The sequence below is a fragment of the Marmota flaviventris genome, chromosome 1 (assembly GCF_047511675.1).
Source record: "Marmota flaviventris isolate mMarFla1 chromosome 1, mMarFla1.hap1, whole genome shotgun sequence".
Classification (NCBI taxonomy): Eukaryota; Metazoa; Chordata; class Mammalia; order Rodentia; family Sciuridae; genus Marmota; species Marmota flaviventris.
In genome coordinates, this window is record NC_092498.1 from 294,301 (window position 1) to 435,859 (window position 141,559).

General features: G+C 55.9%; 1 protein-coding gene across 2 annotated transcripts; it reads left to right on the forward strand.

The window, feature by feature from the left end:
* The first annotated feature begins 49,015 nt into the window (after positions 1 to 49,015).
* Vipr2 (vasoactive intestinal peptide receptor 2) lies at positions 49,016 to 117,162 on the forward strand. 2 transcript variants are annotated; one of them, XM_027923855.2, is made up of 13 exons: positions 49,016 to 49,086; positions 51,165 to 51,264; positions 63,891 to 63,998; positions 65,929 to 66,026; positions 89,743 to 89,840; positions 94,405 to 94,546; positions 109,900 to 110,050; positions 110,617 to 110,677; positions 111,846 to 111,915; positions 112,063 to 112,154; positions 114,611 to 114,740; positions 114,804 to 114,845; positions 116,282 to 117,162. In XM_027923855.2, the coding sequence occupies exons 1-13, from the start codon at positions 49,036 to 49,038 to the stop codon at positions 116,459 to 116,461; spliced, it is 1,323 nt and encodes a 440-aa protein (XP_027779656.2). In that variant the 5' UTR covers positions 49,016 to 49,035; the 3' UTR covers positions 116,462 to 117,162. The 2 variants fall into 2 exon arrangements, with proteins under 2 accessions (XP_027779656.2, XP_027779657.2); XM_027923856.2 differs by lacking the exon at positions 63,891 to 63,998 and having other exon boundaries at positions 114,611 to 114,845.
* The last annotated feature ends 24,397 nt before the right edge of the window (positions 117,163 to 141,559 follow it).

The window sequence follows — 141,559 nt, forward strand, 5'->3', positions numbered from 1 at the left end:
ATGCACTGTACTGCACGGTAGGACAGTGGGCAGGGGGGACCCACCTTTTCAGCACCTTGCACAGCACTGCACCTTATAGGTGTCTGAGCAGACGTCCCTGCTCCATGCATGAGCCCCTGCAGCAGCAGCTCTGCAGTGGGAAGACATGTCCCAAAGATGTGCCCCAAAGACACACCCAGGCTCCATCCTGCCATCTTCTGCTGTTCTTCAAATAAAGCACACGTGCAGAGTCACTGAAAACCGACTGTTCAGAGTCGCCAGCTGGCACACTGGACATTCTCAGAGGCACAACGAGCAGGAGACAGGGTAGCAGCCTCCTGCCTCTCCTTGACCACACCTTGCAGGCATGGCTCTGGATGTGGCTAGACACGAGCATCATCAGGGAGGTCCTGAAATCATGCCCCGGCTGCACCCAGCCACAAGGCCAGGCTGAAACCACCCTCAGATGTTGGTCTTTAAGAGCAGGTGTTAGAGTCTGTAAACAAGTCAGGATGGCGCCTGGCAAAATGCCAGAGGGAGTGGTTTGTGAAGTCACGCCAGTGAGCCATTAAGTGTGGAGATTTCTGATCGGTTGACTGATGTAGCTAGTTTATGCTAATTAAGATAAGCTGTGTGGAATGTAGAAATACTTCTGTTGTCCTACAATAAACGGCTCCCACTCCTGCTGTATCGATGTACAGAAGTTGTTCGTCACCCCCCGGTTATTTTGCTGCAGCCGGACTGCGGCAAGCAGGGGCACCAGCTAGCCTGTGTATTCCCCTTTTTGCACAAATCATACATAAAATTTGACATCTGCCATTTCAATTTTTGGATTTTTAAAAATAAGTGTTTGAAGACATTTGTGGAGAAATTTGAGTCCTGATTCCTTCTAGAATTTTACAATGTTTCAGTTCTCACCTACACTTGACATGACAGCAGTGAACACTAGTGACTCACAAGGAGCGAGTTCCACAGCGTCTCCACTTCGCTTTCCTGGAAGCCCTCTCCTTTTGCACTCCCACGCAATCTGTTCAAGCAACCTAGCTGAATCGTGTGAGGACCACAGGCACGGCTGCCCAGACGGACCTGTGGACAGACGTGACAGATCAGCAAGTGTGGTCCTCAGCCTGGGGAGCAGAAGGCCGGTGAGCAGCGAGGGCAGCAGCTTGCCTGACGCCAGTCTTGAACCAATGGACCAGGAGCTGTGGGGCCCCCTCCTCACGCACACTCTGTGCTTCCCCGAGAGAGGCCTGAGGCCCAGCGGAATTTGGCGTTGTGAACATCCTCACTGTGGTTTCAGTTCCAGGGCTGCACTCAGCTCTTTGCTTTTCTGAGGCTTCATTCTTCTGCACGGGTGCATTTCCCCAGAGCTTCCTGTTGCGAGCCTCCTTCTGTCCCTGTAACTGCCTTGGCACCCCACGGAAGACTGACTGTACAGACTTATTAATGGTCTCTCAATCGCATCCCATTGATGGACACGTTCATCCTTATCCGGATAAGTGTACCTTGCATCAAGCTGTCATCAGTGGGTGTGTGTCTTCCAACTTTACACTTCTCGTTCAAGAGGGCTCCGGCTGTTCTACGGCTCTTAGAATGTCCATGAGATTTAAGGTCAGCTTGTCAGTTTCTGCAAGGGGAGCCGAGATTTTGACGAAGATAACTTTGTAGATAACTTTGAGTCTTTTTGTCTTAATGTTATGTATGGACCAGGATATATGTGTCTTGACCAGTAACTCCAGTTTACCCTAAGACTTCACTTCATATAAGAAATGCTTCCCCATGTGAAAACCCTGCTTCTGCCACCTCCTGCTAAGCACGCCCTGTTTGGCAACCTATGGCCATTAAAAAATGTTTCTGTTATTCTTATACAATGTATTATTAAGAAATACACTTGTAAGATGTTCTCTTTTAGTTCCCATTTTTCTGGGCAATGTACACTGACTACACTGGTTCATTCTGACCCACTGGCTACATTGCTATGATTGTGACTCACTGGTGGCTTGGAGTTTTTTGCTGTAAGAGTGCACCCTTACCTTCTGCAAGGGGTCAAAGGTTGCAGAGGCAACTTGCCTGCTGCCCTTCAGACTGGCAGGTAAATAAAAGTTCCATGTCTTGCTTCAAGACTGACCAAGTGATTTATTTCAAATGCACCACAATATTAACAATAGTGTCATCCAGTTCATGAATGGGGCTGTCATAGGTGGATCTGCAACCTGTTCATGTACCTGTTGGCCATTTGAGTATTTTTAAAGGCCATGAGCCAGAGTCAACAGCTCAGAGCTGTTGGGAGGTGGTGGACACTTCAGAGGGAGCTCATCCAATCCCTGGGGACATGCCCTGGGGTGGTGGGACCCCAGGTCCTCGTCCCCAGCTCGGTGATGTGGGGAGGGATGCTGTTAAGTTACGTATGGACCAGGATATATGTGTCTTGACCAGAGGTGTGGTGGTACCCCAGGTCTTTGTTCCCCAGCTCAGTGCTGTTGGGAGGTGGTGGACACTTCAGAGGGAGCTTGTGCTCTGAGGGGTAGCAGGACCCCAGGTCCTTGCTGTTCCTCCTGTTTCATGCTGTGGCCATGAAGTGTACAGTTTTACTGGCCACACACTTCTGGCCATGATAACACACACACACACACACACACACACACCTCCACAAGCAACAGAGCCATTGAATTGTGAACTGAAACCTCCAAAAGTCTGAGCCAAATAAACTGCTTCTCTGTCCGCCGATCGTCTGGCATGCTTGTTGCAGCAATGGAGAGCTGACTGACACACAGTAGCGACTTTTCATGTTTCGGGTCTTTTAAAATGTCTTCAAACATGCTTTGTAGCTCAGCATAAAAGTCTTGTACTTCCTTGGTTTAATTAATTCTTAAGCATTTTATGACATTACAGATGGAACCCTTTTCTTCATTTCACGTTCATGTTGTTCATTGCTAGTACCTGGGGACCCGGTTTCCACGTGTCGCTTCTTCGGCCATGTAGGTCTCTGCTCCACTCACAGTTTGTGGAGCTCCTCGGGGTCCATCGAGGAAGGTGGGCCTGGCGCCAGGCTGTCCCCCGCCCTTCCTTTGTGATCAGTGCTGCTGTGAGAGACACCTGTGAGAGGAGGTGAGGACTGCACACCAGGGGAGGGACGGCTGGTCAGAGGGCAGGGATGCTCTGTCCTGCAACCCGTGCTGCTCCCACAGTGGCCCACAGCCCACCTGCTCACCGACGAGCAGAGCTTCTTCTCCATGGCCTCCCCAACAGGAATCCCTTCTGGTTTGGGCATCCGCTGTCCTCACAGGGCGAGGTGCCTCAGAGTGGCTTCAGATTGCCTTTCTCTGCAGGTTAGGGTGTGAAAACCTTTACACGTACCTGCTGGTCATTCTTAGGTCTTCTTTGGACAAATGTGTGCTCAAGACCTTTGTCCATTTTTAAACAGCATGTTTGTTTTTCTCTGTTGAGTTACTAGCATTCTTCAAAAAAATTTGAATATTAACCCTTATCAAATATGTGGTTTGCAAATATTTTTCCCAGTCTATAAGGGCCTTTCATTTTCTTGCTTGTCTTCTTTGCCAAAAGAAGCTTTTTATTTTCCTGTAGCCCCATTTATTTACTTTGCTTTTGCATCCTGAGCTGTTTGTGTGATACCAAGGCTGCTGTCAGGACTTCCCCCCACCTTCCTGGGGGCTCATAGGGCCCCAGTGTTCCCCTAGGACTTTTCTCCTCGTCAAGCTGGTCTTTGCACATGGAGCTCGGACAGCATCCACTTCATTCTCCTGTGTGAGGTCTCCAGTTTTCCCAGCACCACTTACGGAAGACACTGTCCTTTCCCCATGGTGACCTTTGTCACTGATTAGTTGACCATCTGTAATCGGATTCATGTCTGGGCTCTCTATTCTGTTCCATCAGTCTAGATTTTTGTTTTTATGCTTGTACCATACTGTTTTTATGTCTGAAACTTTTTAATATATGTTTGTGATACTTGGGATTGAAGCCGGAGTTTGTATATGCTATCTGTCACTGAGAACACCCCTACCCTATGACATAATTTTCAATCAGGACTTTCTCAATTTGTTTTATTTGGTGGCTCCATATAAATTTTTAGGATTTTTAAAACCTTTCTGTGAAAGAGGTCATTAGAATTTTGATAGGATTATGTTAAGTCTGCATATTGTTTAAAATGGTATGGACATTTTAACAATATTGATTCTTCTCATCCATGAACATGGAATAGGTATCATATCACATCATATCATATGTATTCATTCATCTGTGTTGTTCCATTTCATCCATCAATGTTTTCCAGTTCCATTATAGAGACCTTTCACCTCCATGATCAAAATTTATCCCTTGATGTATTCTGTGCTGTTGTAAAGAAGAACACTTTCTTGATCTTCTTCAGATAGTTCTTTACTAGTATATATAAAAATGCTGCTCATTTCTCTGTGAGGACTTTGTATCCTGTAGATTTATTGAATTTGTTTATTAGTTTTGACTTTTTGTTGAAGTTTTGAGGTTACAAGATCATTTAATTTGCAAGCAGAGATAATACAACTTCCCCTTCATAATGAAATGCCTTTCATTTCTTTCTCCTGTCGTCTCTTTGCTCTTATGGGAATGTTCAGTAATGTAACGAATAATCACGGGAAAGTGGGAGTTCTCACCCTGCTTCTGATCATAGAGGAAGCTTCCAACTTTTCCTCATTCAACATGAAATCACATGTGGGTTCATCGTGTACGGACTTTATTGGGTTGAAGGGCATCCCTCCTATACTTAATTGTTTAAGAGTCTTTATCACAAAGAGGTGTTGCGTTACGCCAGGTGCTTTTTCTGCATATATTGAAATGCTTACATGGCTGTTGTCCTCATTCTGCTAATATGGCTTACCATGCTATTGATCTGTATATGTCAGACCATCCTTGCACCCCTGGATGAATCCCATTGGATCAGGGAAAATGGCCCCATAGATATGCGGTTAACCTCAGTTTGCTAGTAGGCATTTTGTTAAGAAGTTTTGCTTATCTTTTTTGGGCAGATACTAGCTTGCAGTTTTCTGCGTTTGTGTCATGTCTAGTTTTGGTATTGGAGTAATGCTTGCCTCATAGAATGGGTTAGAAACATTTTTCTCCTCTTTAATTTTTTGGGATCGTTTTTAAAAATGGAGTTAGCTCCTCTCTGAATGTTTGGTAGAATCAGACATGAAAGCCATCAGGCTTTGGCCTTTCTTTGTTGGGAGGAGTTATTACTGATTGAACCTCTTTTCTCAGTTTGGTCAGTTCATATTTTCTATTTCTTCAGACTTCAGAAGTTTTTTGTGTGTGTTCAGAAATTTATTCATTTCTTCTAGGTTTTCCAGTTTGTTGACACGTGATTGTATGTAATAGTCTTTTACGACCCCTTGTTTAGCTATACCATCAAAATGTCTTTTTTCATCTCTGATTTTACTTATTTGGGTATTCTCTTTTTTCTTAGTATCACTAAAGGTTTATAAATTTTGTTTACCTTTTGAAAATTTCAACTGTTTATTTCATCAATATTTTACAAGTTTTAGTTTTCTTTTTTTTTTTTTTTTTTTTACTTCTTCTCTGATGTCACTTCTCAGCTTCTACTGATTTTGATATTAGTTTGTCTTTCTGGTTCCTTGAGGCACAGTATCAGGTTGTTTGGGATCTTTTATTTTTGGATGAAGGTGTTTATTGCTATAAACTTCTCTCTTAGAAGTCTTATGCCACATTCTGGGGGAGTATGTTGTGCTTTCATTTTTATTTATCTCAAAAAAAATTTCTCTTTCAGTTTCTTCTTTGACCTATTGGTGTTTGGAAACATGCTGTTTAATTTCCATGTGTTTCCAAATCTCCCCTATTATTGACTTCTAGTTTTGTATCATTTAGTCAGGAAAGATGCATGCTGTGGTTTCAATCTTCCTAATGTTGTTAAGACTTGCTTTGTCCTTTAGGGTGTGAGCTACACTGGATGAAGTTCCATGGCGTATTTGAGAAGAACGTGTGTTCTGCAGCGGTTGGATGGAATATTCTGTGAACACCTGCTCAGGTCCACTTGGTCTGCAGGGCAGGGTCAACAAGGAGTTTATCTTGCCCTTCAGATTAGTTACTCTTGTGCTTTGCAGGAGCAGTTGCTTGCATGTTTGCAATTGTGTCCTCTTGCTGAATCAACCCTTTCATATTATTTAGTGACCCTATGCCTCTTTTGCAGTTTGACTCAGTCTATTTTGTCTAACGCAACACATCCACGCCTGCTCCCACTGGGTTCCAGCTGGATAAAATACCTTTTCCATCTTCCAACTCTCCCACGTGTATCCTTCGAGGTGAAGTGGAACTCTCCTGGTGCCATGCAGTTGGGCCTGACTTCCACTCACCATTAACCTTTGTCTCCCCGTTGAAAAGTTTAATCCATTTACAGTCAGGGTTATTCGTGCTAGGAAAGGACTTGCTACTGCCATTTTCTTGAATATTTCTAGTTGATTTTTAGATTCCTTTTTCCTTTCTTCTTCTTTTATGGTATCCCCTTGTGGTTAAGTGGCTTTCTCTAGTGGCGTGTTTTGATTCCTTGTTTTTTATTTTTAGTTAACTATTACAGAATTTTGTGGTCACCATGGGTGTAATAAAGAACAGCATATATCTATAAATATATAGATATAAATATATAGACTATTTTAAACTGGTAACACCTCAACTTTGATTTTTAAAAAAGAAAAGAAAAAGCCCCTCTGCACTGTAACTTTACCTCTTCACAACATTTTGAATTTTTGATATCACAATATACAACTTCTCATATTACAGACAATGCAACCAATTATTTTTATCATGATTTTAATAGCTTTATCTTTTAATCTCATATTAAAGATGAGTGGTTTACATACAATGATCATAGCACTAAGGAATTCTGAATTTGACTATCTTAATTCTACTGGTATGTTTTATACCCTCAAATGTTACTTGTTAGCACCCCTTTCTTTCTGATTAAATTTCTTTAGCATTTCTTGTGAGACAATTCTGGAGGTGAGGACATCCTCCTCGGAATTTGCGTTCCTGCGTTTCTGATTGACATTTCTTCTGGGCACAGTGGCCTTGGTCAGCAGTGTGTTTTTCCTTCAGGGCTCAGATGTACCACCCCTCCCTCCCGGCCTGTGAGGTTTCCTGGAAACAGCTGCTAGGAGCACGGGACGCCTTGTGAGTTGTGTGTTTCCCTCTCTGACTCCAGGGTCCTCCTCTCTTTGTCTCTGAGTTGGACAGTGAGTCATACGTCTTGGGGTGGTTGATACAGTGTTTACATGACTGGTGTGTCCCCTCACACTCCGTCCATGTTGAAACTTAGTTCCCACTGGGGCTATTTTAAAAGTGGGAACAATCTGACTGTGGTGTTTGGAATTGATCAGGATTAGATAAGGTTACAGGGTACACCCCCTGATTGAAACCTGGTGCTTGGTAAGAAGAAGAGACTGAAGAGACACTCACACATGCTGCTCCCTGCCTCCAGCCATGTATGCTGTGCACGATCCTGTGACAAAAATGCCTCACCAGACAAAGCCCTCACACTTTGCACCTCCAAAGCTGAGAGCCAAAATAAGCCTCTTTTCTTTATAAAATAGCTTCACGCAGGCATTTCACTATAGTAATGAAAAATATGGACTAATACCATGGTCTTATTTAGATTAAATCTGATTAGTGACTTTTGGCCTTAGTGTACCTGGATTTTTATGCCTTCCTCTAGGTTTGAAAAGCTTCTGCTATTATAACTTTAAATAAGCTTTCTACCTCTTCATACATCTCTGTTCTTTCTTGAACCCCATTGACCCTTTTACTCATTTGGTATCCCATAAGTCCTAAAAGCTGTATTTTCCTTTTTCTCCTCTTATTATATTTTCAAATAGACTCTCTTTGAGCTTACTTATGCGTTCATCTATTTAATTGATTCTGTTATTGATGTGCTTCATTACATTTTTATTTTATTCACTATATTTTCAGCTTTAGGATTTCTGTTTGATGTTACTATTTCGATATCTGTTAAATTTCTCTCATTAACTTTGAATTATTTATCTGAGTTGTCTTGAAATGTGCTGAACTTCCCTGACAGAGCTGATCTGAGTTCTTTGTTGGGCAGTTCACGTATTTCTGTCTCCTCATGCTCTGTCACTAACACCTTACTCTGCCCATTTAATGACATTGTGTTTCCCTGATTTGTTTGATCTTGGTGGCTGTGTGCTGATTTTCTGTGCATTGCATAGGTGGGGGTATCTTGCAGTCTCTGCATTCTGGCCCTGTCTATGCATCTGTGACCATTTTCTACAGTATGCCTATCTGGAAATTCTGAACAGAGGGCGAACTTGTGCCTCGGAGCCCACGACTGCTTAGCCATTTCAATGCTACAGGGTGCCAGTGGCCCAGGTCTGCTGAGCTGGCACAGGGTTTGCAGGTGGTTGCTGTGAGCTCCACCCCCAGTAGGCTAATCCTGTACCGCTGCAAAGCTCACCATGAAACAAGATGATAAGCCTCCACAGAGTGAAGAAGGACCAGTGTGCTCCTGCACGCTTTCCACTTGGGAGCTGCAAATCCAGGGATTCTGTGCATGTGGCACCTGTGTTCTGGGGCAGAAGGTCGGAGATGGGGCCTTTTGACAGTTCGATTATGCTGCTTCTAGGTGGGGAACTCCTGATGTTGGTCCTTCTTGGAATTCATTTGAGCTTCTGGGATATATAGATTAATGTTTTTTTTACCAAATTTGGGTTGGGGGTGACACTGTTCCTCTAGCTATTCTCCCTGATCCTCTCTCCTCTGACTCTCACTGTGTGTGTTGGTTGCGTGAAGGTGTTTGACCGTCTCTGAAGCTCTGTTATTTTTCTTTGTTCCTTTTCCTGTTCACAGACTCGATCGATTGATTTCTTTCACATTTTCTATTTTTTCTTCTGCCAGTTCAAGTTTGTGGTTGAGCTTCTGAATTTTTCCATTTCCATAGTTCTGTTTTTCATTTTCAAGTGTTCTCTTGGCTTCCCATTCAGAATTCCTACCTGTTTATGGGTACTCTTTATTTGGTTGAACATCTTTCTTGTACTGTCTTTATTTTTTAGACCCAAGTTCCTTGAACACATTTCTAATAACTGATGTAATGCTTTTGGCTACATTGGTAGAGTAAAATATTTCTTTCGTCAGGAAAAGTTTCTATTGACTATTATCTGTTATGAGACAAGTTTTCATTTTTCTTTGCATATCCTATAATTCTCACTGGAAATTGGCCATTTTAAATAATACAATGTGGCAACTTTGTAAATTAAGAGTTAAGGAATTCTGGATCTGACTCTCTCTCCATCCCATTTCCTGAATGACCAGGAAGTCCTTATTCTCTTGCCTGTGGTCCCTGGAGTCTGTTCAGCAGCCAGGGGTCATCTGGCAGGTTCCTTTAATGTCTGAACCAGCAGGTCCTGCAGGAGCCGGTGTCGTGGAGTTTCTCTCCTGCCCTGGCAGGAAGCTTACCACCCTCCTCCTGCCTGTGGAGCGGCTCAGGCGAGCACTGGGGAGACTTGGGCCTGACGGTCTCACCTGGGCAGACGCACAGCCCTGCACTTTTGCCTGACTTTCGGTCTTCCCAGCAACATACTGGAACTTTTAAAAGCCTGTATGGACATCCTTCTTCAGATTTTCCTTTGGCACTTTTGTGGCCAGCTTTGTACATATTCCCTAAAAGCTAGGGCTGCCTCAGAGGATCTGGTGTTAAGCAATTGCCATGAGCTTTCTTCAACAAATGCTGTGGAGAGAAGCCTGTGCACTGTGAGTAAGCTGGGTGAGGTGAGGCTGCGGTTCTCAGGAACTGCCAGGGAGGTGAAGACACCACAGGTATCAGGGATGAGCTTTACAGAGCCCCAGACACAAGCCATCCCGAAGTGCAACTGCACTGACCCCCCTCCTCTCCCTCCTCGGGATGTCCAGGATTCACCCTGAAGCCCATCTGCCCTGGGCTCCCTCCTCTCCCTCCTGGGGATCCCAAGGGGTGGCCCTGAAGCCCATCTGCCCTGGGCTCCCTCCTCTCCCTCCTGGGGATCCCAAGGGGTGGCCCTGAAGCCCATCTGCCCTGGGCTCCCTCTTTTACACTCCTGGAGATGCCAAGGAGCTGCCCAAGGATTTCACCTGACCTGGGCTTCCTCCTCTCTTTCCTGGGGCACAATGGAGTCAACCTGGATCTCAGGCCCTGGGCTTCCCTTCACTCCCGCGTGGGGATGCCAAGTGGTCCCCATCTGCCCTGGGAGCAGGTCACAGCACACTGTGGAGCGTGGTTCTCAGAATGTGGAGCATGGACCACAGGTGGAGAAGGCAGGAACCCCTCACTAGGGTCATGTTGGAGCACGGGGGCAGCTGGCTCCATGTAGGGGGTGAAGTGATTCAGGTTGCCTGACTATTCTGCAGTCAGAATGAAATCTCTAAGTTAATACCTGCCAGACCACCTTCACCTCAGGGACCAGACGTGACCGCATTTCACAATGTCAGCCTCAGCAGAAGCTGCCCTAGGCCACCCCTAGGCCTGCACTTCGCAAGGGCTACAGGCAGTTGGTCAGAGGAGGGAGTGCACCTGGAGATCCCTGATGCCGACAGCTTCTTGAGCCTGCCAGAGTGCCTGGAAGACCATCTCACGTTTGGGTTTGAGATTCTTCCTTCGGGGCTCATGTGAGCTTCAGCTTCACCTCAGGAACAGAGAAGGAGCCAACACAGTAGATGGAGCTCAAGGCCTGGAATGGGGCGGCCACAGAAATGGGGTGCTGCAGGGTCTGTCCACAGGGCAGTGTGTCTCCACAGGCTAGATCACTTAATTGGTTGATATATCTATATCTTTATTTTATTTTTCTCATGCATTGATGAGGATAGAACCCAGTTCCTCACACATGCTAGGCGAGCACTCTACCATTGACCCCAACCTCAGCCCTCTGTTGTTACTCTTTAGCACTGATTTGGGGGGAAAATTCATTTCCCCTTAATTTTCTGTCCCCTTAGGTGTATGCTTTTCAGTAAATATGTACCATAAACTTTGTCTTTGCCCTAAACGTACTTAAAAAGGAGAATCGACCAATAGGGAATTCCTGAAAAGTTTTCTGTGGTGATTATGGCTTCTCGGGCAGAGAGGTAACCCTAGCGGATGTCCTCCTAGAAGAATCCAGAGGTGGGAGCAGGGATTCACCCTGAGTGGGCAAGCCCCCAGCTCTCAGCCTCACGCAGCCAATGGGAGCTCTCAGGAGCTGGAGGTAGGTCCGCAGTGGGCCCTGCCTGTAAAGCCACAGGTCAGAGGCCATCCATGCTGAGGGGTCACCCCTCACCCTCTCAGAACACATGTGCAAACACCCTTCATGTGTAGAGGCTACCACTGCATCCAGACCTGCCTTTGCTGGCGTGTCCATCTCTTACCACAGCATCCCCCAAAGAGGACCCTGCATAGGCTTCGGGTCTCAGTGCCTGGAGATCGAGTCACCAGGGTGACAGGTCCCAGCCTGCCCTGAGGGACTCACTGTGACAGACTGGAAGCTGGGGCAAAGGCATTCCAGTGCGTGGGTGGGGTGAGGGCTAGGAAGAAGGGAGGGCATCCAGGAGAGGCCCCGTGGCCAGCCACAGAGGCTTTGGGCCAAGAGGGCAGCTCACCTCAGGGGTTCCTGGGGGGCCGGAGGGCTCTCGAGCAGGAGCATGGGGTGCTATAAGCAGGAGATCTGGGTTCTCAACCCAAGACAGCAGTGACAGCTTCCTCAGCCTCATGGATCCCACCAAGGGTCTGGTGTGGAGGACACAGAAACCAGTACCATGAGATGCTGGCCCAGTGGGGCTGCCCAGAGGTGGCAAGGGAGGATTCAACCAGCTGCCTCTTTGTCCTTTAGAATGTGTCTCCCATGGCTGACCTGGCTAGGAAACAGGGAGGAATTTCTGCTGGTTCTTGGAGAGGCGAGAAGTCTCCACTTTAGGAGGTGGTGAGCTTTCTGGGTGCCGGAGGTTCCCCGGGTGCCACAGTGGTGCCTCCTGGCCAGACAGGATGTGTTTGTTGGTTGTTCCTCAGAGCATGAGCCTGGAGAGAAGCTGAGGCCGACAGAAGAGGGACAGCAGCAGCCAGTGGTCTCAGCACGTAGGCAGAGACTGCAGACAGACGGTCGGCTCACAGCAAGGGAAATAGGCAGATGCAGGTCCCGTGGCCTGGGGCAGCAGAAAAGCAGGGTTTAAAGTTGTGGGCCTCGGTCACCGTCCATTCCTCAGGGCCGGACTGTGTACCCACCTGTGCCTACTCAGGAACATCCAGCCATCTCTGCCACCCTCAGGCACTGTCGTCTCTGTGCCTCCACCCAGATTCCTGTCCACTGCAGGGTCTCACCCCTTAGCTCCATGGGGCAGGGGTGGGTGCACACTTCCCTGAACGACCTTCCAGCCGAGGGGCACCATGCCAGCTCAAGCAGGATGGTATAGGAAAACACGGAGAATACATGGTCCCCAGAGAAGGGCAGGTACTGCTAAACCAGGAGAGAAACTGGACTTTGGACGAGCAAAACCAAGAGATGCCTGTCCTAGGGAAGCCGCCAGCGGCTCCCAAACTCCTGGTTTCCGCCGGTTGTGCCCCGCCAGGCCCCTGTCAGAAGAGGGAAGGGGATCAGGACTTCAGAGAGAAGCACCTGGACCCCGAGGTAGAGGAGTAAGCCGCGTTACCACCCTCTGCAGCATCCCTCCAGCCCGGTTACATGGCCCTGCTAGTCTGTCACCAAGTGCCACACCAAGATGGTGGCACACACTCTGATGAGAGGCATGTATCAATGCTTCTGAGGCTCACACCAGAAACACGTGATATTGTCAAGAAGCAGACTGTTAAAGACCCTGTGATCTTACAGAACAAAGTGACGATTAGATCTTCCTGTCACCAGTGCTGTGTGCTGCAGTCACAGTGCTCACGCAGGACATTGTCACATCCCTTTAGCCTTGCACACACTCTGCCTGATGAGCTTCGGCCTGTTCTAAACCACAGTTCAATGCTCTTTACATCTTGTTAGTGTAATAGGAAAGTAAAGCAGCAGGAACATTCTACTCTCAATGAGTTCAGAGTCGCCGAGTTCCCGTGGCAGAGCCGAACTCTAGGTAGAAGTCATACTTCTCTCTTTCTGTTATTTTGGGGGGGGTAACCTCTGAAGCTGGTACTAGAGCTCCCTATTCAGAAGTGAAAGCAGCCTCTCAAGTTGGCAGACTTGTAGCCGGCTTCACCGAGGGGTGCAGAAGGGCCCACCGAGACTTGGGGTGAACATGAAAGGACTCTGATGGAAGATGCTCGGCTGTGTGAAGCTCGCTCTTGACCTGTGCCTGGACTTTGTCCTCCCAGCTCCTTCGGGACTCTCTGCTGCCCTCCCGGCCTGGCTCACCTGTCCATTCTCAGACACACACCCTCTGTCTAAATGCTGTCACGCCTGAGTCCCGCTCAGTGCTGGTCCCTCAGAAGGCCGTCACCACCCCTGGGTCCCTGAAGCACAGCCTCCATGGCTGCCACACCTCACTGCCTCCTGCCCGGTGACGCGTAGCTCCTCAGGGCACAGCCTCACTGCCTTCCCACAGCCTAGGACAAGTTCAGAGGCTCTCCAGGGTCAAGGACAGGCTGAAGGGTTGCCATCTGATCTGCCTGTGGGCAGGTGTGCTTCTGCCCGTGCCCCTGGCCTCTGAGTCAGGCCTTGGCGGACTCTAGGGCCCTGGAAGGCAGAGTACGTCCCTCAGGGCCTGGGCTCCATCCTGCTCACAAGAATGACCCCCAGTCTCCACCTGTGTGCTGCTCATGAGGACTGTCCCTAGACTTGACTCCACATGCCCTCTGCTCCTCCCTTCAGAACACACATGCCCTGATGGAGTCTGTGTCTGGCAGAGCCGCGTAGGTCGCAGGGGAGTCTGTGTCTGGAAGAGCTGCACAGGTCACAGGGGAGTCTGTGTCTGGCAGAGCCGCGTAGGTCGCAGGGGAGTCTGTGTCTGGAAGAGCCGCGTAGGTCGCAGGGGAGTCTGTGTCTGGAAGAGCTGTGTAGGTCACAGGGGAGTCTGTGTCTGGCAGATCCACGCAGGTCACAGGGGAGTCTGTGTCTGGCAGAGCCGCGTAGGTGGCAGGGGAGTCTGTGTCTGGCAGAGCCGCGTAGGTGGCAGGGGAGTCTGTGTCTGGCAGATCCACGCAGGTCACAGGGGAGTCTGTGTCTGGCAGAGCCGCACAGGTCACAGGGGAGTCTGTGTCTGGCAGAGCCGCGTAGGTCACAGGGGAGTCTGTGTCTGGCAGAGCCGCGTAGGTCGTAGGTCTAAACAAGCAGTGACTGGGAAGTGGCCGAGTCCATGGCCTGGAAGGGCCCTCAGCTCTGAGAGTGGTGGAGTTTACGAGGGAATTGTGAAAATAAAACCAAAGGAGAAAACCTGCTCCCTTCAGTCTTACCCCTGAGCACAGCTGACTTCACAGGGTACTCTTCTCTGCACACAATTTATGCAAGAAGCGCAGCACGGTCCATGTATAACGTGAGTCCTCTTTCTGCTGACCTTGTAACTGCAGTGGCAGACATGTTTCACACCTGAGCACCCACCTCAGCGGGGACCCACGTCCCCACCTGTAGGGTGTGCTCTGTCTTTCAAACTCCTGACAGTACTTAGGGACATGTCCCGAGTGGTAGGTACAGGAGACACAGGCCATGCCCGCAGCACTGACTTGTCAGCGTGGATCCATCCGAAAAGTCAGGTGACACAGTGATGGGACACTCGCCCAGCATCCTGAGAGAGCTCCCCAAGGGCAGGGCTGCAGTGGCTCTGCAGAGGCTCTGCAGCTAAGAAGAGCAAACAGCGTCTCCATCCCTGGGTCTCGGGCCCATGGAATGCCCCTGCAGAGCTTTGTGAGGTCCCTGGGCCAAGCAGGGGTCAGCATTGGGCTGTTCTTCATCCACCACTGGCTCTGGACGGTGGATGGCATCGTGTTTAGACAGAAGGGCCATGTGGAAAGCCAGTGGGGGCCTGTGCTGACCACAGAGCAGTGGGGGGGAGCAGCTGGCCACCAGCCTGCTGGGTGATCACCCTACAAAAGCCTCCGGTGGGGCCTGGAAACACCACTTCCCGACACCCTGGAAGCGTCCTGGAGACATGGCCAAGAGACACACAGGAGAGCTCAGGGGAGAACCCAGGTCCCTAAAGTCACATTCTGCCCAACACTGAGGGCTTGGAGACACTGCCTCTCTGGGATGCAGCCAGAGTGACGCATCCTGCTGGTCCTCGGCCACAGATGGAGCAGGCCAGCTTCATTCTCACCCCAGACTGACCCTCTGCAAACGCTTCTCTGCTTTTCACTGTGTCTCTCCAATGAGCTTCCTCTGTCCACGGTTTCCAACTCCGAGAGTCATTTCTATTTCCTTTTAATCCAAACTTAATGTTTTAAATGCTCTCATTATTCCTGACATGCCTGTTTTCTAATATTAATTTGTTAGATAACTGAACAAATACCTGTGAAAGTGCTACCCAGCTGCAGGAGAGTGCGCAGTGTTTCTGCCTGTGCAGCCCACCTCCTGGGCCACCCCCAGGGCCTGCTGAGGCCTGGCCTCCTGCACAGGCAAGGTGCCCTGTGGAGACCTCCCTAAGAGTCCCGCCCCTTCCACTTGAGTTGTTTATTTGGGGATTATCACTTAGCACCAAAAAGTAGATTGCAAAACCCACCGTCAGGGCTGCAGAGCTACGCATTGCTTGGAACTCCGACCCTTCGCTTGTCTTCTGTGGGGAGTCGCCAGGATTGGCTCCGGACTCTCATGTGAACAGTCCCATGTGTGCACGTGCAGGAGCTATTCTGGGGAGACCCTCCATCCCCTGTGGCCCACTGCAGCACTGGAGGCCCCGCCTGCTCCCCCACTGGCACGTATCGAAGGACCGAGCAGCACCTCACACAGGCCCAGCCTCAGCGCCCAAAGCCAAGGGTGGAGATCAGCCAACCGTTGGCTTTCAGGGCCTCTGGCTTTAAAAGACCCTTCCCAAGTGAAAGACCTGGACCCCTGCTGGTGTGATTCAAGGTCCCAGCAGGAAAGCATGCTGGGGGGCTCCTCCCAGGTTCTCTGTCCCCCCCTGGCCCTGCACCTGCCTGGACCCACTGGTGCAGACCCTCTCCCTTCAGCTCATCCTCCCTCATGACTGAGTGGGGGTCCTGGGGCCGTCCTCTCAGAGCTCCACCCCAAGCCAGCAAAGTCTTCTTGCCCAGAGAGCTTTTCAAAACGCTGGAAACAGACACGATCTCAGCTCACCTTAAAAGCTGATGAGAATACGGCAGGTGCACACCTGTTGGGGGTAAGAGCAGCACAAAATGCAGGCAGCCCTGGGGTTAGGAGGAAATCATTAGGGGTTCAGATAGGCAAGACCTTCCGCCTAAGGGCCAGAGACCGAGCAGATGGATTGCCCCTGGGTAGGGCCCCTCCTTGGCTGGCCAGGACACTCCAGACTGGGCTGCGTCCATGGGAGCCCCAGGCCCAGGAGCAGGCGCAGGCCTGAGACACCCGCACCCTGAGGGCTTCTTGTTTCCTGAAGTGAAGCAGAACACCAGGCCTCATGTGGCTGCCACCTGGTGATAGCAGGTGTGGCCCCAGGGGAGCCGCTCTCAGAGTCGAGCGCAGGAGGACCCCTGGTCTGCACCTGGTGCAGCAGGATGGAGCGAGGCCCTGGGTCTGGCATCTCTGCTAGGGAGGGCCTGCACCCCTCTCCACCCTCCAGCTCCTGGAAGAGGGCTGGAGGGGGACCCCTGCTGCTCAGGCCACCTGATGCCCCAGCTCCATGTCAGTCCCAGGGGGCAGTAAAGGACCTGGATGGAGGGCAGCATGAAGGTGGCCAGCTCAGCTCCCTGCAGGCCCAGGGGAGGCTCTGTGGAGACCACCTCCTCCTCTGTCCAGGCCTCCCTCGGCAGCTGCCCACATGAGCCTCCAGCCTGACTGCCACGGCCCTTCTGCTGGGAGCCAGTCTGCTCCTGCCCACCAGCAGTGGTGCTGGACAGCTCCGCTGGGCCACTCCTTCCGCTATGACCTGTCCCATATGCTGTCCCCACCCTCCCTGTCCTGCTGTCCTTTCAGAGCCTGGGTCTGCAGGTCAGTCTCCACCTCTGCAAGAACCTGCGTCCCAAAGTGTGCATCTTGAGTCCACAGATGTCCACAGCGTCTGTCTCGTTACAGTCTCTCACAGTCCACTCGTGCTACAGCCCACCTCCAGGGGGTGCCAGGCCAGTTCCTGTGTACAGGCCCACCTCCAGGGGGTGCCACGCTGGCCCCTGTGTACAGCCCACCTCCAGGTGGTACCAGGCCAGCCCCTGGGTACAGGCCCACCTCCAGGGGGTGCCAGGCTCATCCCTGTGCTACAGCCCAACTCTGGGTAGTGCCAGTCTGGCCACTGTGCTACAGCCCACCTCCAAGTGGTGCCAAGTTGGCCCTGTGTACAGGCCCATCTCTGGGTGGTGCCAGGCTCATCCCTGTGCTACAGCCCACCTCCAGGGGGTACCAGGCCAGCCCCTGTGTACAGGCCCACCTCCAGGGGGTGCCAGGCTCATCCCTGTGCTACAGCCCACCTCCAGGGGGTACCAGGCCAGCCCCTGTGTACAGGCCCACCTCCCGGTGGGCTTCCCAGCTGGGCACGTTCAGGTGTGGTCTCCTCTCACCTTATCTAGGGCACCATCAGCTCAGCTCTCAAGGCTTCTGCTGTGGTTATTTTTCTGTGTACATGACAGGTTGTGAAATATTGTACTTTCATTATTTTCCAGTTCCAAATATTTTCTGATTTTTCCTTGGATTTGTTTTGACAAGTCATTTATTTAAGAGGTTATTTATTTAGTTGTTACTATAGATATTTTAAGAAACACTCAAAAGGAGAGAGAATAGTGAAGAGAGCCTCCACACCCAGGCCTGTACCAGTGGCTGTCCCCTGAGGGCTGACCACTCTTATCTGGATGCTTTGAAAGTTTCCAAGAACCAAATGATTTCGTCCATAATTATTTCAGCATGTGTGACTGAAAGAACTCTTATACAAATATAACCACACTTGCATTTTATACATTAAAAATTATAATAATTCATTGAAACCAACAAATATACAGTTAGTACAGAAATAGATTCCTTAGATTCTAAATCCAAAGGATTTATCTAGTTTTATCTTTTTCTTCTCTTGATTTCTTCTAACTGAATAGAACTGTGATCAGAAAAACATTTTATTTTATTTCAGTCTTTCAAAATCTGTTCCATGTTTTATGGCCCAAAACCTGTCAAGTTTTGGTTACTATTTCATATGTAGTTGGAAAAACTGTTTTTCACGTGTTGGGGAGTATTTTTCATATGTTAGGCCTAATTTACTAAACTATGAGATACTTTAAATTACTTCTCCCAGGTACTGTGCAAAAAAAATCCCATTGCTGTTTTTTAAGTCCTTTCCCCGTTTTCTTTAAGTTTGAAGCTAGGTTATCTGGAGCATAGGTCTGTAGGATAGGCCCACCTCCGGGGGGTGCCAGGCTCATCCCTGTGCTACAGCCCACCGCCGGGGGGGGGGGGGGGGGGTGCCACGCAGGCCCCTGGGTACAGGCCCACCTCCGGGGGCTTCCAGCACATTATACTTTGATCTCTGTCTTCAGCAGGGCATTCTGTCTCAAAATCTGTGGTGAGGCTTTCTGTTTGAATAGATACACAGTTTTTCTCCTTTCCTTCCGGTTTTCTTACCTTTATATGTTTCACATCTCTTAGAAGCCACAAATAATAGTTTGGGGTTTTAATTTTTGCCTTATAATTATTTGTTCTATTTACATGTCATGTAATTATTGATATATTTAGGTTAGAATCTACCCAGTTATTGACTGCTTCCTGTTTGTCTCACCTGTTCTACATTTTTCTTTTCCATTCACATTCTGTTGAATTGATTTGTTGCTTTTGGTCCTTCCTTTTATTTATTTATTTATTTCACTTTTAACTTGGAGATCATGTTCTTTTACTATTCTTTTACTGGTTATATTTGAGATCAAAACATGCATCTTTAATTTAGAAAATTCACACTTAAATCAGTCCTTTTCCTCTTAAAATGTGAAGAACGTGGAACACATACTATCCGTTTACCAGCTCACAGATCACATGCTATTGGTTATGAGCTGAAGGTCTGTAGTCCCCATATTTCGGTGCTGAACCCTAGTTCCCTGCCACAGCATTGGGAAGTGGCCTGCTATCTCCAAGGTGGTGGCCACGTGAGACCTGTGTGTTCTGCTTTACTTCAGGAAACGTGAAGCACTCAAGATGACGGTGTCTCAGCACCCTGTCGAGGTTGTGAGGGTGGAGTCCTTACACGCAGAGCAGGCCAGAGAGCCAGCTGGTCTTCTGCCATCTGGACAATGACCCTCAGAAGCTTCCTGCTGGCCACGACACCTGGCTCTGGGATCTCCGTCTCTGGCACCCGGTGTGTGCCAGCTGACAGAGGCGGACATGCACTTCAAGGCCCTCTGAACACTGGCGGTACTTTATGAAGTCGCGATTCCAGACTGGCTGGGTAAAATTCAAAGTCGGAGTCCTTCTAGCCTATGGCACTTAGCAGCAGCATTCCAACTTTTTATTTTTCTTATATCTTTATTTTGTTTATTTATTTTTATGTGGTGCTGAGGATCGACCCAGGGCCTCGCATGTGCAAGGCGAGGCTCTACCTGAGCCCCAGCCCCGGCCCCCGCATACCATTGTTTTATGGGTTCTCTGCTCCTTCCTGAAAATCAACTGTCCCTAATTATTGCTTGTGGTAACAACGGCTTTGTCCCTGGCCTGCCTGAGGAGTTTGTCACATGATCACCACTGGTGTGTGGTACTGTGCATGTCTGAGTGTGGCTTGTTTGAACTCCTTGTGTTTGGGACCCACAGTGACTCTGGCGTCTGGAACGCATGCTTTGACATGTTCACGGCTTTCAGCAATTTCTTCAGAGCCTGTTTCTGCCTCATTCTCTCTCCACTCTCCCCCTGCAAGGGCAACTGTACATTGACCTACTTTCTCTCTCTGCTACGCTTTTTAATCTTTTTATTATATTCTTTTTTCTATTTCTTTGGCTATTCTATTAATTTTACTATATTCTCTCTTTATTTTTAATATATTCTGTCTTTTTGGGGTCTATAAATTTATTCTGTACTTTTAGACCATTTTCTGTCAGCAATAACACCACCAGAGATTGAAAAAATAGCCCATTATTTTGGCTGACAGTTCTGCAGGTGTAGGTCAAGAGACTGCAGCTGGTGGTGGCTTTTTTTTTTTTTTTTATTTTGGTACCAGGAATTGAACCCAGAGGCACTTGACCACTAAACCATATCCCAGCCCCTTCTTATTTTTTATTTTGATACAGGTTCTTGCTGAGTTGCTTACGGCCTCACTAAGTTGCTCAGCCTGGCTTTGAACTCATGATCCTCCTGTCCCAGCCTCCAGATCCTCTGTCTCAGCCTCCAGAGCCACTGGGATTACAGGAGTGGTGACCTTCTTGCTGGCAGGCTCCCAAGGGGGCACAGTGCATGACATGGTGAGAGACAGGAAGTGTGTATATGTGTCCCTGCTGGTCTCTCTCTCTGACTCTCCTTTAAAGCCACCAATGTTCACTAATGAACTCCCTAGTGATCCTATTTAATCCCAATTCCTTCCAATGGCCCCACCCCCAGTATCTCACAATGGGATTAGTTTCAAGATGAGTTTTCAGAGAGAAAAGACCATGGTCAAACCACAGCATGAACTGCCCTCCAGTTCCACTGTCCCTAGCTCTGTCTAAAACACAGTAAGTGCATGAAGTTCATTGTTTCCTTTGTGGGACTTTATAGTTCTAGAACTTCCACTTGGTTCCTAGGTCTTCTTATTTCCATTTCTTCGCCAAAATTCGTGGTCATTTTACCTTAAGTTTATTAAGAATGGTTAATAAGAAGTATTTTCTGACCCCTAATTGATGTTGTGGATCTGTTTCCATTATTTCTGTATTTTTCCAATCACATTTCTTGTCTCCTCGAGGCAAGGTCTTCATATATATATTTTTATATATAGATATTGAAGTTCGTTGTTCCTCCGCCGAGAACCTACACTGTCTTGGTAGACAGCAAGCTGAGCTCCTCCTGGGCTGGGGGCCTGGGGGCCGGGCGGCTCCACCTCAGAGTTGTGATGGGTGTGTGCCAGGTGAATCCTGGCTGGTCAGACCCTCCGTTCCCTTCCATATTTCAGTCTTTGCTCTCAGGAGCCAGCCGACTGCTCCATAGGAAAGGGCCCCTGGGTTCCCCCCACAGCGGGCTCACACTGAAATGGTGAAACAATAAACTTGAAGAATGGACCTTGCCCTTTGTAACAGAGATGACCAGAATTCATTCACCACTTCATTTTCAGGAACAGGACTGGCCCTGGACACCCGGTGTGCTTTCCCCCTGGGAAGAAGCGGAACCTTGCTGTGGCTAGGGATGTGCAGGAAGGCCGGCCTGTTCATGAGGGCCTACGGGAAACCATCGCTTCCAAACAGGGCAATCCGCTTCAGCAAGCTTCCTTTTCCTTTCCCACTGTGCACCTGGGCCGCCGAGGTCCACGAGGGGTGCAGGGTGGGCCTGAGGACACGAGGGCCATGGGTAGGCCCAAGGCACGTGGTGCACAGGGGCGGGGGGGGTGCAGGGGGCAGCAGGGCTCGAGGAGTGTGAGGTGGGCCCAAGGTGCAAGGGGTTTGGGGCGGGCCCGAGGGCACCAGAAGTGTGGATGTGCAGGTTTAGGAAGACAGCACCACGAGGCCCTAGGCGCACAGTGCGAAGACACACAGGTGGACGGGCCAGAGCACACCATCCAGAATGCGAAGGGAGCAGTGGAGGAGAGCCCAGCACAGTGGCCCTGGGCATCAGTGGAAAGGACCCTTGTCCTCAGGGGTGGGCTGGGAGGCCAGGTTAACAGGTCAGCAGGGGAGTGGGTGGGGAGCAGAGTGGGAGGAGGGGCACGGAGTTGGATCCCGGCCTCCGCCAGGCTGGGCTGACAGCAAGGGCAGAGCCCCGAGGCCTTCCCCTGGAGTACGAGCAGCCAGAGGTCCAGAGCCAACCAGCAGCCTCCCGAGAGGCCCAGCAAGATCTAGTCATGTCCTCCCTGGGCTGAGGCCTCCAGGAAGCGTCCACAAGCCCTGTGAGCTTATAACCCTTACAAGAACCCAAGCGCTTCGAAAAGCAGAAGGGCCATGAAAACAGACGCTCTCGAGGTGAGCCCTTGGCCTTTTTCAGGTCCCCGATGCTCGGGAGGTGAGTGTCTGCACAGCTGGTGGACAGAGTCCACCTGTGAATGGGCCATCTTGAAAACTCAAAGCGAGTTCGACCTTCATGAGAACCCAGTTCAGAAACACTCTGTCCCTGGAGACACCAGGGGTGGGCCTGCTCTGCATCAGCACCTGGAGATACTTGGAGAGACCTGAAGGCCCTGGGATGTGTGGGGTGAGAACAGGGGCTGACAGGCCAGTTAGCGCCCGCGGAGGAGGCGGTCTGCAGGGCTGTGCTGGCTCACCTCGGCCAACTTCAATCAGCAGGAAAACCGCTGCCTTCCCTGCAGTTTTCCAACTCGAATCTGTGGGAAGCTGAGCTCCCACTGCGCTTCAGACCTCGCGGTTTAATACAGACGACTCCTGCTGGTCTTCTCCTCTCCTTGTCACCCTGACTCTGCTTCTCCTGGGGCTTGGAGACCCAGTTCTGAAGGAGGAGCTCCCTGCTGGAACTGGTGACCGCTCCTCCTCCTGAGGTCCCCCCCACCCCCAAGGTGCGGAAGTCTGAGCCCTCTGGGTGTTAGTGGGGGTTCCTTTTAAACAACTGGAGCACATGATGGAACACAATCTCAGGACGTGGAATGTATGTCGGCAGTGCCTGTGTTTTGTGACTCAGCCAGAGTTTTCCGATCAGCGAAAGCGTTATTGTTTTCAACTCAGAGAACTTCCTCCTTCTCAGCCTTTAAAATTTTTCAAGTACACTGAAGAAAGACACTCAAATGAGTTTAGCTTTGTTCTTTTTCAGTGTGGAGTCCAACCATGAATTCCACCTATCATGAAATGTAGGATATTTCCATGTGGCAATTTCTAGTTAAGAAGCAAACACCACCATCCCGCATGATCTCCACACGCACACCCATTTGCACACCTGCTTGCAGGAATAGTGCCACAGGAAGCTCCTAGGGTCAGCCAGACTTAAGAGGATTCTGTGTGGCAGGAGAGGAGCTAGTTGCCTGAGGTCCTTCAGCTGCTTCCTGGCCCAGCCCCTGCTCAGCCTTGTACTCCACAAGCTGCACGTGTGGCCAGGCACCTGCTGTCACTGCCTGGAGGGGTGGCCACACACGGCCCAGGACAGTCTGCTGACTCATAGACCTGCAAAAAAGATAGTTCATGGTCTGGATGTGAAATGCCCCCCAAAGCTCACAGGTGAGACAGTGCGAGAGGGTTCAGAGGAGAAATGATTGAGTTGAGAAGCCTTACCCAGTCAGTGAGTTGATCCCTGCTGGGATTAACTGAGTGGTGGCTGGAGGGGGGTGGAGTGCGGCTGGAGGAAGAGGGGCACTGGGGCGTGGCCTGGGGGCATATTTGTATCTGGCCAGTGGAGTCTCTCTGCTTCCTGGTCTTCCTATGAGCTGTTTCCCTCCTCCACACTCTTCCACCATGAGGTTCAGCCTCAGCCCCACCCGCAAGGAACGGGATGACTAAGTACTGAGACCTCTGAAACCATCCGCCCCCAGATAGACTTTTCTGCTCTACAGTTGTTCTGGTCGGGTATTTTAGTCACCGCAGTGGAAAAGCTGACTGAACAGTAGTCCTTCCTCTCGACCACAGGAGGTATCTGAGGCCTGGGAGAGAATCGATCACGACCAAAACATCTCCGTATTACTTATTAAAATCAACTTTTGGAGAATGACGTACAGCCTAACAACTTAGATCACACCAGACAAGTGACAGCACCTCACAAGAACCCACCCATTGAATTCTAACCAGGGGGAGTCCTGCGTCCTCAGTGTGCCCGTGGGGGCCGCAGAGGGAAGAGCAGAGCTCAATGTTCTGCATTAAAACTGGAGAAACCTGGGGCTGGTTGCAGGTGAAGCGGGCGTGGGGTGGGGCGCTGCGTGCAGCCCCAGGGGAGGGGAGGAAAGTGCCGCTGCCCAGCAGGACTCTCCACCTGCCGCCGGCAAAGCCCACCTGTTCACTCACGCTTTAGGGGGCACTGAGTGTGGGAGAAGTTCGAGGTCATGTCCAAGGAAGCCCGAGTGACAAGCACCCTCAGCTCCGCCCACTTTTCCTGAAGTCGGAGAGTGGCCGGTGGCGGTGTACTGAGTGGCCGGCAGGAATGACTAGGTCCAGGATGTCTGTGCAGGCTGCTGGGGAGACCCAAAGGAGCACAAAGAGGAGTCGGGGAGGCCGGACTTCTTCTGAACCCTCCTGTGTCCGTGTCAGGAAACACAGGCTGTGGACATTGGGGATTTTAAGATGACTCTCAAGTGGGCAGTTCCTTCGACAAAGCCCTCCCCATTAGTCACATAATGAGAGCTGCCTGTGGTGAAGACCCAGAGCACCAGTATGGGCAGGAAGCAGCAGGTCCTGCCGCCAGGTGCCACTGTGGTGGGCAGCACTAGCCCTGAGCCGAGAGCCGCCTTCGCCAGGGGAGCGTCCTCGTGACCAACCTCTGAAACCTGGCCGTGCCGGGGCTGCCATAAAGAGCGCAGCGACTCACTCTAGGAGGACAAGTGGACACTCTGGGGCTTTGGAGGGGCCCAGGTGAAGCCTGTCAGAGAGCGCACGCCCTCGGCTGGACTGACACTTGCTTGGCACCGCAGTCCTCCTCTGCCCGCCGCTGTCACGGGAGCATCCCGACCCCACGCTGTTCTCCGCAGCGCAGGGCAGGAAGTGCAGGCTTACATTTCTGCAGCTGTCTCGGGTGGTTTGGGCCCTGCTGTGGCTTGGATGAGGGCCTCCAAAGGCCCTGGGTCACAGTGTGGTCCCCACGTGGGGCTCTGGGGAGCCCTTAGGCCTGGGTCTGGTGGGGGACCTCAGGGCACAGGGCTGCCCTTGCGGGGACCAGGGGACGCGGGCCTCTGCTCCCTGGCTGGAAGCGTGAGCTCTCACTGCACACGCACCTCTGTGGTCTGCCACCTCTCCACGGGTCCCAACCAATGAGGCCGCCCAGTCCCTTGAGCCTCCAGAACCAAGGGCCAAAATAGAGCTTCTCTCCTTGTAACCTTGCTGCCTCGGGCACTTCACTGTGGTGACAGGAGCATGGCTCTAGAGCACCACACATCATCTCCCACAGTCGGCGGGCAAAAGCCCAAGTCAGGGCCAGCTAACCGAGTCCTGGAGAGACTGCTTTCCGGCCAGGCGGCATCTGCTGCCTCTCTGCAGCCTCACATGGCCCAGGGGGAGCGTGAGCCTCTTCCCCTTGCTGTGAGGCCAGCCAGCATGGGCCTCGCCCTGGACATGATCCAGCCCAACTGACGAGCACCCAGATTCTACCATCTAGATCATTCTGGGGTCTTTGGATTTCAGTAAACTGCTTCAGCAAACTTCCTAAACGAGGCTCAACCACTAGAAAGTAAGAGTCAGGAAGGTAAGTTTCAACAGAACACCCAGATTGGGAACCTGTGAAGGATGGGTGGTGGCTCCTGCTGGGGACAACACTCCTGCAGCAAGGGCCCTGGGGCTGCAGAAAAGAAAAAGAGCTGGGAGTCACGATGACCCACTTCAGCACTGTCCCCTGGCTGATTCTGGAATAAGTCAAGGTTTCCCCCCGATGCACACCTCATTCCTGGACTAAAACTCTGCCAACACTCAGAAACTGGAATCTCTTCTTTCTGGAGAATAGTCATAAATATTGGTCCTGCAGATCAGTCCACCCACAGGAAACCTGGAATCGTGTTCTCTGGCTTGGTACATGGGACCTCCAGCTCAGCAGAGGGTTCCAGGAAAATACTGTTTTTCTGGGACCCCCGTGGCTCGGGGGGAGGGAAGAGCAGAGGCCCGAGCCTCTGACTCTACTGACGAGGCCCAGAGAGGGAAGGCAGCCTGCCCAGAGGGGCCCGAGCTGCAGAGCGCCACCCACCCCCCCCCCCACCCCCGGTGCAGCCTCGTTCGCTCCCGTCCAGTCCTGTCCTGCGAAGCCAAGGGAGGAGGAGGACACGGTGTCCAGCCAGAAACCTGGTGTCTGACCTGCCCAGCTGACTGTTCTCTTCTGGGAGGGGGCTGCTGGACGAGGCAGGCTGGCAGTGAGGCGGGAAGCAGGGGTTGGACGCAGGGAGGAGCCAGGAGCCAGAGAAGTGGACACAGTGCGCCCGCTGCACCCCCGGGGGCCAGGAGGGCGGGCGCCGCCTACTCCCGCCGCTGGAAGGCCGCCCAGCAAGAAGGCTCACACTGGCCCCGGTCGGGAGGCCTGGCTCTGGGCCTGCAGGCCACGCAGCCCCGAGGGTACCTCTTCTCTCCGTCCCAGGGAGGACCGAGACCCAGCCGGCCCCTGTCTCATGGCAAGCATGCTTCTTCTCTCCAGCAGATCAGCTCCATCCCAGGGTGACGCTGACTTCCTGCAGGCCCACAGTGCCGCTCCCCTCACAGGCTGACCGGGACCCCAAAGGGTGTAGGGTCTCAGGCTCATGTCCCCTGGCTAATCCCACACCTGGGGCCTTGGCCTGGCTTTGTCCAGGTTTGGTTGAGAATCAGCTGAGGAAGAGGTTTATTATTCATTGAGGCCTTTGTTGAGATTCACTAAGGTATTCACAGCTGCAAGATGCTCCAGTGCTTAGGGACCTGTCCTGCCTGTGGTCCCCCCTGCTGTCCTCCCTACTGCCCTCCCTGCTGTCCTCACTGCTGTTCTAGCTACTGTCCTCCCAATGTCCTCCCTGCTGTCCTCCCAACTGTCCTCCCTACTATCCTGCCAACACTCCTCCCTACTGTCCTCCCTGCTGTCCTCCCTACTGTCCTCCCAATTGTCCTCCCTACTATCCTCACTACTGTCCTCCCTACTATCCTGCCAACACTCCTCCCTACTGTCCTCCCTGCTGTCCTCCCTACTGTCCTCCCTACTGTCCTCCCTACTGCCCTCACTACTGTCCTCCCTACTGTCCTGCCAACACTCCTCTGCCGCAGTCCGGCTGCAGCAAAATAACCGGGGGGTGACGAACAACTTGTTTACGTTGATACAGCAGGAGTAGGAGCCGTTTTGCAGGACAGGAGCAGTATTTATACATTCCATAGAGCTTATCTAATTAGCATAAACTAGATACATCAGTCAACCAATAAGGAATCTCCACACTTAATGGCTTGCTTTTGTTACTTCTCAAACCACGCCCTCTGGCATTTTGCCAGGCACCATCCAGACTTGTTTACAAACTCTAACATTCCCCTGACAAAATGCCAGGTGTTATTTTGACTTGTTTACAGACTCTAACATTTCCCCCTTTTGTTTAATTTAAATAACGACCATAGTGGTTTTTACAAAAACACCATAAATAACCTGTTACAAACAGAAAGGAAGGATACAAAATGCCACAATACCAAGCCAATTGATGGCTCCATGCAGGAAGCCCTTGGAAAAATTATACCAGCAATGACACCTTTAGCAAAGATACCGAGTTACAATTTGTTGTAGATTACAGTTTGTCTCAGTCCAGATAAAACAGTGTCTCAATAGATTAACTCACAGTCCAGGTAAATCACAGTCCAGGTAAGTTCTGCAGGCAGCTAGCTTAAATCACAGTCCAGGTAAGTTTTGCAGCCAGCCGGCCTTCTACACTCCTCCCTACTGTCCTCCCTACTGTCCTCCCAACCATCTTCCCTACTGTTCATCCTGCTGTCCTCCCTACTGTCCTCCCTACTGTCCTCCCTCCCACTGCTGCCCAGAACAGCCCCCGACCCTGGCAGTACCCAGCAAGCATCTGAGGGCACGGCTTCATTCTGCTCGTTCCCAGGGTCCTGTGGGCCAGGAGCTTGGCGAGGGCTCTGCTGGCAGCGCCCACTTGGGGTCTGGTGAAGCCAGTGGGCTGCAGGGCCGTCCCTCAGCATTCACGGGGGTTGCTCCCAGGACCCTCTGAACCACAGGGTGCTGGGGCTCACGCGGTGTTTGTGGGGACGCTTCAGCCACCTCCGGTTTTCCTGCCATGCCCAATTCCCAGTGCACAGTTGTCACGTCGCGTTGTTTAGGAACAGTGGCGAGGAAAGGGGCAGGATGTGCCCAGTGCAGACCTGAGTCTTTGTCCCTCCTATTTCTGATGGTTGGATACGCAGACGCAGAACCCAAGCATGGGAGGACCCACTGGGACTGCCCTGGGTGATGCAGGGCCAAGATCCCCGGACAGCTGACGGGCCGTCTGCGGGCTGGAGCCAGGGAAATGGGGCAGGTGCTGAGCCGGCGGCAGAGAAGACGGGCCTCCCAGCTCCTGTTTCTGTCTGTCCTCCAGCTCCACCAATGGGACGGCGCAATCCACCTCGAGGGAAGATCCATTTCACTGGGTCCACTGGTTCAAATGCCCATCTCTCCCAGAAGCCCCCTGGGAGACATCAGAAGTGACCCTCAGCTGACCCAGCCCGGCAACACCAGAAACCAGCCACCTGGGGCTTTCCGTAGCTAACTGCCTGTGAAGGCTCATCACCCCCAGCTGGACTCTGTGCCTGGCCACCAGGGCCTGAGCGCGGTGGCCGCAGGAAAGCCAGCTCCTCTCTGCCCTGCTCTGGGAGCACGCCAGAAAACCAGGCAGAGCCCATGGTGGCCTTGTGTTCAACCAATGAAAAATTCCCAGAGTTGATTAGCAGATACTTTAAAAATAAAACTAATAAAATAAATATAAAATCCAAATTAGCTTGTCAAATTTAACTTCAAATCAAGTAGCGATTTCAGTGTCCTTGTAGATTTCTGTGATATTTCTTCCTCCCTGACATCCCAGTTAGGTGGTGGCTCTGCTGGGTGGTGACTTCACACCAGCTTGGGAGGGCAGGGCTCTCATGGCACAGGGCTGCTGAGTGGCAAGGACCTGGAAGGCACTCTGCAGGTAGCAAGGACAGAGTGGAGGTGGGCAGGGCCCTGGAGCGTGCCCTGGGAGCAGCTGGGTCCATCAGCCTGAGCAGAGGTGCAAGGCCACCAAGTAAGATGGCCAGGAGGCCGGGAAGCGAGCCTGATCACTACTCCCAAGGGGCCTCCTCCACCACACAGATGCCCCAGGGCCCCATGTGCCCTCTGGCTGATGCCCTGGGGCCCACGTGCCCTCTGGCTGGTGACTCAGAGCCCTGCAGTCTTCTGTTTCCTAGGGAATTAAATCCCTAGAAGACTGCATTAAGACAGTGTTTCCAAAAGAGCATTTCATAAGCAGAACTATAAGGAAAAGAAAATTTTAAAGGAAATATTGTCTTATTCAAAGAGAATGTGAAACAGCGGCATTGCAAGAAGAATTGGGTCATGTTGGCCTCTTTTCAATGGTCTTCTCCGGTCTCTTTAATCTGTCCTAATGAACTGGACCAGTGCCGGGCTGGACCTTATCTCTAACGGAACAAATCACATTTTGTTACAGCATAATGAGCATCTCCTGTGGATGATGTTTTCCTCTTTAATGAATAAATGAGGACTTGACTTGGGATCCTAGGGTCCTCTCTCAATCTCTCTTTCTCTCTCTCTTCCATGACGGACAAGAATGCAAGGCCTCGCAGGCAGATCAGGGTGGGCACAGGCGGGCACAGCAGCAGCTCCCACACTGCACCTTGTGTCTGCCTGAGGCTGAGTGCCACGCTCAGCTCATCCTGGGACTCAGAGTTCCCTCTGAACAGTCAGAGGCAGACTCCCTGACACACACGACAGGGGCAGGCCTGCCTCTCTGTACCCACAGACAAGGCCGCCTCTGAATGAGGAGGGGGCCTGAGGCAGAGGCTAGACCACCAGGATTCCATACCAAGCCCCACCACCATGCTGCTCACGATGGCAGCAAGTGTACTGAGAACATGTCCAACCCGGACTGACGGAGCAGAGAGCCGCTGTGGAGCAGCCTCTAGAGCCCATGGAACCCTCCCCCAGAGACCTCCCTGGAGCAGCCTCTAGACCACACTTAAATCTGGATGCAGAAGGCATCTAGCAAGTACCCGCTGCAGGATCCCCAGCCACAGTGGTGGGAGGGTGTGGAGCTGCTACCTGGAGAGCCGGGCCTCTGCCAGCAAGGAGACCAGCCTCAGGACTGCAGGATGAGGCCCATGCACACGCTGCCTTCCACCTTCCTGCTCACTGCAGGACTGGCCACATGCCTGTCCTGGGTGTGTCCTCCCAGCTCCAGTGCACCTCTCCCACTCGCCAACTGGGCTGGCTGCTAGGGCTCTGGAAGAATCCTGAGGGTGAAGCATTACCTTCTGCCCCAGCTCCATGTCCTTCAGCAAGTGCTCTGTCCCATGTGATGAGGCCCTGGGGTGTCAGTGGTCCCCAGGGTCCTGTGGGCTCTAAACTCCATGAGGCTATGAGCATGGCAGGGTGCTCATGAAGCCCCTGCAGCTGGACAGGTGACATTAGAAGTTGGCCAGTCTCATGAGGCTCTGATGCTGTGCCCACAACATCCAGGTTCCTCCCCAAACCTCCTGCCCCCTGCAGATGGTAGGGAAAAAGAGTACAGGGCCTCAGATGGCCACCTCTGCCTTTCACTCTTCAGTCCTCCTCCAGTTCCCACCCTGCTTTTAACATACACATGGAAACATCTACATTCCAGAAGGTTGGTACACTGCAGGAAGAAAATTAAGGCAGGAGGTGACCATCCAAGGAAGACGTGATTTAAAGCATCAAACTGAGGGCTGTCAGTCACAGTGAAGAAGACTGGGAGCGCACGCAGACTCCTGGGGTTAACAGACTTCCTCCCCTGCAGGACAGAGTCCCAGAGGGTATATTCCCTGCCCACCACTCAGAAGTGCCTTGGATTAGCACACAGGATGGCGTCACTTGCTGTCTGTCCACTTGATCCCTGCTCTGGCCCTCTGAGTCTGGCAGAGTGAAGCATGAAGAGGTGGTAGCTTCTGCAACAAGCTGTGGACAGGTCTTCCCTGGCAATGGCACATGCTGTGATGAGCCCTGCCTCTGGTCTCCCTGCTCATTCTTCTCAAAACCAAGCCATGCACCATGCACACGAAGCACTGAATGATTCCTGCTCACGGGTTGGGCGTTCGGGCTTTCTGTCTGGCCCGATCTCCTGTGGAGAGGCTGAGGAGTGGACAGAATGCTGTAACTTAAGAGCACAGGTCCTCGCACTGAAAGCTATCCTCGGCAACACAGGGACAGCAAGATGTCACGGGCTACTGACAAGTTTGCAGCCTTGCTGAGACATGAAAGTCAAACAGCTGTGCAATCAGTTTGTGTTGAACATCAGACGGACCAGCCCAATGCCCCTGGCAGGCTGCCGTTCAGACCTGGTCTCACAATGCCCAATGCTCAGTTGTGGTGTTCTGAGGTGCCAGGCTCAGCGGAGGGAGTGGGGCTGTGACTCGGCATAGGGATGAGCAGGAGTCCCTGTGGCCTTCACCTGCACCTTCACCGAATGCGTTCCCTGGAGAACTTCCACTCTTCCCTGGGCAACTTCTACCCCGACTTCAAGAATTAAGGAGGAAACTATTTTTTGAGTGTGCCAGTTACACCAGTCAGTGTACTCTGGGAACTTCTCTGGTCCCAGCCCTCATCTGAGTCTGCACTAGGAGCTCACAACCAGAGGGCACGACCAGGGCGAACAGGAGGTGAGCCTCCGCCTGCCTCGTGGGCGCGAAGCTTGTGACCTGCTCTCTCCTGCCCCGCTATTTGAGACGGAAACTCCCACCTGGTATTTCTGATTCGAAGCTGTCCCTGATGGGCAAATAGACACCTGAAAATGAGCCAGCCTGCCGTCTTCCTGCGTCCCCTCTGATCCTCCCCTATGAGAGCGTCGAGGCCCTGTCCGTCCCACTGAGGCACAAGAGCACAGTGTGCTGGGAAGCCGGACGCCCTCGAGTCTGACAAACACCTACGAAAACTCGGGGAGCACGAGCTATGAACGGGGACATGCGCGGCCACGTGGTGGTCAGTGTTAGGCGTCAGCGTGGCTGGGCGGAGGGCACCTGGACAGCAGGAAGTTCACCTCTGTGCATGCTGGGGAGGGAGATTCTGGAGGAGACCTGAGACTGTGGTTTCTGGGTGGAGAAGACCAGTCCTCGGGATGGGGGCACCCCCATAGGCTGGGCCCCAGCCCGAACACAAGGCAGAGGAAGGGTAAATCCTTGCCCTTGGCTCTGGAGCCAGGACCCTCTTCCCTGCCCTTGGATATCAGAGCTCTCTGGACTCTGGGACTCACGCCAGCAGCCCCTGGGCTCCCTGGGACCAGGAATCATAGCGGGGGCTTCCTTGGCTCTGAGGCCTTCAGACGTGGCCCGAGCCACACTCTCAGCTTTCTCGGTCCCAGCTGCTGGGGTCTTTTCGGGCCCCGCCATTGAGCGAGCCAGTTCCCCTAACGAGGCCGCTCTCCTGTTTCTCTATGGACCTGCCTAATTCGTGAGGCTGTCTTCCCCCGAGGACTCTGCTCAGCCCTGAGTGCAGGCCCCTAACTGGCAGGGCCCACTGAGCACATTCCCCAGCACTTGGCTCCGTGTCTGGCCTGGTGTCTGGGCTCAACCAACACATGGCCCGGGTGACCATCCCCACGACAGGGCCCTGGAAGGCCTTTTCCTCCTGCCACAAGTGACAGCAAATGACGTTTCAATAATGACAGCAAGCAGGCGAATGCTCCCGGTGCCCAATCCAGTCTGAGCACCTCTTCAGGACAGCAATATAACCTCGGAGCAAAGACACAGGTGCTTTCTTAGGGATGGGCTGAGCCCGGTCCACTCTGGCCATCAAGCCTTCCTGCCCTCCTCCTCCGTGCCTCAGAGTCCAGAGAGCCGTTTGCTCCTAGCTGTCCTGAGCAGGGATGGTGTCCCTGCCTGGAGGGACAAGTGTCCTCACTCTGAGTGTCCTGCGCCACAAGGCCACACCACTGTTCAGATAGCTTCTGAGCTCTCGGCATTCTTGATGTACCTGACCCCTGCCATCGTCTCCATCCTTCAGAGACACTGAAGACAATGTCAGGGACATCCAAGGACATTATCTTTAGTTCTTGTGACTGTTTTTAACTTAATATCCACCCATTCAGTCTTTGTGGTTGTCCATAAATCTGACCCAGAGCTCTGGACCACTGGTAAGGGCCTCCAGGTGACCAGTACCCATGCCCAGCACCAGCACATCTGCAACTGTGGCGCTCAGGGAGATGCGCCAGGCCCTGCTGCTCAGAGGCATTTGCTCCTGTTCCCAGCCCTGGCGTCTTCTCCAGGTGATGCTCCTGGAGAGGTGGTCTTGGGAAGCTCATAGCCACCGCCAACCTTTCTCTCCTCAGACAAAGAGGATGCTCTGGGGTGTGGTAACACAGCCACACACAGGCCACATTCTCTGACTCCAGGTGTAGACCAGGCCTGAGTGTCTAAGCTGGCATAATACAATAAACTTAAGGACATTTTCCCAGCTCTGACAGCATTTCAGGCAAAGATTCCTGTGGTGTTAAGTTCACTTTGTTCTTTTAAAGGCTCCAACTTGCTATGAAAATGCACCAGTCTGGCCTTAAGCACCAGCTTGGCCTGGTCTTCCAGAGGAGGTCAGGATGGTTCACCTGCTGTCTCGGTCCACTTTGCAACTGAGCACTGTGTACTAGAGGTGATGGCCAGGTCAAGTGGCAGAGCCAGACAAGTCAGGATTCCCTGGGTTTTGACTTGGCTACCACAGGGTCAAAACCAGAGGGGCCTGTGAGCTGGTCACTGGGCACACAGCAGGCCAGAGGTAGGTATCACCACCTCTATGGTGTCGCTCTTGAAAGCACTGCTCAGGTGCTGACAGGAAGCAACTCTCTGGAAACCCTGGGTACAGGTGGATTCTTGAGACCCTCCCCCTCATCTACCTCTCCCCTTCTGCTTAGAAAATACATCTAGAACGAGAGAGGGACCAGAGAGCAGGAAGAGGGCGTGTTCCAGCCTGCGCTTCAGAAGCAGGGTTCCTTAGTGAGCTGCTGCTCGGGGGCAGTGTGGCTTGGAAATCCTCACCATAGCTCAGGAGAGCACTGTGGATCACAAAGGGACTGCAGTAATCCATGGCCTCTTCCTGTTCATCTTAGAGCAGACTCTTAGGCTTAGTCCAATTTACCAATTCATTCCTCAACCGGATTCTCGTTTCTGCTAAAACGCAGCTGAAGCTTCCCTATGGTGCGTCTTCCAAGCTTGTCCTGTGCTCCTCCCTAAGACGTCAGCCAGGTGAACGGCAGCACATCTGTTACCATGACGCCCAGCTGGTGCCTGTGCCCCAAGCCTCGTGGCCCAGGCAGCCCTGGACCCATCTTTCAGAGCTGCTGCCCAGTGAAGGCTGTCACCTCCTCACCCTTTCCCCGGCCCCATGGGTCTCCTGCACCCTCAGATTCTCCACCAAGCTGTGCATACAGTGGGCACTGGAAACACACAAGACCAACCCTGCAGGGTGACCACCAGCGGGCACCAGGCTCTGCTGACCCTGGACACTGTCCATTCTCCACACCAGCCACATGGGGCTCTTTCCACCCAGACTTCTCCTTGCAGAACGTAAAGTCCTGCTTTCCCAGTCCACCCATGCTGAAATGGTCGCCACTGGACACATCACCTGTCTGAAGAAAACTTGAGGTGGGTAGCCTAAGGCAGAGATGTGTGGTCTCCACCAAGGAGAAATGGGGTGAGCTCAGCCCTGGCCCTGGTCTGTGGCCAGCCGCCCAGGAGCAGAGGCCTTGCTCTCACCACGGACTCTTGGGGACCACCTGCGAGTGTCCACTGCTCGCACTCAGGCCAGGCTGACACGTGAGGCCAGACTCACAGCCTCAGCTCGGCTGTGAAAATGCCCGATCCTTCCTGTGTCCACACTTTGGTTTCCTGCCTGGCACCGGCCGCGGCTCAGGTGGGGTGAGCACTGCTCCCTCTCCTGTAGCTTGAGGTGTGCTGGGGGTGGTGTTGAGGGTCCCTAATGGAGCCTCCCCTTCACAACCATCTGCTAGCACAGCGAACAACCCAGCTCATCCACTTCCCCAAATTGCTGCCCCCACTACAGGGTGGTGTCAGGAGCCCTGAGGGAGAAATCTCAATTTTCAAAACACAGACACAGAGAGCAGGAACAATCAGCGTCATTCTGCAGATGCAGGGAGCCGCCTCCAGGAGGGTGGTGGGTGTCACTTCCGACCCTTTCCCCCTTCCGCGCGTCTGGGCCTCACAGTGTTCCAGCACTGCTGATCAGTTTCACGACTCCGAGATTTCAAAACAGAAACGTGAGCAGAGAGCACGGGTGAGAGAGGCAGTGGGATCTGAATGGGGCTTCTGTTGTCACTGACCCGAGACCTGGCAAACTCAGAACCCCACTCACACTTCAGAAAAAAGGAGGGAGAAATCCACACCCGCTTCCCAGGAGTTGAGAGGACCGAGGTGAACACAGAAGGTGCTTCCTGGATGGCAGGAGCTGCAGCCCTCAGCTGCCCGTGAGGAACAAGGACAGGGCACCCATGACAAGAAGGAGGGGCTGGTGGGTGGGGCGCACGCGGACGCAGGCCAACTCCTTGGTGGGAAGAGGGATGTGTGACCTCAGGGACACTGAGGAGCCGTGCGGAAGGCCAGGTGAAGAGCCAGGACGTGAGAGTGGAGGCCAGAGGGGTCAGCAGAGGGGTCAGCAGGTCAGACATGGGGACAGGGTGGGTCTGAGCTTGCTCGTGCCTGCTCTGGGACACCTGCAAGGCTCAGCTGAGGGTGGCTCTTCTCCAAAAGGGGGTGAAACCTACCTGACAGTGGGTGCAAGAAGCGAGGTCATAGTTGGGCCCAGAGAAGAGGCCAGAGGAATTTTCTAGTCCCACTTGCCCTGGGTGGGAGAGGGGCCCCTGCTCAGCACTTGAGCCAATCCTGGAGCCTCCCTGAGGGTCTCCTGCTTGGGACTAAACTGCTCACCCAGACCTGAGTCTTCACCTTTCTCCAGTAAGAAAGGGCACCCTGCTTCCCTCTGCCTGCAGGTGCCAGGCTCTCCCAAGGCAGGACGCCCAACCTAGACAGGAAGACTGGGAGAGTTCCGGAAGGGCTGGGCATCCCTGGGGGCCCAGTCCGAGGGACAGTGAGGTGGGAAGACAGACCCCCGTCCCACAGGCAGCCAGGATAAGGGCCTTGGAGGACAGGACGTCTGGAGGACATCCGGGGACTCGCCACTCCCTGCCAGGTCAAAACCGGCCTCCTCTGACCAGAACCTCTGCTCTGCTCCTCCCAGATGCAGCCACAGCCACCTTCCTCAGCTGTCCTACCCTTACCCTAGCAACAGCTGACCACCAGCAGACCCCCACCCACAACGCTTCCTCTTCTAACAGGCATCAGAAACCACCAGGGGAGACCCGTCTTCTAATTGTGTGAAGACGGGATTGGAAGTGTGCACTCCTGATTGGCTTATTGCCCTGAAGCCTGAAGAGCTTGACTGGTCCACATCAGCAACCCTGATGAGCACAGACCCCTCTGGACCCCCGCTGAGCCAGCAGATAAGCCGAAACAACCCCAGCAAAGAACAGGCAGCCCACCACGAGCCTTTCCCTACTTTATTCTTTTATATTTAATTGATTTTATTTTTTACATACATGACAGTGGAATGCATCACAATTCTTATTACACATATAGAGCACAATTTTTCATGTCTCTGTATATAAAGTATGTTCACACCGATTCATGTCTTCATACATGTACTTTGGATAATGACGTCTATCTCTTATCACTCTCTCCGCACTGGTCTGTGGACCTCATGCTTTGGATTCCGGAGGCCAAGAACCCTCTAACTGCCTAATTCCACGTTTCCAAAGCAGGCTGGATATTGTGCAGACGGAGGGCGTCACGTGGGAGGTGAGGCAGGTGTAGACCTCAGTGCTTCATATAATACGTCCAAACTGGGACCCTCTGGTAAGGGACGTTTGCCACAGTAACTCAGGGCAGAACCAGCAGGTGGCTCAGCCCTGGGATGGGCCCTGGTTCAAAGGCACATATGATGGAGCATTTGTATGAAAGGGCAGTGGGAGTCCTAGGAGGATGCCCATGTGCCTCAGCAAGAGACCCGCAGGTGTTCAGGCACAGCTCCCCGGCCCCCTGCTGCCGCCAGGATCCCTTGTCTTCCCGTGAGCCCCAAACTACCCCATTCCCCAGGCTCAGTCCCAGCACGGCAAGCCCAAGCCCCCACATCTGGGGGTGCATCCTTTGTCACCACGCAGAGGTGTTGAGCAGGTCTCCCAGGAGTTCAATTTCACCCTGGTCTGTCGCATGGTCTTCTGTCACTTTTGGCAGGAGGGATGGCCTCACAAACCTGTCCCCACAGCACAGCACATCCAGCTCTGGCGGCTGGGCCCCTTCTCAGCATCCACACAGCCCTGGGGGTTGGGGAACGCCTGTCTGAAGGGGTGCAGACTCTCAGGCCTGTTTGGACCCTGCAGCTCAGTCAGGCCCTGACCTGGAACCCCAGGGAGGGGCTGGCTCACTCTGGGTGAGGAGTGGGGGGCACCTGTCCCAGATGTCTCACCTGCAAGGACACTGCTTTTGTGACCACCACAGCATGGTGAGAGGAAGAGCCCGGACTCGGAGCTGCCGACGGAGGCCTGTGAGGGGCCTACCCTGCCCTTCTTTGTGCTGGAAGGCCAGTCTGCAGGGCTCTGCAGGGTTCTGGTGGAGCAGAGGCAGAACCCCTGGTGTCCATCTGTCAGCTCTGTGGAGCCAGCTGCCCTGTGGGAGAATAAAGCCGTAACTGCCAAGGCTCCGGGTCTCACAAAGCACAGAAAATCTGACCACTGGTCTATGGGTTAACCTCCTGATCAACTAATCAGTTGATCTGCTTTCCTTAAGTTTAACCAGTATCAAGTAAATGTTGAGGATACCTGATCTACACTCTGGAAAACACTTTGAGCAGGCATCCAGCAGATTTGCAAACCATCATTCAACATTCCACCCCCTTCTAGCTTGCATTTTTCCTTAATGAAAAAGAGGAGGAGGAGGAGGAAGAGGAGGAGGGAGGGAGGGAGGAAGGAAGGAAGAAGAAAGGGTTTTCAGTGCTCCTCCAGCTCAGGCTGTCACAGAGGGAGCCTGGACGCTGTGGGCCATCTTCACTAGAAACAGGGAGACCGACCCGAAAACCAGCACCTGCTCCTTGATCCACTAGAGAGCTGAGGCAAGAGGGGAGCTACAGCCCCAGCTGGAAAGAGGACAGAAGCACGCTTGGTTGCAGCAGATCCCAGCCCAGGAAAACCAGGCTGAATGATGTTGGAGGCTGGGATAGACCAACTGAGCTCACTCCAGGGACCAGACCTGGAGGCAGGCTTTTGTGAGTTTTATACCCAGGGCAACAACGGGTTCTCACAGTGAATCTCACAGAAAAATCCCTGGCATTTCCAGAGCAGGAGGGGAAAGTCAGCCTTTTGGAATGAATCACAATGGTCAAACAGCATCTAGCCTGCTGGGACTCACCAGTGCCTGAGAGACCCGGGGAGGGAACCCCGATTCCAGACCCTGCAGCCCTGCTGACCCACCTGAGAGTGGTGGGAACTGAGCACACGTGTGAAGGCCACGGCCCGGAGAGGCGGCAGCCCTCAGCCCACCTGCCTCACCACACCAGGGCCCACAGGGCTTCCGCATAACAGGGGACACAGGTGCAGGAGCTGCGTGTCCCAGACTGAAGATGTTCGAAGAGCCGGATGCAGAGGGAGGCTGGCATCATCAGACCAGGGGCCCGGGACAGGCAGCGGCTACAAGGGAGACACAGAGGAGATGGGCCTGGTGGACAGAGGCCGGCAAGGCCCTCAGCAGGCGCATGTGCAGACTCGGCGTGACCAGCGAGAAGGCAGTGGTCTTGAAAAGGGGGGAAGTGGGACTCCACAACTGGCCCCAAAGTTAGAAAAGAATGAGGAGTCACAACGGAAACTCCAAGAGACGTGGGTCAGTTCCAGAAGGTGCAAGGCACATACAGTGGGAAGACCAGAAGAAGAAAGAGGAAGAACACTTGGAGCAACCATGGCAGATGACGTACACCAGAGAACAGCACCCCTGCGCCTGCCACATCACGTTCCAACTGCAGAAAACTGAAGACACAGAGAAAAGAGAAAGAATCTTAACAGTGAGGACCAAAGTTAAGAATGACATCAGATTCCATCTCCAAAAGCCAGACTAGCAAGAAAAGAGTGGAATGAAATATTCAAAGTGTTGAGAGAAAACCCACTAAGAGAATTCTGTATCCAGCAAAATTCATCTTCAAAAATGATAAGGAAATCAGGGCTTTCTCAGACAGACAGAATTCATTGCCAGTAGCCTTGCCTCGCAAGAAGTGTTTGAAAAAGTCATTCTGAGAGAAGGAAAATGACCTAGGTCAGAAAATCAGACCTCAAAAAGAAAGGAAGTATTAAGAAAGAAATAAACACAAGTATTCCTATTATTAATTAGGAATAAATAGCAAATAACAATGGCAACCGCATTTGATGATTGCAGCTTACAAGTAAAAGCAAGTAGAAGAGGAGTCTCCGGGGGTGGAGGAGGGCTGGAATGCTGTGTCCTGCTGACGCTGTCCGTGGAGCAGGGCAGTGCTCCTCGTCAGTGGACCTGTCGTTACCACATGCTGCAGACTCAAGCGCAATGGTTCCACTGAAGAGTGAAAAGACCAAAGGGCTAGCGATGTGCTGAGAGAGAAGAAAAAGGGAATCATACACAGTGTCCCACTACGACCAGAGAGGGCAGACGTGAAGGACAGGTGCAGGATGAAGAGAAGAAGCCGAGAAGAGGGCGATGGGTGGGACCCAGCAGCACACATGAGGAAGATAGCGATCCACCTGTGCCAACAGCCATCTACACAGGAAGGTCTGAATGCTGTCCAAGTGATAAGGAAAGACTCGGGCTAGGTGGTGTCTTTAGAAACCACTCTTCAACATAAAAACTCATCGGTACAGAAGGTGAAGTTGTTGAGAAAGGTCCACCACGCTAACAGTAAGCAAACAAGGACAGAGTATTACACCAACTTCAGACCAGACAGACTTCCAAGCAGGGGAAGCCATCAGCGCGCGAGAGGGGCGTTGTGCAATGATTCGCAGCAGACATGACAGTCCTTACGTGTGTGCCTGACAACAGAACACCAAACAGGACTGCAGCGGACATAGAGGGATCCACGTGTAGCAGGATGCCTGCGCCCTGTATTGGAAATGAACAGATCCTTAGACAGAAGAGCAGCACCAGCAATCAGATACATCTAATTAACACCTGCAGAATATTTAATTCAATTGCAGCAGAATACACATTCCTCTCAATCTCACATGGGACAGATAGATCACATTAGGGCTATAAAACACACATCCACCAATTTAAAAGAAAAGAAGTCCTACAATATATACTCTCAGAATTAACTAGAGTATATAACAGAAAGATAATTGGAGCCCTTTAAAATACTAGAGACTCTGCATCTAATAGAAGAAAAAGTTGGCCCTAATCTCCATCTCGTGGGGTCAGGCTCCAAATTCCTTAATAGGACACCTAGAGCACAAGAGTTAAAATCAAGAATCAACAAATGGGACATATTCAAACTAAAAGTTTTTTTCTCAGCAAGAGAAATAAGTGAGGTAAATAGGGAGCCTACATCCTGGGAACAAATCTTTACCCCTCACACTTCAGATAGAGCACTAATCTCCAGAGTATACAAAGAACTCAAAAAGTTAAACAACAAAAAAACAAATAACCCAATCAAAAAATGGGCCAAAGATCTAAACAGACACTTCACAAAGGAGGATATACAATCAATCAACAAGTACACAAAAAAATGCTCACTATCTCTAGCAATCAGAGAAATGCAAATTAAAACCACTCTAAGATACCATCTCACTCCAGTAAGAAAGGTAGCCATTATGAAGTCAAACAACAACAAGTGCTGGCGAGGATGTGGGGAAAAGGGTACACTTGTACATTGCTGGTGGGACTGCAAATTGGTGCAGCCAATTTGGAGGGCAGTATGGAGATTCCTTGGAAAGCTGAGAATGGAACCACCATTTGACCCAGCTATTCCCTTTCTTGGACTATACCCAAAAGACCTAAAAAGAGCATACTACAGAGACACAGCTACATAAATGTTCATAGCAGCACAATTCACAATAGCTAGACTGTGGAACCAACCCAGATGCCCTTCAACAGATGAATGGATTAAAAAAATGTGGCATTTATACACAACGGAATATTACTCAGCACTAAAAAATAACAAAATCATGGCATTTGCAGGGAAATGGATGGCACTAGAGCAGATTATGCTAAGTGAAGCTAGCCAATCCCTAAAAAACAAATGCTGAATGTCTTCTCTGATAAAAGGGAGGTGACTCAAAACAGAGTAGGAAGGAAGAGCATGAGAAGAAGATTACCACGAAACAAGGAAAAGATGTGGGAGGGAAAGGGAGGGAGAAGGGGAATTTCACGGAAGATGGAAGGAGACCCTCCTGGGTTCACAAAATCCATATACGATGGTGTGGGGGGGGAGGGAAAAAAGAGAGAGAGAGAGAAGTGTCACAGTAGAATGGGTAGAGAATAGTGATGGGAGGGGAGGGGAGGGGAGGGGAGGGGGATAGGGAGGGCAGCAGAATACAACTGACACTAGGATTGCTGTATGTACACATGGATGTATAACCAGTGTGATCCTGCAATCTGTACACGTGGAAAAATGAGAACTCATACCCTATTTGAATCAAATGTATGATATGTCAAGACCATTGTGTTGTCTTGAGCAACTAATAAAAAAATAAATAATTAAAAAATAAAAATAAAAATAAAATAAAATACTAGATTAGGGGCTGGGGTTGTGGCTCAGTGGTAGAGTCCTTGCCTAGCATGTGTGACATACTGGGTTCTATTCTCAGCAACACATACAAATAAATTTTAAAAGAATTCATCAATAACTAATAAAAATATTTTAAAAATCTAGAATAAACAACACAATTCTAAATAAAAAATGGACCAAAGAAAAAGTCTTAAGATAAACTTAAAAAATATTTTTAACTAAAAGAACACAAATATCAAAATTTGCAGAATGCAGGGAAAGCAGTGCTAGAGGGAAATCAGTAGCACTGGACACATACAATCAGAAAGTAATCAGCCCTCTAATCTTTTGCCTTAGTAAACCAGAAAAAGAAGAACAAATTAAATCCAAAGTAGCAAGATAAAGGAAACATAAAAACAGCAAAAAATGAAAATATCAAAAACAGAAAATTGATGAAACTAAACATTAATGTTTCACAAAAATCCATAAAACTGATCAACCTCTCACAAGACTAAGAATAAGAGAAGATGCAAATCACTGATACCCAAGATGCAAGGGACCTTCACTACGGTCCTAGGGATGTTGAGAGGGTAACAAAGGAACTTAAGGAACCCCTCATCTGACAACCCACAAAACATGAACCAATTCTTTGAAAAACACCACCCACCAAACCACTCTAGAGAAATAGGTGATCCAAACAGGCCACGTCGATGAGATAAACCGAATCAATAATCAGTGAGACCTCCCAGTCCAGAAAGCCCCAGGCACAGACGGGTTCGCTGGTGCACTCCTCCAGACCTTTAAGGGAGAAACAACGCTGGTTCCATATGATCTCTTCCAGAAAACAGAAGCAGAGGGAGCACTTCTTAACTCATTCTATGATGTCAGGATCACCCTGACGAAAAATCGAGCAGAAACATCACATAAAATAGCACCAGGCAATAATATGTCTTGTGAACACAGATGCAAAAATCCTCAACAAGATGGCAAATCAAATCCAACAATATGTTAAAGAAAAATTAACCACAACCATGTGGGTGTTATACTAGGTATACGAACTGATATTTGAAAATCAACATTTTCCATCATATCAACAGGCTCAAGAAAACAGATCATATTGTCATACCAATAGAGGCATAAAAAGTCTGACAAAATTCAACACATACTCAAAGTTAAAAAAAATGAGCAAACTGGGAAATAAAAGGGACTTTCCTTGACTTGCTAAAAAACATATGCAAAAAAGATCTACAATCAATCTCATAATAGATGGTGAGAAACTAGATGCTTTCCACTAAAACTGGGACAAAGTGAGGACATCCCTTGTGCCTGTGCCTACTCGGTTTTGTACTAGAAGCTCTTGATAATGCAATAAGACAAAAAAATCTGGAAATAAAGATATACAGAATTACCATAGAGAAATAAATTTTGTCTTTGTGTATAGAAGACATGATTGTGGAAAATCTCAAAGAATAAAAATAACTTCTCAACCCAATAGGTGAGTATAGCAAAATTACATGAGGTGAGAGTAATACACAAAAGACAAAAGTCAATTGCTTTCTTAAACCTCAGAAATATTAGAATTTTAATACCATAGGCAATAGTACCAAAAAATTAAGTGCACAGGAAAACATGATGAAAGAAATCAAAGAAGATCCACACAATTGGTAGATATTCCATGTTCATGGTCAAGAAAACAAAATTTGTCAAGATGTCAGTTCTTCTCAAAGGATCTACAGACTCAACACAATCCAAATCAAAATCTCAGCAAGTTATTTTGTGGTCATTAACGAACTTATTCTAAAATTTAAGTAGAAAAACAAGATTCAGAGTAGCCAACATAATATTGAGGAAGAAGACCCAAGCTGAAACACTGACATTACCTGACTTCAAGACTCACTTTAAAATTGCAGGAGTGGAAACAGTGTGTCACTGGCAAAGAAACAGAGAAGCAGAGAAGAGGATGGAGCAGGCAGCACAGAGACACCAAGACAGATACCGCCAGCGCACCCCCGACAAGGAGCAAGGTGATTCAAAAGAGCAATGACAGCCTCCAGCAAGTGATGTTGGCACAGGCTGCAAACCCACACCCCCAAAGCACCCCCTTCTCAAATTAACTCAAAATGGGTCTGAGACCTAAGTGCAAACCGCAAAACTATAAAACTACCTTAGGAGAAATATAGGTGACCTTGGATTTGTCAGTGACTTTTTAGCTACACCAAAAGCATGATCAAAGAAAGAAGGAAAAAACTGTTAAATTGTACTTCATTGAAATTAAGCTTTTGCTCTGCAAAAGACACTGTTGGGAGTATAAGAAGACAAGCCACAACTGAGAAAATCTTCACAAACCATGTGTCTGATAAAGGATTAGTATCCAAATAAACAAAGAAGTCTTAAAACTCAACAGGAAAAAAAAATGATTTATAAAAGAACTGAACAGATACCTACAAAGAAGATTTAAAATGTTAAATAAGCATATGAGAAAAAGCTCTGTATCACATGTCCTCAGAGATGCAAGTCAGAAGAGCACAGGACACCCCGATCCCCATGGAAAGGCCAGGCTCCAGAACACTGCCACCCCCATTGCAAGGAGGGTACGCAGCAACAGGAACTCTCACTTGCTGAAACACTGACATCTCCTGACTGGGGGCTGCAAATGAGGCCGCTGCTCAGGAAGACGATTTGGAACTTTCTTACAAAACTAAAGTTGCCATGGGTGCCAACAATCGTGCTCTTGGTATTTACTCACAGGAACTTAAAATCTGTGTCTACACATAGACCCACATGGCTGTTAACAGAGCTGTACTCATAGTTGCTGCTACCTGCAAGCAACCAAGACATCCTTCAGCAGGCAAGTGGATGACCTGTGGCAGATCAGACAGGGGTGACAGCTAAAAAGAGCCGAGCTCAAGCCCTGCAGCCACGGAGGATCCCGAATGCCCATCACTAGGGAGAGAAGCCAGTCTAAAGGGCTCACCTGCAGGATTCCTGGGCACTATGTGGGAAAGGCTGCAAGGGGTCACGTTTCCAGGGTTAGGAGGGCGAGTGGAGGAACAGGAAGAGCTGGTGAGCATTCTGCCAGCTGCTGAGATGGTGGGTACATGTCCCACACATCGGTGCAGACCCACAGAAGGGTCCATACCAGCAGGAGGGCCCCAGGTACGCCACGAACATGGGTCAATAACAAGGGTGGGTGGGAGACTGCGACCATGCCCCGGCAGCTGGGGCAGACTGCCGAGAGGCAAGGGGCACCAGGAGCGCTCTGTACTCTGCTCGGTTTTCTCTAGAAGCAGCTGTGTGAAAACGTGGAGTCTATCGAGAACCAGACTCCCAGAAGGTTCTCACCCACGGCCACCTCGCCCCTGTTCCAGGTGTATCCAAAGGCCTCCAGCCCAGGCTCCCTGCGCATTTCAAGCTGGGGCACTGTGGGTGACACAGAGAGGCATGTCAGAGTCTAAGCCCCACAGGCCCACACAGCTGGACCATGGACTGCGGAGCCCAGACTGCCCCAAGGGTTCAGTGGGTCAGCCCTGTGCTCCCCCAGTGTATGTGACCTCCAGAAGCGGTGATGTCCCCAGCCTCCAAGGCCACAGGAGCACAGCTTTGCTGACAGCAGCCCTGCTCTCCGGGAGGTTGGCAGGTGGCTCTCCCTCCCTCACACAGCACTTGGGGGGCCAGGCCTCTGTCTTTTCCCTGACCAGAAGACCACAGGGGAGAGGCTGCACCTGGCCTTGATGGCAGAGCTGGGCAGGAGATGCACCAGCAGGCATCTGGACGGTGACGTGGAAAGGTGGTGTCTGCAGGGGGAGGGGGACATCACTGAGGAGCCTTCAGCGTGTAGCGGCAGGAGAGGCCTGAGGACTCATGAAGCTCCCTCTGCATCCTCACGCCACGGCTACCATGCTGTGCCCTACATAGGGCTTCCCAGACCTTCCCCCCTTTCTCTGACTCCAGAGGACCCCAGTGGGCCAGAGGCGAAGCAGGCAGAAGAAGAAACCCCCTCCACCCCATGGCACAGTCCCAGCCCGGTGCAGGGCCTGAGTAGGACAGGTCTGGAGAAGAGATCTGTAAAACTGAAGGAGGCCAAGCTTTCCCACACAGGATGCTGAGCTTCCGGAACCCATCATTCCACCCACCAGCCCAGGACTGCAGGTCTCAGGTTGTGCACAGTAGGCACAGTCTGGCTGGGCAAAGTAACGGGGGTGACAAGCAACTTGTGAAGGTTGACACAGCGGGAGCCGCTTTATTACGGGACAGAGAAGTATATATACCCAACTAATGACACACAGCTTAACTTAATTAACATAAACTAGATACAGCAGTCAACCAGTAAGGAATCCTCATCATCTTATGATGACACACAGCTTAACTTAATTGACATAATCTAGACACAGCAGTCAGTCATTAAGGAACCTCCATCATCTTAATGGCTCGCTGGCGTTACTTCTCAAACCACTCCTTCTGGCAAAGTGCCAGAGGCCATCTCGACTTGTCCGTGGCTCTCAACAGCCCGATGAGTGACTCCCTCAGCTGGGGTTAGTGTGGGAGCCCAGCCTGTGTCTGTGTCATCCGGTCACCTGAAGGGTACGAGGCACTGTGGAGGCTTCCCTGGCTGACCTTCGACTTAAGCTCCGAATCATCTTGAGCAGTAGGCCAAGCACATCGTAGGACCTGTGCTCCACAGCTCGAGCCCAGACACGCTTGGGGCACAGGCCTCCACAGGGTCCCCAACATGGGGAAGCCTGAGGCACCAGGAACTGAGATGAGAATCAGAGGACCAAGCCCATGTTGACTAGCAGAAACCCAGAAGCACAACCCAGGTCCAAGCCCACCATGGCTGCCCACCACCAACCACTCCTGGCCTCTTGCTGGTTTCCACAGAACTCCACGGCTGGGATGGGGAAAGGACTGACAAGGTTCTCAACAGCCTAGATTTTTCATGGGTGTTTAGGGGAAGATGTAACTTTAAAAAAAAAAATAAAGGCTAATATCCAGGCTTTTAAAAGACAAAAAGAAAGGCAGAGGGTAAATTTCTTTAAAGTTGCAAGTTGAAGATGGCCTTGGAGGCATGGGCACAATGAGGACCCTGCGGTCCTGCCCAGGAAGGAGCCCATGCAGAGTGTGACCTCAGAGTCACACTTCCACGAAGGTGCTTCCTGCCTTGGAGGTGCAAGGGGCCAGCACAGCATCCACTTTCCAGTGCGTGAAGGACACATCTTCCACTCTGGCGTACCCATGTGGCCCCAAGGGTCCCCAGATGAACCACCAGGTATACGGTTTCCGCTTCCAGGAGCCCCTCAGCAGACTGGATTCTGCTGGCTCAGCTCAGCCTCAGAAGCCTCCACGGCCAGGAGGTGCCAGAAGCCCGTGGTCCTGTGGGGGACCTCATGTCAGGAGGGAAGCCCTGAGCCTCCAGGCACCTGCAGCGGAGGCACTGAGGGGAAGTGGCCAGAGCCAACCTGGGGGCAGGGAGGCAGGTCTCTGCTGGAACCAGGCTTGGCAGGGCCAGTGCATGGGGTCCCACCAGCAAGCACAGGTGGCCACCTCTCCACTGCTGCACCCCAGAGCACTGTGGCTCTGGAGGGGCCCGTGGAGAAGGCCTGAGAGTGAAGAAGGGGAGGGGTGGACGCAGCCTCTGCTGGGCATCCTTCCTGAGGTGTGCCAAGCCTGCTGGCGTGCACCGCTGACCCTGCTCCCCTCCATCAAAGTTCCTCTGCTGTCAGCCTCCTCCTGGGCAGCCACACTCCTACCCTGAGCTCTGGGGGCCCAGGGCTCCCCCTGCCCAAGGGGTTCCATCTGTTGGACACCCTTTCTCTGGTTCTTTTCCTTGCCCCTTCACTAGTCTCAGAGATATTCAGCTAAGATCCCCCAGGAAAGATGAACCCTTCCTCACTCCTGTCTGCCTGTATCTCATCATTGTGACAATTACTTCTCTAGATATACCCACCAGCCAGGAGGAAGCCATCATCCCACCCACCCACCCACGGCAGGCCACCAGCACTAACCATTCTGACACTGCAGTGACCCTCTAGGTGGAAGAACAAGGGCTGCCATTTAGGAATGCTCCAACTTCATTGGTCTGCCCAGAAAAGTTTACCGTGGGAACAGGATCCAAGCTTTCAGATCCTAAGCTACAAGCCTGAGGTCCAGGTCTTGTTTTCTCATATGGTTCCCCACCAGAAAGTCATGGATAGATGGAAAGATGGCAGATAGATAAGGGAGAGGTGTCGGTGGATTTACCGAGGTGATAGGAGGAGTCAAGTGAAAACGATGACCTTAATGAGATGAAAAGTTAAGAGCGAACCCAGGTAAAAGGTACAAGAGTGTGTTTTGTACTGTTCGTACTGTTCTAACTTTTGTGTTTGAAATTGTTTCTGAATAAAATTCAAACGACAACAACGTCACCTGTTTTATTTCTCATCGCTAGTGCATCTCCACTCTCAGGGTCCTAACAGCTAGCGCTTTCCCTAGACTGACGGTCCCCAACGGCCCACAGGTCTTCTGCAGGCAGCGCCCGGAGCCTCACACCCACCTGCTCCTCACACCCACCTGTGGCTGCGGTTTGGGGAAGACCGGCTTCCTGGTTGGCTTCACGGTCGCACGGGGACGGGCCCATGTTCACCACGCGGGGCCCTGCAGCTTCCCTCTTTCCAGGCTGTCTGCTCCCCACCAAAACGCACTAGAGTTTTCTTCTTCGGTTAACCCAACGCGACTCCATGGCTCCTACAGCAGCTCACCCCCTAAACGGGCTTCCGGGCCGGTTTCTGGGGCGTCCTCGGGGTGCTAGGAAGGAGGGCACAGGTGGCTGCACAGCGCTCGCGGTTCTCGCGGAAGGTGCACCAGGCGCCGCTTCCCCCTGTTCCAGGTTCTCGCTTTTGGAGTCGGACAGGCGCGGGCGTCCCTCGCCCGGGGTGAGCATCCCTTTGCCCGCTCCCCACTACCGAAGGCGGCGGTCGGGGAGGCTCGGAGGGGCGCAGGGGCCCGGCGGGGAGGGGGAAAGGCGGGAGGGGGGGCGTGGCGGAGACCGAGGGGCCGCGAGCGGGACGCGGGGGCACGGTGGAGAGGGGCGGTGCGCTCCCGGGAGGGCGGGGGCGCAGGGGCCGGGGCGGGCCCAGGGGCGGGGACGGGGCGTGGGGCGGGGCACGAGGCAACCCGGGCTGGCGGCGCGGCCCGCGGGGACGGAGGTTCGGCGCCGCGCTCGGAGCAGTCTCGGAGCCCGTGTTGGGGCCAGCGCTGCTGCGGGCGCTCGGGACAGAGGCGGCGCCCTGAGCCCAGGATGAGGGCGCCCGCGCTGCTGACCTGCTGCTGCTGCTGGCTGCTGGTCCCTGTGAGTGCGCCCTCCATCCCGACCGGGTCCCTCTGGCCGAGGCGGGTCCGGCGGCCGGCTGCGCGCACTTCAGGGTCTGGAGCGCAAGCCGCCGCAGGCCGGTCCGGGGTCCGGTTCCCTGGGGAGCCCCAACATTCCCTGTCAGCGTGTGGCGGCCCGGCTCCGGCTGGGGGAGATGCGCTGGCCCCTTCCCCTTCCCACCTCGTCCCAGGTCTGCCGGAAGCGGGGTCCAGGCTCCTCTGTGGCCCCAGCAGACGAGCGGTCTGTGGCCTGGCGGTGCCACCGGGCGCTGGGGTCACCTGCGCCGGCCTCGCGTTCAGAGGGAGTTGCCTTGTTGCTTAATCCTCCCGTCCAGCTCCCTGGTCCTTGCTGTCGGCGCGTATTTATTTTAGTGTGTGTCAGAAGAGATGTGGCGTGGCTAAGAAAGTTTCCTTTTGGAAATATTATGCTTTTTTTTTAAGACCGCTGTGCGAAAAGATAAACTGCGGAGAAGTCTGCCAGATGAGTGAAGCACTACGTTATGTGGTTCCCGAGAATTCTTTCCTTTATTTGAAAGACTCTCCCCCCCCCTTTGAGGTTTGACCCCTTTTCCTGCTTTCCTCTCCTAGGCGGAGAAGTGCATGGCACAGTGGAGCTTTACCTCGGACAGACCCTGTCTGCAGAGCCACTCCCTCCAAGCTTGTGGCCGCGGGGGCTGGCTTGCCTAGGGAGAGCTGAACCGCTGATGGTCTTTAGTTGTCCCTGGGCCAGGAGCCCCACAATCCTTGGTCCCCAGAGAAGGCACAGCTGAGGGACCAGAACAAACCCCAACCCCAGCAACCCCAGGGCCAGGCTTGGGCCAAAAGCACCAGGGATTATGGTGGTGAATGCTGCTCTAACCCCCAGACTTCTCCAAATAGTCATTGCTCTGCCTGTTCCAGGAGTGTTGGATGTTGTAGTGCTTTCAGTGCCTTAAAATTTCTTCTTTTAAGTGGATATAATGTCCTTGATTCTGAAATTTAGACCTTTGACTTGTTTACATATGAAAACCCAGCATGTTTGAAGCCAGGGATTGCTGCGTTTGGCCCCTGGTAATAATCTGGTGAACCTAAGATGCTCAGATGTTCTCTAAACCAGGTGGACTTGGCAGCCGTGTCCAGCACAAGTTTCTCCTTTTAATTCTGTTAGGAAATCCTGATCCTGGCTGGAACTCTAGTTGGCCTGCATCAGTAGGAGGATAACTAACCATATAGCTGGATAAGAGTGTTTGATAAGAAAGAGAGAAAAGGAGATTGAGAGAGAGGCAGAAAGACCTCCATGGCAGCCGGCAGCTCAGCCCAGCCGGCAACATGGGCACCTGCTGAAGTCCGACAGAGGAGGGAAAAACAAGGTTGACTCTTTGTAAATTAGCCACCAAACACGTTCTGAACTGGGAGCCCTGTATTGTTCTGTCCTTGGCCTCCGGGTGGACAGCAGGAGTAACCACTTACATAGCATCTGTGGACCCTGTCATGGGTCCTAGATAAACCTGCTCATGTCTCTGTGGAGCCACACAGCCACAGTAGTGTGATGTTCACCCCCGCCTCTCTTCTCCCAATCTTTCTGAAAGCCTCTTCACACCAAATTATAAAGTCAAAATTATTACAGTTTTATCTGTATTCATGGGATTGTTTCAGATGTGACCATATCAGGGGTCTTCACAATGATCACAGAGTCAGCGCACAGTGCTTGGGTAGCAGGTGCATGGCCCCCAAGTGGTCTTATAAACAAACACACACTGGCTCGAACCAGCTGCAGGTGGAAGACCCTGATGTTGAGAGGTTGGTCTAAACATACGATGTAGTATGTTAATTTATTTTCCTGCTCAGAAAAAAATATTTTGCTAGGTTTTATGCTTGTTTTATAAACCATTACAAAGTAAAGAGTAAAGATTGTTTTTTCTAACAGCCATGCTGGGAAAACGAAGGTCACTACTTTTAAGTGAATTTTACTTTGGAAGCAGTTTGGAACTGTAAGATTTTGGGTCATTCTTGCAGCGCTTTGCCCAGCTTTCCTCTTGTGCAATTTAAGTTACTTCTCTCTCTTTTAACCTTGAACAGGTGAACAGCATTCACCCAGAATGCCGATTTCATCTGGAAATACAGGAGGAAGAAACAAAATGTGCAGAGCTTCTCAGGACTCCGACAGACAAGCACACAGGTATGTGCAGGCACGGGAGGAGTCTGCTCCAGCCCCCTCTGGCTTCCTTGGGTGCTGAAGTCTGCCTGCGTCTGGAAGGCAGGTCCACTGTGCACTTTCTTGTGAGCCTCTGGCAGACTCTTGGGGACCAAGCTGGTGAGGTCTCCACACACTCCTTTATTCTTAACGGCACAAACTTTCAGGGTCTGAGATGACAGCAATGGTTTCTGACCTCTGGTGGGCTTTGTCACCCTCTGCAAACAGCTCCATCTTTCCATGGAGTGAGCATTTATCTGACTCCTTGATTTTTAAGATCTTAGTTAATCACAATGGTTTTGAACCAGTGAAGGATGGTGGAAACTTACCAGAAAGCAAACAGGAAAAGGGGGCTTTGTTTTCCTGCAAACAGACCTATTGCAAATGTTGTGGGCCTGCTAGTCCCCCTGATGGGCAGAAGGCTGCTGGATTCCGAGGACTCAGCCTGGGTGCCCCACACGGGCCCGCAGCAAGACTCTGTGACGATTCCTATTGCCACATTAGCAAGCTCTTTGTCCTTGCTCTTTCTTGTTCTCCACTCTATGCCACGACTTTACCTTCCTCAAGAAAGAAAGTCAGAGTAAGATTCTGTTAAAGCAGCTTTGTGTCCCACAGAGGGTCAGAGGTGAGCTCTCTTCTAGACCAGCACTGCCCAGTAGAATGGGGTACAGCCACGTGGGTAATTTGAATTTTTCAGTAACCACATTAAAATAAGTAAAAAGAAGCCCATGAGATTAATTTGAATATACATTTTATTTGCCTGAAATATCCACTTGTGATTTCGACTCATCATCCAGACAGAACTATCATGTTCACATTCTTCTCTGCCCCGAGTCTTAGACACCCAGGGTGCTTAGTGTGTTCAGCAGCATGTCACCATTGGGTCCCATTTCAAGGTCGGAACCCCAGGCAGCTGGCAGCCCCCACACTGGTCAGTGCCGTTCTGATTGTTAAAACAGGCACCTTTGCCCTCCTGCCCTGGGCCTCTGCATCCACACTGGAGAGGGCCTCAGCTCCCGGACTCTCTAGTGTCAGTGACCTGTGATTCCAAGGTGCCCTGCACTTCTGCTGGCCACATCCTCCAGGGTGTGTGGTTGGACTCTGCCCAGAGAACCCATAGCACCTCTGCCCCACAGCTCCTGCTGAGGTCCAGCTTTGTGAGGAGCCACAAGCTGCCCGGGCAGCAGGCTGGACACCTGGCAAGCCGCTGCTGTGAGGCCTGCCTTCTCAGTAAGAGCTGCAGGGCTTGGAGGGTTCCAGAAGAGATTCTGAGAAGGCCCTTAGCAGCATGTGTTATCGGGGTCTGGCTTTCCCCAAAGAAATGTGTGTCCGATTTGTCCAGCTTTCTGTTTTCAAAGGGTTTTCAGAAATGTAAACTTTATGTAAAATATTTCATTTTTTAAAAGTTTGGAAACAGTACATTAAATAAAAGTTGTGGGAACAGAGCAGACCTCTGTAGTCAGTAGTGTCCAGGAGCCAGGGGCAGCTCCCGGCTTGGTGGCTGCAGCCCCTGCTGGCATCCCCTCTGAAAGCTAAGTCAGCACCCTGGAGAATACTCACAGGGCTCCTCCTCAGAGAGCCATGTGTGTCCTGGGCTCGCCTGGGCAGCATCTTGGCAGAGGGACAGGGCAGGTTCCATCAAGGCACGGTGGGGAAACTGCTCTCGGCTTTCCTGAAGTGACAGGTGTCTGCTTGAGCATCTGCATGTACCGAAGCCTCGGATTTTCATTCCACCTTTCTGACTCACAAGTACTTCTGCCAGCCGCCCTTGGGAGCAAAGCAGAGCTGACCCTAGGCCCGGCCGCCCTGCAGCTCTCTGCAGAGTCGGCCTATGTCACAGGGCTTCATTTTACTCTTAGAAATATGCATGGCTCAAATGCCAGGGATATAAATAGTAGTCAGTTACCAGGATGAAGATGCCGCAGGTGATGGGAACCAGAGCTGCAGGCAGCCAGAGCTGGGGAGGCGTTCTCAAGGGGCCGGGCCACAGGACAAGAGCACACTCAGGGTCAAAGGTGACACTGAGGTTCCAGGGAACTGTGGGAGCAACTGTTACAGCCTTAGGATTGAGGAATTGGTGCAAGAACACCAGAGTGAGGGGGAGAGCATTTCTAATGCTGGTGAGAGAATTCTGCAGTTCTGATGTGGAAATCTTCTTCTTTGTTACATGAAAAAGGGTGTACCACACAGAGGCAAAGCCCAGTTTCAGTTCTGAGCTCTTTAAAAGCACTCTGGGCTGAAGAGCTGTGTGACCTCATCCTGATTCATCACTGAGTCCAACTTGATCTTGCCACTAGAGGACCAGGCACATCCAGGCCACAGACGCGAGCCCTGTGACTGAGGGAGCGCGCCCCAGCCGGCGGGCAGGTGTCCTACGTGCAAGGCCGCTGGGGGCCCTCCTGCCCGCTCCTTGCATCTGGGCCAGTTGGTGTAGGCAGAGCAGATGCCTGCACTTTTGGGCCATCCCTCCCTGTGGCCATCCCTTCCTGTGCCATGAGTGGAGACCACAGCTGAGCCATGGTGGTCAGTATCCACTTAGGACCAATGAGGAAGGTGGTTCAAAACAAAAGGTGCAAAACCCACGTTGACCTGTCCGTCAGGAACCGTGTGGGGTTCGAGATTGCTCCCTACTGCAAACTGACAAGGTGGCAGCCACAGTTCCATAGACAGGCAGGGACATAAGATGAGACACAAGGCCAGAGGAGAGATGGCCCCCAGGGGCCCACACGCATGCCATGCATCTGTGTCACAGCCAAGGAGCCCAAGCCCAGGAAAGTCCAATGTCCACAGGAGGCTGCTGGCCAGCCTGCCAGCTGTGGCTCAGAGACAGAGTGCCTTGGCCACTGGGGAGACCAGAGGGAGACTGTCTTCCAAGGATGCTGGCTACAGGTCATCCTCAGAGGACGGCTTGGAACACAGGATAGTGCCTCTCCTCAGGACACCATGAAGGACTTGTCCACAAGCCAGAGCTGCCACTTCCCTGTTGGCTTTGAATGTCCTGCTTTTACTATCCAGGGATGCCCGGTGGTTACCTCAGTGACCATGGCTCACTGTGGTTTCTGGTCCTTCCACTACATTGACATTGAGGAAGAGATGGTGTCTTGTTTCCTGTTGTAGCTTCAAAATCTGATACAGCCTTTAAAGACAATTCAAAAGCTTTTGCTGAGGAATTAGTGAAAATTGTCGCATTAGAAATCAAGTGTGCAGCGGGGGTGTAGCTCAGTGGTAAAGCAATTGCCTAATGTGCGTGAGGTTCTAGATTTGATCCCCAGCATCACGAAGTAAGAAAGAGCAGGGAAAAGTGAGAAAGGAGGAGGAGAAGGAAGAGGAGAAAATAAAGTAATTAAGTGACACAGGCACATAGTAAAAGACTGCTAAAATGCACATACAGTGCCGGAGCTCACGCCTGCAGACAAGTCCCGGGGCCATTCAGTCCTGTGGAAGTGCGTTTCCTTTAGCCAGCCTCCTGCTCTCTTCTTCTGCTTCAGTTTTTCATCTGAACAGTGCATTTGCAGACGGACCAGCCTTGGTCCCTGAGCTCTGCTTGAGAGCTGGGTGATATTCTATAGCATTCATTGGCCCCCACCAGGCTCCTGAGCTCTTGCCTAAGAGCTGACGCTATTTTGCTCCTACAAACAATGTCTCAGGACTGGTTTTTCATTGGAAAACAATATCCCAGCACTCGGGGGGGGGGGGGGGGGGGTGTGATTCCAAGCCATGGTTGAAGTTGCCACTGCTGCTTGTGGCCCTGTATCCTCACCTGAAGCCCCCCTTTCACGTCTGTGATGGTGGTACCCATGTTATACACTCAGTGACACCCGCTTTTCTTCTGGCCCTTCCTTATGTCTCACTGTCACCGTGCATGCTCATCGGTATCCATGAATGGCTTCTCTCTCTAAAGTCCTGAGAAATGTGCCTCCCTGGCGTGCTTCCTGCGCCCTGCCCAACTGCGTGATCGCTCCCGCTGCGGGGTTGCTCTGGATCTTGGCTGTGGTGTGGTCTGGCCCTTCCTGGTCCTTGGAGACATCACGGTCTGACTGGTGTGAACCAGTAGTGGGTGGGGATCACGGCCTGTGCCTATGAGGGGTGGAGCCGGTGAAATGAGGACCGAGCCGCTGCCTCCTGGAGACATGGCGGCATGGCCTGCCACCGTCCGCCTCTTTCCTCCGTGTTTCATCGGCACAGGCTCCTGGGTGGGTGTGCAGAGGTGCACGGCTGGTCTGCGTTCTCTGTGTCTTTTTCAACAGATTTCTTTTCTGTGCTTTTGCAGATCCGTGCCTAGACCTGTATGTTTAAATGATCAATGACTCTTTAATGATTTGGATTTCTGAACATGCCTTTAAATGTACTTCTCAGAGGAAAAAGAAAATTGCCTGAAATAAATTCTACCCTGAATAAGGTTCTCTATGGGCTCACCCCAGGAGTCTGTGGGGAGTAGTCGGAGGTGGGGCCTGGGAGCTGGTGGATGTGGCCATGCCTGGAAGGACAAAGCTGTGGATCTCAGGAGCTCCAGGAGAGGGCCTGGGTGACCCTGGTGCTGACTGGTCCCGGCAGCCTCCTCTGTGGCCCTCTCTCCCTGGAGACAGCTCCCTGCTGACGGCCCCCAGCTGATGCCCGCCCTCCTGGCCTCAGCGTCCTGGCTCCTGGCTTCTCCAGCCTCCTCCAGTCCTCGGGTCTGGGCTTTCCTGGCTCTTCTCACAGCAGCCTGGCCTCCATCCTCAGAAGCTGATCCTTTCCCTGTTGCAGGCGGGGTGCCCGGTGCCTTTGCTAGGTGACCAGCGAGATTCCAGCCAGCCAACTTCAAGGCTGCTGTGTGTGTGCCACCTCACACCCTGGCTTCCCAGCCACAACTGTGTGGCCCTGGTCTGGGGCCCCTCCTCTTGCCAGGGAGCAAGTGGAGGGGCTCTGGGGCTCACAGGCCTGCATAGCCTCCGGAGTAGCATGCTCCACACCAGGCACAGCAGTGCACAGCTCTGCTCTACATGGCCAGGTGATGCCAGCCTCCCCCTGGCAGCAGAGGCCGTGGGGCCATGGTCACTGCCTTGGTGGACAGTAGCATGTGCCTCCGTGGGGCTCTCACAGGTTTTCTGTGGCCTCTGGCTTTGCACAGTTCTGGTTGTAGGGCCAAATGCCGCTTCTCCCAGAGGACGTGCATTTGAGTCTCTCCGTTTGCAAGGCTTTGCAGAATTTGCCAGTCAAGCTTCAGAGGCTGCCTCAAAGCTCTCGCACCCAGGGGCTGTGTTCCACAGGCCACCTTGTGCCCTCGACCCAGCAAAAGCGAGCCCCACTGTCGTCGTTGCCAGAGCCTCAGCTGATGCTCTTGCTCTTTGATGTTTTCATGGCGCGTATGCCAGGTGGGAGGGGTGATGGGAAGTGAGCAGGGAACCCCAAGTGGATGCCTGGGCCATACATTGGGGTCCATAGTGCTAAAGGCAAATGTCCCTCCATTGTCAGGAAACAGGGCCTGGACCAAGGACCAAGGAGCATGGGATTTCTGGGGGAGACCTGAGAGTGAACCTCAGTGGCATCAGCCTATCAGGAAGAAGCAACCAAAGTGATGGAGTGGCCAGGGCCACTACATCCTCCCTCAGAGACCAGGCAGAAAGAAGGTGGGAAAGCTGCCGATAAGACCAGGAAATATTTTGATCACAGCTGGCTTCTGTGTCACTGGCTGTGAACCCTCTAGACTGCCGTGGGCACTGGTCATTCGCTCTCGACCTTTTGTGCCTGCTGAGTGCCTAGTGCCCGGGTCTTGGTTTTAGTTTTGCATGTCTTCTGACTGCTCCATCCAGCCCACCCTGTGCTGGAGTGGACAGTGAACCAACTGCCCCCTGCTGCCCTCCCCGGCCCCCACTGGGTCTTGAGCTGCTTCTGTCCAGATGGTGAGCACCGCCTTGGCATTCCCAGCACGCCCGGCAGCGTCTCCTCTTGTGGGTCCCAGCTCCCTTGCGGTCAAGGTCCTGTTTGGCATTCCTGACCTCTGGGCTCTGAGGCTCCCTTGGAGGGGCTCTCCTCTGGTGGGGGTTAGACCAAGATGAGGAGTGCGCTGCACACACCTTGCCCAGCACCTACTCAAGGAAGGCCATGGGCAGGCAGCGTAGGGGACAGCATGGCCTGGTGAGAATAAGGGGCACTGACCGTGGCAGAGGTGCTCCAGGCCCTTGGCTTGGGCAGAGTGGGGAATCCCCAGCCACCCTGCCCATCGTACCACCAGACGAGGAAGCCAGGCCCAGAAGGTGGGCAGCTGCCAGGTCCAAGGACCCTCACCACGTGCTGCCTCTGTGGCCATCATGGTGGCGGGGGGACAGAGCAGCGTGCTCCAGAAGGGCTCACCTGCCTCTTTAAGGTAGCAGCATGCCCTGCAGCCCCACGTCTGAGCTGGCAAGTCCTGTCCAAATCCACCTCGTGTTGGGCGTAGCCACCTCTAGACACAGCCTCTGCTAGTTTTCACCTCCTGGTGAAATGGCTTCTCCCACCAGCCTGCCTGGATCTGAGGTCATTCATTTCTCCCGGGGGCCTCCCTCATGACACCTGGCAGAGACCTCCGTCACCTCCTTCCTGGGGAAGAACAGGGACCCCTGGGAGCAGCTGTGGCTTTGCTGGATTGGAGACTGTCTGGAGGGGACATCAGGTGCCTCGACCCAGAGTGCCCTGGAGGTCTGTGGCCACTGCAGGTGTGAAATAGCTGTGCTGCCCACCTGCCTCGCCTGCGCTCCGCACCTCCCATGCAGAGTGGAAGGCCAAGGCCACCTGGGAAGGACCGTGCACATGAGCCCAGGAGCTCTGGAGAGGAGGGAGCACACTGTCCTGCACCCTGCACCCTATCGCACCCTCCACACAGCAGAGCCCCTGAGCTCAGGCCCTGCACCCAGAACCGTCCCCCTGCACCAGCACTCGTCTGTGAGCTCAGGGGATCTCCGCCTGGGGCTCTGATGCTGGCTTTTTGCTGGAGCTTCAAGGAGGGTGGGCTTAGGATAATCTGCAGGTGACCAGGCCAGAGCACAGCCACAGGGAAGGAGGAGGCAAGGCCCTCAACTCAGTGAGGAAGACCACGTGGGTGTGCGGAGGCTGCGGGGCTGGGACTCCAGAGGTCTTTGTGTTCAAGGAGGGGTCTCTGGAGAGGCAGGTTTCTCTCTGAGAGGCGAGTCTCTGTGTGAGAGTGTGGGTCTCAGTGGGAGGTCTCCATGAGCTGTTCCAGGGAGTTCGTGAAGCAGTCTCTATGGGAGGAATCTGGGTGCCCTGGGATAGAGAAATTTGCCAAGGACGAGGCCCCCTGGAGACGATGCTCCTGTGGACAAGCAAAGCCCAGGAGCCATTTCCACAGATCGGGGGCCAGGCGCCAAACCAGAGGGAGATGTGGAAGAAAAAGGCCTGGTGCTGGGTGGCAGCAGGCCAGCAGCTCTGGAGGGGCTTGTGCCGGGTCCCACACGGGGGTTGCTGGGTGGAGGGAGGGCAAGGCCTCCACCTGGGGCAGGAGACAGGTGACCTTTCTCAGAGAAAAGAGGGAGAGAGCAGAGCTCATGGGAAAGGCATCCATCATCGGGACCCAGGCCAGTGCTCTGTGATGAGGACCTGGGCATGAGGGGACCATTGCAGCTCCCAAAAGTTCCTGGGGATCGGGCATTTCTGTGAGGTCATTAGAATCAGGCCCAGGTGCTGACTGATGATCTGGGGCCACGGTGCTGCGCAGTCCTCTGCCCCCCCATGGTGGCCTCGCTCTGCCCCTGCTGGGCCTAGGTGGCAGCTCCACACTGCTTCCTCAGGAGCCTGGAGCTGGGGGAGCCAGGGTCCCCTCACCTGGGAAGAGAAGTCCTAGCACAGTCCTGGGAAGTGTCACCCAAGCCTTAGTCATGAACCTGGGGGAGACTATCCCAGGACCAGCCTGGCACTCCCAAGTCCTGTCCAGAAGGGGCCACGAAGGGCTTCTCATGCCCTGCACAGCCCTCCCTAGCCCTGCCTCCCTCTGCACCGACCACGCGCCCAGCAGCTGCAGGTGCTGGTCGGGTGAGGAGACGGCTGCTGAGGCACAGCAGGCAGCTCCTGGGTGAGGCTCTTGTTTGTGCACTTCCCCCTGTACTCAGACCCCTTGATGCCCGCTGCCCCTGCAGCACCTGTGAGGCCCAGGGGGCCCTGCAGGCGCCTGTCCAGAGCTAGGTGTCAGCCTGTGCTGGCAGGCAGTGACGGGCAGGGCCCAGGGAGGAACTGACTCGGCTCAGTTTGGAGCAAGGTGATGTTTGGGTTCCGCTGGATCCAGGATTTCTAAATACATATGTTCTGCCTGTGTCTCTGCAAGTGGCTTGAAAATCCTTTTGTGCACTTACCAGCTTTGGTTATTTCTGTTTCTGGGTCTTGGTGTGATGTTAGCTGAAGTCCCAGAATGTGACTTCTGTCTTCAGGGTCCACCAGAATCCCAGAATAAAGCTGCCACTTCTGAGATTCTAGTCATGCATGGCCATCGCCCAGGGAATGACAATGTCCCAGGAAGTGGCCTTTCTGGACCCTTGGTTTGTAGCTTTCCCCACCAGTTGAGGGTGGGATTCTTGCCCCACTCTAATTAGTCTCTTCCCTGGGTGATGCCCATGACATCATTCCAAGCACCCACGGAGTCCCAGCCCTGTGGGGAGATCTCCAAGCACCCACGGAGTCCCAGCCCTGTGGGGAGATCTCCAAGCACCTGTGGAGTTGCAGCCCTGTGGGGAGATCCCCTCCTGTCCTGATCTGCTTCTTCAATTTCTCTTAGGGATCACAAGGGGGCTCCCAAGCAAACCCAAAGTGGATTAGGGCCATGGTGGCCAGGCAGGCATCTGCCATTCTTTCCGGCATGAAGAAAGGTGACCAGACTCTCCATCCACAGTGTAGCACGGGGGATCATTGTAGTTGCTCACTGAACATCTGCTGGAGATGTGGGTATTTGTTATTATCAGAAGCTTGGCAGGAGCTCATCCCAACACCATGCTAAATCAGTAGGAAAGAACAAGTGACTGTTTGGTCTCTGTCTCTGTGGACAGTTAGGGCACTGTCACCCCATGTCTGCCCACTAAGGTCCCTCAGATCATCCTGTGGCCTCCCAGCTCATGGTATTCTTACACTGTGCTGTTGTGCTCTATCCTCCGAGCACATTTCTGTCTCACCGATGGTGGTTGCTGTGGATGCTTCCCTTGGGTTCCCCCACCCCCCACCACTTCTGCAATAGCAATTACTGTCACCATTCTTAATTGCAACTTCTGGGTGGCATTTGGCACCAAGCCCCGCCTAGCAAATGCATAGGTGTAGCTCTCCTTATCTCACTGACAACTATTCTAAGAACCAACGACATGAATTTGCATCCTCCAAGTGATAACAAGGCACCCTCATTCAGCAGAATTCGTATGTTCTGTTTGCCCTGGAGGGACTGAGGTTCTATGAGATCCAGTCACAGGTGCCTGACACTTGGCCATCCCAATGGACAGCATTCAGGGTGTCCTCGGAGGAACTGAGTCTGAGGCAGCCTGGCAGTGTGACCAGCATTTCCGAAACTCTAGGTGCCAGCAGATCTGTCTGTCCAAGTCACATCCACCTTCTGTGGGGCTGCGAAAGCCGGACCTGATTCCTGCATGATTCTGTCAGCCAGCCACTCTCTGGAGCCTCTTTTGCAGTAAACTCCAAGACAAGAAAGTCCTGAAACCAAGCTGCTAGGACAGGGCTGTCCTGATAAGGCAGCTGCTCAGAGCACAGTGTCCGTGTCTGCACATGCCCCCAAGCTCAGGAAACAGACTCCATGGGTCCTTCTTGCTCTGTGTGGTCAACTAGGTAGCCCCTGAGTGCCCAGGTGACAGCAGGTCTCCAAGAATACTGTTTTTTAAAAACACTTATTTTATTTATTTATTTTTATGTGGTGCTGAGGATAGAACCCAGCACCTCACACTTGCTGGGTGAGCGCTCTACCGCTGAGCCACAACCCCAGCCCCAAATACTGTTATTTTGAGGGATCAGTGAGCAGAAAGTCAAAGCAAGGCAGAGGTGGAAAACGGCTGAGTTGCTGCAGGCACAGCTCAGCTCCGGCAAGGTGCCAGGGAACAAGGGATGAGAGTGGAAGTAACTCAGAGCCAGGTTTCTGCCCCAGGATACGAGGGAGGATCTTCTGGCAAACAGGCACTGGTTGGGAGCGCTGAGCAAGAAGGGCTGGACTTGAGGCTCTCTGAGCGAGAGGACCAGCCTGCTGTGGGCCAGCTTGCAGTCTCAAGTCCAGGGCAGTCTAACTTGAGGAAGAGCCTGGTCATCTGCATCCTCCTCACTTGGTCCCTGCAGGCCAGCTCCTATTTTCTCTTGTGTCCCTTGCTGTGAACTCAGTGCAGAGAAGACAGCATCCTGTGAGCATGAGGGACACAGTGCTTTTTGAGGCCAGCACTTTGCTTACCTGGGACAATTCAGGTCAGAACTGAGGGTTGCAGATCAGAAGAGAACAAAGCACTTGAAAAAATAATTTTTTCCCAAGTCAGCTGCCAACACCATCCAGGGTCGGTGGCTTTGAGGACAGCAGCTCTACAGAGCGAAGGTACCAGCTTTTCTAACAGGTGTTACTTTAGAATTGTAGAGCTAAGAGGAATAAGAATCTCCTTGCTCAGTAGTCACCTTACAGAGAAGAGAGACAAGGTTGAGCAGGTGCATCCCTGCACAGGTGCATCCCTGCACAGGTGAGCCCTGCACAGGTGAACCTACACAGGCGAGCCCTGCACAGGTGCATCCCTGCACAGGTGAACCTACACAAGCAAGCCCTGCACAGGTGCATCCCTGCACAGGTGAACCTACACAGGCGAGCCCTGCACAGGTGCATCCCTGCACAGGTGAACCTACACAGGCGAGCCCTGCACAGGTGCATCCCTGCACAGGTGAACCTACACAGGTGAGCCCTGTGCAGGTGAGCAAACCCCACAGTTGATGGCTGTGGAGCCACAGTTAAGCTCCTGCTGACCCTGCACCTGCCTGTGACTCCCTGGTTTTCATCATAATAGCAGGAACTCAGTCAGTACCTTGCAGGTCTTATTATGTGCTGATGATTTGTACTGAATCAGTTGTGTTTGGAGCTTAAATATGTTGAATTCCCACTTTTAATCATTCTTCACACGTTTTGAGTTTTCTCATCAATGGGGGAGGAACTAGGATTCCTTCCAAAAGACAAGATGGATTCCAGCATCTCTAGTCCAGTCAGTACTTCATACCTGGACTTCCTGTCAGATAATCTCTCATCCTGCGTCTTCATGGACATATGGCTGTTGAGGACTTACAGCTGGGACTTCCTGATGTGGTCAGTCTGTGGAGTATGGCCTGGCTGTGGGGAAAATGGCTCCGTGTGAACCAGAGTGGGTGGTGAGAGACGTGAAAGGGGAGGCAGGAAGACGTCAACACGTGCAGTGTCCCATGTGTTGAGCTGTGGAGTGACAGGTGGCTCCTGGGGTCTGGGCTCCTCAGGACACCGGGCAGGCCCCCTTTCCAAGGACCAGTGCTCTGAGCAGGTCTTGCGGTGGGTGGGTCTGATGGTCATCTCTGCAGGTTCCAGGATGGAATGTTGTGGGACTGTCCTCTCCACTGTGCAGGGGTAAGCACCAGGGATACTCCCTGGGAAAGGGGAGAGTCAGATCCCGGCAGCCATTGGGCAGCCTGAGCAGAGAGGGCACAAAGACCTCCACACAGCCCCTGTGGAGGGATCCCACCTGAGCTGCCACAGATGCTGCCCAGCGGATGACCTGCAGGGCCACTGCAGCGGGGCTGGGCTGTAGTGAGGGAGCAGCCAAGCAGCCAGAATCCCTCTGGGGCTCTCATCAAGGCCTCTGCAGGAGGGACCTGGCAGTTCAGATGGGGCAGGAGTAACGGACAGCAGAGGATGCACACCACCACCCCTGGAGCTGCAGTGTCAGAGTCCACATTGGACGGCCGGTCCTGGAGGCCAGGGCATGCTGGGAGCTGGTCCTGGGGGCCAGGGAGTGCTGGGGGATGGTCCTAGGGGTGAGAGTGGGTTGGACAGTGGTCATCCCTCAAGGGCCAGCCCACTCAGGTGAGGGCGTCCAGAGCCACATGGGAGCCTTGTGGAATAAAGGCTTCTCGTACTCTGGCCTCCACTGCTGAGTGCACTGAGGATGACCCCAGCCGACCTGGGCAGTGCCAGGCACAGCAGGCCTCACTCCTGGAAGCCACAGAGTGCAAGTCTGCTGTCAGAGGCTGGGGGCACTGGCCATGCTGTGGGACAGGAGTGTGTCTTGGTGCCCTATCATTGCAGCAAGTGAACATGCCTAATAATAATGAATTGCATTTTTAAAATGCCAAAAGAATGAATTTAAGATGTTGTCACCATACAGAAGTAAGTCTCTGAGGCAATGTATGTGCCGATCAGCCTGGCTTGAACCCTCAATGTGCAGGGTTCGACAACACTTTCATCCCATAAACATACTCACTACTTGCCAATTAAAAATGAAATAAAACTTGCAAATTACACAGTACAACATTATCCAAATGCTTTATGCTGCATTCCTGATGGTTTCTCCAAAGCTAATCAGAGTGGACACAGCAGTGTCTAACTCATGGCCTCCCTGCCACCTCCTGGGGCTGGCCCCCTCACTCTCTGCCTCTCCTTCCAGCCTGCCCTGGTGTCTGGGACAACATCACCTGCTGGCGCCCTGCAGAGGTGGGGGAGACGGTCACCGTGCCCTGTCCCCAGGTGTTCAGCCATTTCTACAGCAAACCAGGTGGGCTGTGTGTGCTCGTTCCCGTGCTCCCCACAGTGTCTGTGTCTGAGAACTGGTGTCTCCACTTCCTTTGGTGACTTCTGGCTCCTCCTGCTGCCAGGGAACAACAAGACACAGAGGTCTTCCACCCCACCTACGTGGGCAGCAGGGCAGGTCGCAGGGACAGGCCAGGCCTGGCAGACACAGGAGAGCCAGAGCATGGGGACTGTGCCTGGGTGGGAGCCAGCAGTGGAGAGTCACGAGGCTCAGTGGGTCCCTGTGAGCCTCCGGGCTGGGTTCCCACAGTCCCAGGGAGCATCGTGAGTCCAGAGGGGGCGGAGACAGTTAGCCCCCTGCAGCTGTGATTCTGGCAGGAGGGCAGCCTCTCATGCCGGGAGACGTCTGATGGCTCAGCCCCGGGCCCCACTGTGCTGACCAGTCTGACATCCCCTGAAGTCTGCAGTTCTCTGCAGAGCCTGGACGCTGCCCTGGGCCCTGTGCTGGGGCTTGCTCTGCACCTGGTGACGCTGCCCAGTGGGTGCTTAAAGGAGCGCTTGCTTTGTTTTCATAAGTGGTCAGATCTTCGTAACATGGAGAGACCCACCTGGAAAGCCAGCGTGGAAGACACACCTGCAGACAGGGAGGTGGGCGATCTGCTCTGATCTGGCAGATGCCGGGGGCTAAACCTTGAGAACAGAGTTTTGGGCGTGGTTGGAGAAGGAGAGCGAGCCAGGAAGGAGCCGTGCTGCCTCACAGGCCGCAGTCAGGCAGAGCTCGCCGGGCCTGGCCCCTCCAATTCCAGGACCTGAACATTCTAGATCATCTGGCCTTTTAAACTTTCCATCCAGTCAGTCAGTTGTCTACTGAATACTGTCGTGGAAATCCAAGTCCATTCACGGAGCCAGCAAGCAGTCGAGGCCCCGAGAGAGAGAGAGAGAGAGAGAGAGAGAGAGAGAGAGAGAGACACCTCAGGAGGACCAGCAGGTCCCAGGGGCCACACTCTCTCAAACCTACAGTCGGGCCAGGCAGGCTGGGCCACTCTGCCACCCCGCCTGGCAGGAGCTGCTCGGCAGGTGGCACCAAGAAGGAGGGAACTTGCCTGTGGCTGAGTCTGACTCCTCTAAGCCATTGAGCAGGTGGGTGCGGCAGTCAGGGCTTCTGAAGCACTAAGCCTGTCTCCCCCTCAGTGGCATCTGACTTCTGGGACCTTGCCTTCCCACCTGCCCCCGGGTTCCCTGGAAACGAATGAGGGCAATGCTGCTAGACCCAAAGGCCCCGGGCCCGCGGCTCCCCCAGCCCAGGAGGGCAGCAGCTCTACAGAGCGCAGGCTGCACATGGCTGACACCGGCTCTGCCCGAGGACGGCGGGTACTCAGTTTTCCCACCCCACCCTGGCAGGGGCCACCTGCTCTTCTGTGTGGTCTTCTCCAAGGACACCAGCTTGTCATCAGGGAACACTGCAGTTCTGGGCGGGGAACCAGTGGTGGGCTGTCTGGGTGGAGAGGTGGGATTTTACCATCACAGCTGCCTTTGTCCTTGAAGTTGAACCTCAGCCACCTCCATCCAGCCGCGGCCACGTGGAGCCCCAGCACTCAATTCCTGACAGTGCAGATTGGGGGCAGGCGAGGAGCCAGGAGCCAGGCAGGACAGGCAAGACATGGCGGTGGGCTCCAGAGTGACCAGGCCTGGCTCCAACTGCCTCTTAAGGTGGCAGGACCTGGAATCGGCCAAGATTTTCATTCTGCTCCAAGGTGACAGCACTTAGAGCAATTGCAGTTTTACTTCTGTTTCTCCCATTTTGTGGCCTGAGTGTCCACTCGCATCTCTTGGGCCCCACCTCGTCTCTGGCAGGTTGTGAAAGGTGGCCTCCGTGGAGTCTGCTGACGGAGAGAAGCACACTTGGGGCAGGTTTTGAGGACCTGTGGGTAAGACCTCTGAACTTCACTTTCCAGGAAACATAAGCAAAAACTGCACGAGTGAGGGGTGGTCAGAGGCATTTCCTGACTTCATCGAGGCCTGTGGCTACAGCGACCCCGAGGACGAGGGCAAGGTAGGCTCCCCCTCCTAGCCGCCCAGAGCGGCCCCTTGTCCAGACCCGGCCATGGCCCAGAGGCCTGGCGGGCAGGGAGGGTTGGGCCTGGCGGGTGGGTGGGCTCAGCTTTCCTCCACCTGGACCGGCGCAGCTTCTCCTGTGTCTCCTCGCCATCCTGGGTCTGGTCTGCCACGCGCAGCTTAGCCCCACGCCTGCCAGGTGTGACCAGACCAGCCCTTCCCAAGCCCCAGGCTGGTTTATCTTGGTCTCGCTGGGCCTGGGCAGGGTGGCCGTGACCCCCCAGTTGGTGGTGCGCATCCGTGGCTGCATTTCCAAGGGGGCCGGGGGCACTGTGTTCCAGAGTAGCTGACGACGTTCTTGTGTGGAGTGAGTCCACCCCACCCCAACATCTGCCCAGCCCCATTGTGCCCAGGCACACAGCTGTGGCTCACTTCACCCCCAGGCCACTCGCGGTCCCTGCCCTCCGCCTCTGTCCCCTCCTTGCTGCCCCGGTAGGCGAGCACCTTGTAAACCTGCAGGCCCCTGTTCAGACCACCAGGCCTGCACAGAGAGGTGCCGGCCTGAGAACTGGCAGGGGGCAGGCGGCTGGCCCCTCCCTCGTGGGGGCCTGTCCAGTGCTGCGTCCCCACCTCCCGCCTCCTGGGGCGCTCCCTTCTCCTCTAGGGTTTCAGTTCAAAGCCAGTTCTCTTCCCACTGAGTTAGAAGCTACACTTGGAAAGGAGGTATCTCTGCTCTGGGTCAGCACTGTCCTTAGGGTTGGGAGGTCCACCTGCCTGAGGGGGTGGAGGGGTGGTGGGTGAGCACAATGACCACTGTGGCCTCTCTGGGTCTTAGAGGAGAAGCCGGGGTCAGAGAAGGCGTTAGACAACTCTGTGCTGCACACCCTCATGGGGCCCTGCCGGAGACGGGAGGCGAGGCTCCCTAGTGCCCGCACTGGCTTTCCTGTAGGACCAGGTCACCCCGCCCCTGCCCTCTGGGCTGGACGCTCCTGCAGGACCAGGTCACCCCGCCCCTGCCCTCTGGGCTGGACGCTCCTGTAGGACCGGGTCACCCCGCCCCTGCCCTCTGGGCTGGACGCTCCTGCTACTTGTCCCACTATGTGGGTCCAGTGTCGTGGAGGAAGAGCCCACTGAGTGTCCTGGGTTCCTCACTCAGGGGGCCTCCCAGGAGCCTGGGCTAAACCCCAGCTGAGCCCCTGCCAGTCATGGCTGGACCTTGGCTGTGTCCTGTGCTCCAGGGAAGACAGGAAGGAGATCCAGGCAGGGAGGGACGGGTTTCTTTGCCTGCCCCTCTGATCCTGTGAGGGCCCTGCTCCGTTATGCTAATCGCCACCATTAGCTTTTCTGCACTGTCCCCAGAGCCTGTGGCCTCTGGTGGCACTGGTCTCTCAGAGGTAGAGGGCTGTCGAGTGTACGGGCCATCAGATGTTCTGAACTCAGTGACTACAAGACACACTGGATGTCACTGACTCCCCGCCTCGGCCAGGTCCCGGGGCCAGGGAGACAGGGCTAGGGTGCAGCCAGCACCTACAGTGCCACCCCTAGGTGCACCAGTGTTGGTTCCTTTTGTGCTTCTGGACCCCATATCCGCTGCCCTAGTGCCGCACAGGAGGCCGAGCGTGAGCCTCTAGGCGTGCTCCTGGGAGGAGCAGACACCAGAGTGAGGCCTCGTGCCGCAGCCCCTGACCTCAGCAGCTGATGGACTCACTGAGTGGCCCCAACAGAGAACCCAGCTCAGAGCCAGGGTTGGCCTGCACATGCTGCCTGTGAGTTCACAACATTTCCACGGGGTTAGAATGGACTCAGGGTCTCTCCAGGAGTCCACTTATAGGCTCCGAGAACAAGGCTTCTACCCCAGCTGAGGGGCTGTTCTGTGGAGAGGAGGTTCTTTGCTGAGGCCCTGAATTCTGACCCAGAGCAGGGCCAATGGCTATGGAGTGGGGCGACTTTGGCAGTGACCTTCCTACCTGGGTCCAAACCCTGAGATTCAGCCAGATGTAGGGGCTGGAGACCAGGAGTGACCAGGAGTCCCAGGGTTTCTGAAGGCACAGGGGTGGTGGATCACCTGCCATGCACAGCCCCCAAACTGAGCCTCACCACACGCTACCCCTCGCGGCTGAGCTCTGAGTACATACAGCAGGACAGTTGCTGGGGCCAAGCACCATCCTGAGGCCTTACCAGCAATGTCCATCCAGAACTGGGCGCAGGTCCCAGGGGTCATGGCCCAAGCCTCAGGGATGCACTCCATAGGGCATGAAGACCCCCTGGGAGCCTCCCAAGCTTGTCCCAGGTCATAAAGAATGACGGAGACGAGGGAGGGCACCCGCCGTGGTCGTAGCAGCTCATGGCAAGACAGCCCCTGGTTTCTAACCCTCTGGGTGGCACCAGGGGGTCATTTCTGGGGACACCGTCTAGAAGACCCCTCCCGGTCCCTTGGTCCTCCTTGTAGGGTTCGAAGCTGAAGCCGCCTGCGTGTGGCCCAGCGGCTGCTCCCGTGCGTCTGTCTAGTTGAGGAACTAGCTCTCCACTAACACTTCAGAGACTCTGCAAGTGTCCTAAATGCCCATTTCCTGGTAAGGGATTAGAGAGTCAAAACACTTCAACATGAGAAAGCAATAAAAATGACGGCACAAGACCAGCGACGCGTCCTCCCTCGGGGCGGTTCATGCTCTTTGAATACTTTGGATACTTGGAGTATTAGGGGGATAACAATGGCTCAGACCCGGAGCGCAAGGCCAGGGGGCCCTGCAGTATGTGCCACCTGAGTCCGGTCCCCCGCAGGTGAGCACAAGGCAGCGTCCCCAGGTGGCCACCCCCTGGGTCCCCCAGCTGCTGCTCCTCTCTTCAGTCTTCGGCCCTCTTCCCAGATTGGTATTTTCCTTGGATTCCCACTCGCACAGTCAAGATCAGCCATGTCAGTGTGCGGTCATCACAGGTTTCAGAATAGTTAAACTCAAGAGAAGATTGACCTCTGTAGAAACCACAGGCTTCACTGTGTGCCAGAGATCCAGAAAACAAAGTGGCGTCACACGGGACGTCCCCACCAGGAGCCAGGTGTGGGCCCAGGGCCTCTGGCACAAGAACCAACAGGAGCCTCCCCACCTGGGCCTCATCTGGCCAAGGGGACACAAGCAGAGTGTGCAGCCTGCTCCCTGGGCCTCAGCCGCCTCCGTGGGGTCTGAGGAGCGCTGGCGAGGCGCGGCTCAGGGTTGTCCAGGTCTGCACAGGTGGAGAGCCCTGCTGCTGGTGTGCGGTAGGGCTGAGCCCTGCTCCCCAACCCACAGCACAGCAGCCCTCCTTTGTGTTGGGAGGTCCCTCCGGGCACACATGAGAGGGGTGCAGCAGCTGATCCCGAGGCCCCACTGGGCACTCCCGCGGCTTCTCCCCTCACGACCAGTCTCCGCGCAGGGCCAGGCCACGCGGATGCAGCACGCTGGCCCACCAGGGGTCTGCCTGCAGGCCTCCACCTGTGCCTTGCCTGTGCAGTTCTTAAACAAAGACCACATCAGCTAAATTTAGCCACGCACTGTTTGGCACTTCAGGCCTCCATGTATCAAGTGGATACATTTCTTCCAGATTATGCCATATTCCTAAAAATATGTGTGCCCTCTCCTCCCGGCTCCCGCCCGGGAGCTCTCCCTCTGGCGCCGACTTCACTCCCCCGAGGCTCTTGGCCACTGAGGCTCAGCTCAGCACTGATGCTGCCGGCACCCTGTGCAGGCACCCACCTGGAGCAGCCCTGGGGCACACATGGTCCCGGCTTGTCAGGAGGCATCCAGCAGAGGCCCTGAGAGCCACCTGCCCAGGGCTCCGCTCCCCAGCTCATGTGCACAGGCCAGGAGCCCCGGGGGACTCACCCAGAGCCCTGTGTGCTGCTGGTTCCAACAGCGATTGCAGCTTCCAGGGCCCCAGCCGCAGTGTCTGTCTTTCTCCTCGAGGTGCAAGCCGTGTTCCGGGTGGCCAGTGGCAGGAGATAAAGGGGATCCCGGATGGTACACCAGCCAGGGACAAGAGGGGCATGGAGATCTGGGCCACCTGGGTGGGTGGGCAGAGAGTGGGACCCAGAGCTGCCCACAGGAGCCCCGAGACTGACCTGTGTTCATAAACAGGTCAGTCCCAGGACCAGAAAAACTATGGGCCCTGTGCCTCTGGTGCTTAACAGTGGCACACAGTGGGTGAGACACCTCAAGGCCAGAGGACAGGGTGGCAGGGAAGCTAGGGAAACCGCAGACACCACATGCTAGGGACCGGCGAGGGTACAGCTGTAGGGTGACAGTCAGCCTGGAGGTGCCGGCAGCCATGGGCGCGGAGGGAAACTGGCCTGCAGGAGACAGAGGCCAGGCTTCTGGGCTGGTGTGACCACCTAGGGCAGGGTGGGTGAGGTCCTGCCCTGGCTCTGCACGGACAGGGTGCGGCTGTGCTTGGCTGAGGCTGTGCTGCCGGGTGCTGTCCCCTTGTATGTGAGTGACCTCTCATAGAACAGCCAGCAGCTGGCTCCGTGGCCAGCCCATGGGACAGTGCTGGAACAGGACCTCCCAGGACCCTCGGGTGTGCAGTGGGCGCCATGATGGAGGGAGGAGGCTTGGCAGGAGCAGGCATGGAGCCAACCTGAGCGACAGCGGCTGCTCCTGGGCCATCAGGGGCTCTCACTCAGCCTGCAGCCCAGGCTTCAGGGTCCCCAGAAGGAACGAGGACAGTGCAGAGACGCATCCTGTCCTCCAGGTGCTGGGTGGTAGGTTGAGGCCTAGGAAAGAGAAGAAGGAAGGGCTCTAAGGGGTCTCTCCCTGTGTCACATCCTGGGACCTGGGACCAGAGGGCATGGACAGGATGCCAGCAAGTGACAAGGACAAGGGAAATCTGCTGGTGAGGGCAGAAACACCAGGCACTTTAACACTGTGTCCCCTTTTAAAAGCCCTTCTGCTGTATTTTCTATATTTAAAAAAGTGAGCACATATTACTTTTGTATTTAAATAAAATAAAATTTTAAGATCTCAAAAAATAGTGCATCGACGCCAAGTTTGTCCTTCAGCTCTGGGCGTAGACAGGTTGGTGGGAAACCTGTCAGTTTGAGCCTCACGGACCTTCTTTTTTCTTTTTTAATAATTTTTATTTATACATGGACACGCTCTTCTATCTGTTTATTTTGTGTGGTGCTGAGGATGGAGCCCAGTGCTCACACGTGCTGGGCGGGAGCTCTGCCCTGAGCCCAGCCCCTCTCTTGGGTCCTCTTAAAGCATGTTTGGGATGTAGTTGGCAGAGCACGGCAGGGGCACAGGGTGTGGGCTGGCTCCCTGTCCTCAGCCTTTGCCGAGTCCTGGCCGTTGCTCCCTGAACCCTCCTGTGGCCATGCAGGTCCACTCCAGGTGGGAGGCCTGTCCCTCAGGAGTCAGGGCCCCTGTGGCCATGCAGGTCCACTCCAGGGGGAGGCCTGTCCCTCAGGAGTCAGGGCCCCTGTGGCCATGCAGGTCCACTCCAGGTGGCAGGCCTGTCCCTCAGGAGTCAGGGCCCCTGTGGCCATGCAGGTCCACTCCAGGTGGCAGGCCTGTCCCTCAGGAGTCAGGGCCCCTGTGGCCATGCAGGTCCACTCCAGGTGGCAGGCCTGTCCCTCAGGAGTCAGGGCCCCTGTGGCCATGCAGGTCCACTCCAGGTGGGAGGCCTGTCCCTCAGGAGTCAGGGCCCCTGTGGCCATGCAGGTCCACTCCAGGGGGAGGCCTGTCCCTCAGGAGTCAGGGCCCCTGTGGCCATGCAGGTCCACTCCAGGGGGAGGCCTGTCCCTCAGGAGTCAGGGCCCCTGTGGCCATGCAGGTCCACTCCAGGGGCAGGCCTGTCCCTCAGGAGTCAGGGCCCCTGTGGCCATGCAGGTCCACTCCAGGGGGAGGCCTGTCCCTCAGGAGTCAGGGCCCCTGTGGCCATGCAGGTCCACTCCAGGTGGCAGGCCTGTCCCTCAGGAGTCAGGGCCCCTGTGGCCATGCAGGTCCACTCCAGGTGGCAGGCCTGTCCCTCAGGAGTCAGGGCCCCTGTGGCCATGCAGGTCCACTCCAGGGGGAGGCCTGTCCCTCAGGAGTCAGGGCCCCTGTGGCCATGCAGGTCCACTCCAGGGGGAGGCCTGTCCCTCAGGAGTCAGGGCCCCTGTGGCCATGCAGGTCCACTCCAGGGGGAGGCCTGTCCCTCAGGAGTCAGGGCCCCTGTGGCCATGCAGGTCCACTCCAGGTGGGAGGCCTGTCCCTCAGGAGTCAGGGCCCCTATGGCCATGCAGGTCCACTCCAGGTGGGAGGCCTGTCCCTCAGGAGTCAGGGCCCCTGTGGCCATGCAGGTCCACTCCAGGGGGAGGCCTGTCCCTCAGGAGTCAGGGCCCCTGTGGCCATGCAGGTCCACTCCAGGGGGAGGCCTGTCCCTCAGGAGTCAGGGCCCCTGTGGCCATGCAGGTCCACTCCAGGTGGGAGGCCTGTCCCTCAGGAGTCAGGGCCCCTGTGGCCATGCAGGTCCACTCCAGGGGGAGGCCTGTCCCTCAGGAGTCAGGGCCCCTGTGGCCATGCAGGTCCACTCCAGGGGGAGGCCTGTCCCTCAGGAGTCAGGGCCCCTGTGGCCATGCAGGTCCACTCCAGGGGCAGGCCTGTCCCTCAGGAGTCAGGGCTCCTGTGGCCATGCAGGTCCACTCCAGGGGGAGGCCTGTCCCTCAGGAGTCAGGGCCCCTGTGGCCATGCAGGTCCACTCCAGGGGGAGGCCTGTCCCTCAGGAGTCAGGGCCCCTGTGGCCATGCAGGTCCACTCCAGGTGGCAGGCCTGTCCCTCAGGAGTCAGGGCCCCTGTGGCCATGCAGGTCCACTCCAGGGGGAGGCCTGTCCCTCAGGAGTCAGGGCCCCTGTGGCCATGCAGGTCCACTCCAGGTGGAGGCCTGTCCCTCAGGAGTCAGGGCCCCTGTGGCCATGCAGGTCCACTCCAGGGGGAGGCCTGTCCCTCAGGAGTCAGGGCCCCTGTGGCCATGCAGGTCCACTCCAGGTGGCAGGCCTGTCCCTCAGGAGTCAGGGCCCCTGTGGCCATGCAGGTCCACTCCAGGTGAGAGGCCTGTCCCTCAGGAGTCAGGGCCCCTGTGGCCATGCAGGTCCACTCCAGGTGGGAGGCCTGTCCCTCAGGAGTCAGGGCCCCTGTGGCCATGCAGGTCCACTCCAGGTGGCAGGCCTGTCCCTCAGGAGTCAGGGCCCCTGTGGCCATGCAGGTCCACTCCAGGTGGCAGGCCTGTCCCTCAGGAGTCAGGGCCCCTGTGGCCATGCAGGTCCACTCCAGGTGGGAGGCCTGTCCCTCAGGAGTCAGGGCCCCTGTGGCCATGCAGGTCCACTCCAGGGGGAGGCCTGTCCCTCAGGAGTCAGGGCCCCTGTGGCCATGCAGGTCCACTCCAGGGGGAGGCCTGTCCCTCAGGAGTCAGGGCCCCTGTGGCCATGCAGGTCCACTCCAGGTGGCAGGCCTGTCCCTCAGGAGTCAGGGCCCCTGTGGCCATGCAGGTCCACTCCAGGTGAGAGGCCTGTCCCTCAGGAGTCAGGGCCCCTGTGGCCATGCAGGTCCACTCCAGGTGGGAGGCCTGTCCCTCAGGAGTCAGGGCCCCTGTGGCCATGCAGGTCCACTCCAGGTGGCAGGCCTGTCCCTCAGGAGTCAGGGCCCCTGTGGCCATGCAGGTCCACTCCAGGTGGCAGGCCTGTCCCTCAGGAGTCAGGGCCCCTGTGGCCATGCAGGTCCACTCCAGGTGGCAGGCCTGTCCCTCAGGAGTCAGGGCCCCTGTGGCCATGCAGGTCCACTCCAGGTGGAGGCCTGTCCCTCAGGAGTCAGGGCCCCTGTGGCCATGCAGGTCCACTCCAGGGGGAGGCCTGTCCCTCAGGAGTCAGGGCCCCTGTGGCCATGCAGGTCCACTCCAGGGGCAGGCCTGTCCCTCAGGAGTCAGGGCCCCTGTGGCCATGCAGGTCCACTCCAGGTGGCAGGCCTGTCCCTCAGGAGTCAGGGCCCCTGTGGCCATGCAGGTCCACTCCAGGTGGCAGGCCTGTCCCTCAGGAGTCAGGGCCCCTGTGGCCATGCAGGTCCACTCCAGGTGGGAGGCCTGTCCCTCAGGAGTCAGGGCTCCTGTGGCCATGCAGGTCCACTCCAGGTGGGAGGCCTGTCCCTCAGGAGTCAGGGCCCCTGTGGCCATGCAGGTCCACTCCGGGGGAGGCCTGTCCCTCAGGAGTCAGGGCCCCTGTGGCCATGCAGGTCCACTCCAGGGGCAGGCCTGTCCCTCAGGAGTCAGGGTGAGTGGGAACAAGACTGTGCTCTGCACCCTCAGTGCTGCTGTCTCATGTGCCACCTCCTTCGGCTCTGTGCTCTCTCCCAAGTGTCTCTACAAGGAGACATTATGTGCCACCGCACCATGGTGGCTCCTCAGGCCCCAGCCAGGAGCACCCTGTCACCCCTCATGATGCCGATGTTCCATAGTGTCAGCCAGTGATGGTGTTAAATGACCGTCTAGTTTGTCTGGAATTAGATCCAGGTGATCTGCCAGGTACATTTTTTTAAAGCAAAGATCAGAATATTTCATAGTAAAGTAAAAGTCCCCAATTCCAGTCAGCTAATTTTTCCTTTTTTTAATCATAAACTCTATACACAAATATAGGTCTCAGTGGGATAAAGTTCTACAGGATTTCTGTGGCTGTTTCTTTACCTCAGAAATGTCATGCGTAGGTTTAAAAATAAAGTCCCCTCTGCCCTCAGCCACCACCAGAAAGGAACACTCAGCGTAGCTACTTAAAATAAGGTGCGGAGACAGGAACGTGGTGATCATGCGCGCACCAGCCTGGCAGCCCCTGGTGGCACGCCGTGCCGCTCTGAGACCTGCAGCGCTGTGGGTCCCACTGCAGCTACCCGCAGGCATGGTGCTCCAGAGCTCCGTCCGGGGCAGAGCAGCACTGCCCGGGGAGGTCAGCCTTGTCCACAGCAGGATGTCTGCTTCTCCAGGAGAGGCCAGGCCCTAACAGGCGGACTCACTCCCTCACCTCCCGTGGCAGTGGCTCCAGCCTCATGGAGCTGAGCTTTGCCTGTGGCTGTGTCTGGGGCATCCTCCGACCTGTGCCTGCTTAGTGCCCCAGTGGAGCCCACACTCCCCTGGATTCAGCCACAGGCCACTTGCACAGTGGGAGAGAGAGATCTGGGGAGAGCACCCTGGTGCTGGCAGGCAGACAGGGAGAGGTGGAGGGCTAGCACCCTTGGGCTGGGCAGCAGGGCTCCACATTGAAGACAGAGCCAGGCAGACAGCTGGCTGGCAGCTGGGCTGTGTCCTGGGCATCGCCTGCGCAGATGGGGGCAGATCTGTACAGGGCCTGCTCTCTGTCCGCAGGCCCCTTGCCTGCACTGTCCATACCCCTGCCGGGTGGGGGAGACCCCACCAGGCTCCAAGGCATGTGCAGAGTGCAGGACCCGGGCTCCTGGTGAAGTGGCTTGTGCAAAGGCAGCTGAGACGGTTTTCACCCAGGAGGGGAGGGCTTTGTCAGGCTAGACAGGCTTCAGCATCCAGTCATCAAGAGAATGCCCTTCCTGTCAGCATGGAGTCGGCCACAAAGGTCAGCCTGTGTCGACTACCTCATCTGACCCCAACAAGCCCATGAGGTCAAGTGCAGCTACCATCAGGGGGAGGCCAGGGGACAGACGGGGCTCGACCACTAGGAGGACGATACAATGGCCAGATGATCATCATCAAGACTCGTTCGCATGTTCCGACTCTCGGTGAGTGTTGGGGGAAACTGCAGCAGGGCTGCGAGGCTCTGTGTCCTCCGCTGACTTGAAAGGAGCCCTGGCGTGCCTGTGCCTCCCCTCGTGGGGCACACACTGCTGCCTCCACGCTGTACGCAGTGACCCATGAGACTGGACAGGAGCACCCAGCATTCCCCACACAGGGCACTGTCACCAACAGGAATCGCTGCAGGGAAGGAGAGTGGCTTGGGGGCGTTAGCTGGAGCTCTCTGGCACACCCAGGGTGAGGGACACCACGGCTCCCCGCCAGTGGTCCCAGAAAAACAGCTCATGCTCATGCGGTCTGCCTGCAGGAGCCAGGCCACTACCCTTGTCTGCCCCCAGCCCTGCGCCTCTGCCCTCCCACCAGGACACCTCTGGGATCGCAGCCTGGCCTGTCGCAGGAGGCAGACACCGGTGCACTCTGGGTTGCGTTGGTTTCCTTTGTTTCGGAATCCGTCCTGTAGTCAGAACTGACAGAGCGGTCTTCCTCCACCTGAGATGCATGCCTGATCTCCTGACCACCCCAGACCAGAGCCAGGGACAGCGCCAGGAGGCCCCACCTACCTGACCGTGCTTGCCGTCCCAGACCCCTGGTGACTTCTGCCTTTGTGACTTGCTGCCCGGCACAGCCAGGTCCCATCGTGGATCTGAAGAAGGAGGAAGGAGGGTCTGAGTCCTGCTGGGAGAACACAGCCATGTCAGGGCCTGCACAGGACTGAGGGGCCTGGGCGCCTGCGTCAGAGAATCAGTGGACAGCCGGCCCACGGAGGGACAGCCTCCCAGGAAACAAGCTTCTCACTGTGCACGCTCAGAGCTGTGCGGTGACCAAGCCGCACCAGAGACCACAGCCCTGTGGGCAGAACCCCGGGTGAGGGGTGCAGCTTGGGTCTGTCCGCAGCCCTACTTCCCACTGGCTGACCGTAGCACCTTGGCTTCTCGCTGGCCCCCAGGGTAAAACATCTCCTCCCACAAGGTCTGCCAATTTGTGCTGGAAAAGCTCTCCGTGGGCTCTTCGAGGGCACCCACCAACACAAGCTCAACCCCAAACTGCCGGAGCCCCAGCTTCTCCCCCAGCCTGCCTGGCTCCTGCGTCCTCTCGTCGGTCGGTGATGTTCGGAGTGGTCTTACGCTGCCTAAGCTCGGGACTGGCTGCTCCCTCCCATGCCCAGCTCCCTGTCATTCAGAGGGTGTGCCTTGTTCCACTGGATATCTTTGGACCTGATGACACACGGCCCACTGGAGCCTTGGTCCGCCTAGGGCTTGCTCCTGGTGGTCACGCTTGGACATGTGTGTGAGTAGGGTGTTCACAGGCAGCGCCAAAGGGACCTGCGCTGTTGGAAACCCTTTGGACCCCCCTCCTCCCCAGCCCTGGCAGCAGCTCATCTTGACTGCCCACGGCCACCTCTCCAGGGGACCTGGGTGTGGAATCATCTAGACCAGGTCACCAGCTCCTCCCTGAAGGAGAATCTCGGCACCCAGGAGGAATGAGGGAGCGTCCTGGGGCGGTGTGGCACCCTGGGCCCCTCCTAGACCCGCCTGCAGCCCAGCGGCCTTGTCCTTGAGCCCACGGCTACCCTCGCAGTGCTGTGCATCTCAACTGTGTGGTGTCATCCCCACCTGCCTCCTTCTCGAGGTCCGGGAAAACTGAGGAATCCGTCTCTGTTCCAGAGTCACAAAGCCCTGCGTGCACTGGGCCCGTCTCCTGAGCAGGTGTGGTGGAGCAGGCATTCGTAAAAGACGCTTGGCTGAGAACTCTCCAGAAACATGGCTTCTTCCACTGTCACCAGCTTGTGATGAGGTCCTCTGAGTCCCAATAAGGCACCCGTGCCTCAGGAGAGTCTGACAGACCCCAGGCACCCCGGGGAGATAATGGACCATGGACGTTCCCATGAGTGGCCGTCCCTGAGGTCTGAGATGTCCGAGGGTCTGAAGGAAGCTATGGCCTCCTGCCCTCGAGGACCTCCCTGCCCCAGGACCCAGGTGGTCAGGGGCCCAGGGCCGATGCTTATCTACAGCTCCCGTCCCCCCTGCCCCTGCCCTGGGGCCAGCACCAGGCAGGGCCACTGGAAGGCCAGGAAGCCCCGAGGCCCCAGGAAGGCAACCTGATCAGCCTTTTCCGCACTGAGAGGCCATCACAGAGGGCCCAGGAGCAGGACCGGGCGTGGCCAGCCAACACAGCCCCTCCACCTTCCCTGCGGGAGCCGGAGGACCTGAGCCACAGCACTGTGCTGCTCGGGGAGCTGGGGGAGCCGTGGCTGGGCAGACAGAGGCCCTGCTCTCCTGCACCCAGGACCTGGCTGTCCCTGCCCAGCGCCACCCTCCAGGCTTCCCTGCCGCCCGCCTGTCACATCCTCACCGCCCCTGAGGTTCCTGCCTTGAGTTCGCCTCTTGGGCTTTGGCACTTGGTCTCCTCTGCTCTGCACCTTTGCTGCTGCAGAATTCAGTGTCCGTCACAGGAGTCCTCGGGGCTACCTCGGGGCTGGACAGACACCATCTGAGGACCAGCGAGGTTTTTCCTTTGCACCCACAGCACCCAGTGAAGTGTGTTGGTAGGTGGATAAGTGGATCAGTTCTAGAAGGTTCTGGAAGAAATCATCTTCCCAAACAGGGTCGCAGGTGGCAGATGGCAGGTGGAGCATCCACCCCTCCATTTGCCAGCAGCTCAAGTGTCCAGTGAGAAGGCAGAGCCAGGCTTCTTTTTTAAAATGTTGGTTGTTACCCACTGAAGAGGCGTCAAAGCCACTGCTGGGTTGTGGACAGGGCACGCCACAGAGCCTGGCTCACAGGGGACCAGGGGCTGTTGGCAGTCCCAGGACAGTGGCCTGTACCAGCCCACACACCCTGGGTGAGACTCTGGGTTTGCAGAGGGCTGGTGTGGCCCAGCGTCCTTGCACGTGACCCCCTGCTGCAGCACTGGGAGGTCCTGGAGAGACAGGGCTGGGGACCCTGGGCGGCCCTTGTCTGCAGCTGGCTTCAGAGGTCAGGGAGAAGCCCCAGGGGAGCTGCCCGACTCATAGTTGGGGGCCCTGTCCTGGGGGCCTGGAGTCAGTTCAGCCCTGCCAGCCGTGTTCCCCCTGCCCACCCCACATCCCACCAGCTCTCAGGGAGCGTGGACAGGGCCTGTCCTTGGCTACTCCGTGATGGGGGGTGCCGAAAGCATGCACATTCCATGTAAGTGAACGTCCCCCGTGGGCTGTGACATGTACCTCTACCGGTCCAGCCACGAGTCCACAGGAACCCTGCTGGTGGTGTCCTGGTGTTAGTGGCCCTTAGAGCCTGAGGACACGGCCCTGGGTCCCTCTGCCCCATCCAGGAGTGGGGGGACAGCACTGAGCCACAGGGAGGGCAGCTCTGGCACGGTTCAATTGGCCACTGTTGCCTGGGTGGTGAAGATGGGTGTGAGGTCACCTCCTGTCCAGGCCTCCAGCTCCCTCCCTGGAGGGTCATCCTGAGAGGCTTACACTCAGGGAGGCCACGGTTGACTTCAATAGCCAGGTGAGCACTCAGGGGGAAACGACGCCACGGGGCCCTGAAGCAGGAGACCTCCTCCCAGAACTGCTGGTGTTCGACGGCTTGCTCCTGGTGGCCGCCTCCAGCGTGGGGTGGCTGTGGTGTGGCAGCAGAACCCCGCACCTTAACCTCAACTGCTAGGTGGTGGGCCTCCTCCAGACGGTCCCCACGACCGGAGGCAGAGCGATGGGAAGCTGATGGGGGAGCCTGCCCGGGCCCGGCCTGGGCCCTCTTCGCCGTCCACCTGGGGTGGAGTTCCAGAAAGACCTTCTCCACCAGAATCAGGCTGACTCAGAGACAGGAAAGCTCAGAGCTGCAACTCCCGCAGCGGGTGTGGGGGACGCACACGGCCCTCCAGGGTCTGCTTCCTGGGAGACGGAGCCCCGACAGCAGGCAGCGAGGACGGCCTGTGGGGAGGTGGCAGGAGGCTGGAGAGGGGAAGGCCTGCTCATCACCAAGCCGACTCCAGGCCAGCCTGGGGGGCTGAGGGTCACCCTCTGCCCTGCAGACCACCTTGAGCCTTGTGCCCTGGCACACGAGGGCTGTAGACAGCAGCTGCTGGCCCCGCCCCACCCCGGCTCTGGCACAGCAGCACTCGGGGCTGAGGGCCAGTTTCTGGCAAGTTCCCGGGAGCGGCTGGTGCTGCTGTCTGGATCCCACAGAGAGAACCACAGGTGCCGTCACGCCTCCTGGTCCCACAGGTGCCACCGGCTCACCTGGAACCTTCAACCCACCAGGGCCCAAGCCCCAACCAAGATCCATGCCCTGCAGCCTGCAGGCTCCTGGGCCCAGCAGTTGTGAAGCTTGGAGACCGGAGGTCAGGGGCCATGTGCTGGAGGTCAGGGGTCGTGTGCTGCCGAGACAGCTGCTGGCCTGTTTGGTTTGGGACTTGCTGGCACGAGCTCCTGAGAACCACAGGTAGATAGACATGGAGAGGCCGGGGCCAGGGGTCTGGAGGTGCCAGAGAGGCTGGAGTTCCTGCCTGGAGTGTCAGCGTCCTGTGGCCATGGAAACCCGGAAGACAGCAGGTCCTGCAAGGAGCACCTGAGGGGAAGAGCAGAGGCCCAGGAGAACAGGAAGGGGGCAGCAGGCTGAGGGGGCGGGCCCAGGGGAGCCTCCACCCCAGGGGCAGGCCTGGAGGGAGGCCTGAGAAGGGGCAGGAGGGAGCGGCCACACTCTCAGGTAACGGACGGCCCTGGCCTCCACGCGCCCCTGTCTCCAGGGCCAGCAGGGGTCACAGGCAGAGTCCCCGTGGGCTGTGGGGAAGTCGTGTTCACGGAGTTTTGGTGGCTGATCGCGAGGTCATGGACACTCAGGGGTCCAGCACAGAAGGGAGACTGAATTGCCTCAGGAGCATCATGCATCAGTCTGCAGGAGGCCCCAGCCAGGCCAGGACCTCTGCCAGGGCCCCTCCAAGTGGCCATTCATCAGAGTGAAGGTCTCCAGTGTCCAGGGAACTTGTACATCACCCCCTTTTAGCACTCACCATTTTTAAAAAATTGATTGGTGTATCTGTTTTACAGTAGACGCATTTGACACATTGCGCACAAGTGGAGCACACGGTGCAGAGTGACCCCAGTAGTGCAGCCATACATGTATATGGGGTGATAACATCTGTCCCATTCCACTGTCCTTCCATCTCCACAACCCTGACTTCTCTCACTCCCCTCCACACAATCCAAAATTCCTTCATTCTCCCTATCTCCCTACCCCACTATGGATCAGCATCTACTTACCAGAGAAAACATTCAGCTTTTGGTTTGGGGGGATTGGCTTATTTCATTTAGCATGATATTCTCTAGTTTCATCCATTTACCTGCAAATGCCATGATTTTATTCTTTTTTAAGGTTGAATAATATTCCACTGTGTGTATGCACCACATTTTCTTTATCCATTCCTCTGTTGAAGGGCACCTAGGTTGGTTCCATAGTCTAGCTATTGTGAATTGAGCTGCTATAAACATTGATGTGGCTGTGTCACTGTAGTATGCTGATTTTAAATCCTTTGGGTATAAACCAAGGAGTGGTATAGCTGGGTGAAATGGTGAATCCATTCCAAGTTTTCTGAGGACTCTCCATCCAGCTTTCCATAGTAGTTGCACCTGTTTGCAGTCCCACAACAATCTACGAGTGTACCTTTTCCCCACTTCCTCACCAACACTTAATATTACTTGTATCTTGATAATTGCCCTTCTGACTGGAGTGAGATGAAATCTTTGAGTAGGTTTGATTTGCATTTCTCTAATTACTAGAGATGTTGAACATTTTTCCTTATGTTTGTTGATTGGTTGTATTTCTTCTTCTGAAAAGTGTTCAGTTCCTTAATCCATTTATTGATTGGGTGTTTTTTTGGTGTTAAGTTTTTTTAGTTCTTTATAAAGATTTATATATTCTAGAGATTAATGCTCTATCTGAGGTGTGTGTGGTGAAGATTTTCTCCCATTCTGTAGGCTCTTTTCACACTATTGATGGTTTCCTGTGCTGAGAAGAAGCTTTTTAGTTTGAATCCATCCTATTCATTGATCCTTGTTTTTACTCTTGCACTTTAGGAGTCTTGTTAAGGAAGTCAGATCCTAGGCTGACGTGGTAAAGATTTGAGCCTGTATTTTCTTCTATTAGGCATAGGGTCTCTGCTCTACTGCCTAAGTCTTTGATCTACTTTGAGTTGATTTTTGTGCAGGGTGAGAGATAGAGGTTCACTTTCGTCCTGCTACATATGGATTTCCAGTTTTCCCAGCACCATTTGTTGAATAGGCTATCTGTTCTCCAATATGTGTTTTTGGCACCTAGTATGTCTAGTATGAGATAACTGTATTTATGCGGGTTTGTCTTTGTATTTTCTATTCTGTACCATTGGTCTACATGTCTATTTTGGTGTCAATACCATGCCATTTTAGTTATTATTGCTCTATGGTATAGTTCACAGCTTGTATTGTGATGCCTCCTGCTTCACTCTTCTTGCTAAGGACTGCCTTGGCTATTCTGGGTCTCTTATTTTTCCAAATGAATTTCATGACTGCTTTTTCTAGTTCTATGAAGAATGTCATTGGGATTTTTATAGGAATTGCATTAAATCTATATAACAGTTTTGGTAGAATAGCCTTTTTGACTATATTAATTCTGCCTATCTAGGAGCATGGGAGATCTTTACATTTTCTGAGGTCTTCTTCAATTTCTTTCTTTAGTATTCTGTATTTTTCATTGTAGAAGTCTTTCACTCTTATGTTAGATTGATTCTCAGTTTTGTTTTTTTTTTGAGGCTATTGAGAATGGCATAGTTTTTCTAATTTCTCTTGCAGTGGATTCATAGCTTATGTATAGAAATGTATTTTACTTATGGGTATGGATTTTTATATCATGCTACTTTGCTGAATTCATTTATGAGTTCTAGAAGTTTTCTAGAGGAATTTTTTTTTTTATCTTCTAAATTTAGCATCATGTCATCAGCAAATAGGGGTAGTTTGAGTTGTTCTTTTCCTATTCATATCCCTTTAATTCCTTTCTACTAATTGCTCTGGCTAGAGTTTCAAGGACTATGTTGAATAGAAGTGGTGAAAGAGGGCATCCCTGTCTTGTTCCAGTTTTTAGAGAGAATGCTTTCAGTTTCTCTCCACTTAGAATGATGTTGGACTTGGGCTTAGCATAGATAGCTTTTACAATGTTGAGGTATGTTCCTACTGTCCCTAGTTTTTCTAGTGTTTTGAACATGAAGAGGTGCTGTATTTTGTCAAATGCTTTCTCTGCATCTATTGAGATAATCATATGATTCTTGTCTATAAGTCTATTGATGTGATGAAATATGTTTATGTTTATTGTTTTCTGTATGTTGAACCAACCTTGCATCCCTGGGATGAATCCCACTTGATCATGCTGCAGTATCTTTTTAATATGTTTTTGTATGCAATTTGACAAATTTTTATTGAGAATTTTTGTGTCTGTGCTCATCAGGAATACTGATCTGAAGTTTTCATTCTTTGATGTGTCTTTGTCTGGTTTTGGAATCAGGATGACACTGGCTTCATGGAATGAGTTTGGTAGGGTTCCCTCCTTTTCTATTTCATGGAATAATTTGAGGAGTATTGGTGTTAATGGTGTTAATTCTTCTTTGTAAGTCTTGTAGAACCCGGTTGAGAATCCGTCTGGTCCCAGGCTTTTCCTAGTTGGTAAACTTTTGATGTGTCGTCTATTTCCTTGCTTGAAATTGATCTGTTTAAATTGTGTATGTCCTGATCCAGTTAGGCAGATCATATGCCTCTAGAAATTTGTCAGTGTCTTCTGGATTTTCTGTTTTACTGGAATATAAATTTTCAAAATAGTTTCTAATTATCTTCTCTGTTTCAATAGTGTCTGCCATGATATTTCCTTTTTCATCACAAAACTTAGAAATTTGAGTTTTCTCTCCTTTTTTTCACATATCTTATTTTTTAGTTATAGATGGACACAATATCTTTATTTTATTTTTATGTGGTGCTGAGGATTGAACCCAGGGCCTCGTGCATGCTGGGCATGCGATCTACCACTGAGCCACAACCCCTCTCTCCTTTTTGTTAGGATGGCTAAGGGTTTATCAATTTTATTTATTTTTTCAAAGAACCAGCTTTTTGTTTTGTTCGTTTTTCAGTTGTTTCTTTTGTTTCAATGTCATTGAATTCCAGCCCTGATATTATTTCCTGTCTTCTGTTACTTTTGGTGTTGGTTTATTCTTCTTTTTCTAGAGCTTTGAGCTGCAATGTCAGATCATTTATTTGTTCATTTTTTATTCTTTTAATGAATGAGGTCAATGCAATGAACTTCCCTCTTAGCACTGCCTTGGTGTCCCAGAGATTTCGATAAGTGGTATCAGAGTTCTCATTTACCTCTCAGAATTGTTCTCATCTCCTCCCTGATGGCTTCTGTATCCATGGGTCATTCAGTAGCGAATTGTTTAGTCTCCAGGTATTGGAGTAGCTTCTCTTTTTTATTCTGTCGTTGATTTCTAATGTCATCCCATTATGGTCTGATAGAATGCAGGGTAGTATCTCTATTTTTTTTATTTGCTTAGACTTGCTTTGTGGCATAACGTATGGTCTGTTTTGGAGAAGGATCCATGTGCTGCTGAGAAGAAAGTGTATTCACTTGTTGAAAGATGGAATATTCTGTATATGTCTGTTAAGTCTAAATTATTCATTGTATCATTGAGTTCTGTAGTTTCTTTGTTTAGTTTTTGGTTGGAAGATCTGTCCAGTGGTGATAGAGGGTGTTAAAGTCACCCAGTACTATTGTGATGTGGCCTATTTGATTCTTGAAATTGAGAAGGGTTTATTGGAATACATTGTTTGGGGCATAGGTATTTATGATGGTTTTGTCTGGTTGATGTATGGGTCCCTTAAGCAGTATGAAATGACCTTCTTTATCCCTTCTGACTATATTTGGCTTGACATCCACTTTATCTGATCTGAGGATGGAAACCCCGTTGGCTTCTGCAGTCCATGGAGTGGTATGATTTTTCCCAACCTTTCACCTTCCGTCTGTGGATGTCTTTTCCTATGAGATGAGTCTCTTGAAGGCAGCATATTGTTGGGTCTTTTTTTTTAATCCAATCTGCCAGTCTCTGTATTTTAATTGATGAGGTTAGGCCATTAACATTCAGGGTTATGACTGAAATATGGTGGGCATTCCCAGTCATTTTGGTTTATTTTTGGTTTTCAACTTGACTTGGTTTCTCCTTTGATTGGCTTTTTCTTTAGTGCAGTTCCTCCCTTTGCTGATTTTCATTTTTTTTTTTTTTAATTTCTTCTCATGGAATATTTTGCCAAGAATGCTCTGTAGTGCAGGCTTTCTGTTGTAACTTGTGTTTATCATGGAAGGTCTTTATTTCATCTTCAAATCTGAAGCTTCATTTTGCTGGGCAGAAGATTCTTGGTTGGCACCCACTGTCTTTCAGAGCCTGGTAGACGTCCTCCTGCCTCTCCTTCCCTGGCGCCTCCTCCACGTTGGCACATGGCCTCCAGCACTCTGGAAGTGCCCGCCTGACCTCAGTGTTTGACTCTCTGATTCTGGGGAATGCATTTGCAGTAACTGGCAAATACGGAGGAATTTCCTCACCAAGAAAGGGATCTTTCTCCCTGAATCCTAGGGACTGCTCTGTCCTCCCCACTCCAAGGAACCCACCCTGAATTAGCTCTGCCCCCTCCACCCCGTCAGCCCCTGGTGCCCCGCCCATCCACTACAGCCAGGGAGCTTGAGGGTCTGTCCCCCAGCCCCGCTTACCCTGGCATCAGCTGGAACCTCTTGTGCAGGAGGAGCGCCGCCTGCCCTGACGCCGCGGTCACAGGCTGTTCACCAGCTTCGCAGGCCTCCTCTCGGGCGTTGCCAGTCGGCCAGGCGACGCTCACGGCCCACGACACTCCCGCTTCTTGGCTTCGTTTCGTCAGCCCAGAGCCGAGCTTCTTTAGGTGGAACATGAGAATGTGTACGGATCACCTCGTTCCTCGTGATTCCGACTTTTCTTGTCTTGGTAGCAGAGTCCCAGAACCAGAACAGTCACTGATGTCTCGGGACCTAGCCCGAGTTCTGTCCTGCAGACCACCAAGCTCTCCCCATCCCCCGGGCCCTCAGGGCGGTCCTGGGAAGGAGCTGGCCTTCCCACCCTGCCTGGGGGCCGCCCTGCCCTGCCTCCTGCTCCCTCCAGCTGTCCTGGGAAAGGGAAGGAGGGCCTTCCAGCTGCAGGTGGGGAGCTTCCTGTCTTCTTCAGTTTTCAAATAAACTTGCTGCTTTTCAGCTTTGTTTTTATTTCTTAGTCTATTTAGGAAATAAGTTGACTTCGCAAATCGCCCTCTTCCTTCACATTTTATAATTGCATGAATCGTGTTCAACGCACCAGGGACTTGGGCACGCCCTGCGCTTGCTGTAGTGCTCACACCAGTTTCCTGGCAATCAGTCACTCACCCAACAGATACTTAGTGGCTCCCACCTCTGGTCTCAGGGTGTTGTGTTTGGATCAGAAGGTCCCCAAGAGGCTCCTGTGTCGCGGCCTGGTCCCTGGAGCAGGTTCAGAGGTGGAGTTTTTAGGCAGTGACAGGATCGTGACAGCAGTGACCTATCCAGGTGATGGACTGATCATCTGAATGGATGACCAGGCGGGGCCCACAGGTGGGGCATGGCGGGGAGAGGGGGTCACTGGAGCTGCCCTTGGGGACCGCCTCTGGTTGCTGGCTCTTCTCTGACCCCCTGCTTCCTGGCTGCTCTGCTCTGAGCTGCTTTCCTCCCGGTGCCCTTCAGCCACAAGCTGGGCATCAGCGCACCTTGAGCCCAGACGACCCTTCCTCCCCTGAGTGGCCCTGGTCGGGTGCTGGGTCACCGCGAGGCAGAGCTGCGCCCAGGAGGCGCCTCTGTGGCTGTCCTGCGCACTGTTGACGCTGGTGGGCAGAAGCCCTGCTCTCTTGCCAACAGGATTTCCTAACTACTGAGGTCCCTGTGGACCAGGGGGCCAGGCCTCGGTGGAGCTGGGGCCGTGTGGAGGGCAGGCCCCTGTGAGTTGGGATAGCGAGTAGGGTGCCCAGGAAAGGGACAGGCGCCCTCAAGGCAGGCCCTGTCTCAGAGGCCCCTGGTGTCCTGAGGAGTCCTAGAGCAGCAGGCTGTGGGCAAGGTGGTGCCAGGGATCTGGAGTCCCAGCGCAAGCCTCATGTGCCGCAGGGCATGGCCCCTCTACGGAAGTCTGCCTGACAATCACATCCCCACAGCGCCCGCTTCTCAGCCTGATTCTTGTCCCCAGAGAGCAGGTTCACGTCCCCAGAGCCCAGAGACCCCAGAGGCTGCTCACTCGCTCTCCCTGAAAGAGCTCCCCGGCTACTAGTGCTCTGCCTGGGTCCTGGAAAGTCAGCCCTGGACAGTGCCTGGCCGACCACACACGGTCAGTGTCCACCTCAGCAGCTGCGTCAGTGGACTGCTTCACAAGGGCCTGTGGTCTGAAGGTTTGCCTCAGCTCTGCCCCAAGTGTGCTCTTACCTCATTCCTTGAAGAGTCCAATAGGATGTGCAGGGGCTGCTGGCACCCTGCTGACCTGCGCTCCAGAGCAGGCAGTGTGGCCCTGAGAGCTGACCCTGCTGACCTGCGCTCCAGAGCAGGCAGTGTGGCCCTGAGAGCTGACCCTGCTGACCTGCGCTCCAGAGCAGGCAGTGTGGCCCTGAGAGCTGACCCTGCTGACCTGCGCTCCAGAGCAGGCAGTGTGGCCCTGAGAGCTGACCCTGCTGACGTATGCTCCAGAGCAGGCAGTGTGGCCCTGAGAGCTGACCCTGCTGACGTGTGCTCCAGAGCAGGCAGTGTGGCCCTGAGAGCTGACCCTGCTGACGTATGCTCCAGAGCAGGCAGTGTGGCCCTGAGAGCTGTCCCTGCTGACCTGCGCTCCAGAGCAGGCAGTGTGGCCCTGAGAGCTGACCCTGCTGACGTGCGCTCCAGAGCAGGCAGTGTGGCCCTGAGAGCTGACCCTGCTGACCTGCGCTCCAGAGCAGGCAGTGTGGCCCTGAGAGCTGACCCTGCTGACCTGCGCTCCAGAGCAGGCAGTGTGGCCCTGAGAGCTGACCCTGCTGACGTATGCTCCAGAGCAGGCAGTGTGGCCCTGAGAGCTGACCCTGCTGACCTGCGCTCCAGAGCAGGCAGTGTGGCCCTGAGAGCTGACCCTGCTGACCTGCGCTCCAGAGCAGGCAGTGTGGCCCTGAGAGCTGACCCTGCTGACCTGCGCTCCAGAGCAGGCAGTGTGGCCCTGAGAGCTGACCCTGCTGACCTGCGCTCCAGAGCAGGCAGTGTGGCCCTGAGAGCTGACCCTGCTGACCTGCGCTCCAGAGCAGGCAGTGTGGCCCTGAGAGCTGACCCTGCTGACGTGCGCTCCAGAGCAGGCAGTGTGGCCCTGAGAGCTGACCCTGCTGACGTATGCTCCAGAGCAGGCAGTGTGGCCCTGAGAGCTGACCCTGCTGACCTGCGCTCCAGAGCAGGCAGTGTGGCCCTGAGAGCTGACCCTGCTGACCTGTGCTCCAGAGCAGGCAGTGTGGCCCTGAGAGCTGACCCTGCTGACCTGCGCTCCAGAGCAGGCAGTGTGGCCCTGAGAGCTGACCCTGCTGACCTGCGCTCCAGAGCAGGCAGTGTGGCCCTGAGAGCTGACCCTGCTGACGTATGCTCCAGAGCAGGCAGTGTGGCCCTGGAGAGCAGCCCTGGGCAAACAGGGCCAGGGGTGCAGGTGAGGTGGGCTCTGGACGTCCCTGGGAGAGCATCCCAGGCTGGAAGGAGTCGCACGCATCCCCTGTCTTCTTTCTGACTGTCCCGGTGTCGTCTGTGGGTGTGGAGCAGCCTGTTAATCCCGTGGTTGGGTGTGGTTGAGTGCATCAGGAAGCTTGCTGATCCCACAGACAGCGCAGAGTCAGCACCTACATGAGCTGAGGAGGGAAAGGGAGGGGTCTCCAGAGCCCTGGGCAGGTAGGGAGGCCCGCAGCACCAAGCGGCACCCGAGAGAAGGGGACCCGCGGGGCAGAGAGATGCGGAGGGCACCCAGGAGTAGCCGGGCAGCTTCTGAAGGGAGGCCGAGGCCCTGGACCACCTGAGAAACGGGAGCGTCAGACTGAGCGCCTCCCTCTCCAAAGTCCACGTCAGAGTGCCCAAGGGGTCCTCCAGGAAGGGCTGTGGGGGGTCCTGACATTCCCGGCCTTAGCTCCCGCTCAGGCTCGGCCTGCACCCCAAGCCCTCGGGGCACATGCTCAGGTGTGCCCACTGCCCCTGCCTCGCTGGCAGATGGGGACAGAGTCTGCTGGGTGCACCTCAGGGCTCGGCACCCAGCAGAACTGCCGGAGCCGCCTCCCTCGGAACGCTCCTGGGAGCCCAAGCACGGCTGCAGGCCCGGGGATGGGGACAGCAGCCCGCCTTTGGCCGCCGCCCTGCTCCTCCGTGGAGCTGCCTGCCGGCCCGCAGCCACCCGGGCAGCAGCCCAGCCCTCCTCGTGGTCCCCCGTCCTTCACGCCCTCCTCCGCCCACCTCTGCGTTGTGGTTCTGCTCCTGTGGCCTGCGGACACTTGGGGTGGGGTGGGCCTCCCTTCCCGGGGGCTCAGCACGTGGCTCCCGGACTCGGGGACCCTCCCACACCCTAGGCACTGTCCTCCGCCATGACGTTGCCCACACACCAACACCCAGGCTGGCGGCTTCTGAGCTGTCTGTGGCCACCCCTTTCCCTGCCCCTTCCCAGTCCGTGCCCTGGTGGTCCCTTGCTCAGCCAGAGCCTCTGGGGTCCACCTGCTGTTTCCCCTCATCTCAGTCACACGTGGTGAGGTGTCCAAAGGGTGACATTTCCTTTAGGTGTCACAGGGAGTGGCACTGTGACGGGGGTCCTTCTGCCTCACAGCAGGAGCAGTGGGACCCGTGGTCCAGGGGAACGCCCTGGTGTCCGGGACGTTCCCGCCGCAGTGCCACAGATGCGCTGCTCCTCCTCCACAGGTCGCGTTCTACGTGCTGGTGAAGGCCATCTACACCCTGGGCTACAGCGTCTCTCTGGTCTCTCTTGCCACGGGAAGCATGATCCTCTGCCTCTTCAGGTAAGCAGCGCACATCAGCAGTTCTGCCCAGAAGCGAGGCTGCCGACCTCTCCGTGTGGGGTGGCACCTCTGAGGGCAGGAGGGGGTCGGCAGCCTGGCGCCCTCTGCCTGCCAGCCATGGGGTGCCTGTGGAGGGGCTCACTGGTGTGATGTAGCGCTCGCGTGTGACCCAGGTACCTGGTTTCTGACCTGGGTGGGCAGTTCGGCTCCCAGGCATTAGACCCTTAGGCGTGACGCAGTGTGGAATCCCAGGCTCCGGTGGCCTCGCCCTCACCTTTGGGCTACCGAGAGATGCTGTGTGACCCTGGACAGGTGACTCAAGCCCTCTGAGCAACTGCACCATGAGGCCCAGGGAGGACCTCCATGGCCGTGAGGGTCATGTTGGGAGGCCGGAAGGCCCGCAGCAGGCGCCTCGGGGACATGCCTAGAATGAGCTGGCTGGTGCCCCCACACTGCACCCTCTGCAGGCCTCTGCTGGCTGGTGGACACTTGCAGCCAGCGCTGGGCTTGAATTCCAGTCCTCACCCCACCACCTGAGGCACCCGCCGCCCCCGGCACTTGGCCTTCCCCGCGCTCTCCTCACGGTGAACAGCTGGGAAATGTGGAGGGGAAAGGAGGCCTCCGTGGGCCGTGCCTGGAATTCTGCCGGCTTCCTGGACTCTCCTGCCTCCACACACCCTGGACCAGGGAGACAGAGGGGCTGGCTCCAGGGCCACCCACTCCGGTGCCCTGGGAAGCGCTGGCCTCAGGGCGGCCGTCAGAGGCCCTGCGGGGAGGTGCTGGCAACGTGCACCTCCGCGTGTCATGTGTCCTGTTGGGTGACCCAGGAGGAGCGTTGGTGAGGCAGCTTGTTTCCTACCGTCCCTGACAAAAGTGCCTGTGTCCTGGGAGTGTGGACTTCCTACCTGTTGGGTCAGGGCACACCTCAGAGTACCTATAGAACTCTGGCTGTCGGAAAGACTGCCGCCAAGATGTAAAAGGACAACCTGGAAATTTGTTTAAGTCATGGGAAGGGAAAAGACATCAGGCTCATGATGAGCACCTCCTGTTTGTTCCAGGTCCCTGAGATGAACTGGTGTGATAAGTGGGTGAGTACGGCTGTTACGGCACTCTGTGCCTCGTGGTCGAAGGGAGCACCCAATTAGGTCTTCCCCAGGCAGAACCCAAGAGAGACCAAGGAAGCAGTCATCAAAGGTCAAGCTCAATGCAGCGCTCAAACCAACTTGGTGGGTCTGGCAGGCCCAAGAGGTGGCATAATGGCAGCACCCACCAGGCAGGCCAGCGTGGACACCGGAGCCCACGCACCACATGAGCAGGTGCAGGAAAGGGTGTGGGTGGGGTGAAAACACTGACAGGTCAGGAGCGTCTGACGCCTGAGCTGGAGGACCTCAGGGCACAGGGCAGTGGAGGCTTTGAGTGCAAGAGGAGGATGGTCAGTGCCCTGGGCAGGTGGACCCGGCAAGGCTTGCCGGGAGCCGGAGAAAGCTGCCAGAGCCTCAGGGCTGCACAGAGCGGGCAGCGGCTGCGGGGGCAGAGGAGCTACGGCCTCCAGGAAGACCACGAAGCCGCCCGTGTAAGTTTAATGTTCCAGTAGCTCCTTTCTAGATAAAAAGAAGTCAGTGAAATCGATCTTGATAAAACCTTTTATTTAAGTCATTAGATACAAAATACTGTGGTTTCAACACGTAACCAAGGAAGAGCGCTCCAGGAGTGTGGGACACACCCGTGCCCGCGGGTCTTGGGTCCAGTTTGCTTGTGCAGCAGAGCTCAGTGTGGCTGCTGCCTGCTCCTGGAACCCCCAGTCTGCATGGAGGCCCTGTAAGCACACAGCCGAACGTCACCTGAACACAAAAGGCCTTTTAGCAAGGGAATCTGGTACAAGACGTCATTTTCCTTCTGTATTCCGCTTGACATTGACAAAATCAGCTCATCTCTTTTGGAATCAATTTTTTTGGAGCAAAAACATACGGTTTACAAGCTTTCTGTCCAAATTAAGTGAACTTGCTGACTCTTGCTGTTAACTTAATCTTATTAATGTTGAGTTTAATGGAGCAATGAGTGAATCGGTATTGAACTCTAAATTTATTGTATGAAAAGAGTGTTCCTCACATTTCTATGATATTTTCCAGGTGTGTGAGCTGCTGTTCTGATCAGAGCTCTCTCCTGGTGATTGAGGTAGAATGGCATATCAGGCCATCAGCTGTGCAGGCTTCATGTCCACACAGTGCCCAGCTCCATCACAAAGGCCTGGAACGCCTCCTGTTGCCCCAGGAAGTGAATCTGGCCACAGCCGAGGAGTCTTGAAGGACAGTGCCCACAGGCACTGGTCAAGGACAGGCGCTTGGGCCTCTCCTGGTGCTGGGCTGGGCACGAACCCCCTGACTCATAGCTTTTGTGGGTGCCCTGAAAGAGCTCGACAGGAGCACACCTTCCATTGTGTCCTCCAGGGTCCACTCCTTGACGTCTAAGAGGGAACTTTCCAGATTCAATATGCATTTACTGAAAACACCTCACCTTACCCACCTACCACCCCCGAACCTCAGTGTGGTGAAGAGCTCGCTGTCCTCACCACGGCGCATCCCGTCTCCAACCCGCATGGAGCTGCAGGGGTCCTCTCCAGCCTGCACACTGCCCTGCTCTGGGTGAAACCAGTGTCCCTGTGATTCTGTATCAGTAGCCACCATCATTTCACATCATAAAACTTACCCACACTTATTTTTTAAACTACAAAAATAATAATAATTAACAAATATTTCCATTTAATACCCAAACGTGATTTACACAAATATTACTAAAACTCCTGCTGTCACCAAAAAATATTCATATATTACAATCTTCCATTCATGTTTAGAAAAAAAACATGCAGAGCAAGTCAACCAGTCGGCATCAGCTAGGTCTGCAGCAGCTTACACAGGACGCCAGGAGCGCTGGTGCCCGACCCCTGCAGAGCCTCGTGCCAAGCACACCCTGCAGACTTCCCCCCCACACACACACCCCACAGAGCTCCCCACACACACACACACACCCTGCAGAGCTCCCCCCACACCCTGCAGAGCTCCCCACACACACACCCTGCAGAGCTCCCCACACACACACACCCCACAGAGCTCCCACACACACACACACCCTGCAGAGCTCACACACACACACACACACACCCTGCAGAGCTCCCCACACACACACACCCCACAGAGCTCCCACACACACACACACCCTGCAGAGCTCACACACACACACACACCCTGCAGAGCTCCCCACACACACACACACCCCGCAGAGCTCCACACACACACACACCCCACAGAGCTCCCCACACACACACACCCTGCAGAGCTCCACACACACACACACACCCTGCAGAGCTCCCCACACACACACACACCCTGCAGAGCTCCACACACACACACACACCCTGCAGACCTCCCCACACACACACACACCCTGCAGAGCTCCCCCCCACACACACACCCTGCAGAGCTCCCCACACACACACACACCCTGCAGACTTCCCACACACACACACACACCCCACAGAGCTCCCCACACACACACACACCCTGCAGAGCTCCCCCCCACACACACACCCTGCAGAGCTCCCCCACACACACACACCCTGCAGAGCTCCCCACACACACACACACCCTGCAGAGCTCCCCCCCACACACACACCCTGCAGACTTCCCACACACACACACACCCCACAGAGCTCCCCCCCCACACACACACCCTGCAGAGCTCCCCACACACACACACACCCCACAGAGCTCCCCACACACACACACCCTGCAGAGCTCCCCCCCACACACACCCCACAGAGCTACACACACACACACACCCCGCAGAGCTCCCCCACACACACACACACCCTGCAGAGCTCCCACACACCCTGCACCCCAGAGTGACTAGGAGAGAGGGGTGCAGTTGAAGTGGGGGGCATGGACCTGTGCATCTGACGTATCACCACAGGCACCCTTCAGGAGGGGTCAGGAAGGGGATGCCTGGGGGTCTATGGAGGTGTGCTGCTGGGCAGACCATCCTCAGTACTGGTGTTCCTGGGGGAAGTCGGTGTTGGCAGAGGGCAACCTTCCCACCTGACACAGGAACCCAGACATCGTGGTCGGAGCTGTTGAGACCAGTGAGGATCAACAGGCTGAGCAAAGGGGGAGCCTGGGGCTGCCGCCCCCTCTCAGAGCAGAAGAATCTGGGTGTGCAAGAGACTCCAAGGGGAGACGACCTCGTCAGCCTGAATCCTGGGGCTGAGCCCAAGAGGCCAGGGTGGAGGAGCAGCCCCAGTCCAGGCTCGGCCTGCCCCACCTGCCCTCTGTGAGGAAGCCCACCTGTGGCTTTGCGCTAGGCGTTTACCTTGACTCTGACCTCATGAACAGTCTGAAATAAGGGCAAAGACTTTGTGCAAAACTGTTTATCATAATGCAAAACCGGAAGCAACCTAAATCTACAATGATGGGGAAATCGTTAACTAAATCAACTTCATCAGAAGAAGCCACACAGGAGATTGCTTGAGAGTCCAGAAAACCAGCGTCTGACTGTCCCTCCCCTCCCACAGGAAGCTGCACTGCACCAGGAACTACATCCACCTGAACCTGTTCCTGTCCTTCATCCTGAGGGCCATCTCAGTTTTGGTCAAGGATAATGTCCTCTACTCCAGCTCGGGCACCCTGCACTGCCCCGACCAGCCATCCTCATGGGTAAGGCTGTCCCCGAGGGCAGGGCTTTCCAGGGAGGGGCAAACTCCCTGGTCCTGGGCGGGCTGAGAGACTGGGACCCTAGCCCAGGGTGCAGGTCAGCAGCGGGGGGTGGGGACCAGGCCTGCCGGGGCCCTGAGCCCTGACTCCACAGACTGAGCTCCAGATGGAGACGGGCCAGCAGCAGCAGCTCCAGGGTGGGAAGTACAGCACAGTGAGTGCCGGCCCCTGAGTCCCTGAGCAGCAGGTGCTTCCACCCAGACTGCCAGAGGAGGTCCCACACAGCACCAGATCGGGGACAGGTCACGTCTGTCGATGTGCGTGTGCAACTCTGTGATGCCGGGGTAGACAACGCCAGCGACTGTGTATGGAGGCGGGGCAGCTGACCCACACTGTGCCTCTGCCAACACTGTGTTCAGGGTGCTTGTTAGGGGCCACGGAGGATCTCAGTCAAGCTAACACAGCAAAGGCCCACTGGTGCCTGCTCCATGCGGGTCTTCCCAAGTCTCTCTGCTGGTGCACAGGGCCCCGCATTTGGGGTTCTGGTGCCTCCCTCCTGCTGAGGCACCAGCCCTGGGGAGCTGGGCAGGGGCTTGCCTCACACTCCAGGCATGTCTTCTCCATTTTGAGGGAAAGCCTGTTAGAACTCCATAGCACATCAGCGTGGGGCCATCACGGTCCCCGGCAGGGAGCTGCATTTCTCCGTGGCCTGACTCATGGTGCAGGACCGGATCAACAGAGGAGTCTGTTGTCAGAACACAGTTAAAAGCAGGGTTCCCACTGGCAGTCCCCATGTCATGAGCGAGCCCTCCCTAACACAGAACATGCCTGTCTCCACACTGCCAGGTGTGGAGCAGCAGCAATTAACTGTCAGCAGTGGCTCCAAGAACACAGGTGACCTGGTGGTCACAGACGGGCAGACCTCTTGGTTTCTAACAACTGGCTCTGCAGTCACACAGCACACACCACACAACCCTGTACAAACAGGTCCTGGAAGACTAAGAAAGGGTTAAAGTGACCAGCGGGCTGCAGCGTACTGAGCCAGCAGAAAGCAGAGCCACCGTAGGTGGTCAGGTGAGCTGTCCAAGCGGGTCCAGATGGACTTCTGCCGTTTCAGTGTCAGAGTGTCAGCTCGAGGTGTGGCCATCACAGGCAGCAGAGACAGGCTGTGCTGAAGCTCAATAGGGACAGGAGATCAGTGGCTCGTCACCATGGTGATTTCCCCGAATGAGCCCCAAGAGGAGTGGCACCATGATGAAGTCGAGTGACGCTGTGTTTCTCGGGGGCTGCTCCTTTTGTGGGTCTCTGAAGGTTTGTCATCTGGAGGAGTGATGAGTTCCCATGGCTGGTGTTCTGGGTATGGTTTGGAATGTCTGCGCATCCAGGTGCTCGGGATGTAGTTTCTTAAGTTGGCACAAGTAAGCTCTTTATCAATCTGGGCCATATGGTGGTGCCAGGCAGATGGTGGAGTTTACTTGTACAACAAGGAGTGGAGCTTCACCACCTGGCGATTGTACTCACATGCAAAAGCACGTGGCAAACTACTGCTCAAAAGAATGTGTTAACTCAGGACAGGCACAGGCTGGGAGCTGCTGTTCTGCACACTATGGAGTCACTAGGGCAGGCACAGGCTGGGAGCTACTGTTCTGCACACCATGGAGTAACTCGGGGCAGGCTCAGCCAGAGGACTGCTGTTCTACACACCATGGAGTCACTAGGGCAGGTACAGCCTGAGGACTGCTATCCTACACACCATGGAGTCACTAGGGCAGGCACAGCCTGAGGACTGCTGTCCTACACACCATGGAGTCACTAGCGCAGGCACAGCCTGAGGACTGCTGTCCTACACACCATGGAGTCACTCAGGGCAGGCACAGCCTGAGGACTGCTGTCCTACACACCATGGAGTCACTAGGGCAGGCACAGCCTGAGGACTGCTGTCCTACACACCATGGAGTCACCAGGGCAGGCGCAGCCTGAGGACTGCTGTTCTACACACCATGGAGTCACTAGGGCAGGTGCAGCCTGAGGACTGCTGTCCTACACACCATGGAGTCACCAGGGCAGGCGCAGCCTGAGGACTGCTGTTCTACACACCATGGAGTCACTAGGGCAGGTGCAGCCTGAGGACTGCTGTCCTACACACCATGGAGTCACTAGGGCAGGCACAGCCTGAGGACTGCTGTCCTACACACCATGGAGTCACTAGGGCAGGCACAGCCTGAGGACTGCTGTTCCACTCACCATGGAGTCACTAGGGCAGGCACAGCCTGAGGACTGCTGTCCTACACACCATGGAGTCACCAGGGCAGGCACAGCCTGAGGTCTGCTGTCCTACACACCATGGAGTCACCAGGGCAGGCACAGCCTGAGGACTGCTGTCCTACACACCATGGAGTCACTAGGGCAGGCGCAGCCTGAGGACTGCTGTTCTACACACCATGGAGTCACTAGGGCAGGCACAGCCTGAGGACTGCTGTCCTACACACCATGGAGTCACCAGGGCAGGCACAGCCTGAGGACTGCTGTTCTACACACCATGGAGTCACTAGGGCAGGCACAGCCTGAGGACTGCTGTTCTACACACCATGGATACACTAGGGCAGGCACAGCCTGAGGACTGCTGTCCTACACACCATGGAGTCACTAGGGCAGGCACAGGCTGGGAGCTGCTGTTCTGCACACCATGGAGTAACTCGGGGCAGGCTCAGCCAGAGGACTGCTGTTCTACACACCATGGAGTCACTAGGGCAGGTACAGCCTGATGACTGCTATCCTACACACCATGGAGTCACTAGGGCAGGCACAGCCTGAGGACTGCTGTCCTACACACCATGGAGTCACTAGGGCAGGCACAGCCTGAGGACTGCTGTCCTACACACCATGGAGTCACTCAGGGCAGGCACAGCCTGAGGACTGCTGTTCTACACACCATGGAGTCACTCAGGGCAGGCACAGCCTGAGGACTGCTGTCCTACACACCATGGAGTCACTCAGGGCAGGCCCAGCCTGAGGACTGCTGTGCTACACACCATGGAGTCACTAGGGCAGGCGCAGCCTGAGGACTGCTGTCCTACACACCATGGAGTCACTCAGGGCAGATACAGCCTGAGGACTGCTGTCCTACACACCATGGAGTCACTAGGGCAGGCACAGCCTGAGGACTGCTGTTCTACACACCATGGAGTCACTAGGGCAGGCACAGCCTGAGGACTGCTGTTCCACACACCATGGAGTCACTAGGGCAGGCACAGCCTGAGGACTGCTGTCCTACACACCATGGAGTCACTAGGGCAGGCACAGCCTGAGGACTGCTGTTCTACACACCATGGAGTCACTAGGGCAGGCACAGCCTGAGGACTGCTGTCCTACACACCATGGAGTCACTAGGGCAGGCACAGCCTGAGGACTGCTGTTCTACACACCATGGAGTCACTAGGGCAGGCACAGCCTGAGGACTGCTGTCCTACACACCATGGAGTCACTAGGGCAGGCACAGCCTGAGGACTGCTGTCCTACACACCATGGAGTCACTAGGGCAGGCGCAGCCTGAGGACTGCTGTTCCACACACCATGGAGTCACTAGGGCAGGCACAGCCTGAGGACTGCTGTTCCACACACCATGGAGTCACTAGGGCAGGCACAGCCTGAGCACTGCTGTTCTACACACCATGGAGTCACTAGGGCAGGCACAGCCTGAGGACTGCTGTTCTGCACACCATGGAGTCACTAGGGCAGGCACAGCCTGAGGACTGCTGTTCCACACACCATGGAGTCACTAGGGCAGGCACAGCCTGAGGACTGCTGTTCCACACACCATGGAGTCACTAGGGCAGGCACAGCCTGAGGACTGCTGTCCTACACACCATGGAGTCACTAGGGCAGGCACAGCCTGAGGACTGCTGTCCTACACACCATGGAGTCACTAGGGCAGACACAGCCTGAGGACTGCTGTTCTACACACCATGGAGTCACTAGGGCAGGCACAGCCTGAGGACTGCTGTCCTACACACCATGGAGTCACTAGGGCAGGCACAGCCTGAGGACTGCTGTTCTACACACCATGGAGTCACTAGGGCAGGCACAGCCTGAGGACTGCTGTCCTACACACCATGGAGTCACTAGGGCAGGTACAGCCTGAGGACTGCTGTCCTACACACCATGGAGTCACTAGGGCAGGCACAGCCTGAGGACTGCTGTTCTACACACCATGGAGTCACTAGGGCAGGCACAGCCTGAGGACTGCTGTCCTACACACCATGGAGTCACTAGGGCAGGCACAGCCTGAGGACTGCTGTCCTACACACCATGGAGTCACTAGGGCAGGCACAGCCTGAGGACTGCTGTTCTACACACCATGGAGTCACTAGGGCAGGCACAGCCTGAGGACTGCTGTCCTACACACCATGGAGTCACTAGGGCAGGCACAGCCTGAGGACTGCTGTCCTACACACCATGGAGTCACTAGGGCAGGTACAGCCTGAGGACTGCTGTCCTACACACCATGGATTCACTAGGGCAGGCACAACCTGAGGACTGCTGTTCTACACACCATGGAGTCACTAGGGCAGGCGCAGCCTGAGAGCTGCTGTCCTACACACCATGGAGTCACTAGGACAGGCACAGCCTGAGGACTGCTGTTCTACACACCATGGAGTCACCAGGGCAGGCGCAGCCTGAGGACTGCTGTCCTACACACCATGGAGTCACTAGGGCAGGCACAGCCTGAGGACTGCTGTCCTACACACCATGGAGTCACTAGGGCAGGCACAGCCTGAGGACTGCTGTTCTACACACCATGGAGTCACTAGGGCAGGCGCAGCCTGAGGACTGCTGTTCTACACACCATGGAGTCACTAGGGCAGGCGCAGCCTGAGGACTGCTGTCCTACACACCATGGAGTCACTAGGGCAGGCACAGCCTGAGGACTGCTGTCCTACACACCATGGAGTCACTAGGGCAGGCACAGCCTGAGGACTGCTGTTCTACACACCATGGATACACTAGGGCAGGCACAGCCTGAGGACTGCTGTCCTACACACCATGGAGTCACTAGGGCAGGCGCAGCCTGAGGACTGCTGTTCTACACACCATGGAGTCACTAGGGCAGGTACAGCCTGAGGACTGCTGTTCCACACACCATGGAGTCACTAGGGCAGGCGCAGCCTGAGGACTGCTGTCCTACACACCATGGAGTCACTAGGGCAGGCACAGCCTGAGGACTGCTGTTCTACACACCATGGAGTCACTAGGGCAGGCACAGCCTGAGGACTGCTGTTCTACACACCATGGAGTCACTAGGGCAGGCACAGCCTGAGGACTGCTGTTCCACACACCATGGAGTCACTAGGGCAGGCACAGCCTGAGGACTGCTGTCCTACACACCATGGAGTCACTAGGGCAGGCGCAGCCTGAGGACTGCTGTTCTGCACACCATGGAGTCACTAGGGCAGGCGCAGCCTGAGGACTGCTGTTCTACACACCATGGAGTCACTAGGGCAGGCACAGCCTGAGGACTGCTGTCCTACACACCATGGAGTCACTAGGGCAGACACAGCCTGAGGACTGCTGTTCTACACACCATGGAGTCACTAGGGCAGGCACAGCCTGAGGACTGCTGTTCCACACACCATGGAGTCACTAGGGCAGGCACAGCCTGAGGACTGCTGTTCTACACACCATGGAGTCACTAGGGCAGGCACAGCCTGAGGACTGCTGTTCCACACACCATGGAGTCACTAGGGCAGGCACAGCCTGAGGACTGCTGTTCTACACACCATGGAGTCACTAGGGCAGGCACAGCCTGAGGACTGCTGTTCTACACACCATGGAGTCACTAGGGCAGGCGCAGCCTGAGGACTGCTGTTCCGCACACCATGGAGTCACTAGGGCAGGCACAGCCTGAGGACTGCTGTCCTACACACCATGGAGTCACTAGGGCAGGCGCAGCCTGAGGACTGCTGTTCTGCACACCATGGAGTCACTAGGGCAGGCGCAGCCTGAGGACTGCTGTTCTACACACCATGGAGTCACTAGGGCAGGCACAGCCTGAGGACTGCTGTCCTACACACCATGGAGTCACTAGGGCAGACACAGCCTGAGGACTGCTGTTCTACACACCATGGAGTCACTAGGGCAGGCACAGCCTGAGGACTGCTGTTCCACACACCATGGAGTCACTAGGGCAGGCACAGCCTGAGGACTGCTGTTCTACACACCATGGAGTCACTAGGGCAGGCACAGCCTGAGGACTGCTGTCCTACACACCATGGAGTCACTAGGGCAGGCACAGCCTGAGGACTGCTGTTCTACACACCATGGAGTCACTAGGGCAGGCACAGCCTGAGGACTGCTGTTCCACACACCATGGAGTCACTAGGGCAGGCACAGCCTGAGGACTGCTGTTCTACACACCATGGAGTCACTAGGGCAGGCACAGCCTGAGGACTGCTGTTCCACACACCATGGAGTCACTAGGGCAGGCACAGCCTGAGGACTGCTGTCCTACACACCATGGAGTCACTAGGGCAGGCAGCCTGAGGACTGCTGTTCCACACACCATGGAGTCACTAGGGCAGGCACAGCCTGAGGACTGCTGTCCTACACACCATGGAGTCACTAGGGCAGGCGCAGCCTGAGGACTGCTGTCCTACACACCATGGAGTCACTAGGGCAGGCACAGCCTGAGGACTGCTGTTCTACACACCATGGAGTCACTAGGGCAGGCACAGCCTGAGAGCTGCTGTTCTGCACACCATGGAGTCACTAGGACAGGCGCAGCCTGAGGACTGCTGTTCTACACACCATGGAGTCACTAGGGCAGGCACAGCCTGAGGACTGCTGTTCTATACACCATGGAGTCACTAGGGCAGGCACAGCCTGAGGACTGCTGTTCTACACACCATGGAGTCACTAGGGCAGGCACAGCCTGAGGACTGCTGTTCTGTACACCATGGAGTCACTAGGGCAGGCGCAGCCTGAGGACTGCTGTCCTACACACCATGGAGTCACTAGGGCAGGCGCAGCCTGAGGACTGCTGTCCTACACACCATGGAGTCACTAGGGCAGGCACAGCCTGAGGACTGCTGTTCCACACACCATGGAGTCACTAGGGCAGGCACAGCCTGAGGACTGCTGTCCTACACACCATGGAGTCACTAGGGCAGGCACAGCCTGAGGACTGCTGTTCCACACACCATGGAGTCACTAGGGCAGGCACAGCCTGAGGACTGCTGTCCTACACACCATGGAGTCACCAGGGCAGGCACAGCCTGAGGACTGCTGTCCTACACACCATGGAGTCACTAGGGAAGGCACAGCCTGAGGACTGCTGTTCCACACACCATGGAGTAACTCGGGGCAGGCTCAGCCAGAGGACTGCTGTCCTACACACCATGGAGTCACTAGGGCAGGCACAGCCTGAGGACTGCTGTTCTACACACCATGGAGTCACTAGGGCAGGCACAGCCTGAGGACTGCTGTCCTACACACCATGGAGTCACTAGGGCAGGCACAGCCTGAGGACTGCTGTTCCACACACCATGGAGTCACTAGGGCAGGCACAGCCTGAGAGCTGCTGTTCTACACACCATGGAGTCACTAGGGCAGGCACAGCCTGAGGACTGCTGTCCTACACACCATGGAGTCACTAGGGCAGGCACAGCCTGAGGACTGCTGTTCTACACACCATGGAGTCACTAGGGCAGGCACAGCCTGAGAGCTGCTGTTCTACACACCATGGAGTCACTAGGGCAGGCACAGCCTGAGGACTGCTGTCCTACACACCATGGAGTCACTAGGGCAGGCACAGCCTGAGGACTGCTGTTCTACACACCATGGAGTCACTAGGGCAGGTACAGCCTGAGGACTGCTGTCCTACACACCATGGAGTCACTCAGGACAGGCACAGCCTGAGAGCTGCTGTCCTACACACCATGGAGTCACTAGGGCAGGTACAGCCTGAGGACTGCTGTCCTACACACCATGGAGTCACTAGGGCAGGCGCAGCCTGAGGACTGCTGTTCTACACACCATGGAGTCACTCAGGACAGGCACAGCCTGAGGACTGCTGTCCTACACACCATGGAGTCACTCAGGACAGGCACAGCCTGAGGACTGCTGTCCTACACACCATGGAGTCACTAGGGCAGGTACAGCCTGAGGACTGCTGTCCTACACACCATGGAGTCACTCAGGCAGGCACAGCCTGAGGACTGCTGTCCTACACACCATGGAGTCACTCAGGGCAGGCACAGCCTGAGGACTGCTGTCCTACACACCATGGAGTCACTCAGGACAGGCACAGCCTGAGGACTGCTGTCCTACACACCATGGAGTCACCAGGGCAGGCGCAGCCTGAGGACTACTGTTCTACACACCATGGAGTCACCAGGGCAGGCACAGCCTGAGGACTACTGTTCTACACACCATGGAGTCACTAGGGCAGGCACAGCCTGAGGACTGCTGTCCTACACACCATGGAGTCACTAGGGCAGGCGCAGCCTGAGGACTGCTGTCCTACACACCATGGAGTCACTAGGGCAGGCACAGCCTGAGGACTGCTGTTCCACACACCATGGAGTCACTAGGGCAGGCACAGCCTGAGGACTGCTGTTCCACACACCATGGAGTCACTAGGGCAGGCACAGCCTGAGGACTGCTGTTCTACACACCATGGAGTCACTAGGGAAGGCACAGCCTGAGGACTGCTGTTCCACACACCATGGAGTCACTAGGGCAGGCACAGCCTGAGGACTGCTGTTCCACACACCATGGAGTCACTAGGGCAGGCACAGCCTGAGGACTGCTGTCCTACACACCATGGAGTCACTAGGGCAGGCACAGCCTGAGGACTGCTGTTCCACACACCATGGAGTCACTAGGGCAGGCACAGCCTGAGGACTGCTGTTCCACACACCATGGAGTCACTAGGGCAGGCACAGCCTGAGGACTGCTGTCCTACACACCATGGAGTCACTAGGGCAGGCACAGCCTGAGGACTGCTGTTCTACACACCATGGAGTCACTAGGGCAGGCGCAGCCTGAGGACTGCTGTCCTACACACCATGGAGTCACTAGGGCAGGCACAGCCTGAGGACTGCTGTCCTACACACCATGGAGTCACTAGGGCAGGCACAGCCTGAGAGCTGCTGTTCTACACACCATGGAGTCACTAGGGCAGGCACAGCCTGAGGACTGCTGTTCTACACACCATGGAGTCACTAGGGCAGGCACAGCCTGAGGACTGCTGTCCTACACACCATGGAGTCACTAGGGCAGGCACAGCCTGAGGACTGCTGTTCCACACACCATGGAGTCACTAGGGCAGGCACAGCCTGAGAGCTGCTGTTCTACACACCATGGAGTCACTAGGGCAGGCACAGCCTGAGGACTGCTGTCCTACACACCACGGAGTCACTCAGGGCAGGCACAGCCTGAGGACTGCTGTCCTACACACCATGGAGTCACTCAGGGCAGGCACAGCCTGAGGACTGCTGTCCTACACACCATGGAGTCACTAGGGCAGGCACAGCCTGAGGACTGCTGTTCTACACACCATGGAGTCACTAGGGCAGGCACAGCCTGAGGACTGCTGTTCTACACACCATGGAGTCACTAGGGCAGGCACAGCCTGAGGACTGCTGTTCTACACACCATGGAGTCACTAGGGCAGGCGCAGCCTGAGGACTGCTGTCCTACACACCATGGAGTCACTAGGGCAGGCACAGCCTGAGGACTGCTGTCCTACACACCATGGAGTCACTAGGGCAGGCACAGCCTGAGAGCTGCTGTTCTACACACCATGGAGTCACTAGGGCAGGCACAGCCTGAGGACTGCTGTTCTACACACCATGGAGTCACTAGGGCAGGCACAGCCTGAGGACTGCTGTCCTACACACCATGGAGTCACTAGGGCAGGCACAGCCTGAGGACTGCTGTTCCACACACCATGGAGTCACTAGGGCAGGCACAGCCTGAGAGCTGCTGTTCTACACACCATGGAGTCACTAGGGCAGGCACAGCCTGAGGACTGCTGTCCTACACACCACGGAGTCACTCAGGGCAGGCACAGCCTGAGGACTGCTGTCCTACACACCATGGAGTCACTCAGGGCAGGCACAGCCTGAGGACTGCTGTCCTACACACCATGGAGTCACTAGGGCAGGCACAGCCTGAGGACTGCTGTTCTACACACCATGGAGTCACTAGGGCAGGCACAGCCTGAGGACTGCTGTCCTATACACCATGGAGTCACTAGGGCAGGCGCAGCCTGAGGACTGCTGTTCTACACACCATGGAGTCACTAGGGCAGGCACAGCCTGAGGACTGCTGTCCTACACACCATGGAGTCACTAGGGCAGGTACAGCCTGAGGACTGCTGTTCCACACACCATGGAGTCACTAGGGCAGGTACAGCCTGAGGACTGCTGTCCTACACACCATGGAGTCACCAGGGCAGGCACAGCCTGAGGACTGCTGTTCTACACACCATGGAGTCACCAGGGCAGGCACAGCCTGAGGACTGCTGTCCTACACACCATGGAGTCACTAGGGCAGGTGCAGCCTGAGGACTGCTGTTCTACACACCATGGAGTCACTAGGGCAGGCTCAGCCTGAGGACTGCTGTCCTACACACCATGGAGTCACTAGGGCAGGCGCAGCCTGAGGACTGCTGTTCTACACACCATGGAGTCACTAGGGCAGGCACAGCCTGAGGACTGCTGTTCTACACACCATGGAGTCACTAGGGCAGGCTCAGCCTGAGGACTGCTGTTCTATACACCATGGAGTCACTAGGGCAGGCACAGCCTGAGGACTGCTGTCCTACACACCATGGAGTCACTCAGGGCAGGCGCAGCCTGAGGACTGCTGTCCTACACACCATGGAGTCCCTAGGGCAGGCACAGCCTGAGGACTGCTGTCCTACACACCATGGAGTCACTAGGGCAGGCACAGCCTGAGGACTACTGTTCTACACACCATGGAGTCACTAGGGCAGGCACAGCCTGAGGACTGCTGTCCTACACACCATGGAGTCACTAGGGCAGGCACAGCCTGAGGACTGCTGTTCTACACACCATGGAGTCACTAGGGCAGGTGCAGCCTGAGGACTGCTGTTCTACACACCATGGAGTCACCAGGGCAGGCACAGCCCTGTCTCCACACCCACTCCCGTGGATATTCTCCCAGCTCTGACGCTGACACAGGGTCCCCTTGTGTGTAACAGCAGTGGACACTGAGGGAGTGCCCCAGATCCCCTCTCTCTGGTGGTCTCGGCCCTGCTCCCCTTTGCGGTCTTCCTTGGCTCTGCGCCCAAGGAAACAGAGATCCTTGGCAGACCCCCCAGGCCCCGAGTCCCCTGGGCAGCAGCTCTCAGCTCCTCTTGCCCCTTTGACCCAAGGCCCCAGCCCTGCCTCGAGGGAGCGCCGGGCCCCTCCACAGGGAATGGGCTGGAGCAGCCCATGGCCAGCCCCTACACAGGGAATCTCCAGCCTCCCAGGCCAGGCCACTCCCATGGCTGCTGTCGGCTGGCCAATGCCCAGTCACCTTGAAAGAACAAGGACCCTGCCCATGAGTGAGGCAACTGGGCCCTGGGTGGCAGGATCCAAACCAGTTCTAGCGGCAAGTCCTTGTTGAACGCCATGATGCCTGCCTGGAAGAGCAGCCGCGGGTGCCCGGCCGTTCCCGGCGCACTCTGGAGAACAGAGGGTGCAGCTGTGCCCAAGCCCTGGGCCCTGCAGTTTTGAACCAGGGAGGACCGAGCAGGGAGAGGAGGGCAGAGACAGCCGCAGGAGGGAGGGGCCACAGAGTGCCTGGAGAACAGCCAGGCTCTGAGCTGCCAGCTGCCCTGGAGCCAGACTGGGTCCGCCCAGCGGGAAGCAGCATCTCTCCAGCTCCGTTTCTGCACGTTTTTGTTCCCACCTCGCTTCCCCGGGCCCACGTTAGCCTCGGAGAAGGCGCCAGGAGCACCCCCAGAGCAGCAGCAGGCCTCCTTGTCAAGGTGCTGGGAGGAGCGTGGAGCGTGTGCGACCCCCCTGAGCAGGAGGCTTGCGGAGCTTCCCTGCCCTGGCTGCAGGCCGTGCGGCTTCCTCCTGGGCAGCCGCCTGCAGCAGAGCCCTCTACGCCCACCAGAGCAGGTTCCATGTGGGGCCTGCTGGACCCTGAGAAGCCCAAGCCGAGGGTCCCTGCACCTGTGTCCTGCCTGCAGGGTCAGGGGCTGGGGCTGGACGACCACCGCCTGTTCCCCAGACTGTGAGGAGAGGATCAGATCAGAGGTTGGGTCTAGAGCCTGGGCTGGGTCCAGGAAGACAGCACCGTAGCACACGGGGTCCTTGGCCCACAGCCCCGGGAGGAGAGCAGGGCCCAGGGCGTGAACACCGTCAACATGCACACACATGCACGCGTGTGCACAGAACATGTGCACATGAAAAACACAGGTGCACCCGACACACTGTGTGCACAAACAGGTGTGCTCACAGAGGATCCAGCCAGGCACAGGTTAGAAGCTGCTGCCAACGGGCAGCTGGCCTTGGCAAGCCTCCAGCTGCTGTCCCACTGTGGCCGCACTGGGGGGCCCCGTGTCACCCACCGGCCCCTCCTGCCCTTCTGATTCTGTGGACTGTGGCTTGCAGCCACAGCTGTAAAAGACAGAGCAAAGACCGGGTATGGTGCTGCCCAGACGTCCTGTCCTCACGGAGGCTGTGGCTGGTGAGGGGTGCGCCAGTGGCCGCAGACGAGGCCAGGTTCCTGTCACTGTTTTAGAAGGAAGATGGTGTTGCCCTCCACACACTCTCCTCCTCATCCTGAGTCACAGTGCGTCCCCTCCCCGCGGCCTGGGAGCAGTGGCACCTCTGCCCCTGTGTTTTGCCCTGCAGACATTTCAGGCACCTCCCCGATACCTGGTGCCCTGTCTCCCATCAGGGACTCACAGGTGGGCTGGCCAGCCAGGGCGCCGGGGACCCCCAGAGCCCCTCTTCCCACGGCGGGGGCCCAGGCCTAGGTGTTGCAGACCTGCTGACTCGTGGGGGCTTTGCTTAGCCAGCTTTCCGTGGCTGTGGCCGCAAGACCTGACGGAACGATCGGCAGAGCAGGAAGTTGCTGTGTGGCTCGTGGTTTCAGAGGTTCAGTCCATAGACGGCCGACCCTGAGCTCTGGCCCAGATGAGGCAGCACGTCATGGTGGAAGAGCGTGGCGGAGTGAGGCACTCAGGATGTGACGGCGCGGAAGCAGCTCTGCTCACCAAGGACAAAACATAGACCCCAGGCATACCCCAGGGACCCACTCCTCCAGCCACACCCCACGGGCACCCCCCCACCACCCCGCTCCTCTGTTCACGCGGCCGACGCAGCAGTAGGCTGAGGTCTCATGGCCCCATCTCTTCACCTCTGAACTCTTGCCTCGTCCCGCACATGAGTTTCTGGGGACACCTCAGGTCCAGATTGTAACAGGCCTCCTGGGTCAGAGGCTCTTGTGTGTGCAGGGGTGGGGACCCCGCAGCCCCCTCATGAGGACACTGGTCCCTGCACCAGCTCTACTCTCGCAACTGCCCTCCAGCCCAGGACCGCTCCAGCAGCATCTCCTGAGAGAGGCAGGGACACGTGACCTGGGGCACGCAGACGTGGGCGTGGGGTCTTGTGCTGTCTGTGCTGCCAGGATAGAGCCCGGGCTCCCGTGTGTGAGGCACGCATTCTCCCAGTCACTCATCCTGCTCATGTTTCGTGACGGGATCTCGAATCGAGAGTGGAAAGGCAGCAGGCCACACTCAGACAGCTGCCCACTCCCAGGAACCTCCCAGAGGTCTTAAAATTTGGTTTCTTTGGCCCACTATTCCAGTGGGTGGTGACAAGTCACAGCTTTCCTGTTTGGGTGGTTGGCTATCACAGCGTCCTTCCACTCTGTCCTGACACCCCAGTCAGAAGGTGCTGGGATCTGCACTCCTGGAGAGCGACAGTGAGGAGCAGCCAGAATCAGGGTGTTCCCCCAAGCAGGGTTCTCCAGCACCCAGCCCTGCCAAGGAGAAAGGGAGGCCGTGTAGTGAGAGGCGGAGGCCGTTTAGGGCTCAGTATTCAGGTCAGGTCCAGGCAGCCCTGCAGACCACCTCAGAAGGGCCAAGATGAAGATGCCCAAATGCATCGCCCTATGTGCAGACACAGGTGTGTCCACAGATGTGTGCACAGGTGTGTGTGCATTCATCACCCTGTGTGCAGACAGGTGTGTCCACTCACAAGTGTACAGGTGTATGTGCATGCATCACCGTGTGCAGACACAGGTGTGGCCACCCACATATGTGCACAGGTATGTGGGTGTGCATTCATCATCCTGTGTGCTCAGACCCACACGGACACAGGTCTGTGCAGAGGTCCGTTCACCCCCTGTGCACGTAGCCTACCTGCCCATCCAGGAGCGTTTCCATAGGTAGGTGCCTATAACTGCAGGTGCACATCTGCACCCGTCAGGGATGTTGGAAGTGCTGCTCTTCTTCAGCAAACTTTGCATACACTAAGTGATTAAAAGTAGCAATTTTACATATGTTGAAATGCCTGGTAGGTTTATATGAAGGGAATCTGGGAGATTAAAATAGAGTTAGTTTATGTAATGCTTTTTCCCAGTGAAAACCCTTTCAGAACTCCTAGGGAAAACAGTTTATTTGCCAGATTTCTCATTTTTTCTTTATTTTTCATCTCCAAGTTTCCAAAGATTAAAACACTCTTACAAATGGGGAACTTAAAAGGTTGTCCGAACTTTGAGAGTCTCCACCTAGTTTGCCCAGTGTTCTCCTCCCAGCGTCCACCACTGGAAGCCCTGTTGAGGGAAACAGCCGCTCTGCCTGGCCCCTTTTCCTGTCTCTGCTCGATCCAGTGTGGAGCCCAGGCCCTGAGCGACCAGGACAGGCAGCACCTGGTGTCCATGCCTCCGGCAGGCACCTCCCTGAGCTCCCCCCCTTCCTCATCCCCCTCCCCCTCCTCAACCCCGTGTCCCAGTGGGGCAGGAGTCGAGTCCACAGTGGAGAGCCAGAGGAGCCCCTATGACCAGGCTGGAAGGTGGACCGGTGTGGAGGCGCGTGCTGAGCCTAAGGGTGGCCTGCCCAGCCCGCGCCACCTCTCGGGAGGTTGTTCACCTCCACCTCTGCCAGTATTTCTCTTGGGGAGTTGGAGGCTCTGAGCAGATAGAGCCTGGCGTGGGGTGTGCAGAGGGCCTCCCTCCAACATCGCACACATTCTTGGTCAGCACCACACCCTGCGTGGATCACCCCTCCCACGCAGCACCCTGGCCGTCCTGATACAAACAGAGCACTGCTGCCTGCTGCGGGCTATTTTTGTCCCGGGCACATCCTCCTGCTGTCTGTGTTGCTGCAGGTCGGCTGCAAGCTCAGCCTGGTCTTCTTCCAGTACTGCATCATGGCGAACTTCTACTGGCTCCTGGTGGAGGGGCTCTACCTGCACACCCTGCTGGTGGCCGTCCTCCCGCCCAGCAGCTGCTTCCTGGCCTATCTCCTGATCGGATGGGGTAAGGGCTCCCACCTGGCCAGCCAGCACACAAGGCTGCACTGCAGCGTCAGGCTGTGCAGACCAGAGGTTCCTGCAGGCCGCACTTGGGTGTTGCTGGTGACCAGGGTCTGAGCTGTGAATGCGGTTCCTGGCCCCTTTCATCCCGGGTTCAGCCTGAACTGCCAACAGGCAGCAACATGGCATTTATCTCCCCTCCCCACCCAGTGCACAGCACATGGTGGGCACCAGGCAGAGGGCCAGAGGTGGGCAGGCTCACAAGCCAGCAGCAGAGCTGGCTCTGACCAGGGCAGGGATGCCTCCAGGTGGGGGATAGGCAGACCTGCAGACTCTGGTGTCACCGTGGCATGCTGGCCTCCGTGACACAGACCCATCTCGGCTGGATTCCCAGCTTTCAGACATGTTTCCTCGACCCAGCTCCCTGTCAAGGCCTGAGTGTGAACACTGAGGCCAACTTTGAGCTAGACCTGCCCGTGGTCCTGGGACTGAGAAGCTACCCCGAGCGGTAGAGCTGTCTGTGTGCACAGCTGCTCCTGCCTGAGCCCCTGACGAGGCGTCTCTCTGCAGGCATCCCCACCATCTGCATAGGCGCGTGGACCGCGACCCGGCTCTCTCTAGAAGACACAGGGTGAGTGCACACACTCCTGGCCCATGGAGTGAGGCCCAGCAGTGTTGGCCGAGTGTCTGGACTGGAGGGCATGCGCCTGGGTGGAAGGACTGGAGGCGCCGTGTGTGGGCAGGGGTCTCCAGGGTGTCCGTGAAGGGGCCGTGAGAAGGGGGTTGAACCAGCCTTGTAGCTAAGACTAGGACAAAACAGGTGGAGGTGGGCGGCCTCCCGAGCACAGCGCAGTCCGCCAAAGGACACTGCGCAGATGCAGCTGAGCTCTGAGATGGCGTGGGCAGAGGGCTGGCTGTCCTCTTGAGAACTCTCAAGCTCCAAAGCAGCCAGGTGGGGCCAGCGCGTCTGCTCTGTCCATGGAAAGCCAGGCCATGGCCCCCGCACGAGGGCAGGGCACTCCCAGCAGGTGTGCCTCCTGCACAGCCCTGGCATCCTTCTCCCCTGGGTGACAGATCCGGAAGGTGGGCGACCTGGAAGAGTCCTGTGTTCAGCGGCTTTTCACACAGGTGGCCAGCCTGGGGCCTCCCGGCACATCTTCCAGACCGGCTCGCTCACCTGGTCACCTCTGGGTCTGTGGGGCGACTGGCTGAGTCTCCTCCTGCCCCAGGTCCTGGGAGCAATCCCTAGAGCTCAGGGCCCAGCCCCAGTGCCTCACATGGCGTCGCCAAACCAGCTGGGGCCTGGGACAGGGCCAGGGCCCCCGCCTCGAGAGGAGGCCAGAGCTGGTGGCAGAGGCTGAAGGGCAGTGAGCAGAAGCTGCCACTGGAAACAGGCCTGGAGCTGGAAATCAGAGGTGCAGTCATTGCAGAAGGACTTCCTAGTGGACCCTCCTGCCCTGTTCTGAGGGTGCTTTAGACCTTCATTCAAGATACAAACCACGGAGTGTGAGAGGAAGCTAACTTTCAGGGGAAGCAATCCCTTCTCGTGGTGTAAACTGAGTCAAGCCCCAAACAGCTCTGGGGAGAGTCCTGGACATTTTGGCTCACCTTGGCACCACAGGTGGTCACACTGGGTGGACAGCCCCAGACAGTCACCCCCCTGGGCACAAGCCTCAGCTCTCGCCTGCAGAGCTGGGCGCCTGGGCTGGGTGAACAGCCAGCCAGGTGCGTGGCCCAGCCCGAGGCCCTCCCCATCTGCAGCTGTGGCCAGGGTGGCAGGATTTTCCTTCCCTTCACAGCTGCTGGGACACCAACGAGCACAGCGTTCCCTGGTGGGTGATCCGGATGCCCATCCTGATCTCCATCCTGGTGAGTCATTTACGTGCTGCTCTGCTCCACGGCCCCAGGGTTCTCACCAGCGGGGGTGGCCCGGCTCCACCCGGCCTTCCTACAAAAGTCCAGGTGGCAAGCCCAGCAGGACCCTGTCAACTCTCAGGGGCCCTCTCCTCTCTGCAGGTCAACTTCATCCTCTTCATCAGCATCATAAGGATTCTACTGCAGAAGCTGATGTCCCCCGATGTCGGCGGGAACGACCAGTCGCAGTACAAGTGAGTAGGTCCCAGAGCCGGCAGGGCCCTGTCGCTGGCTGGAAGGTCCTCAGGTGCCGGTTCCCGCAGATGCAGCTGGAGCTAAGGCCAGGTCTGCTGTGTCTGGTGCTGAGAGAGGGGGCTTCCACGGAGCTCATGGGGCCCCCTGTAGTGAGAATGCCCATTGGGTTTGCCAGGGCCGGTTGCAGTCCCCCTCCCCTTGGCCACTTGCCCCTCTGTTTTATGATATTTCTCCCCATCAGACTGTGCTCCGTGGCCATGTGGCCACATAGCATCTGATGCCAGGCCGTGTCTTGGCACCACCCAGAAGGAGCCCGCTGATGGGCAGGTGATGCCCCACCCCTCACACAGAGGTGATCTGAGGAATGCCTAAGGTGCCGTGAACCTCTATCCATGATCCACACACAAAATGAAACCCAGCCCAGGCATGTGCCCAGCTGCAAGGAGCGCAGGCCCAGGTAGCTGAAGGGCTGGGAGCCACGTCCCTCAGTCACCTGACTGCCCAGCCCAGCCCCTAACCCTCTGGTGTCTGGCCTCCTTGTCCCTCCCTGGGCAAGTGCGGGCATCAGGAGAAGGCTGGGGCCACAATGCTGGGGCACATCCCAACCGGGGCCTGAGGAAAGCACCTGCTCTGTCCTCGGTGTCCTTGTCTGTGAGGTGAAACATGGTCGCAAGACCCGAGGACCCGTGGAGTCAGAGCTGGGGAAGTGTGTGGGGCTGGGGTCACCTGGGTCTAACTAAGGCACAGCGTGCAGAAATTCAGGAAGAAGTGTCTGTGCGGCCCACCTGGAGCCAGACTCCACCGGCTGAGTGCCCAGGCCAGAGCCGGCCCACACGGCTGTGCTGGGAGACGCTCAGCCCCTGGCCTCAGGCCCGCAGGGACAGGAAGCAGGGATGAGGTCACTCCTGGTCACCCATAATGGGATTTGGGTTTTCTGCAAATCTTGCTCCACAGCTGAGCTGACCTTTCCTTCGGGTTCCCTGGAAGTGGTGTGAAATCTGTCCGGAGATGGATGTTTTTATTTTGGAGACACGATTACATGGGGGTAATGAAATCTGTGCTCCTCCAGGATGGCAGGAGGGCAGAGCTGAGCTGTGCCCTGTGAGTCTCTGCAGAGAAGGGCCCCAAGGTCAGCCACACCCACACTGCCTCCTGAGACCCTGTCGGCAGGCTTGGCCTGGGGGCAGCAGGAATGAAAACAGGTCCCCGATCCCCTACCACATCACGCTGCCCACGGGGCCCGCTCCCACCTGCTGGCCCTGGGCAAGGCACTGGGTGTGGCAGGCCCTGGGCTCAGAGGTCAAGGTGCACGTTGGTGGGACTCCGGAGTCAGAGTCAGCCAGCTGGTGACGGTGCCTGCCCCCACACTGAGGCCCACTGCAGAAGGGAGCCACTCTGGCTCTGAGAACGCTGTCTGTTAGGGGAAATCCCACTGGTGGTAAACCCCGCAGGACACCTGTTGTGTGCCAAGGGGCGTGTACTATCTGGAACCTGCATTCCCCAGAGGGTGAGGTCTGGAGACAGGCGTTTCCCCTGAGTGGTGTGAGGCCACGGAGGGAGGAGGGGCGGAGGGGCAGTGGCCTCGGTTTTCAGGTGAGATGGGGCTGTCTGAGGGCTTGGCTGCTGGCAGCCCTGATGCGGGCAGGAGCCAGGTCCTTCCGGGAGACCCTCACTGCTGGGTGGCACAGAGTCACCTGGGATGTTAGGCCAGGCTCCTGGCCACCCATGGGGCTGCTGTGCCCAGGCAGGGATGTAGGACTTCAGGGTGGAGCTCCCTACAGGTGGCGGCAAAGCCATAGCCGTAAGCATGCTCTCACTGGGAACTGGTGAATGCCCTTCTGGGACCCCAGCTCAGAGGCTCCAGACCTGAGGGTGGGCCCGGAACCTGCTGTCTCCCCACCAGCTCCGTCAGCTCAAGCTGGTGTCTGCTGCTGGCAGCGAGGAGGGCTGAGTTGGATGCATGGTGCCATTTCCAATCTGAAGCACAAGAAACTCTGTGTTTTGCCCAGGCAGGGTGACCACTCCGGGGTCTCCGTCCAGCAGAGCGGTCACTCCAGCCAGGCCACTCCATTCCACGGGGTGTGTGGAGCCTAGCAGCCAGTGACAGCATGTCCAGGGCCCATGTGTGCCCCTGGGCCTCCCTCTGCTGGTCCGCCTCTTGGTCGGAGACCAGACCCCCTGTCTAGGGCTGTTGCTCCACTGTTGAAGGCAGTGATAAAGGACAGTGAGCCTGAGGCCACACTGGAGGGCACACAGAGGCCGGTGAGCCCCAGGCTCCCTGTGAGGGCTCTGGCCCTCGTGAGCAGTCACCAAGCCTGCAGAGAGAGGCGGGATGAGGGCCATGGCTCCCGGCGCAGGTCTCCGTGAGGAGGAAGAGCAGGCCCAGCACCTGCCCTGCAAAACGACCCCATCAGGTGGGCAGGTGGGGACTCACGACATCCTCTCCCTCTCCCAGGAGACTGGCCAAGTCCACGCTGCTGCTCATCCCACTGTTTGGCGTCCACTACGTGGTGTTTGCCGCTTTCCCCATCGGCATCTCTGCCAAGTACCAGATCCTGTTGGAGCTGTGCGGCGGGTCCTTCCAGGTGGGTGCGGCCGGCAGGCGGGGGCGGGCTCCCTGGGCCGCCCTGACGCCCTCTCTCTTGCAGGGCCTGGTGGTGGCCGTTCTCTACTGCTTCCTGAACAGTGAGGTGAGGCCTGCATCACGGGGCAGGGTAGGGGAGGCTCCCACGACACCCAGGAGACCCCAGTCTCCCGCCAGCCCAGGGTGGTGTTAGGGGGCAGCTCCCACGACACCCAGGAGACCCCAGTCTCCCGCCAGCCCGGGGTGGGGTTAGGGTTCACCTCCCACGACACCCCGGGGTGGGGTTAGGGGGCAGCTCCCACGACACCCAGGAGACCCCAGTCTCCCGCCAGCCCAGGGTGGGGTTAGGGTTCACCTCCCACAACACCCAGGAGACCCCAGTCTCCCGCCAGCCCGGGGTGGGGTTAGGGGGCAGCTCCCACGACACCCAGGAGACCCCAGTCTCCCGCCAGCCCAGGGGGGGGTTAGGGGACAGCTCCCATGACCCCTCCTGCCATGGGCCTCACTGACGGCTGCTGCTACCCATTGGGCCTCAGAGGGCAGAGGCCATACCTGCCTCTCTGCCACCCTGGAGCAGCCTCAGGGGCCCTTCCTGCCAAAGCCAGGCTCCTCCCTGCAAGTGAGGCAAAACCAGAACCCAGCATCCTGCTCCCTGACCCATGACCAGGAGGCCAGAAAGCCCAGGGCCTTAGTGGGGAAGGGCAGGGACTGACCAGGAGACGTGTCAATCCCAAGATGAAGCCGGGAGTTGGTGCCCCTGTCCCCTGGTTCTGCCGCACGCCGCCCTCCCCTGCAGCCTCTCTCCATGGGCCTGTTCACTCCAGGCAGTGCCCATGTCCCCTCCGGGCTCTGCGCCTGGCACCTGGCTCCTCCCCTGGAGAAGGAAGCCCTTTGCAGACCGCGGGCAGCTCTCACGCCCTCTTGGGGAGCAGCAGCTCCTCAATGCCCACCTCTCCAGAGATGCTGCAGCCCCTCTGTCAGTCCCCAGAGGGGAAGGAAGTTGGTGAAGGCCCACGCAGGGTCCAGGAGGCTGTGCCTAGAGTGGACACGGCCGGCCCCAGCCTGGCCCCGCACCTGAGGTCACCCCGGCCCTGTTCAGCTGTCTCTGGCGTCCCCTGGGCTGATGTCCACTGCCCACCAGCACACCTTCCTCCACTGCCCCTCCTCACCACCCCAGCACCCTCCTGAGGGTAAAGCTCCCACCCAGGAGCAGAGCAGAGCGGAGCGGACCTGCCCCATGCTGCTGAGGAGGGTCTTCCAGAAGTGCCTAGTGTGCCCCGAGGCCCTGGAGGCCTCTCCCAACCTCCCCAGGCTTGCAGAGTGGACTGGGTCCACTATGCTGGGTCTCTCCTGTCCCTCCTCCCACCCTCTCTCCCACAAGACCACCTTTGTACCTCCGACTGGGATGTGGGGAAAGGGCCACAGGCTCTGTTGTCCAGAAATGGGAGGGAGAGGGTGGTGCCCCGTCAGCCGGGTGGGCTCTGAGGAAGGCCTGGAGAGCGCCTGCATCCAGGCTCAGGCCTGATGAATGCCCCCCGCCAGGTGCGGTGTGAGCTGAAGAGGAGGTGGCCAGGCCTCGGCCTGCACCCGCCCCAACCCAGTGGCCGGGACTACCGGCTGCACAGCTGGTCCATCTCCCGGAACGGCTCAGAGAGCGCCCTGCAGACCCACCGGGGCTCCCGCACCCAATCCTTCCTGCAGACGGAGACCTCCGTCCTCTAGCCATGCCCCTCACTGCAGAGCAGGCAGAGCTGCGGGCTGCGGTCCCCACGTGGGTGAGCTGCTTCCTCCCGCCCCACCAGTGAGGCGCCCATCCATCCCAGGGTGGCCTGATCCTGGGTGGGACGGGCCACGCGGTTGACAGGCAGCTGTGGAGCCCCAGCACTGGGACCACTCTGCTCCGAACCTGCAGCTACACAGGCAGATCCGTTTCAGAGGGAGACGGGGGAGCCCCAGACACAAAGCCTAGGCGCAGAGGAGGGGCTTCTCCTTCCCTGCTGCCCCCTGCACTGGCCAGGCCTGTCCCAGGCGGGGAGCTGCCCTGGACACAGCCACCCTAGCATCAGCCCCATCCACAGCCTCCACCCTGTCCTGGCCCCACAGGGTGCTGACCAGCAGCCAGGTCAGAGCTCCTGTGAAATTCCTCCTTAGACCAGGGCAGACCAGGGGAAAGGAGCCGCCCTCCCAGCGCTCTCTGGTCCCCAGGGCTGTGTCTCTGGCCTCTGGGAGGGCATGTGCATTTCAGTGGCCTCCTGGGCAGCTCAAGCACCTCCCACAGGCGGCCAGAGCCCTGCGATCTGCCCCGGGGCTGAGGGATTCACTGGGGGCAACCCTGTTCTCCGCTTAATGAAAATGATCTTAAAATTACTTCTGTTTAAATGGAGACTCCTGTAAGGGGATATAAAGTGTATCAAGCACTCCTAGCCAATGTTTGCGAAGGGTTCTTGCTTTCTGTTCTTTTGACTGTTTGCAGGGTGGAGAGGCAGGGCTGGGGAGTCCCTGACGTGGCCACAGAGCACCCACATCCTGGGGGTGTGGGAGGAGCACACAGCCAGTCCCCCTGCCGATCGCTCATCCCCAACACCCACAGACCAACGGATGGCCAGCCCAGGGCAGTGCATGTGCCAGGGCACACTCTATGCCACTTGCTCCCCCTCAGAGAGGGCAGCACAGTCTTTGCTGTAGCTTCAGGCAGGCAGGGAGGCCCACACCATGACAGCCATGCCAGGCTGGACCAGGTGGGACAAGGAGGCAGGAGGTGACGCCCACTCCCCATCCCGCAGAAGACAGAATGAAGGGCAGCAGAGCGGCCAGAGCCGGCCCAGGCCCCATCCCAGGCCCCCATCCTGCACACTCAGTGCTGGCCCCACCCTGTCTACCAGGACCGTCCCTGGACTCCTGTCCAGCCCGCCATGGGCAATCCCCCAGTGTGGAGTGGTGGTGCGTGCTCAGAGGACAGAGACCTCCAGCCTCCACAATCTAGGGGGCAGGAGTGTGGAGAGCCACGGCCTAAGCCAGGGACCTGCACGGGTCATGGACGGTGGCCGCAGGGCAAGGAGAGGAAGCTGTGCGTGCTGGAGACCATAGGACCAGTCCCGCCAGCCTGGACCCCCACTTCAGCAGCTCTGAGGACACCAGGCTTTGCTGGGACTGCAGATGTACTGTCGATGGCCCATGTGGACATCAAACTGTACCCGAACAGACACTGAGGGCCTGGGCAGGCAGGTGTGGGTCACTGGTGATCATGGGCCATGCACAGGGCATTTAGATGCACACAGGGGTGTGTCCCCTCAGCCAAGCACATGCCGAAACCAAAAGGGTGAAATGGCCTCTCTTGGAGGGAGAGGGGAGGCTGCGGACAGTGTCCTGACAGAACCGAAGAAGAACGGGGGCTGACCGCAGTGCACGCATGTGCTTGAGCCACCATGGGCTCCACCCTGTGTGGAAACGAGCTCTGAGACGCTGCAATAAACCTGTGTCCACACTGTGTAAGGATCTGCTGTGACTCCGGCAGAGAGGCTGGGCAGAGTCCTGCTGGCCACGGGGTACCTGCGAGGACGTCGGGAGCAGCCACACTCCCTGGAGACAACGCCTGAGCCTCCAGCACACCCTGACCGCAGGAGGGTGGTCTGAGAGCTGGGAAGGTACCAGAAGCACTGGCATGTGGACACACCCCACCCTCCTCTTTCTGAGCTCTGGTTCTGCGTGTGCAGAGTGGTGTGCAAGCACACGTGTGTGCTGTGTGCTGGGGTGTGGGAGTGCATACGGAAGTGCACGTGTGTGCAGGTCTGAAGGTGTTCACTTGTACCACAACATGCTACAGGAAGATGGAGTCTACTGCGACTCGTCCAGGGAGAGGTCGAGAGCCCTGGCTAAGAAACAAAGCCCAAACGAGCAAAGTCGGCCATGAGCAGACACCCAAGACTGCGAGAGGAGAGAGGACCACCCAGGACCCCAGGGAGGAGAGGAGACCCAAAGAGAAAGGACCAGCCCAGGACCCCAGGGAGGAGGGGAGGGAGAAAGACAGAGGTCCAGGACAACACTCCAGGGACCAGAGGAGAGGAGGGGAGGGAGGACCACCCAGGACCCCAGGGAGGAGGGGAGGGAGAAAGACAGAGGTCCAGGACAACACTCCAGGACAAGAGGAGAGGAGGGGAGGGAGGACCACCCAGGACCCCAGGGAGGAGAGGAGAGAGAAAGACAGAGGTCCAGGACAACACTCCAGGGACCAGAGGAGAGGAGGGGAGGGAGGACCACCCAGGACCCCAGGGAGGAGGGGAGAGAGAAAGACAGAGGTCCAGGACAACACTCCAGGACAAGAGGAGAGGAGGGGAGGGAGGACCACCCAGGACCCCAGGGAGGAGGGGAGAGAGAAAGACAGAGGTCCAGGACAACACTCCAGGACAAGAGGAGAGGAGGGGAGGGAGGACCACCCAGGACCCCAGGGAGGAGAGGAGAGAGAAAGACAGAGGTCCAGGACAACACTCCAGGGACCAGAGGAGGGGAGGGGAGGGAGGACCACCCAGGACCCCAGGGAGGAGGGGAGAGAGAAAGACAGAGGTCCAGGACAACACTCCAGGACCAGAGGAGAGGAGGGGAGGGAGGACCACCCAGGACCCCAGGGAGGAGGGGAGAGAGAAAGACAGAGGTCCAGGACAACACTCCAGGGACCAGAGGAGAGGAGGGGAGGGAGGACCACCCAGGACCCCAGGGAGGAGGGGAGAGAGAAAGACAGAGGTCCAGGACAACACTCCAGGACCAGAGGAGAGGAGGGGAGGGAGGACCACCCAGGACCCCAGGGAGGAGGGGAGAGAGAAAGACAGAGGTCCAGGACAACACTCCAGGACCAGAGGAGAGGAGGGGAGGGAGGACCACCCAGGACCCCAGGGAGGAGGGGAGAGAGAAAGACAGAGGTCCAGGACAACACTCCAGGGACCAGAGGAGAGGAGGGGAGGGAGGACCACCCAGGACCCCAGGGAGGAGGGGAGAGAGAAAGACAGAGGTCCAGGACAACACTCCAGGACAAGAGGAGGGGAGGGAGGACCACCCAGGACCCCAGGGAGGAGGGGAGAGAGAAAGACAGAGGTCCAGGACAACACTCCAGGACAAGAGGAGAGGAGGGGAGGGAGGACCACCCAGGACCCCAGGGAGGAGGGGAGAGAGAAAGACAGAGGTCCAGGACAAGAGGAGAGGAGGGGAGGGAGGACCACCCAGGACCCCAGGGAGGAGGGGAGAGAGAAAGACAGAGGTCCAGGACAACACTCCAGGGACCAGAGGAGGGGAGGGGAGGGAGGACCACCCAGGACCCCAGGGAGGAGGGGAGAGAGAAAGACAGAGGTCCAGGACAACACTCCAGGGACCAGAGGAGGGGAGGGGAGGGAGGACCACCCAGGACCCCAGGGAGGAGGGGAGAGAGAAAGACAGAGGTCCAGGACAACACTCCAGGACCAGAGGAGAGGAGGGGAGGGAGGACCACCCAGGACCCCAGGGAGGAGGGGAGAGAGAAAGACAGAGGTCCAGGACAACACTCCAGGGACCAGAGGAGAGGAGGGGAGGGAGGACCACCCAGGACCCCAGGGAGGAGGGGAGAGAGAAAGACAGAGGTCCAGGACAACACTCCAGGGACAAGAGGAGAGGAGGGGAGGGAGGACCACCCAGGACCCCAGGGAGGAGGGGAGAGAGAAAGACAGAGGTCCTGGACAACACTCCAGGACCAGAGGAGAGGAGGGGAGGGAGGACCACCCAGGACCCCAGGGAGGAGGGGAGAGAGAAAGACAGAGGTCCAGGACAACACTCCAGGACAAGAGGAGAGGAGGGGAGGGAGGACCACCCAGGACCCCAGGGAGGAGAGGAGAGGAGGGGAGACAGGACCAGCCCAGGACCCCAGGGAGGAGAGGAGGGGAGAGAGCACCAGCAGGTCTCCAGTGACCTCTGTTTGCCGCCCTGCAGGTCTGACTGGACGCAGCCATCCCTCTAGCTTAGGGCAGTGCTCGCTGGGAGGGTTGAGAGGTACCCGCCCTTTGGTGGGGCGGAGGGACTTGAGCGAGGCCCCCCTCCTTGGGTGGGCTCTCTCTCAGCAGAAACAGCCCTGTTTAAATCAGGAAATGGAGTCTCGTGAGTTTTCTCTCATGTCGAAGCTAGAGAGGAGGAAGGGAAAGGAATCTGGCATCTCCTGAAACAGAGGCAGGTCCCCTGCGTGCGGTGGCGGGGTAGAGGTGACGTCACCTTCCAGTCGTGCAGTTACAAGGCCTCTGGCTGCAGGAGGAAGCAGCTCCCTCGTTGCGTTTCCCACATTTCCAGATTACAGAGGTGACCAGGAAATGTGGGGGACTCCTGATGTACGAGCACACGTCATGGGGGAAGGCCACGGGTCCCTCCTCGCCCTGGGAAGAGCTGGGGTGGGCTCCTGTGCTGTTGAGTCCACACAGACCATCTGTCCCTCCGTCCCGCGGTGGCTCTCGTGGAATCGGGTCATGTGGCCTGGAGGCCCCACAACCTGCTCTTTCCAGTGGAGGCAGGGAGGGGGACTGGTCACCTGAGCACACAGCACTGTGTCACTTTATTTCTTTTTTAATTTTTGTGAGAGTCTTGCTAGGTTGCCCAGGCTGGTCTCCAGACCACGACCCTCCTGCCTCAGCCTCCTTGGCTGGGAGGACAGGCCTGCCACACCACGCCCAGCTCAGAGCTGCCATGTCCTGCGCGTGGGCTCGGCCAGGAGTGTCGGTGGCTTTGTGTGGAACGCTGGAGTTGTGGCTGTGCCCAGGACAAGCTGCTGAGGGTGGGAACGTGGGCTGAAGGTGTGCCACTGGCCGGTGTCTGCCCCAGGCAAGGCGGGGCAGCCACCCTGAAGGCACCGCGCTCACCAGTCCAGGCAGGGTCTCTCCTCGGGGGATGCCCAGGACACAGCCCCCTTTGATAGGTGTGTCTTTATTCACAGAATGGTGAGCAGCTTGTCTTTGGGAGAGTGTCTAACTGTGGTTTGGAGCCCAGCCTCAGCCTGACCCACTAACACCTGCACAGCAGCAGCTCCTGCTGCTCCGCGCCAAGTCCCCGGCCATTTACAGATCAACTCCTTTATTCTTGGGAAACGGGGACAGCTCAGGAATCTGCCACTCGGGGCGGAGGCAGGAGTGCTGGGCTGTGTCGTCCCAGTGTTGCCTGAGAGCGGCGAAGCCGCGTGGGCACGTGGGCTACAAAGGATTTAGGGCATCCTTTATGCAGCCGGGAAGAAAAGGGCCCGGCTTCCTTTGTGCTCTCCAGGGACTAGCAAGGAAAGTGGAGCAGGTGGCCACGGTCGGCAGGGGGCCTCCCGCTCAGGAAAACAGTCCCTCCTCCACCCACCCAGGATGTCACATGGACCCTGCCACTAGTCCTCGGCAGGACACTCACCCCGCAGGGCCATGGCTGGGACCTCTGCTGAAGCTGCTTCTGTTCACCTGGAACTGAAGTGCCAGAGGAGCAGGTGCACCCCCGGGACGCGACGGCGGAGCAGGAAGGCCCAGGGGGCGAGCCGCCTCCCGCGAAGGTTGCACCTGAGGGTCTAAGACGTCAGCAGGGAGTCCAGTGCCCTAGGTCCCACAGCTATCGTGGTTCAAGTGACACAACACGTAGAAGTGCTGATTTCCAGATAACAAAGGTGACTCCACAGTCTCTCAGATTCAAACACACGCTGCCAGAAGACCCCACCGAGGTACCCGGGGCCCGAGCAGTTCTTTCCCCCAACTCCAACCACAGCAGTGACCACCTCAGGGGCGGGAGCTGGAGGTGACCAGGTCTGCAGTGTCCAGCAGGTAGCTCAGAGAAGAGTCCCAGGGAAAAGAGGGCGGCAGGAGAGAGAGGCGCTTCCCCAGGACACGGCCAGGCAGGGGCAGCAGGGCAGCCCAGGATGTGCACGGCAGCTGCTCCGTGCAGGGAGAGGGCAGAGGGCTGCCCAAACCTGGGGCTGCGCCGGCCCCGCCCTGACAACACCTGAGGGGAGAGCTTGCCGGAAGGGAGGCTCCTGCCGGCTCCACCTGGTCACGGCTCCCCGGGGCCTACACGAGGCCGAGCGCCAGGAGAAGGGCGAGGCGGGCAGCGGCTCAGCTGACAGGGGCTGGGAAGCTGAGAAAGGAAGGAGCCGGGGCCAGCTGAACTTTCCGGCCCGCCACTAGGGTTCCAGCACTTCCCCCAGCGCCGTGATGATGGATCCATCATGAATGAATCCAACCATGAGGCCGGGCCCTCGCGGCCAGTCACCTCCCCAGGGACTCAGCATGGTACCCTGGGGCTTCCATTCATGAGCACTGACATCCCAGATCCAAAGTTGACAAACCACCTCTGCATGGCACCGCCAACACCAGAAGGCTGACAGGGCCAGGGGAGAGCTTGGGGCTGTCCATCCAAGCAGTCGCCCGAGGGCCAGGAAAGGGCTGAGGGCATGCCAGGCCCAGGTCAGGAACAGCAAGGCAGGGCGCAGGATAGAGGCAGAAAGGGGAGGAAGCCCAAAGAAGGACGGGACCACATGTGAGGGCCACCACGGCCATCACGGCCCGAGCAGCAGAGCAAGCCCCTCCCAGGACCTTTGGGAGCAGCGACAGGGGAGGTGGTCAGGAGTTGGACCCCACAGCCAGCCTTGGTGGCCTGGAGCCCTCCCCAGGCCTGGCACACAGCAGCTGCAGCAGAGGTGACCACACCTGGGCGGGGACGGGCCGGGCTGTATCCACACACTGCGGCCCAGCCTGGCTGTGGCTCTGGAGCCAACACAGACCACTAGGGACAGCAGTGGAAACAGCTTCACAGGACCCGGGGACCTGCACCACCTGGCCCCAGGGGACTGAGTCTCACTGTCCTCACTGTCAGGACTCATGCTCATCACAACCTCACAGAGCAGGGAAGATCGCTGTCCCTGGCACAGACAGGAGAGAGGCTGTCACTCACTCCAAAGAGTCTGCCCTGGAGCTAGGCACCAGGAGGACTGCCGTCCCAGCCCAGGGCCACTGTGTGCAGCACAGCTGGGCTCTTGATGACCACTCTACCAAGATCATGAAAGGCAGAGACATAAGAGAAAGTCTACACCCTTCTCGAACTTTTTAAAAAAATTAAAGCCGGACAGCTTGATTGCCTATAAAATGTCACACACCCAGTGACAGTGCAAGTAAGTTCAGGGCTGTCCCATCAGTGTGAGGTGGTGTGAGCCAAGGTCAGGACAGACCTCCCATACAGCGTGAGGTGGTGTGAACCGAGGTCAGGGCTGTACCATCAGCGTGAGGTGTGTGAGTCGAGGTCAGGACAGCCCTCCCATACAGCGTGAGGTGGTGTGAGCCAGGGTCAGAGCTGTACCATCAGCGTGAGGTGGTGTGAGCTGAGGTCAGAGCTGTACCATCAGCATGAGGTGGTGTGAGCCAAGGTCAGGACAGACCTCCCACACAGCCTGACGTGGTGTGAGCCAGGCTCAGGGCTGTACCATCAGCGTGAGGTGGTGTGAGTCGAGGTCAGAGCTGTACCATCAGCGTGAGGTGGTGTGAGCTGGGCTCAGGGCTGTACCATCAGCGTGAAGTGGTGTGAGCCGAGATCAGAGCTGTACCATCAGTGTGAGGTGGTGTGAGCCGGGGTCAGAGCTGTACCATCAGCGTGAGGTGGTGTGAGCCAGGCTCAGGGCTGTACCATCAGTGTGAGGTGGTGTGAGCCGGGGTCAGAGCTGTACCATCAGCGTGAGGTGGTGTGAGCCAGGGTCAGAGCTGTACCATCAGTGTGAGGTGGTGTGAGTCGAGGTCAGGGCTGTGCCATCAGCGTGAGGTGGTGTGAGTCGAGGTCAGGGCTGTGCCATCAGCGTGAGGTGGTGTGAGCTGGGCTCAGGGCTGTACCATCAGCGTGAAGTGGTGTGAGCCGAGATCAGAGCTGTACCATCAGTGTGAGGTGGTGTGAGCTGGGGTCAGGGCTGTACCATCAGCGTGAGGTGGTGTGAGTCGAGGTCAGGGCTGTGCCATCAGCGTGAGGTGGTGTGAGTCGAGGTCAGAGCTGTACCATCAGCGTGAGGTGGTGTGAGCTGGGCTCAGGGCTGTACCATCAGCGTGAAGTGGTGTGAGCCGAGATCAGAGCTGTACCATCAGTGTGAGGTGGTGTGAGCCGGGGTCAGAGCTGTACCATCAGTGTGAGGTGGTGTGAGCCGGGGTCAGAGCTGTACCATCAGTGTGAGGTGGTGTGAGCTGAGGTCAGGGCTGTACCATCAGCGTGAGGTGGTGTGAGCCAGGCTCAGGGCTGTACCATCAGCGTGAGGTGGTGTGAGTCGAGGTCAGGGCTGTGCCATCAGCGTGAGGTGGTGTGAGTCGAGGTCAGGGCTGTGCCATCAGCGTGAGGTGGTGTGAGCTGGGCTCAGGGCTGTACCATCAGCGTGAGGTGGTGTGAGTCGAGGTCAGAGCTGTACCATCAGTGTGAGGTGGTGTGAGCTGGGCTCAGGGCTGTGCCATCAGCATGAGGTGGTGTGAGCCGGGGTCAGAGCTGTACCATCAGTTTGAGGTGGTGTGAGCCGGGGTCAGAGCTGTACCATCAGCGTGAGGTGGTGTGAGCTGGGCTCAGGGCTGTACCATCAGCGTGAAGTGGTGTGAGTCGAGGTCAGGGCTGTACCATCAGTGTGAGGTGGTGTGAGCCGAGGTCAGGAACTATACCATCAGTGTGAGGTGGTGTGAGCTGGGCTCAGGGCTGTGCCATCAGCGTGAGGTGGTGTGAGCTGAGGTCAGAGCTGTACCATCAGCGTGAGGTGGTGTGAGCCGAGATCAGAGCTGTACCATCAGCGTGAGGTGGTGTGAGCTGGGCTCAGGGCTGTACCATCAGTGTGAGGTGGTGTGAGCCGGGGTCAGAGCTGTACCATCAGCGTGAGGTGGTGTGAGCCAGGCTCAGGGCTGTACCATCAGCGTGAGGTGGTGTGAGTCGAGGTCAGGGCTGTGCCATCAGCGTGAGGTGGTGTGAGTCGAGGTCAGGGCTGTGCCATCAGCGTGAGGTGGTGTGAGCTGGGCTCAGGGCTGTACCATCAGCGTGAGGTGGTGTGAGTCGAGGTCAGAGCTGTACCATCAGCGTGAGGTGGTGTGAGCTGGGCTCAGGGCTGTGCCATCAGCATGAGGTGGTGTGAGCCGGGGTCAGAGCTGTACCATCAGTTTGAGGTGGTGTGAGCCGGGGTCAGAGCTGTACCATCAGCGTGAGGTGGTGTGAGCCGGGGTCAGAGCTGTACCATCAGTGTGAGGTGGTGTGAGCCGAGATCAGAGCTGTACCATCAGTGTGAGGTGGTGTGAGCTGGGCTCAGGGCTGTACCATCAGTGTGAGGTGGTGTGAGCCAGGGTCAGAGCTGTACCATCAGTGTGAGGTGGTGTGAGCTGGGCTCAGGGCTGTACCATCAGCGTGAAGTGGTGTGAGCCGAGATCAGAGCTGTACCATCAGTGTGAGGTGGTGTGAGCCGGGCTCAGGGCTGTCCCATCAGCGTGGGGTGTTTTAACCGAGGTCAGAGCTGTACCACGTAGTGCGGTATGATAAACCTTACTCGGTGACTATATTATTTCATAGTGTTATCATAATGCAGTGTAACATTATGTCATATCATATATCATTCACCATGTTTATTTCTCCCATGAACTTTAAACATTATAAGCTGTAAAACTTCCTTCCATTTAACCCAGTAATCACATTTTTAGGAAACCCCTGATTCAATATTCAAAGTTATATATATGCTTTATGTAGAAAATGGTCACTGAGATGTCGTTTATAATATCAATATCAAAAAACTAAAGATAACATAAATGATTTTTAAATTGCAATTTAGAATATAGCATTCAGACTGGGACAGAGGTGACTTCCAGGTGTTTGTCCCCTGAGCCACCACTATCCCCAAAGCACTGTCAGGCAGGTAGAGAGCTGCACTCTTGCAGTCAGAGCTGTGAGAGCGCTAACCGTGAAGGAAGCACTGGTTAGCTGCCCTGAGGGCCTGGGAGCCGTCCCCAGGGAGCCGCTCCTTGGAGGGCGCAACCTGGAATCCCACGCTGTGCATTCCTTGCAGCAATTAGCTCTGCCAAGTGGACCATCAATAACCAGCACAAATCACACGATCCAATTACTCACTAGCCAGGACTGTAAGCAAGGAATCTAGGAGGCCGCCTCTGACCAGATGACCCGCTCGGATGAGCAGCCATCCCCACACAGCTGGGGACATCGCAACATGAATGACTGGCACCTTCCACTGCAGCTTGGGGTCTCCTCTGAAAACTGACATCTCTGTCCCTTTCTCCATGGTAAACGGTCACCTCATGAGGAAAACAGGATTCAGAACCTCCAGATGCCCGCAGCAAAATGAGAGAACTAAAAGGAGTACCCAAGGCTCTGTGAGTGACAGAAGTGGGTGGCCAGAGACAGCCAGTGCATCTGTCATGTAGAGCATCTGAACAGCAATGGCCGACACACAGGGCACAGCTGGCTGCAGAGTGTGCACGTTTCAAGTTACACACAGTCACCAAAGTGGGCCACTTGTAGGGCCACAAAGCAAATCCTATAAATTGAAGGGAATAAAATCTAACCATAAGGAATTAAACCAGAAATCAAGAACAAAGAGGTAACTAAACACCAAGTGTCTGCAAATCAAGTAATACATGTCTGAATCCATCAAAGACGTGACAGGGCAAAGTTCAAAGCAGCTTGCACTGAAGAAGAAAAGCACAGACCATGGGAATTTGTGGATGGCGACCAAAGCAACCCCTGGAGGGAGATTCGTGGTTTAAAATACAGGCAGTGGAAGAACCGGTGACCCCAGCTCATCTGGGAGGGCAACTCTCCGCCCGAGAGCTGCAGGAATTAACCAGAGGCCCCAGGACACTCCCCATCGAGAGCCTGGGGATGGGCCTCCCCAGCTCGCATGGAGACCCTTCAGTCTTAGGAAGCTACTCCTGACCAAGAGTCCACCTGCCGGCTCTGGCCCCTCCACCTGTCAGGCTGGATGGACCACGATTCCTCGATCCATCTGCCATCTCCTCCCCTGGAACGTGCAGGTCGCCAGGCGAGGCTGCGTTCAGGGTGCTGCTGGCTCTGGATGTGGCTCTGCTGCAGCAACAGATGACTCTCTGAGGACCCGCCGGGGCTGTGACTCTGCACTCCTGGGTCTTCCCGTCCCCCAGCCACCGTCTTTGAACAAGGGCCTGCTCTGGGCCTACAGGGAGGCAGGCGCGCTGCAGGGCTGTGGAGGGAGGGGTGGCTCTCCACCCACTTCAGCAAGTAGCGTCTGTGCACTTCAGGTGTCCGTGGGTCACATCTGTGAACCCTCACTTCAGTCCCAGCTTGAACCTTGCTGTGGCCCCCGAGCTCACGGGTGGCCGCGGGGCAGTGGGCGTGGTGACTCTTCAGCCAGGATCTCAGAATCCAGCCTCCTAGGGTCCTTGAGTCAAAACGAGGCCACCAGGCTCCGACGTGCAGCCTGCTGAAGCCATTTGGCCCTGTGTGCTGGGTCCGGGTCCCTTCTATTCCATGGGGTGTTTTATCCATCACATTTAAAGTCTCTCTCAGATGAATTCTCTTAATGGTCAACAGGTTAATTACCATCGATTCTGTGACAGGGAAAATTTCAGATGGAGTCTAAAATCAAAACACAACTCTGTGCTATTTTTAAGTCAGACCTAAAATAAACCACACACTTATATACTTCAAGGATTTAGTTATTGATAAAGGAGTAAACTGGGATTTTAAAGTGTTTCACTTGGCAAAGAGGATTTTATATATTGGTCAAGGCTGCACGTCCTAATGAGGATACTTTTACAGGAGAAACACTAACAGAGGCAGGATCCTGGCATAAGGAGTGCCGAGCAGGAAGTGATGGCTCGTCCAGCCTTGGCCACGCCCGCCTCAGCTACCCCACCCACACACTCTGCAGGACAGTGTCAGCCGCCGGGCAGAAAGGCACAGGAAGCCGGGCCGGGGTGAGGGCCACCGCAGAAAGCCACCCGCCCTGAGGTAGCACAAGCCCGCCTGGGGCACAGACCCCAGGAGCTGAGGCAGTGTGGGCCCCAGAGCCCTGGCCTGGAGTGGCCACTTCTCAGAGGCTCTGGGTTGGAGAATGAATCAAGGGTCTGTCTGAGCCATCTCAAGGGGGGGCATTGCTCTTCTGAGCATCTGGGTGAAATCCCACCCGCTGGAGCCCCTCAGGCTGTGCTGACACCTGCCCCAGGTTCAGACGCAGCGGCCGGCAGTAGAGGAGGGGCACAACTTGCTGAGCCCCAGCCGAGCCCTCTTGGCCGTCTTCTTCCCGTATTCCTGAGGAAGCTCTTCACACCGAATCCTCTAAAAACTGGGACAAGACAGGGCTGCCCTCTCTCACCACTTGTGTTCAACTCAGTCCTTGAAACTCTGGCCATAGTAATTAGACACACGAAAGAAATTAAAGGGATGCAAACAGGAAAAGAAGAAATCAAACTATCACTATTTGCCAATGACATGATCCCAATATTTAGAAAATAAAAAAAATCCACCAGAAAACTTCTAGAACTAATAAATGAATTTAGCAAAATAGCAGGATATAAAATCAATACCCATAAATCAAATGTGTTTCTACACAGGAGTGATGACTTCACTGCAAGAGAAATTAAGAAAACTATTCCATTCCTAATAGCCTCAAAAAAAAAAAATACTTGGGAATCAATCTAACAGAAGCGGTGACAAACCTCTTCCACAAATACTACAGAGCACTAAAGAGAGAAACTGAAGAAGACCTCAGAAGGTGAAGTCTCCCGGGCTCCTGGACAGGCAGAGCTGATATTGTCAAAATGGCCACACACCAGTCCTTGCACAGATTTAATGCCATCCTATTAAAACCCCAAGGACATTCTTTTTTGTTGTTGTTGGGGGAGGGTTACTGGGGTTGAATTTGGGGTCCTCAACCACCAAGCCACATCTCCAGCCCTATTTTGTATTCTATTTAGAGATGCTTAGTGCCTCACTTTTGCTGAAGCTGACTTTGAACTTGCAATCCTCCTGTCTCAGCCTTGCACCAATGACATTCTTCACAGAACTAGAAAAAGCAATTATGAAATTCATTTGGAAAAATAAGAGACCAAGAATAGCCAAGGCAGTCCTTGGCAAGAAGAGTGAAGCAGGAGGCATCACAATACCAGACCTTGAGCTTTACTACAGAATAGACATGTAGACCAGTGGTACAGAACAGAGGTCACAGAGACAAACCACATAAATACAATTATCTTATATAAGACAAAGGTGCCAAAAACACACGTTGGACAACAGATAGCCTATTAAACAAATGGTGCTGGGAAAACTGGAAATCCACATGTAGCAAAATAAAATTAAACCTCTGTTTCTCACACTGCACAAAAATTAACTCAAAGTGAATCAAAAACTTAGGCACTAGAGCAGAGACCCTGTGCCTAATAGAAGAAAAAGTAGGTCCAAATCTTCATCAGGTCAGCTTAGGACCTGACTTCCTGAACAAGACTCCTAAAGTGCAAGAAGTAAAATTATAAATCAATAAATGGGATGGATTCAAACTAAAAAGCTTCTTCTCAGTCGTGAGCAGTGGTGCATGCCTATAATCCCAGTGGCTCAGGAGGCTGAGGCAGGAGGATCGCAAGTTCAAAGCCAGCCTCAGCAAAAGCCAGATGCTAAGCAACTCGAAGATCCTGCCTCTAAATAAAATACAAAATAGGGCTGCAGATGTTGCTCAGTGGTCGCGTGCTCCTGAGTTCAATCCTTGGTGGCAAAAAATAATGATAATAATTCCTTCTCAGCAAAGGAAAGAATCAATAACATGAAGAGAGAGCCTACAGAATGGGGAAAATCTTTCCCACACACACCTTATGTTGTGTGGGGCAGGTCACTCAGAAAACACACCACGTCCCAATTTTGTCCAAATTGAAGGGTCTTTATTTAGCCAACCAGTCGGCGACTGCTCCCCCAGGACCCGTAACTGAGCCTGAGCACTTTAGGATACTTAAAGGCAAAACCACCTCCGGGTGGAAGTAGCTGCAAGAGCAGGTCCAGAAGCTGAAGTGGGCAGTTAGCAGACAACGCAATGGGGACTCCCCGGGGACTTTCCAGGTGGCCTAGCAGCAAGCAAGCGGACGGAAGGGGTCAGAGTGACCCGAGTGGAGTGCAAGTCAGAGAATGGGACTAACGTCCAGACGTCCATCTCGGACAAGGGGCTGTGGCTCAGCGGCAGAGCGATCGCCTGGCACAGGCGAGACCCTGGGTTCGACCCTCAGCAGCACACAAAAATGAATAAGTGGAGTCAAGGTGCTATGTCCAAAGACAGCTAAAAAATAGATATCAAAAAAGAGTTGCTATTCTGTGCTGCCACGTAGGCTCTGCTAGGTGGTCACTAACGGTACAGAGGCGGGGCTTTCCCACGGGAGAGGCGTTTCTTACATGATGTGAGTCTCAGGGTCAAATGGAGTCTGTTTGCCCATATACCTGGCCCATAACGATCTAGAGCACTGATCTCCAGGATATATAAATAACTCAAAAACTTTAACACACACACACAAAAAAAAACAAATAACCTGATCAATATGGGCTAAGAAATACAATTGATCAGACATATGAAAAAAGTGTTCATCATCTCTAGTAATTAGAGAAATGCAATTCAAAACTACTCTAAGATTTCATCTCCCTCCAGTCAGAATGGCAATCTTCAAGAATACATGCCGCAGCCCTGCTGGCTGGGCAAAATAACCGGGGGGTGACCAGCAACTTGTGTAGATTGATACAGCAGGAGTGGGAGCCGTTTATTGTAGGACAACAGAGGTATTTATACATTCCACACAGCTTATCTTAATTAACATAAACTAGATACAGCAGTCAACCAATAAGGAATCTCCACACTTAATGGCTCCCTGGCTTTACTTCACAAACCACTCCCTCTGGCAAAATGCCAGGCGCCATCCTGACTTGTTTACAGACCTTAACAAATACAAGCAATAATAAGTGTTGGAAGGATGTGGGGGAAAAGGTACAGTCATCTGTTGCTGGTGGGACTGCAAATTGAGCAACCATTATGGAAAGTGGTATAGAGATTCCTCAGAAAACTTGGAATGGATAAAAAATTAAGAAAAAAAAAAAAAGAAAACTTGGAATGGAACCACTATTTGACCCACTCCTCAACTTAAACCCAAAGGACTTAAAATCAGCATGCTACAGTGAAACAGCTACATCAATGTTTATAGCAGCTCAATTCACAATAGCTAAACTGTGGAACAAACTTAGGTGCCTTTCAATAGATGACTAGATCAAAAATATTATAAACACACACACACAATGGAGTATTACTCAGCCTTGAAGAAGAATTAAATTGTGGCTTTTGAAGGTAAATAGATGGAACTAGAGAATATCATTATAAATGAAATAAGCCAGTCCCCAAAAACCAAAGGCCAAACGTTTTAGCTGATAAGCAGAAGCTGATCCACAGTGGCAGGGAGGGGGAGGAAAATGAAGGAACTCTGGATTGTGCAGAAGAGAGGGAGGGGAGGGCAGGGTCTGTGGGTGTGGGAAGGATCGTGGAATGAGACAGACGTTATTACCCCATACACGTCTATGATCACACTACTGATGTGACTGCACGGTGGGCAGCCAGAGGAAGGAGAGGTCTGCTCCATTTGGGCACAATGTGTCAAAATGCATCTGCTGTCTGTGTAACTAATCAGAACGAATTTTTTAATTTTTTTTTTTTAAAAAGGAGAGAGGTGCACAGAAGGAGAAATGGATAGGTAGAAAAGTGGACAGGTGGAGAGATGGACAAGGAGAGAGGTAGACAGGTGGACAGGAGATGTGGACAGGTGGACAAGGAGAGGTGGAGAGGTGGACAAAGACAGAAGTGAACTTGTGGAGAGGGGAAGAGGTGGACTGGCAGAGAAAAGAACAGGCAGGGAGCTGACAGAAGTGGACAGGTGGACAGATGGACAGGTGGGGAGGGGGACAGGTGGGGAGGGGGAGAAGTGAGGAGATGGACAGGTGGACAGATGGAGAGATGGACAAGAGGGGAGGGGGACAGGTAGAGAGGTGGACAGGAGGAGACATGGAGAGATGGACAGATGGGGGGGTGGACAGGTGGGGAGGTAAGAGGTGGACAGGTGGACAGGTGGGGAGGTAAGAGGTGGACAGGTGGACAGGTGGGGAGGTGGACAGGTGAGGAGGTAGGGAGGTGGACAGGTGGACAGGTGGGGAGGTGGGAAGGTGAGGAGGTGGACAGGTGGAGAGGTGGGGAGGTGGACTTTCAGGAAGTTCTTTATTGAGCCTGTCACCTGCAAGTCCCCAGAGTGCCCCAGGCGACAGGCCCTCTGGTTGACTCTGTCTCTCACTTTGCAGAAATCCACATGAACCGCTCTTGGATATGTCTTTCCTGTGTGGCGCATGCATGTCTTCATGTCATGTGTGTGGGAGTGTGTGGTTGTGTGTGCGTGTGTGGGTGTGTGTATGTGTGTGCACATGTGTGTGTGTGCACGTATACGTGTATGTGCTTGTGTGCCTGTGTGTGCACTTATGTGTGTGTGTGCGTGTGTGTGCATGTGCGTGTGTGGTCGCGCACGTGTTGAGTGCACTATGCATGTGTGCGTGTGTGCTTGTGTGTGTGTACTTGTATGTGTGCACATATGCGTGTGTGCGTGTGTGTTGTGCGTGTGTGTGTGTGTGTGCGCGTGTGCGCGTGTGGCCGCACACAGTGCTAAGGAGGGAACCAGGGCCTGAGCTCACCAGGTGCGCTCCACTCACCTGCACCCAGCCCTCTGGCTTTGCCTGGCTTGGTGCCCAAGTACACTGGGACAGGACTCTGGTCTGGTGGAGACCCCCGCTGAGGTCAGGAGCCGGGTGAAGGGTGCAGTCTGCCCAAAGGGGACAGACACGCCCAACAGCTGGAGTTCAGTCCTGCATCTTGCTCCTTCTCTGTGGCTAACAGGGGACTGCACTCGGGTGACAGAGCAGGGACACAGGCTCACTAAGCTCTGGGCCCTGGGGCTGGGGCATCAGAGCCTGGCACTGGTATCTGCTTGGCCTCTGAGGCTGGGGCTGTGTGGTCACCTGCGCTGGCCACAGCAATTCCTCACCAACAGGGTGGGCAGGGGGACCTGCCGAGTGGGAGCCACCTAACTGGTGCTCTGTCCTCCACCTAAGCACCCACGATCATTGGTTTTTGTCAGAGAAATATAAATTCCAGCTTCTCAGCTGGCCACCTGCCCCGGGAGGCCCTGCCTGGCGCCCACCACTGCCCGTCCACCCAGGGCTATCCCTGCCACACGCATGCATGGCAAGCCAGAGCCAGCGAGCTCCTGGTCTCTCTTGCTCCCCACATGGACCAGCAGCGTGGCCATGGCCAGCCCCAGGGCCTCCTCAGCCCCACCTGCCTCCACGGCCCACCCCCAACCGGCTATGTGTGAGCCACGCGGAGCTCGCGGGCCCCTTAGGACCACAGCACCAGGGAAGCCCCAAGGGCGCTGCCTGGCCAGTGCGTGTCTGTGGCGCCCACTCCTCTCTGCAGCTTCCCAGGTCCTGGGTTCCCTCGGGCAGCCTGGCGGGAGCACAGCTCTGGCTCCTGCAGCCCGAGTCTGACCGGGTCCAGGGCCAGGCTCAGCATGTCCACCCTCTGCACAGTCAGCTGGCAGCCCGGCCCGGGGGCGTGCAGGGCTAAGTGGGAGGGTGCAAGCGCAGCGGGAATAGGGTGAGCCAAGGCAGGAGAGCCGCAGACTTGGCCCTGAAGAGGAGTGAGGCAGGAAGTCCCTTGTATTGTTGTCTCTGTGTCTCAGGGACCTGAGACGGCCGCGCTCTGCATGCCCTGGCGGAGTCCTGGTGCACACCCAGGGAGGCGGCCTGGCCCCAGGTGTCCGGGGCCCGAGAGCTGTGCAGAGCCAGAGGGAATCCGCGGGGGTCTGTGCCAGCCGTGTGGCAGCCCCAGGATCTCCTGGAGGCCGCCCCTGCTCTGCGGCCTCCTGCTTCCCGCTGAGGGTCAGACGCTGGCATCCTGGCTCTGCATCAGCCAGGGCTCCAGCAGTTGCATCTCTCCTGGGGACTAGGCCACTCCAGGATGCTGCTGCATGGGGGTACCTGTGTGGGAGCTGGCACCTGCCCTGGGAGGCCCTGCCTGGCGCCCACCACTGCCCATCCACCCAGGGCTATCCTTGCCACACGCACGTTCACCCTGCAACACGGCCAGCCCTGAGCCGGGCCCCAGGGGGTGATGCCCATGGCCTTGGACTGTGCCGGGCAGCTGGGGAGCTGAGAGACTGTTCCAGGCAGGCGCCCTCCGCACTCCTGCACCTGCCCAGCCCTGCACCACCGCCCTCCCCGAGGGAGGCCCCAGTGCCTGTGTTCTCCGAGGCCAGCAGGGAGCTTCACGAAGCCAGCAGTTAGGCCCAGGCTGTGCACCTGACTGCGGCAGACACCGCAGCAGCGGCCGACCCTGCCACACTGGCCACAGAGACTCCTCACCAACCAGGTGGGCAGGAGGACGTCTTCCACCTAAGCACCCAGGGTCATGGCTTTTTGTCGGAGAAATATGAATTCCAGCTTCTCAGGCGCCTGCTTTCCAAACAGAAGGAGCAAGGACCCAGCCTTTGAGTCCATCTCCAACCCAGCAGAGCACACCCGGAAGAGGGCACTGAGGCTCCCCGCCTCCAGAGACCCCTGCACCAGCACCCCCTGTGACAGACAGCAAGACAGACAGCAAGACAGACAGCGGCAGCGGGGAGAGCCCTCGGCTCCAGGCCCACAGAGGACCAGGACAACAGGAGCCAGTGCTGTCGGAGTCCTGGCCCAGCCCTGCTGCCCTCAGGGACAGTGACCCGCCCAGCAGGGCACCTGTGCCCTGGGGGCCACGGCAGGCTTGGTGGGGGGCTCCAGACGAACATGGCCCCCAAGCAGAACTTCAAGTGGCGGCTGCTAGGACCATCGAGAGGCCCTGCTCAGATCCTGCCGTCTGAAAGCCCTAGTTCAGAGCTTCACTGTGATCATTGGGCTCGCAGCCCAAGCACAGTTGATCACCCCTGGCCCGAGATTCAGCTGACCCGCGGTGACATCACTGGGAAGGGATGGGCCTCCGCTGGGCCAAGCAGGACCACAGAGGAATCTGGCCAGCCCAAGGGCTTGAAGGTGGAGCCGAGCAGAGCCCAACCAGCCACCTCCCACCTGGACAGTGCGGGCCCCAGCCAGGGTCCAAGCCGGGGCAGTTTCTGGGAATCCCTCACCCTGTTCACATCCTTCCTCCTTCATAGAGACAGTCGGCCTCCGGCCCTCCGGGGGCTCTCAGGAGGCGTCCCTCCCACCCCTATGTGTTTGACACCGCAGCAGACAGCGCCAGCCTCTTGACACCCAGACACATCTGCACAGGGAGGACATGAGCACAGGAAGCCCCTGCAGTGGGGTGGGGGGACAGATGAGCCCAGGGGACACCGAGCTCTGCCAGGTGGGAGGGCCAAGTTCTGGGCAATAGCTTCTGTTCTGTTCAAATATTATTTTAATGCTTTCCTAGAATTTTGTGGTGTTGATTTTTGGATTAGTACGTCCTGTCCTGAGGATCATGTCATTTTTGATCAAGCAAATTATTTATAGAATAAATTGCTAAAGCAGGATTCAAATCCTGCCTTATGGCTGGGCAATAACTCGGCAGACTGCAGAACATTTTCTGGAACAATCCGTGTCATAAAGTAGATGTCAGAGCTTTGTGGCACCAGCCCTGGTCTCCAGAGGCACATTGATCAGGGCCAGGAGACAGCTGGCTTCTGCAGAGCAGGAGTCCACTCACAGGCAGGTCTGTGGACACTTGTGTCCGAGGCTTGCTCTGGAAGGTTCCCCAGGCAGCACAGCCCCTGAGGCCCTGTGTCAGTGCAGTGGTGCAGGGCCGGGCTGGCTCCTGGCAGCAAAGGCAAAGCCAGGGGGCCTAGGTCACCCTCCAGGCTGCCCACAGAACTCAAGCCAGCCGTAAACGTGACCCCCACTTAGGGCTCTGTGTAGAATACCCCACTTCCTTCACCTTCACAGCGATGTGTAACAGTCACGACCCTCCTGCAGGGCGCAGAGGTGGAGAGAGGCGGCCACAGGTGGGCGGGTGCACACAGGGTAAGGGTCAGGAAGCACCACAGGCCTAGTTTGAGGAGCTGCCCATGCACTCAGCGGGCAAGGCTGGTGCCTAAGCCCGGCCACAGTCGGGGCCCCTGGGCTGCAGACCGCAGAGGCGTTTCTTCCTCTTTGCTCTTTGGATCTTTGTGCCACCTGGATAAGGCCCCCATGTGCCTCAGGAAGACCTGCTTATTGAAACTAGCTGGCAGGAGGCACCAGCACGTGCAGGAACACCTTCGCGGTCCCAGCTGGGAGTCCGCCTGATGCAACTGGCCTGGCCCTTCCACATACAGATCCAGCCTCCCAGCGTGTCGCACGCAGGACCGCAGCTGACCTCGCATCACGGTTCTTGGGAACACATGGAGCAACCAGGGCCCTCAGGGTGAGTGTCTGGACTTGCCTTATAGGTGGGAAAATAGGCTGCAAGGTCCACGTCCTGCACAGGGGCCCGTGCTCAATTTTGAGCTCACGACAGGGACCTGGTGCTCACTCGTCCTTGCTCTGCCCTGCCAACCCCTGCTGGACTTCCCCAAGTCTGTGTTCCACATTTTGGAGGCAGAACGCAGCAGGAAAAGCCTGATTAAGACAGAACACGTGTCCACTCAGACCCAGTGACCACGTGGCCACGTCGGCCTTTTCTCCACGGGAGGCCTCGGTCTGACAGGGTCCCAGAGAGATGCTTCCACCCCAGCGGCTCCCACATGGATAGGGGCCGGCATTTCATTGTGAGCACACAGAACAGAACTGGGGGAGATCCTGGGGTCAAGTGTGCCCCTGGGGCCATGGCAGCCCTGGCAGAACAGGGCACGGCCTGGACCAAGACTCTCACCCACGCGGGACGGGTCGGGCAACTTAGAGAAACCCTGTCTCAAAATGGAAAATAAATCCCAGTACCCCAAACAAGCAAGCAAACAAACAAAAATAAATTTCCCCTTTAAAAAATCACTTATGGGGGCTGGGGCTGGGGCTGGGGCTCAGCGGTAGAGCGCTCACCTAGCACCTGTGAGGCTCTGGGTTCGATTCTCAGCAGCACATAAAGATAAATAAACAAAATAAAGGTATTGTGTCCAACTAAAAAATAAATATTAAAAAATTATTTATGAAAATCTTTGTCCCAAAATTCTGACCAAGTATCAAGAACCAAGAACTAGACTCCTAAGGACACGAGGTTGTCCCTAACAGAGGGGACACCTTTGCTCTAGAAGAAATAGTGGGGTCTGTGGTGAGCTGCTTGTAAGGCACTTGGGACAGGAGAGAGGACGGCCAGTGGGTACTCCTAGCCCACGGCACAGGTGGCTGACCATGGCTGACGACACCTAGAAACACACTTGTCTACAGCGACAGAGACGACAGTCACCTGTCTGATCCTGACACATGTGCCAAAGGTCACACCACGCATGGCGACCACACACACCATTCCAGGCAAAGGTAAAATGTCGGGACTTCTTGCCACAGGGAAGACGACAAAGGAAAACCTCACCTACCATAGTGGAAACAGACGTGTGACCCAGAAGCCAAAGGGCGACCCTGAGAGGGGCTGTGGTTCCCAGGCCCCTTGTCCCCAGCATCCCCCACTTAGCACCAGGGCAATGTGCTCCCCGTGACGCAGGATCCTGGAGCAGGGCCAGGGCACAGCCTCCCCCGCAGCATGGCACCCGTCTCTGTCCTGCTGAGTGCACGCCTCTGTGTGGGTGCCGACTGGGGTCTGTGCTGTGCAGAGCCAGACGGCTGAGGTCAGAGTGGACACTGGCTGTGCCGCGCACGGGCCCCACGCTGCCGTCAGGCCTTGAATATCAGGAGGCAGACGTAGACCCCGAAGGAGGGCTCCTCTCCTGAAACTCCTGGCCAGGAGCCGGCAGGGCCGGGCCCTGCCGACACCGTGTCCTCTGCCAGCTCCAGACAGACCTGTCCCCCTGGCTCTGAGCTGGTGTGACCTGGTTGCAGCCACAGGTCCTCCGTCTGACAAGGACAGACCTTGCGTGAAGGAGAACCAGCGCCAGCACCAGGCCTGAGTCCTCCTCTGTCTTTCCCAGGGCCAGGCCCGGGCACCCCAGGCCCCGTGGTCAGGCTTCCTAGGAGCCCCCGGGAGCCGGGCACTGGGGGCCTCTGCCGTCCTGCAGAGCAGATGCATGCAGACCGCGTGGCTGATGACTATTTTCAGCCATCACAGGCACAAGCCCACGTCCCAGGCGGCTGAGCACTCCTGAGGGACAGGCCCCACCTGCCCCACTCTGCACACCCTCTGTGGTACCTTGCGCACGGAGGCCTCTGATGACGGCAGAGACGCCAGCAAGGAGGGCAGGCTCCTCGGAGGGCAGCACACGGAGGCCCTCTGCTCAGAAGCCAGGCCCCAGAGAGGTCAGGGAACCTGCCCCCGACACCCCCACGCCCCCACGCCCCCACGCCCCGACACCCCTGCTGTAGGAGGCGCACAGGGGGTGAGAGGACCGTGCCCACCACAGAGGCCAGGTGCCTTGACCCACCCTAACCATCGCCGCCCACTAACCCGCCCTGGTGCGCCCAGAGGAGGCGGGACCCCGCTCTGCCCAGGGCCTCTGCTCGCTCACAGGCCAAGTGCAACGGACCCTCTCCACCGAGGCACAGGGTGGGGACCAAGCAGCTCACACGTCACGGGGGTTCCTCGCTCCGGTGGCATTTCTGGGCTCTCGGGGCAGCTGCAAAGCCTGTGGAGCTGGTGACAGGAGGCTGCGCTGTGCACCGCGGCCGGCCCTCTTGGGAGCCAAAGCCTGTACAGAACCAGAAACAGGCACCCAGGACAGCAGCAGGAAGACCAAGGCCAACCCGACCCGCGGGCGACCTCCTGGGGCAGCAGGGCCGGCCTGCCCAGCGAGTCCTCCACGGCCTGGGGACACAGACCCCCGTGTCTCCAGGGCCCCGGAGGCTGCGCCTGGCCGGCCGGCTGCTCCCTGCCCAGCCCTGGCTCTCCTGGCCCCCGCTGGCTCCCTGTGCCTCCTCCAGCGGCCCCCACCTGGGAAGGCGCGGACACCCGGCACCTTCCCACGCACAGGCGGCCCAGTCAGCCGCAGACGTGTCCTCCACTACACGCTCGCCAGGCCCCGTCAGGGAGTCCACACAAACACCCGTTCTCCGTTCCTTTTCCATCCTTCCCGTTTTTCTGAGCTTCCTGTGCTGCGTCCTCTCTGGGTGCGCCCTTGAGCTACTCCCAACCCCCCGCTGAACCTTCCGCTCCGCAAACCAAGCCTCAGAGGACGGGCACCCACCGGACAGTGGTGCAGCTCCTGGGGAAGGCCCTCGACGGAGCAGAGGCCAGAACGGAGCAGTCAGCCTGTGGCAGAGGGCACACAGGACAGGCCTGGGCGCCTCCAGGGACCCGAGGAGGAGCGTGTGGGGCAGGAAGCAGTCAGGATCAGAGAGGCCTGGAGTCAGGAAGCGCTCCCTGCGCAGTCTTGGCTCCTCTGGCACCTCAAGCCGGGAGGCCCAGCGAGTCCGGAGTGTGCAGGGCCGGCTCCGTAGGTGGGAACGGGAAGGAGGCACCTTTCCTCCTGCCTTCGGGGGTGACGGACTCACTGTCAGCCCTTCAGTTTGAGTTCTGGTCCGAAGCAGTTGGCTTGTCTAGTTCCTGGCCAGCCTGGCGGGAGGCGGAGCTTCCCAGGTCACGTGCTGTTGGTGCCCCGCCTGGGCAGGACCAAGGTGGCCTCCTCCACCCAAGCAGCCTCTACCCACCCTACGGTGAGGTGCTGGGTCTTGACATCTCTCCTGGGAAGGGTCTGCTCCACCTGGCCCACCTCTCCTCGTCCCCTTCACACGGGACTCTCTCTGCCCGACCTGGCCCTGCTGACCCCTGTGCCCTGCACACCTGGTTCGCCCTCCCCACGTTCTCTCTCCAGCCTTATGCCCAGCATTCGGTCAGCTGCAGCGCAGCACGCTCTCAGGGTGGCCGAGCATGTGCTGGGGCTGCAAGGCTTTGCTGTCAGGGCAGAAGGCCACCCTGCCCAGGAGAGGCTGCAGGATGCTGTCCAGCAGGAGGTTGGAGCTGGGTCCCTCAGCCCGGAGCAGCGGTCCGGGTCGCCCCACGCACCTGCCATTCACCTGCAGGCCTTGGTCTGAGCCCGGCTGGCTGGGCTCCTGTGTGTGCTCACAGGCCTCCAGGCTGGAGGCCAGGGGACTTCAGCTGGGCACAGCCCTGCAGGTCTCAGGGAAGGCCAGGGGCCAGGAAGCCAGGGTGGCCAGCGTGTCCATGAGGAGTCTGTCAGAAAGGTGGTGGGTCACTTTGGCCCTGTGGCTTCCTGGGGCTTGGCCTTGGCCAGCCATCTCCATGTGTCCAGCCCCATTCGGCCTCCCTAGGCCTGGGGTGCTCACCCTTGATGCTGGGCCTGAGCCCAGCACCTCATGTGTGGACGCTGTGGGCACTGCCTCCCAGTGGGCCATCTCCAGGGCTGGGTGAGACGTGTCAGATCTAACATGACACTGCCTCTGGGGCTTCTGCGGCCGTCTGTCACCTGGATCTGGGCCTGGTCGGCCCAGTAGCAGAGGGCCTCTTGGTGGCCAGGAGACGGTCATCCATCCTGGTGATAGAAACCTGGCAGGAGCCCACTAGGGAGCCCGGCACACCCTGAGCTGCCCACCTCTCTGCAGAGACAGCTCGGCACGGCAGCAGAGAAGCTGGAGGTCAGGGAGTGGGAGCGCTAGTCGGCATGGCCAGGACAGGTCATGGGGGCAGGCTCTCGCTCCCTGTGGAGCTCCCTGCCACCTCAGGGGACAGTCAGGGCTGCAGCCCCCAGGCTC

Bases quoted from the DNA above. Each gene is read 5' to 3' on its own strand.
- Vipr2 (XM_027923855.2), top strand. From the start codon at position 49,036: ATGAGGGCGCCCGCGCTGCTGACCTGCTGCTGCTGCTGGCTGCTGGTC. The intron at 51,265-63,890 runs GTATGTGCAGGC...CTCTCCTTCCAG, and splicing joins TCCGACAGACAAGCACACAG to CCTGCCCTGGTGTCTGGGAC. The intron at 114,741-114,803 runs GTGGGTGCGGCC...TCTCTCTTGCAG, and splicing joins TGTGCGGCGGGTCCTTCCAG to GGCCTGGTGGTGGCCGTTCT.